This window comes from Muntiacus reevesi, chromosome 3, assembly GCF_963930625.1.
Source record: "Muntiacus reevesi chromosome 3, mMunRee1.1, whole genome shotgun sequence".
Classification (NCBI taxonomy): Eukaryota; Metazoa; Chordata; class Mammalia; order Artiodactyla; family Cervidae; genus Muntiacus; species Muntiacus reevesi.
In genome coordinates this window covers 140,086,800-140,230,978 of record NC_089251.1, presented here as the reverse complement: position 1 = coordinate 140,230,978, position 144,179 = coordinate 140,086,800, and the positions used below count along the sequence as shown (strand labels likewise).

At 40.1% G+C, this 144,179-nt stretch overlaps 2 protein-coding genes across 12 annotated transcripts; one reads left to right on the top strand and one right to left on the bottom strand.

The window, feature by feature from the left end:
• Positions 1-53,380: 53,380 nt before the first annotated feature.
• CREB1 (cAMP responsive element binding protein 1) lies at positions 53,381-108,003 on the top strand. Of its 5 annotated transcripts, XM_065930706.1 has the most exons (9): positions 53,382-54,848; positions 73,100-73,221; positions 79,647-79,793; positions 80,508-80,549; positions 86,650-86,750; positions 89,182-89,324; positions 93,095-93,277; positions 95,177-95,327; positions 102,989-108,003. In XM_065930706.1, exons 2-9 carry the CDS (start codon positions 73,108-73,110, stop codon positions 103,131-103,133), a joined length of 1,026 nt encoding a protein of 341 aa, XP_065786778.1. In that variant the 5' UTR covers positions 53,382-54,848; positions 73,100-73,107; the 3' UTR covers positions 103,134-108,003. The 5 variants fall into 5 exon arrangements, with proteins under 5 accessions (XP_065786780.1, XP_065786778.1, XP_065786781.1 ...); XM_065930708.1 differs by lacking the exon at positions 73,100-73,221 and having other exon boundaries at positions 53,381-54,848; XM_065930707.1 differs by lacking the exon at positions 80,508-80,549 and having other exon boundaries at positions 53,385-54,848.
• METTL21A (methyltransferase 21A, HSPA lysine) lies at positions 93,185-124,806 on the bottom strand. 7 transcript variants are annotated; one of them, XM_065930713.1, is made up of 5 exons: positions 123,893-123,911; positions 123,643-123,726; positions 123,055-123,234; positions 121,702-121,813; positions 115,423-116,113 (listed from the first exon to the last, which is right to left on the bottom strand). In XM_065930713.1, exons 3-5 carry the CDS (start codon positions 123,199-123,201, stop codon positions 115,716-115,718), a joined length of 657 nt encoding a protein of 218 aa, XP_065786785.1. In that variant the 5' UTR covers positions 123,202-123,234; positions 123,643-123,726; positions 123,893-123,911; the 3' UTR covers positions 115,423-115,715. The 7 variants fall into 7 exon arrangements, with proteins under 7 accessions (XP_065786790.1, XP_065786785.1, XP_065786786.1 ...); XM_065930714.1 differs by having other exon boundaries at positions 123,885-123,899; XM_065930718.1 differs by lacking the exons at positions 115,423-116,113; positions 123,643-123,726; positions 123,893-123,911 and adding exons at positions 93,185-93,328; positions 124,077-124,196.
• Positions 124,807-144,179: the final 19,373 nt, after the last annotated feature.

Below are 144,179 nucleotides of genomic sequence, written 5' to 3'. Positions count from 1 at the left end.
CAACTAAGATCATGGCATCTGGTCCCATCACTGCATGGCAAATAGATGGGGAGACAGTGGAAACAGTGTCAGACTTTATTTTGAGGAGCTCCAAAATCACTTCAGATGGTGATTGCATCCATGAAATTAAAAGACACTTACTCCTTGGAAGGAAAGTTATGACCAACCTAGATAGCATATTAAAAAGCAGAGACATTACTTTGCCAACAAAGGTCCATCTAGTCAAGGCTATGATTTTTCCAGTAGTCATGTATGGATGTGAGAGTTGGACTATAAGGAAAGCTGAGTGCCGAAGAATTGATGCTTTTGAACTGTGGTGTTGGAGAAGACTCTTGAGAGTCCCTTGGACTGCAAGGAGATCCAACCAGTCCATGCTAAAGGAGATCAGTCCTGGATGTTCATTGGAAGGACTGACGTTGAAGCTAAAATTCCAATACTTTGGCCACCTTATGCGAAGAGTTGACTCATTGGAAAAGACCCTAATGCTGGGAAGGATTGAGGGCAGGAGGATAAGGGGATGACAGAGGATGAGATGGCTGGATGGCATCACTGACTTAATGGATATGGGTTTGGGTAGACTCCAGGAGTTGGTGATGGACAGGGAGACATTGCATGCTGTGGTTCATAGAGTTGCAAAGAGTCAGACACAACTGAGCGACTGAACTGAACTGAACTGACATTTAAACAAATAATTTGACAAAAACATGCTTGGAACCAAGTCCAGTTCAACAAGTACTTTAACATTATGAATTAATAGAAAACAAACTACAAATGGAGATAATCTGCCTTTATGTCAGTTGGGTTGTTCTCTAATTATTCTGTGTGTATGAATGTCTGAAACTGCAACAATTCCCTAGTATATTGACATGAAGCATGCTTGACAGCTTGATGAGTCATCAGTCTGTCAATCAACTTCCATTTGTTGAATGCATATTATTAGGTGCAGCAGGAGACAATAAGTAATAAGAGAAATAGATTAAACCTGTCTTCATTTAATGGTAAATGGGATAAACTAAATACTTCAAAGATCAAGAATGAAAACATTCTCCCTTCTTCCTTTTTGAAAGACCTAATCTCTATTTGAGGTGGCAAAATAGCCAGTTAGAAATCCTCCCCTCGTCCAGATTGCCTTATGGTTAGAGGTAGCCATGGAAATACATCCGTGCTGGCTGATTGCAAATAAGTGCTAAACTCAAGGGGAACCTTCTGCAGTAGTATCTCCACAGTTCTCATCCTGCCCCTTTATCTTGCCTGGAGCATGAACACAGTGCCTGGTGCTGGAGGAAAGGTGACCGTAGGGCCTGGGAAGGAGCCCAGGCCCCCGGTGACGTCCTTGGGCACCATCATCTGTGCTGGACTGCCCCACCCAGATTCCTCATCACACGCATCCTTGTCTAAGCCAGGGAAGCCAGGGCTTTCTTCCCTGCAGCTGAACATTATCCCGGTCGATGGTAATTGCTCATTGTGTCCCTTTGTCCTCTCCCCTCGCTGGTTTTGAGGAGCACGTGTCTTCTAATTTCTGCCTATATGGCCACAGGCAGAGATAGGAGAGGGGAAAAAAATGAAAAACTAAACGAGATACAATACAACATCACTAATTGCATATTATGTAATTTTTACAGGTTTGATTATTTTGGGAAATTATTTGGAAGGAAAGCAGTAGATTTGTTATTACATTTTTTTTCCTGCAATGTCCTCCCATCTGTTTAATTTTTACACCTCATCTTGATGAAATCAAGATGTTATTTTCCTCTTCAAGTTTTTTCAATATGAAGCTTTTGAAAGATCTCCCAGTAGACTTTTCCAGTCGATTTTAATAACTATTTCTTGCTCCAACACTAAACTACCATGGTATCTAGGATCCTCAAGACTATAATAGATCTGAAACATTATATAATTTTTCTTAGAGCTGAAATCTTTATCACTTCTAACTCATAGCTAAATTCACTAAAAAGTTTTCATATAACTTCTCAGGAGTTCACTGAAATGACTGCTTAAAAATTATTGTTAAAGGAATCAACACATTCTTTGAGATGTTCAAATAGTATCTTAGGCATCACTTTGTTAGCCTTAGACTCATATAGCAGAAACCAAAATATTTAAATCCAGCCTAATATTTTTTAAAACTTTATATATATTTTTAACTTCACAGAGGTTTAAAAAATTACAAATTTATTGGCCCATTTTTTGATTGGGTCATTTATTTTTCTGGAATTGAGCTTCAGAAGTTGCTTGTATATTTTTGAGATTAATCCTTTGTCTGTTTCCTCATTTGCTATTATTTTCTCCCAATCCGAGGGCTGTCTTTTCACCTTACTTATAGTTTCCTTTGTTGTGCAAAAGCTTTTAATTTTCATTAGGTCCCATTTGTTTATTTTTGCTTTTATTTCCAATATTCTGGGAGGTGGGTCATAGAAGATCTTGCTGTGATTTATGTCAGAGAGTGTTTTGCCTATGTTCTCCTCTAGGAGTTTTATAGTTTCGGGTCTTACATTTAGATCTTTAATCCATTTTGAGTTTATTTTTGTGTATGGTGTTAGAAAGTGTTCTAGTTTCATTCTTTTACAAGTGGTTGACCAGTTTTCCCAGCACCACTTGTTAAAGAGGTTGTCTTTTTTCCATTGTATATCCTTGCCTCCTTTGTCAAAGATAAGGTGTCCATAGGTTCGTGGATTTATCTCTGGGCTTTCTATTCTGTTCCATTGATCTATATTTCTGTCTTTGTGCCAGTACCATACTGTCTTGATGACTGTGGCTTTGTAGTAGAGTCTGAAGTCAGGCAGGTTGATTCCTCCAGTTCCATTCTTCTTTCTCAAGATTACTTTGGCTATTCGAGGTCTTTTGTATTTCCATACAAATTGTGAAATTATTTGTTCTAGTTCTGTGAAAAATACCGTTGGTAGCTTGATAGGGATTGCATTGAATCTATAGATTGCTTTGGGTAGAATAGCCATTTTGACAATATTGATTCTTCCAATCCATGAACACGGTATGTTTCTCCATCTGTTTGTGTCCTCTTTGATTTCTTTCATCAATGTTTTATAGTTTTCTGTGTATAGATCTTTTGTTTCTTTAGGTAGATATACTCCTAAGTATTTTATTCTTTTTGAACTAAACAGACATTTCTCCAAAGAAGACATACAGATGGCTAACAAACACATGAAAAGATGCTCCACATCACTCATTATCAGAGAAATGCAAATCAAAACCACAATGAGGTACCATTACACGCCAGTCAGGATGGCTGCTATCCAAAAGTCTACAAGCAATAAATGCTGGAGAGGGTGTGGAGAAAAGGGAACCCTCTTACACTGTTGGTGGGAATGCAAACTAGTACAGCCACTATTGAAAACAGTGTGGAGATTTCTTAAAAAACTGGAAATAGAACTACCATATGACCCAGCAATACCACTTCTGGGCATACACACTGAGGAATCCAGATCTGAAAGAGACACGTGCACCCCAATGTTCATCGCAGCACTGTTTATAATAGCCAGGACATGGAAACAACCTAGATGCCCATCAGCAGATGAATGGATAAGGAAGCTGTGGTACATTTACACCATGGAATATTACTCAGCCGTTAAAAAGAATTCATTTGAATCAGTTCTAATGAGATGGATGAAACTGGAGCCCATTATACAGAGTGAGGTGAGCCAGAAAGATAAAGAACATTACAGTATACTAACGCATATATGCGGAATTTAGAAAGATGGTAACAATGGCCCTATATGCAGGGCAGAAGAGACGCAGAAGTATGGAACAGACTTTTGAACTCTGTGGGAGAAGGGGAGGGTGGGATGTTTCGAAAGAACAGTATGTATATTATCTGTGGTGAAATAGACCACCAGCCCAGGTGGGAGGCATGAGTCAAGTGCTCAGGCCTGTTGGGCTGGGGGGATCCAGAGGAATCGGGTGGAGAGGGAGGTGGGATGGGAGACCAGGATGGGGAATTCGTGTAGCTCTATGGCTGATTCATATCAATGTATGACAAAACCCACTGAAAAATAAAAAAATAAATTTAAAAAAAATAATAAAAAAAATAAAAAAATAAAAAATTACAAGTTTAAACAACTTAAAAAAAATACCTTAGGAAAAGTTGATATGTCAATACATATTCTGCTAAACCTACAGTTATTCATATATCTCAAGTAAAAACACGATTTCATTTTCTTTCATTCCCTCAATATTGAGAGAAAAGTTGATTTGGGATTAAGAGCTATCAGGATGCCTGCTTTATTTATCCCCTATATCACTATTCTTCACCTTTTAGTGTGTTAACCTAACTCTTAACTCGGTCATAGGAAAAAAGTATTTCAAAATAAACGTACTAAATGAAGAATCCAACTTAGAAAACTTTGCCTGGCATTTGTTCAAGTTCTAAAAACTCATAAATAACAAGGAGATGAGGTCTGGGGCTGATGAATCGCTGCACAGCCTGGGAAGTTTATTTTCTAGGACAGTCTCTAGGTTTCAGATGCCTGAATTAGGTACATCTCTTCAATACAAATGACTGCACCAGCCAGGTGGCTCCAACACCTCCTTTCCTCTTCACTGCCATTATTTGGGATTTCTTTCTCCTTCTGTCTCTCCTCTCCAGCCCAGCTCCCACTCCTTCCCAACTATAACCTTTTGATACTGCAGGACAAATATGGAGGGACAGCGAAGGAGGAAGCAAAGGAAAGTGTGAGGGAGGAAGAAAGAGCATGACTTCATCTCCCATTCCTTCTGTCCCGCCTGCACCCTGTGACATCTTACATTGCCTTCTGGGAGCAAGGGGGTTTGCAGACCCCTTCTGTGACAGCACAAAAGATCCTTTATGATCTGGAGTTGGCCTTTTTTTTTTTTTTTTTTTTTAATGTAATGTAATGACTTCAATAGACTCATTCCCAGGGGAACCCTACCCAGCTCAGTTTGAGTCTCAGTCTGGTGTGGGTGAGGCTCCTGCCTGAACTCTCAGGATGCTCATTCTTCCTGTGTACCCCTCCCCGTTTAACATCCTCTTCTCCACACAGTGAGCAACTTGGGAGCAGAAAATGTTTTGCATCTGTATTTTCAGGGCTTAGCAGCTTTAGTCAGTGACTGTTCAAAAACACCAATGGTGCTCAAAAAATATTTGTTGGAGTATGTATGAGTGACCCCAGAACTTTTCCAAATGCTTCATCCCAGAGGCCCTGCTCTACCTTCTCCCACCAGAAGTTACTCTTCCTTGATAAAAAAGGAAGACAAATTTAACTGAGCTTATCAACTATGCTCCAATATAAAGTTTAAAACTATTTTAAATTAACTGAGCTGGCCCTCCTGAAGTGGAAACAATGCTACTTAGGTCTCTTTGCTAGCCTGAGATCCAGCATTATCAACTATATATAGCTTTGTCTCTAAATGGAAAAAATAAATAGAGTGGCAGGTTGTCAGTGGAGAGACCCACACTTTCATTAAATGGGTGGGGCTTTTTAAAAGAACAAAGGTGAAGACATGGTTATACACAATAACGGTCAACATTTACTCAGCCGTTATCCTGTCTAGACTCTATTGTAAATACACTACATCTACTGTAATCTTTCATTCTTGAATCAGCCCCAGGAGGTCTTGTTCTCCCTGAGTTAGGATGCAGAAACTTTCTCTAGTCCACTAATATCCATTCAACAGGATATTACCAGGTCTTTTAAAAATATGTATATATATGTGGAATCTGAAAAAACCAAACTCATCAAAATGGAGAAGAGGCAGGGGTTGGGTGGGTGGGCAAAAAGGGTGAAAGGTGTCAAAAGATACCAACTTCCAGTTATAAGATAAGCAAGTCCTGGAGATGTAATGTACAACTTGGTGACTAGATGTATGTGTGTATGCACAGACTAGATGTATATATACACATCTACATATAGATAAATGTGACATGACATCAAAGTCGCTCAGTCCTGTCTGACTCTTTGCGACCCCATGGACTGTAGCCTACCAGGCTCCTCCATCCATGGAATTTTCCAGGCAAGTGTACTGGAGTGGGTTGCCATTTCCTTCTCTAGAAGATCTTCCCAACCCAGGGATCAAACCCAGGTCTCCCGCATTGTAGGCAGATGCTTTACCATCTGAGCCACCAAGGAAGTCCATAGATAGATGTATATGTGTGTATATATGTTTATTTATATATGAAAGTGAAAGTGAAGGTTAAGTTGCTTAGTCATGTCCGACTCTTTGCGACCCCTTGGACTGTAGCCCACCAGGCTCCTCTGTCCATGGGATTCTCCAGGCAAGAATACTGAAGTGGGTTGCCATTTCCTTACACATGCATATACATGCACACACACACACACACACACACACACACACACACACTGCATTGTGTATTTGAAAGCTGTTAAGAGAGTAGGTCTTAAAAATTCTCATCACACACAAAAAATTGTAACTGTGTGGTGATAGGTGTTAACTAGACTTACTGTGGTATTCATTTCTCAGTATGCACATATATCAAATCATTATGTTGTACATCTTAAACTTATAGAAAGCTATGTATCAGTTATATCTCAGTAACACTGGACAGAGTGAGGTCTAGGTAGGATCCTTGTCCAGGATTGGACAGGATCAGTAAATAAACAACCAGATTGTCAGTAAAAGAGAAAGTAAAAGAGGTCCTAGCAGAAAATCAGTGAGAGATAACTCTAAAACTGACCAAAGATCAAGAGTGATTCCAACTCAGAGATATGGGCTGATAAATTTGCCCTCCTCCATCTCTTGGCCCTAGATTCTCAGACCATCCACCCACAGAACCACACACCCCAGACTGTCCTGCCCCTCCCTGCCAAGCTTGACTGACTCAGAAATTTGAGAATCCCCTCTCCCAGAACCTGGCTGGGAAGGGAGGTAGATCAGGCGAGAATGCCCAGGAGAGGATCTGTTCCTGGCTCTCAGAGTCAGGACAAACTTGACCAGGAAACTCTCTCAACCCTGCTGATCCCTTTCTATTGGTCAGGCAGTCTGTGAAATTAATAGGTTTCTGTGGGTTGGGCAGATGAACCTAGTCTAGGCAACTGCCTTGACTGTATCTATGGGAAAACCCATGGCAAACACCAAGGAATCAATTACAAAAGAATCTTTGAAACCCCGCTGCTCCTGCGTGACCCCAACCACACAGTCAACATGACTGAAGGAGTTGCAGGAGAGATCATTGCCCACATGCTCTTTGCAGAGAGATTTCAATTTTTATTGTCATGGCTTTGTTTCCTTGCCATATTCTCTTTCCCAGCTAAATCAACACTTAAAACTTTTTAAATTCAGATTTTTTTAATAGATAAATAAAACATTACATATATCTTTAAAGCCTCCTCAAACTCCTCCCTGATTTCGCTGCATGTCATTCTTCAGGGGCAACCATTGTCTTGAGTTTGGTGCTTCTCATTCCATGCACGATGGTATATTTTCACTGGGTATGTAGGTGTACATCAACAACATGTACTTTTGTTTGGCATACTTTCAGTCTTTACAAATATGTTACTCTGGACTGGCATCTCTTTCACTCGGTTTTTGCTCAGTATTGCTTTTGAGATGTACTCATATTAATGTGGCTCTAGTGAATTCATTTCTAATTGCAGCATTCTATTATGTGAATATACCATATTACTATTATTATTCTATTACCATTAGTGTTCATTATAGTATTTCATTTTAGCAGTCTGTTATGTAAAGACACCATCATTTGTTTCTTAATTCTATTGAAGAGTAGAATAGCTGGATAGTAGAGTATGAGCATTTTTAACTTTAAAGAGAAGTTTGGTAATGCCTAATAAAGCAGTCAAGCCAATACATACCCATGCTACCCAGGTTGAGAGCTTCTTCTATTTCACATCCTCAGAAACACTTGATATTAGCAGACTCTTTAATTTTTGTCCACATGATGGAGGTGATATATTACCTCATTTCTGGCATTATCTTTATTCACAGATTGAAAAATATTTTTTCAGAATGATCTTATAGGTCAGTGGTTCTCAGAGTTTGGTCTGGGGACCCCTGGAAGAAGCCTGAAACTCCTTCAGGCAGACACTGAGGTCACAACTATTTCATAACAGCATCAAATGCTATTTGCTTTTTAAAGGCTCATTCTTTCACAGGAGTATAGTGGAGTTATCCAGAGGTATCTGGATGTGGTGCTGCCCCAAAGCATATGATCATCCAGCTGTCTTCTATTAAGACCATCATTAAGGAGATTTACACAAATGCAAAGCAATGCCGCTCTTCTAGTTGCTTTTGTCTTGGAAAAACTTAATATTCCCATTTTTTACAATATGTTAACAGATGATGGGTTTATTATATCTCTCATATAATTAACAAATACTTTAAAATATTTCAGTTTTAATTTCAAAAGTGATATTACTAGATAAAAGGTAAACAATAGCTCTTTGAAGTCCTCAATAATATTTACAAGCTTAGGGGGCCCTCCAGATACCAAAAGTTTGAAAGTCGCTGCCTTAGGCCAGACAGTTTAACTGTCACTCCCCACTTAAAGTGATGACAGTTGACTTTTAGAGGGTACTTCCTGCGAAGGACCATCACCCTGAGTGCCTGAGGGTCACTTTCCCTTTAACCTTCAAGATACTCTTATAAAGCAGATTGGCCCCACTTGAGGGGGAGGAAGCTGAGACTTGGGCCATGTGGGGGATATCCCTGAGGTCAGGAATGGGACTGAAGTCCAGCCTTGCTGCTTCCACAGGCCTCCTTGCCTTCACAACTCTGTCTTCCCTTCTTACTCCCTCCCACTTTCTTCTTAGTCATTCTCTGAGTCAGCCATCTTGAAACTATCGACTCATCTTTGAATCATCCTCTCCATTTCCTTTGAAACGATCCAAATCCCCTTCCCAAGGCAGCAGAGGGGCGAGAGACTCTGAGGCCAGCTTCCTGAAGATGGAGAAGCAGTAAAACATGGCCAAGCCCGAGGCTTCCAGGCAGCAGAGCCAGGCGTCGAGGCAGATATGCAGGATGGAGACCTGGAAACAGAACCTCCAAAAGGGCTGCACTAAGTGGGAAAATATTTGCTACAGAGATACTAGAAGGAGTGGTTGCAGAGGCCCTAAAATAGAAGGGTAGACCTTTTTTCCTCTGTGCTTCTTTGCCTCAGGCCCACAGGTGGAGAGAAATTATTAAAGTCAGACATCTGCCTATTAACCGTGTCTATCTCTTATGCTCTGTTCCCACTCACTGGTTTTCTTCATTCAGCAAATATACAATAGTGTGACAAGTGGGTTTATTGGGTTGATAATAACAGCTGACATTTATTGGTGTGAAATTATGCAGGTGCTTAGAAATGGGACTATGGAGAGAAAGGAGGGCCATCTTGTGAAGAGTTGGATTTAACACTGAAGGTTTAATAAAGGGAGCGGCATGCTTAGATTTGCTTTTACAAAGATCCTCTGGCTGCAGAGTGGAGAATGGATTGCTGGGGAGCAAGGCAGGAGGCAGAACATAGTGGGGCCTGGAACTTATTATCGGACTAGTAGGGATGGATGAAGTCAGTGATGAAGAGGCAGGAGGCAAAGATGGGAACTGTTTCTCATATGCCTAGAATTACTACTGTAGCCACTAACCGGGTTTCTCATCACCAGGCTTTTCTTCCCCCTTCCAACCAACCCTGAGATTAACCTTCCTTAGATACCACTTAGGCTTCCCGAGTGGCTCAGTGATAAATAATCCGCCTGCAATGCAAGAGATGCAGGAGACAGGTTTGATCGCGGAAGATCTCCTGGAGGAGGGAAGAGCTACCCACTCCAGTATTCTTGCCTGGAGAATACCATGGACAGAGGAGCTTGGTGGGCCGCAGTCCATAGGGTCGCAAAGAGCCGGACACGACTGAAGCGACTTAGCACGCATGCAGACACCACTTATCCCGTTGAGGAATAGAGCCTACGGCTTAAGTGCATTGGCAGCACAGCCAAACAGCTTGGGTTCAAATTCTACCTCAACCACTTCACTACGCCCAGGTTCCTCATCTGAAAAATGAGATCCTAGAAATGGTGTTTACTTCCCAGGGTTGAGGTGAGTCAATGTATATGAAAGAACTTGTATCATTACTTGTGTATGGTCTGACCTATTGTCAATAAGTCATGTTGGACTCTTGTGACCTCATGGACGGTAGCTTGCCAGGCTCCTGTGTCCATGGGATTTCCCAGGCAAGAATACTGGAGTGGGTTGCCATTTCCTTCTCCAGGGGATCTTCCTGACCCAAGAATTGAGCCTGGGTCTCCTACATTGCAGGCAGAGTCTTTACCGACTGATCTACAAGGGAAGCCCACCTGTGTATGGTAATCCTTCAGTAAAAATTTAATTACTATTGTGACATTTCTCCTACTCAGAAACCTTTCATAGTAGAGGAGACTAGATAGGGATATGGGATTAGGAGATATAAACTACTATGTATAAAGTAGACAAGCAACAAAAATATATTGAACAGCACAGGGAATGATGGCCTTTATAATGAATTATAATCTATAAAAATGTTGAATCACTATGCTATGCACCTGAAACTAAAATAGCATTGTAAATCAACTATATTTTAACTTAAAAAAAAAGAAATCTTCCATAGAAAGTATTCTATTTTCATTTGCTGGAATACTAAAGCCTGCCTCTCCAGATCCTTCATAATCCAGGCCCACCACACCACTAAGTCTCATTTAATGCTATTCCCCCAAATATATTCACCAAATATACCAGATACAGCACCTCTGTGCCTTGGTCATGCTGTTTCCCTCATTTCAAATGCCTTTCTTTTTCCCATCTATCCTCCCAGTTCTCTGTCCCTTAAATGCTCATCACCACTTCCAGAAAAATTACTCCAAATGCAGTGACCAGTAACCATATCCTGTATAATCATTTTCCCCCAAGCAGGACAGCCTGTCACTCCAACCAGAAGGCTATCATTCCAAATAACTCACACAGCCACTCATGCTCCTGCCTGTCACTGCTATCTAAATGCTAAGCACTCATAGAAGGCCCAGAGCATAAACTTGTCCTTCCTATGCTTCGTGGAGCACCATGGATGCCCCCAGAAGCCCATAAATAAAAAATAACTTCGGTGCAAGTTAAGTTTTCATCAGCACTATCAGCTATGAAATATTTAAAGGCTCTCATGGGCTGTTAAACCAAACCAATGCTGTATGTTAAAAAGAGATAAGACCAAAAATATACGAACAAATTGACCAAAATATATTTTAGGGGAAGCAAAGTCTTATCCTAAGCAGGAGTTCATAAAGCACATGTGTCCTTCCATGATTCGTGTTTTCTGATTGAGGTGTGATTCGAAAGAAAAGACCGCACAACATTGATAAATCTCATGTCTTTTTAACCACAAAGCTTTATAGGAATCAGCTTTTGTGTTAGGTTACTTAAAATTTTCTTTTATTTTCAAACATGACAGTGTAATGATAAAATCAAGTTTGCCTACAGGGTTTCCCACACCTGTAAGTTACTAGAAATTTTCCTTATTTGGGAAAAATGTGCTCTACAAGCTAGAAGATTTCTTTTTCAATGAAAATGATAACTTTGCATTTTTTAAACCAGGATACTGTGGGCATTTGCTCTGAGCTAGAAAAAAAAGATTTTTTCTAAATTAAGTCTCTCATTGTCTACAATCTTGCTACAGATTGTACTCAGTTCAATACTGAGTACTCTTGTACTCTTGCTACTCAGTTCAATAGAAAGAGTGGAGAGACAGAGAAGAACTTCTCTCCATGTTCTTAGAGAAATTCAGAGAGGTTAAGAGTGAAAGAGTGCATCAAAGTGGTACCAAGTACCAGACCTTGGAAAACATCTATTTTTTATTGATTCTCTTATTCAACCAACATTTACTAAGCCCCTAATTTTTACTGGACTACATAGCTTTGCCCCATCAGCAGTTTACAAAATATTTTGAGATGTAAGACACAAGGGTCCAGCCCCTGTGCTGACCCACCAGGGAACTGCACTTAATGGAAGGATGCCAGCTGCTGGGGAGTGAGAAGGAGGTGGTGGTGGTTGGGGGACCCCACGTACTACATCCTTGCTTCTCCCTCTCCACCATGATGGCTCAGTCTATTGGTCTGGTTTTTTGACTCAGTTTCCTATCCCTTCTGGAGCTAAAATATTTCCATCAAGTCTAACCTGCTTAGATGAGCCACAGTCATCAATACCAAGAAGTGGCTCTTACTTCCTGAGGCAGAGCTGCTGGCCAGTGCCCAGTTGTGAATGGACTTGTCATCTTGCCTGACCATGAAGAGTCACCTTGAGCACTTTTCAAAACTACAGATTCCTAGTCCCTGACCCCAATCTGTTTGAATTAGAAACTTTGGGGGAAGGGAGGTTTTCTAGATGAGAAAACTGAGGCTCAGGGAGGTGAAATTATAGGCCTAAATCTACACATGCAAGTGTGGAGCCACAAGTAAAGCCAGATCTATTCAGTCTCACCTTTCTTTGTGTTACAGTTAGATATGTAAGAGAGTATTGCTTCAGCCCCATTCCCTTTCTTCAATCACAGCCTCCTTACTCCATTTCCTGGAGTCATACTCTTTCTCAGTCTGTTCAAAAGTGTAATCTCATGTCACAGAAGTCAATACTCACAATAGGCAGAAGGGCACAATGAATGACTGAAGCAGGCTGGGGCAGTGCAGCATACATAGAAGGAGGCTACCCTAAAGAGAGCTTCAGTTCTTTCATGTCCAAGCTATTAACACTGGTGCTACTCAGCTCCTACCAGCTATTTGCCAGTGAGAATGTGGACCCTGATTCACTGGAAGATCTAGATTTTAAGGTGAAATCTCAAACTGTCAACCACATAATCATACTACACTATGTAACACTCCATTGTGGGAAGAGCCCCTCAAAAAGGGAATGGCAACCCACTCTAGTATTCTTGCTTGGAGAATTCCAAGGACAGATGAGTCTGATGGGCTACAGTCCATGGGATCACAAAGAGTTGGACACGACTGAGCAGCTAACACTTTCACTTAGAGATTTCAGAGAGCAAATCTATGGCTGCCCTTGAAGAAGCAAGGTGCTATGATATGAACTGCCTGTGAAGAGGGCCACATGTCAGAGAGCTGAAAGACAGCCTCAGGGTGCAGAGGGCTTCAGTCCAACAACTACAAGGAACTGAATTCTGCCAAAAAAGTTGGGACCTTGGAAAAAGATACCAAGTTCTGGAAAGGAATGCAGCCCCACCAGCATTTTTATTGCAGATTCGTAACCTTGACTAGAGGACCGAGCTAAGGCAAGCCCAGGCTCCTGACCTACAGAAACTGTGAGATAATAAATGTGTGCTGTTTTAAGCTACTACAATTGTGGTCATTTCTTATACAGCAACAGAAAACCAACATACCCTTCTAGGCCTGTCCTTCTCAGAGAGCCCTTCAAACTCCCTCTGCCATCAACATTTCCATCCCTAACGGCTCTGATCTCAGCTGACTGTCAAGAGAGAAAGTAACCTGGCAAACTGATTTACCATTTATTACTTCCCTACCCCTTAGCATTTTTTAAGAGAGGGCTTAGAAAGGTACTGGCTAAATCAAGTATATGATTGATTCAAAATGATAGAATTACAGAAAATGATGCAGAAAAGTAGGAGCCATTTGGTGCCTGGAGATTGTCCCAGTGGGTCTCAAGGCGTACCATAGTGCTTACCTCGGAATGCAATCAGCCCAGCCAAAAACACTCTAAACAATGGGACCAGGAGCCAAAAACTGCATTGCCACTTATTAGAAATATTTATTGGAGAAAGCTTTAGTTTTCTTTTCTGTCAAATAGTGGTGAGACCTACCCTGCCTGCCTCAAGAGACTACTGCGAGGATTAGGCCAGTTGGCATATGTGTGTGAGATCACAGGAAATATGTATGTCTCTACCCCCCGTTACTGGGACAGAGCTCCTGAAACCCTCATAATTTCCTGGGTGATAGGAGTATCTTTTGTTCTAATGAGGTGACTCTGGCTGGTCTTCTGGATGAGCACTGGCCACTGGAATGAACAAGCCATGATTAGAAGCTTGGAATTTTCAGCCCCACCCCTCATTCTCTTGAGAAGAATGAAGGAGAAGAAATGCAGTTAATAATTGATCATGCCTGTGTAATGAAGCCTACACCAAAACCAAAATTGTATGGCGTTCAGAGAGCTTCCAAGTTGGTGATATTCCACAGGCCAGAAGTCCCTGTGCTTGGGACCCACTGGGATCTCATTCTAAATATCTCTTCATCTGCCTGTACATCTGTAGCCTTTATCATATCTTTTAATAAAGGAGATCAATCCTGGATTTTCATTGGAAGGATTGATGCTGAAGCTCAAACTCCAATACTTTGGCTACCTGATGTGAAGAGCTGACTCATTTGAAAAGATGCTGATGCTGGGAAAGATTGAGGGCAGGAGGAGAAGGTGATGACAGAGGATAAGATGGTTGGATGGCATCACCAACTCAATGGATATGGGTTTGGGTGGACTCCAGGAGTTGATGATAGACAGGGAGGCCTGGCGTGCTGCAGTTCATGGGGTCACAAAGAGTTGGACACGACTGAGCAACTGAACTGACGGAATTATAAGTGATTTCCTGAGTTCTGTGGGCAGCTCTAACAAGTAAGAGGAACCCAAAGAAGGGGTTGTGGGAAATTCTGGTTACAGCCAAATGTCCCAGACAGAAGCTGTGGGTGACCTAGGGACCTACTACTTGTGATTGGCGTCTAAGGGTGGGGCAGTGTTGTGGGACTAAGCTCTTAATCTGTGGGATCTGACACTGCCTCCAGGTAGTCACTATCAGAACAAGTTAAATTGTAGAACACCCAGGTAGTATCTGAGCACTGCTTAGGACAGGGGAAAAAATCCGCACATTTGGTGACCAGAAGTGTCAGAAGTGTTGTGAATGTGATAGTCTCGTGAGAGTAAAGGAAAAACATAAGGAGAGAAAGACTGGGCTTTTCTACTTAAAGTGAAAGCACTCTGGAAGTAAAAAATATATTCACAAAAATAGAAGTGATGAGGTAATCACAGATAATTTAAGCCAAAAAGATTCTGGCGCATGCATTCTTTTTTCAGGCCTGCAGCTTCAGCAGTGATCTTGCCCAAGTCTGCTGTCAGGCTTCCCTTTCGTTTCCACCTCTCAGTTTCAGCCAGAGGCTGACGTTCTCTTGTCCCAGCTCCGATGCAGCCGACGAGGACCAGGGAGGGACTGAGATGACAGTCCTTTGACATTCCAACATGTGACTAACGAGGAAGATGCCTCCAGGAAGGTCAAACAGATGTCTGGGGAGTCCCCCCACACCAGAGCTAAAACAGCCCCATCGAACTCCCCAGGCTCCAAAAACAAAACCACTCTTAGTGAGACTGAGCTTGCTCAGTCCTTCAAACCCAAGCAGTCAAGCCCCTGAGAGTTCTAGCACTCTGTCTCATCCAGCAGGGCTTCGTTGCATCTGGATCCATATTTCAAATGGCAGAAGCAAGCAACCACCTTCTTTCGATGTCTACATGGCTTAGAGTGAAGCCTACACCAGGCAGAGTTTTATTAGATTTAAATGCACTAGAAAAAAAGTGAAGAGAAAAGGAAAAAGATGATTTATCCTCCTTCTAGTCTAACAAACATAAAAAAAAAAAATTCTCATAACAACTCATTTTAAAGCCAAGGATTGAAGTCAAGGACCTCATGACTGATTGGAGGAATAAAAAAGTTTCCTTCTAGAACTAAACTAAATCATTAAATTATAGAAATTACTTATAGTAATAAAACAGCCATCACAATACAAACATTTACTGCCTTTACCCTGTACCTGGCACTATGCTAATGTTTTTCATGGTCACCAAACATGCCTGAAGGAGGGATTTACAACGACCTTTCCCTCTTAGAGAAGAGATAATAAGCCCACAGAAGGCCTATTAATCTTAACATCATCAACATCATTGGTATTTTTTCTTCTCTAGAAATAAAATATTAATTTTATTAATATTTTAAATTTGTAAGCAATAAAGAATGTTTTATGTAATGTTTTACTGTAAGCTAATTATGTTTACAGTAGCCTTGAAGAAAAAAGCATGGCTTAAAAATAATCAAATGTTTGCAACCCGAAATTAATATTCAGTGCACTAGGAGAATGTAAAGTTTAAGCAGAAATGAGAGTGAAAGCAATAATTAGAGCAATGCTAGCCTCTGTGTGGCAGAAGAGGTGATCATTTAGAAGCACACACAGGAGCCAAGAAAGGTCAGTGTTGGCTTCTGTGTTGCATTCTTAGAGCTGGTCTTCCATTAAACAGTCTAATCCTTCATGCTATAGACAGCTGCATGGAAGGCAGTTTGGGGAAGAAGGCAAATCAGAAGAGTAGAATAAGAGGAGGTAAAAAAAGGAGAAAAAAATTAAAACAAAAATTCGGACTCTGAGTTAAATCCAACGTGGGCAAATAAAATCAGCATAACAACAAAGATTTTCAAGTTTCCAGATGTAAAGCCTCATGAAATCTAAAATGCAAAGGATGGAATTCCCTGGTGGCCTGGAGGTTAGGATTCCAGGCTTTCACTGCCATGGCCCAGGTTCAACCCCTGATCAGGGAACTGAAATGCTACAAGCCACATGGCAAAAAAAAAATTGTTACTTTTATATTGAAATTTTTGGTATCAGAACTTGGCCTGTAGTTCAGAAAATACCAGTATTTAGGGCCACAGGAGGGAGTAGAAGAACATGGTAACAGAATATTATTCTGGATATTTGTACTACATATGTAAACCATGTAGAAGTTTTCCAATTTTTGGTTTTCATAGTAAGAGCTATTATTTACTGAGTGCCTTGTGTACCCAACTCTGTGCTAAACACTATTTGTAATACTCTATTTGATTTTATATTCCCAACAGGTCTACCAGATAACTATAATTACCCTCATTTGTACATGAGAAAACTGAAAATGAGGGAGGGTGAGTTGCTCAAAAAGGAGCAAAAAAAGAAAAGTACTGCATTTGAGACGAAAGAGTCCAAAATGAAGTACTTGGGTGCAATCTCAAAAAATGACAGAATGACTTCGGTTTGTTTCCAAAGTAAACCATTCAATATCACAGTAATCCAAGTCTATGCCCCAACCACGGACTACCGAAGAAGCTGAAGTTGAATGGTTCTGTGAAGACCTACAAGACCTTCTAGAACTAATGCCAAAAAAAATGTCCTTTTGTCTTTTTCATCATAGGGGACTAGAATGCAAAAGTAGGAAGTCAAGAGATACCTGGAGTAACAGGCAAATTTGGCCTTGGAGCACAAAATGAAGCAAGGCAAAAAAAACTAATAGAGTTTTGCCAAGAGAATGCACTGGTCCTAGCAAACACCCTCTTCCAACAACACAAGAGAAAACTCTACACATGGACATCATCAGATGGTCAATACCGAAATCAGATTATGTTCTTTGCAGCTGAAGATGGAGAAACTCTATACAGTCAGCAAAAACAAGACTGGGAGCTGACTGTGTCTCAGATCATGAGACACAGTCTCAATCCTTATTGCCAAATTCATACTTAAATTGAAGAAAGTAGGGGGAAACCTCTAGGTCAATAAGGTATGACCTAAATCAAATCACGATTATTCAGTGGAAGTGACAAATAGATTCAAGGCATTAGATCTGATAGACAGAGTCCCTGAGGAACTATGGACAGAGGTTCATAATATTGTATAAGAGCCAGTGATCAAAACCATCGCCAAGAAAAAGAAATGCAAAAAGGCAAAATGGTTGTCTGAAGAGGCCTTACAAATAGCTGAGAAAAAAAGTAGAAAAGGAAAGATATATTCATCTGAATGCAGAGCTCCAAAGAATAGCAAGGTGAGATGAGAAAGCCTGTTTAAGTGAACAATGCAAATAAATAGAGGAAAACAAAAGAATGGGAAAGGTTAGAGATCTCTTCAAGAAAATTAGGGCTTCCAAGGGAACATTTCATGCAAAGATGGACACAACAAAAGACAGAAGTGGTATGGACCTAAAAGAAGCAGAAGATATTAAGAAGAAGTGGCAAGAATACACAGAAGAACCATATTAAAAAGATCTTAATGATCCATATAACCACGATGGTGTGATCACTCACCTAGAGCCAGACGTCTTGGAGTGTGAAGTGAAGTGGGCCTTTTGAAATCATCACTATGAACAAAGCTAGTGGAGGTGATGGAATTCCAGTTGAGCTATTTCAAATCCTGAAAGATGATGCTGTGAAAGTGCTACACTCAATATGCCAGCAAATTTGGAAAACTCAGCAGTGGCCACAGGACTAGAAAAGGTCTGTTTTCATTCCAAACCCAAAGAAAGGCAATGCCAAAGAATGTTCAGACTACCACACAATTGCACTCATCTCACATGCTAGCGAAGTAATACTCAAAATTCTCCAAGCCAGGCTTCAACAGTATGTGAACCGAGAACTTCCATATGTTCAAGCTGGTTTTAGAAAAGGCAGAGGAGCCAGAGATCAAATTGTCAACATGCGTTGGATCATAGAAAAAACAAGAGAATTGCAGAAAGACATCTATGTCTGCTTTCTTGATTATGCCAAAGCCTTTGACTCTGTAGATCACAACAAACTGTGGGAAATTTTTCAAGAGATGGGAATACCAGACCACCTTACCTGCCTCCTAAGAAATCTGTATGCAGGTCATGAAGCAACAGAACTGGACATGGAACGGACTGTTTCAAAATTGAGAAAGGAGTACGTCAAGGCTGTATATTGTCACCCTGATGGTTTAACTTATATGCAGAGTGACGGTGGTTTAGTCACTAAGTCATGTCTGACTCTTGCAACTGCATGAACTGTAGCCCACCAGGCTCCTCTGTCCATGGGATTTCCCAGGCAGGAATACTGGAATGGTTTGCCATTTCTTTCTCCAGAGGTATATGCAGAGTAAATCATGCAAAATGCTGGGCTGGATGAAGCACAAGCTGGAATCAAGATTGCCAGGAGAAATATCAATAACCTCAGATATGCAGATAATACCACCCTTATGGCAGAAAGCAAAGAGGAACTAAAAGAGTCTCTTGAGGAGTACAAGAGAGGAGTGAAAAAGCTGACTTAAAACTCAACATTCAAAAAACTAAGATTATGGTATCTGGTCTTATCACTTCATGGCAAATAGATGGGGAAACAATGGAAACAGTGACAGACTTCATTTTCTTGGGCTCCAAAATCACTGCAGGTGATGACAGCAACCATGAAATTAAAAGACACTTGCTCCTTGGAAGAAAAGCTGTGACAAACCTAGACAGTGTATTAAAAAGCAGAGACATTACTTTGTCGACAAAGGTCCATCTAGTCAAAACTATGGTTTTTTTCAGTAGTCATGTATGGATGTGAGAGCTGGACCACAAAGAAGTCTGAGTGCCAAATAACTGATGCTTTTGAACTGTGGTGTTGGAGAAGATTCTTGAGATCCCTTGGACCACAAGGAGATCAAATCAGTCCATCCTAAAGGAAATCAATCCTGAATATTCATTGGAAGGACTGATGCTGAAACTGAGACTCCAATACTTTGGCCACCTGACGTGAAGAGCTGATTCATTAGAAAAGACCCTGATGCTGGGAAAGATTGAGGGCAGGAGGAGAAGGGGACAACAGAGGATGAGATGGTTGGACGGCATCACCAACTCAGTGGACATGAGTTTGAGAAAGTTCCGGGAGATGGTGAAGGACAGGGAAGCCTAGCGTGCTGCAGTCCATGGGGTCACAAAGAGTCAGACACAACTGAGCAACTAAAGAACAAGTTGCTCAAAGAGACCCAGGAAGAGGCAGAGCTGCTCACCAGTGCCAGTTCCATGTGACGAGCACTACTCTCAGAACCGCTCCATTGTAAGCATCATCACTGCTGCCAACAGCAGCACTTCTGAGCAGTTTACACAGAGCACCATTTCTGATCCCCACTTCAATCACTGTTACTCCCAATTTACAGGAGGAGAAACTGAGGCTCGAAGAGGTTAAATAATACCCAAGGCCACCTAGCTAGTGGGCTTCCCTGGTAGCTCAGCTGGTAAAGAATCTGCCTGCAATGCAGGAGACCCTGGTTCAATTTCTGGGTTGGAAAGATCCCCAGGAGAAGGGACAGTCTACCCACTCCAGTATTCTTAAGATTCCTGATGGCTCAGATGGTCTACAACGCAGTAGACCTAGGTTCAATCCCTGGGTTGGGAAGGTCCCCTGGAGGAAAGCATGGCAATCCACTCCAGTATTCTTTCCTGGAGAATCCCCATGGACAGAGGAGCCTGGTGGGCTACAGTTCATGGGGTCACAAAGGTCAGACATGACTGAGCGTCTAAGCACAGCACACACCTAGCTAGTAAGGTGGTGAAACTGAAATAGAAATGCAGACAAGCTGACTCCATAAACTAGAGCATGCTTCAGTGTTCTGTGCATTTCAGAAATATGACTAACAAATGAAAACACTCCTCTACAAATAATACAGAACTAGTTTTACAATAAATGTTAGTAAATGGCTTGCTCTGCACTCTGAATGTGAGAATTAGCATGAAAATCAGGTTAAATTCATTTACAGGTCATTTAATACAGAGACCTGTTGATTGTGTATTATTTTTGTTTTCTCATTTTGATAGAAATATGCCATAATGAGTTAACTGTAATAAATCACATTGATAGTTTATTGGAGTTAGAAACAAAAGAATTGATGCTTAATCTTACTATCTTTCAAAAGCAACAGTGAATTAACAAATTAAGAAAAATATTCTGAACAGTAAAGGATGTGACGGGAAACTGCTTTCTTCTACAGGCTTTCAGGTATATGCATATTTGTAGATGCATACCAGGGCTATTAGGTCCTGGAAACTAATAGGTATATTTGTCTGACAACAAACAGGGAAGATGAACTTTGAAGGGTTCAGCTAATGTCTCCTCTTCCACTCTCTTCCTACACTTTAACTTTCATAGTAAACTGGTTAAGTTATAGGTATTTATCTAACAACTGAGAAGTACACTAGAAAAACACATTTTATAAAACATGCATTAGTCAGGAAAACATAGACTATGCTAGATTAAAACATGAGCCAGTGACTCAGCAAAGTTAATCTCCTGCTCACACAGGGTGCTGTCAATTAGGCAGCTCCCCAGGGCATCTATCCTTTATCTGGGGACTCAGTAATCTAAGCTGCTTCCACTGAACGGCTTTGCTATCTCAGGACATGGCCTTCAAGATCACAGGGGAAGAGAGGGAGAGGGAAGCTGAAGGATCATATACAAGTCTTAAATGCTTTGGTTGAGAAATACTACCTGTCGTTCTACTTACAATTCAGTGGCCATCTGCTTACAGGCTCATGACTAAGAGGGCTTGGAAAAGTAGCAAGTATGTGCATACTTGGTAGATAATAAATGTCTCTGATATAGGTCACTGTATTCATGTTTTCTTAATACTATTACTGCCACTACTCTTAATACTAACACTGCAACTAATAATAAAACCATATATTTATCATAACTGAAGTTTGTTTCTGTTACTTATTTTTATCAAGGAACAAACTTTTCATTTTATTAGTCAATTCCACTGAGGTTATTTTGCTTCATTTATTATTTTTTTTTATCTTTAACCTCACATAAATATTTCTACTCTTTGGGATTTCTTTTTGTTCTTTTTGTATTTTCTTGAGCTGGGTATTTTATGTTCAATGTGATTTATTTTCTAATAAAAACTTAAGGTTATAAATTTCCCTCCAAATGACACTTTGTCTACTTTTTATAATTCTGATAGTTCTACTCTCATTGTGGTTTCATTCTGAATATTATACAATTTTATTTTGACTATCTCTTCATCCAGAAAATTAACTATTTAGGAAAATGTCTTGCTAATTTGCAAATGTATAGATTTTCTCTCCTTACTGCTTATAGGATCTTAGTTCCCTGACTAGGGATTGAACCTGGGCCACTGCAGTAAAAGTGCCATGTCCTAACCACTGGACTGCCAAGGAATTCCAAGGTAGCTCTCTTCTACTGTTGTTATTGTTAACTTATAATTGTATTACATTGTGATCAACCAGCATGGTTCCACCTGTATGGCAGCAAATGATTAACTTGTTGACATTTCTTTGGCCTGTTTTGTTTTTGTTTTACTATGTCTATCTCATTCTCTAAAATAAGGTAAAGAATTACCTAGAGGGTTTTTATAAGATAGCCAAACCTTTCTCCAGACTGTTGTTGTTCAGTTGCTAAGTCATGTCCAACTCTTTGCAATCCCATGGACTGCAGCATGCCAGGTTTCCTTGTCCTTCACTATCTCCCAGAGTGAAGTTTATGCAAACACATGTCCATTGAGTCGGTGATGCTACCAAACCATCTCATCCTCTGCCACCCTCTCTCTCCTGTTGCCTTCAGTCTTTCCCAGCATCAGAGTCTTTTCCAATGAATCAGCTCTTCACATCAGATGGTCAAACTATTGAAGCTTCAGTTTCAGCATCAGTCCTTCCAATGAATATTCAGAACTGATTTCCTTAAGGATTGACTGGGTTAATCTCTCTGGAGTCCAAGGGACTCCCAAGAGTCTTCTCCAATACCACAATTCTTAGGCATCAATTCTTTGTGGCTCAGCCTTCTTTATGGTCCAAATCTCACATCCATACATGGCTACTGGAAAAGACATAGCTTTGACTACTTGGACCTTTGTCGGCAAAGTGATGTCTTTGCTCTTAATACGCTGTCTAGGTTTACCATAGCTTTCCTTCCAAGGAGCAGGCATCTTTTAATTTAATTTAATGGCTACAGTCACCATCTGCAGTGATTTTGGAGCCCAAGAAAATAAAATCTGTCACTGCTTCCACTTTTTCTTCTTCTATTTGCCACAAAATGATGGGACCAGATGCCGTGATCTTAGTTTTTTGAATGTAGAGTTTTAAGCCAGTTTGTTCATTCTCCTCTTTCACCCTCTTTGAGAGGCTCTTTAACTCCTCTTCACTTTGTCCAGACTATAAGTCATAATTTCCAGGGGCAGGTACAGGCACTGTATTTTTCCTGCCCATTCATACCCACCACAGCAATGACTCTCGCAGATACCACTGGTGAAAACCTCTACTCCCACCATTCTGTAGTTTTGGAATCTGATGAATTGAGATTGGGGAAAGACTGCAGAAAGTATAGATTAGATGGTGGTAGAGATGCAGAATTCTGCTTGGTTACATTAAGTAACTTTATCTTATTCAACTTTGTGTCTCACTTATCTTTATAAACACAATGCCTGGCACAGAGAGGGCACTAATAAAATGTAAATGATTAGAGGGGCTTGCAAGGACGTGCCTGCCAATGTAGGAGATGTTACAGATGAGGGTTCAATCCCTGGGTTCAGAAGATCCCCTGGAGAAGGCCATGGCAACCCACTTCAGTATTTTGGCCTGGAGAATCTCATGGACAGAGGAGCATCGCAGGCTATGGTCCACAGGATCACACAGAGTCAGACACGACCAGCACACACACATGCAACTATGAGCATCACATGACAGCTAAAGATCTGCATAACAGAAATAAAACCCTAGTTCATCTTCTAAAACGTCAATGGCTTGTGAGAAGGTGTCACATTCACATTACTTTTGCATCTTGTCTCTATGTACAATCTTGAGCATTCAGTGAAATCTTCATAAAATGTATTAAATGTATTTTATTAGCATGTGTATTAGTTTCATGTTGCTGCTGGAGAAAATTACCACAGACTTAGTGACCTAAAACAACACAAATTTAACATCTTAGAGTCCTAGTGGTCAGAAGTTCACAGTGTTGGCACGGCTGCATCCATTTCTGGAGGCTTCAGGAGAGAACATAGTCTCTGGCCTTTTCCAGATTCCAGAGGCTGCCACATTCCTTAACTTGTGGCTCCCTTCCATTTGCAAAGCCATCAACAGCAGGTCTTTCTCACAATGCCAGTTCTCTTTTTCTAATATTTTTGCCTCTGCCTCGCCCACTTAAGGATTCCTGTGATCACATTTGGCCCACCAGATAATCTAGGTTAATCTCCTTATTTTAAAGTCAGCTGGTGAGCAACTTTAATTCTATCTACAAACTTAATTCCCCTTTCCATGCAACATGATATATTCATAGGTTCTGTGGATTAAAACATGAGCATCTTTCAGAAGGCATTATTCTGTCTACCACAGTACATAAGACTAAAAAGAAAAAAAACAAAAAAACAAGAACAGAGGAAGAAATGACAGTGAATTTTTAAAATGGAGTAGTAACATTTACAACAGTAATAAAATTACAAATATATAAGAATTAGTGCATTAGACTATAAGCATCTGGTAAAGCAAAAAAAAAAAAAAAAAATACTATTAGTTTACTCAAGAGCGCACACACACACATATACACAGAGTAATAGCTTGGTTAGCTGATGCCACAGCTGGGATATTACTGTTTATTAATTAGACAAATTAAATAAAAAATGAACAACATGTTTGCTAGTTACTATACTTTTGTAGAAAAAGTTCCTAAATGCCTTTCTTCCTGGAAAAGGATTTTTTTCTTACCGCTTCCATTCCAGCTCACCTCTAACATTTCCGGGAAAGTTCTAGGAGGATGGATAAAAGCCTTAGCGTTTCCCTCCCAGCTTAATCCATCACAGCGCCAGGATGGATGGTGACTGTGCAAGTGTACTCTGGAGACAAGAGCACTGCTGGCCTGAATTAGAAGCAAAGGCTGGTCAACATCGCCCCCTTGTGCAGAGAGGCAGAGACATCACTCCCTCTGGCTGCCCAATCGGCATGTTGCAGGAAATTTCTTGGCTGAAGCTCCATGGAAAATGGCTGTTTGGAGAGTGAAATTCCCCAGAGCTTTTAGAATCAACTCTTTTCATCGTTTTCAGTCTACTTATTGGGAAATCTCTCTAAAATATATTACACATAAGAAATAATCATACTGAGTCAATACTGCATGAAAGAATACGGCATAAAATAAATTATTCATTGCCTTGCCTTGTAAAGAGCACTCTGAATGCAATTTTAACTATCCTTTTTGGCTGTGAACCTCAGTCCATTTACTGTTCCATAGAGTAGATAAAACACCAATATTCTTTTGCACGTTTATGACATTTTTTTGAGGTTTTTTTCATCATCGCTGTTTGGGTTTTTTGCCTCCTCTGTTGCTTGTCAGTGGTCACTTTTTGATTTTAAGTTTGTCAGTGTGGCTTCCTTAGCAGTTTTCTTTCCTTTTTTATTTGCTGTGGAAATAGTAACTAGGATACCAAGCTGGTTAGAATTATAAGTAAAAGGAGGTTAAATAGGCTCCAGTAAAACCCTCTCTTACAAGTAAAATGTGTGAAATTTAAGACAAAACTAGAGTGACAGTGCACACAGCACTGCCTGTTGCATTGGATTTCAGGGCTGTTTGACATCTCTTTGACTTCTTAGGAGCTATTTTTACCTCTTCCCTATTTTTGTTCTGAATAGGTTAGTGTGAAATAGTTGTGTTTTGGCAGGGTGGAATATTATTATATTTTTCAATGTGTCAAAACCATGTAACAGAATTTCCTGAGAATGAAAAACAGAAAAGAAAAGCCGTATCCCTTTGAATGCTTATGGCAAATTGATACAAAACCAGGGATGCAACTTAAACATGAATTAATAGGAGAAAATGCAAAAGGTGACTCATCTGTATAGCAAAATACTATGAGATATGAGCTGTGTATACCACATGTACGTACATTGACTGGAAAATATGCTCACTGTCATAATGTTTAGTTTCTACACTGATAGAAAAATGCTCCTCTCTTTGGTTCCCCAGGGGACAGTACTGAGATATATTTCAGAAGGTCCCTTGGGAGGTGCCAGCAGACTCTAGCACTAGCAGCATCCACAGGCTTGTCCCACTCAGTAATGCATCCTGATATTAGTTGCCCCTCATTCCCGACTTCACTCCTCCAGCAGTCCTTCAATCATCACTGCAAGTCATTGCACACAGCCTTTGTCATGGGCTTTGGTTTTGAGAGAAGCCAGGTTTTTAAAAAAAAAAAAAAAAAAAAGACATTGTCAAAGGAGAATATGATGAGCTGCTGCACCTACTTACAACCATGAGAGGAAGACTAAGAGAATGCAAGAAACTGATCCAGAACCGTGGCACCAATCTGCTACAGAACCATCTACCTCTAGACATCTTGTTTCAAGAAAAGAAGAATCCCCTAATTAAGTGGTTGACAGTTGGGTTTTGTGTTGTTTGCAGCCAAAGTACTTCTTGGGAGTATCTCACTTAGAGCTGAAGGCAGAAGGATCAACGCTCATGTGGGAAGCCTGGGGGTGTTGGTAACCAGAGTTCCGCCTTGTGGAGAATGCAGGCAGAGACAAAGACAGAGGGAATGAGTCCTGTGGTTCACATTCTTCTGCCAGTGAATTCTTCTTTTTGCCTAAGATAGTTAGTGTAGAGTTTCTATCACTTGCAAACAAAAGTCCTCCATCATTTAAGTCTGAGTTTATTCTTGTTCTACCAAAAAAAAAAAAAAGTGGGCATGTGTGTGTGAGCGTATGTTCATTGAAGCATGGAAAAACATGAATGGATGTACTGAATGGCTACCAGCAGTTGTTTCTGAGAACTGGAATAGAGGGAAGTAAGAAGGACATAGGCTTCCCAGGTGGCGCTAGTGGTAAAGAACCCACCTGCCAATGCAGGAAACAAAGGAGATGCAGTTTCGATCCCTGGGTTGGGAAGATCCCCTGAAGGAGAGCAGGGCAATCCACTCTAGTACTTAATCACAGAGGAGCCTGGAGGGCTACAGTTCACAGGGTTACAAAGAGTCAGACACAACTGAAGCAACTTAGCACGCAAGAAGGTCATATGTATAATTTTCTCTTTATGAACTTTTAATGTTCAAACTTGTTACAACCAACTTTATCGTTTTTGTACTTTTTTAAAAAGACTAAAAACTGCAGAAATCCTGCGATAATGTGTGTGTTGTTTTGAGGCTGCTTAGTTTGAGATGTGTGGCAATTGAAAACTAATACACATGAGTCATCACAAACCTGAGAATCACTGCTTACAAACCACCCAACAAACCTCAGGCAGACAACCACAAATCCCAAGACCCGAATAAAAGCAGAAATAAGTGCTGAGTAAGGAACTGATGCCAGGAACTCATATCCAATTGGCCTGTGACTATGGACCCCTACCCTCCCAAACATATAATTTCCATTACTTCTAAAACCCAACCCAATAAGGCCACAATCTAAGTTAAAAACAAACAAAAAAGTGTGCCTGCCATGCAAATGCAGCTTTAAAGCAAGCTCATTTGCTGCCTAGACAGAAAAACCTAGAGCAGCCACAGCTTCCAGAGTCAGTGTCAACAGCTTGGAGCACTAAAGAAATGGGACGTATGCTGGGTTAACCTAAGCAAGTGGGCTGACAGGATGGAGCCAGGTCCAGAGGGGATGGGGTCATGGGAAAGGGATACACTGGCTCAGCCACACAAGCCAGCTGGTAGATGGACCAACGCAGAAAATAACAGGGACATGACACTCTCAGGGTTGAAATGGTACCGGCAACTGGAGCACTGACAGGGGAAAGAAAATCAGGACCAGCAGGACTGATGCCGGCAGGATCCGGAGCAGTGGCAGGAGACACAGGACAGAACACAGGGGAGAACCAGCAAAAACCAGCGTGAGGCTGCAAGGCTGGGAGGCAGCAAATGATGAGAGCCAAGACCTGGGATTCCAGGCGGGGACACTGAGGCAGAAATCCAGGGATATGAGAATAAGAGCTACATATGCATACTTACTACATACTAAGTGCTTTAAACTCACAGTGCACTTAATTCTTCCAAATTTCTTGTGAAGGGGAACTTTTTAACCATCTCCATTTTTTAAAAGAAGAAATTAACGTTGATAGAAGATACTGGTTTGCTCAGTCACATGCTAGTATATTGGTCAGCTTGGGCTATTGTAATAGAACACCACAGATCAAGTGATGTAAAGAACAGAAATTTGTTTTCTCAGCCTTCTGGAATTTCAAAGTCCAAGATCAAGGTGCTGGCAAGGTTGGTTTCTAGTGAAGTCTCTTTTCCTGGTTCGCAGCTGGTTGCCTTCCTGCTATGTCCTCACATGGCCTTTAATTTGGTACACATGTAGAGAGAGAGATCTCTGATTTATCCTCCTCTTCTTATGAAGACACCAGTCCTGATGGGTAAGGGACCCACCTTATGACTTCATTTAACCTTAATTACCTTCTTAGAGGCCCTCATCTCTAAACATTGTCACATTGAGCTTTCGGGCTACAACATGTGAATCTGGAGGAGATAGGATGGGTAGGGGAGTGGGGAAAAGACACAGATCAGTGCAAAAGAGCTAATTAGTAGTGAATACAGACAGTGTGACTTCAGAGCCTAATACTCTTTTTTGGATATTTATATTATTGAGGTATAACTTAAAAGATTACAGTTCAATGAGTTTTGAATAAATGCATATACATTCAAATAACCCACAGTCCTAGCAAGAACTCTACAGTAGATCTTAACCTTGAGACTCCCTCTACCAGACTATCTGATGACAGGAGGTGATGCTACTGGTAGATTTCATGGCAGCCCAGAGTGATCTCTGGCACTGAATACACAAGGTCCATGAGCAGCAAGACTGGATCATGAACTCCCTTCTACACACACCCACATCCGCATGGGGCTCCCTGCCTGGCCAGTCCTCACCCTTCACTGCTCTGGATTCCAGCAGACTGACCCTCCCTCTTTGTGTAAGGCACTGCCTCTGGCATCTTCTCTGTGGTTCCAGCTCCGACCAAATAGTCCCACAGTGGTTTCCACCAGATGACCCTTGTGCCTCCTCTACTTTGATAAAGAAGCACTTCCTCCCTGCTGAGTTCCAGTTCAGAAGAATCAGCATCTTCCTGCTGTTACTAGCCTCTGAGTTATCCTGCCACCCATTGCTTGGCTCCTCCGCTCTTCCATCTCCTATACCAACAGTTACCTGCATTATATTTTGCAGATTCAGACACTCAGCATGGTTTCTCTTCTCCTGGTTATGCTTTTATAGTATACTGCTACAGCCCCTCAGAAACTGGGGCAGTTCTAGGCTTTGGATGGCGCCCATGCACAGACGCTGGAAGATGGAGGACTCATCAGCAGAGATTTCTCCAAGAGAATACCAAAGATTATGTTTTTGTTCTTGACAGTTGACAACTTGCTGGTCTACCTTGTTAGCAAATTAGCACTTCCTTCCAATTCATTTGTTGCCCATGGCTCACCTGTTTTTCAGGTGGACCTGTGCAAGCTGTCGAAATTAGAGATGCTTTTATCACATGGTTCTTTAGCTACTGTCATGACACTATGCTACTAATTGGACTTGTCAAACTGCCACATATTTTCCCCAAAAAAGTACATGTCTCTATGAAGTGGCTGGGGAGAAAATAGTGACTTTGAAGTGCAAAATTGGATACTCCAACACTGAGAAACCTTCAACAGCCTGTGGGTATCCCCTTGGGTCCTGCCAACCAGCTGGGGTGGGGTGGGGGAGAAACCTTTGCAGAGGTTTAAAAGAGGCACAATGCCTGGTCCGTTCTAGTTCCAATTTACGTCAAACTGTAACTAACTGTAAAATCCATATTGAGTAGATTCCCAGGACTACCACAGAAGGAACCCCATCTCTAGTTTGGCTGTAAAACTAAGCCTTGGCTTCCAAGAGAGGGAACACCAGGAGGCAGACTGCACCCACTGGCTCACCGCCCTGTATCTGGGGACTTCTCCAGAGATGCAATACTTCTGAGTCTCCTTTCCTCAGCTCCCACCTCCTAAGTGACAGGCTGTTGGCTTGTCCTGATTGCAGAAGTAGAAGTCCCGCTGTCTAGGGGGGAGAGAAACCAGACAGCTCCCACTTCTCCTTCACTCTCTACGTGATAGATCACTTCAGCTGGAAGAAGTGTCGCTAAAGGACCTGGAAGCTAGTGGGAGAAATGTAACCCAAAAAAAGAAAGGAAGGAAGAAAGAATCCTTTAGTCACAGAGCTGTTCACCCTAACCACAGAACAGGCTCTTGCTTTCTGTGGGAATAATAAAATCCCAGGCCCGCACTATACTAGCTCCTCAAACAAGAAGCAGCTCCCTAGACTGTAACTCCTCAAGGCTTCTGGGTTGGATTTAGTTTTCACTGGGTAAAAGAATACATTAAAAGGAAAGACTGCGTACCCTTAAGAAAAATCAAAGGAGTAAATAAACTTGCTGTTCACACAAGGAAAACGCAGGCTGCAGGCAGCTCTGCCCTGTGGTGGATTCTGCACCTGGTGAACAGACAGCATTGTGTCTACCCCAGCTGGACTTTCCCCACAGTGGACCAGCAGCTTCAGAGGTCCAGCAGACTGCCAGGGACGTCTCTCCCACCTGGGAAAACAGAGTGGAAAGGAAGGGCTGAAAGAGATAACTTCATTCCAAAGGAAAAGCACAACAGCTAAAAGTTATTATAAGAGAAGGATCTCACAGCAGGTGGCAGGAGCTATTTAAAGGGTAAAGAAATATTCTTGGTGGAGAAGTGTTTAGGAAAAAAGCACAAATAGTGCATGAATATCATATCAGAGGAAGAAAAATGTTCTCTCCAAAATAAAGAGCAGGTATGGAATTAGTTGTTTTCACATCACATAAGCCCAGTGCATGCCACCTCAGCCTTTCCTCATCTCACCTGGCTCCTGCCTTTGACAACCCTTTCCTCCAAAGGCAGTCAGACTCACAATTCTCTGAGAAGAATGTTCCTCTAAATTATTCATAGGACAGTTCTACCAGCTTCCTATCCTCCCCTTCCAAGAAGTATCTGCTATGTAAAAATCCAGTGAAAATGAACAATGCTTGGAACAAATAATGAATCACTCCTTGTAAAATTTCAGAAACTTGTAGATATTTCATGCAGGGAAGAATGTCTCTTACCCACATCCTAAATGGTACCACATAAAAATATGTTATAAACTTGACCTTTTTTAGGGCATGAGATCCTGTTTTATGGGAATGAGAACATTATTTTTTAAATACTGACTTTCAAAAGTTGAGATCGCTACTTTCAATTAAAATCTAAAGCAGATCAGAAAAATATTTATGATGTTATTTCCAACTTGTCTTCTCTTCCTCGTATGTGAACTTTGTTATCAGTAAAGATACGGGAAAGTGTCTTCAATAACAACAACAAAAAACTTTCTAAAATCCTATTTAATCTTGTTGTATTTCTTTTCTACCAGTGCACTTTTGGAAATGTTTTACCCGTATGATACTCTAGTCCTGGTAGGGATAAAACACAATTGACAAGTCTGTGTCCATATTTACAACTGCTAGGGATTCCTACTATAATATTGACACTCTCAGTTCTCACTACAGTAGACTACTGCCAGGGACAGACACAATAACCCCTCTCAATTGCATGCTTTCTCAATGTGACTCTGCTATTCCTTCCATCAGCCCTCAGTGAAAGCATTAGTCACTCAGTCGTGTCCAACTCTTTGGGACCCCATAGACTGTAGACCACCAGGCTCCTCTGTCCATGGAATTCTCCAGGCAAGAATACTTCCATCAGTGAGTGGAGTCCATTTCCTCTCCCCTTGAACCTGGCTTGGCTTTGTGACTTTCTTGACTCACAGAACTGGGCAGGTGTGAGTTCCAGGCACCCTTGTGGAGCCCCAAGCCTCCATGTAAGGAAGCCCAGGCTGTCCTGCTAGACAAGTCTCCTAGAGGAAGGAGCCCCAAGGTGACCAGCCGACAGCCATACCAGACATGTGAGTGGGACCGTGCTGCATCTCCAGCCGAGCCATGACCAGCCCACACACGTAGAGCAGATGCATATCTTTTCCACTGAGTCCGCTCAGATTGCAAGTCTACAGAATCATAAGCAAATTACTGCTTTAAGCCACTGTGTTTGGGGGTACTTTGTTACCTAGCAGTAGATAACCAAACTACTGACCTTACACAAAATGACTAAATTGTGTACAGCTACCCAGATTTGGTACATCAAAGATAAAATACTTAACCTCAGGAAAAAAAAAAGCATCATCTGTCTAAATATAAAAATGCAAATGATCGAAGTTCAAATTATGCTCCAAATCAGAGACCACTTTCCCCATACCCCTGCTTCCCTTCTTCTATGGCAGCAGCCCTCAAAGTGTGGTCCTAGAGGAGCAGTATCAACAGCACATGAGAACTTGTTAGAAATGCAGATTCTTGACCTTCTATTGAGAGAGAAACTCTGAGGATGGGGCCCAGAAATCTGTATTTCAATAAGCCTTGCAGGTGAGTCTGATGCATGCTGAGGTGTGAGAACCACTGTTCTATAGCAATAACACTTCTGCTGTTTAACTGGTATACCTGGCCACCTGGATTAAAAACCAGGTTAGGTGGCTAGGTAAGGCTACGGCTAAGTTCTGACAAACAAAAAGTAAGCAGAAATGGGAAAAGGGGTGTTCTCTTCTCTCATTCACCTTCATGCTGGCTGGAATTCAGATATGATGGGTGGAGCCCTGGAAGCTGTCTTTGATCATGAGATGATCCTGGGAAAGGAATCCATGTACAGCAGAGCAATAAGATAGAAGGAGCCCAGGTCCCTGATATTATGGAGATGCCACATTCCTTGACTTCCTGAATATGAAGAATTCCTATTTTCAGTTCTGTTTTTAAAGTTTTCTGCCCCTCACAATTAAATCCTAACTAATATGTCATTCTAAGTAGTACCCCTTCCCCTCACCAGCTGAAATATTCTTTAATATAAGAATATTTTATTTTCTTCACTTGTCACAAGCTATTCATTAGGTTGTTTCTATTTTCATTTGCCTATTAACTGTCTCCCTATTTGACTGGAAGCTCATGGGGGCAGTTTTATTCATCATTAGATCCCCAGCATCCAACACTTTTACCCTTCAAACAAGGACTTGGAGAATATTTACTGAATCAAATGGACAGATGAAAGGAGAGATGTGGGAAAGCCACATTTTTTCCTGAGATCTTTAAGCACTGATAAAATGATCAAGCCTTAAATAAATCTTTTTACATCCAGTAAAACTGTCTCCCTACAACATCTTATCTGTTCCACAATGTAATATAAACATGAAGCAATAATAGTAACTAACACTTTTATACATCTTGTGTGAAAGCCACTCAGTCATGTCTGGCTCTTTCTGACCCCATGGACTGTAGCCTCCGAGGCTCCTCTGTCCATGGAATTCTCCAGGTCAGAATACTGGAGTGGGTAGCCATTCTCTTCTCCAGGGAATCTTCCCAACCCAGGGATTGGACCCAGGTCTAACACATTGCAGGCAGATTCTTTCCCATCTGAGTCACCAGGAAAGCCCAAGAATACTGGGGTGGGTAGCCTATGCCTTCTCCAGCAGATCTTCCTGACTCAGGAAGCAAACCGGGGTCTCCTGCATTATACCATAACAAGTTCCAAAAGAGGCACATACTGTAAAATACCTTATCACTATTCCTTAAACCTGTCAAAATCATCAAAAACAGGAAAGTCTGTGAAACCGTCACAGAGAACTTAAGAAGACATGACTAGAAAATGTAACCTAGTATTCTGGATAGAATTATGGGAACAGAAAAGGGCATTAGGTAGAGACAAAGGAAATCTGAATAAATTAAAGACTTTAGCTATTAATAATATGTCAATATTGGTTTAGTAATTGTAACAAATGTACCACACTAATACAAGATATTAATAGTAGGGAAACTGGGCATGGGATGAGGGAAGGGAAGGGGATGTAGGTATATATTCTCTGTACTATCTGCTCACTCCTGTAAGTCTAAAACTGTTCTAAAAAAATGAAGTCTACTTTTTAAAAAAGACATATATTAATTCTCATGAAAACTGAGATGGGAACCATGATGAGCCCTATTTTACAGATAAAAGAGTACCTTAAATTCAGTTTCCCCAAGTCTTTGAGACTTAGAATATATGTCTCTTCTGCACCAAAATGTATTTGATTCATTTAAATAATGTGTATTGATTACTGTCTGCCAGTCACAGACTGAGCTTAGGCGATTCTATGAAGAGAGGCACAACTAGGAAGGCAGAAAGAGCTTTGTATCTACCTACTGAAATTAAGGGCACGAGCAAACTTTTTATTAATAAAGTGTGCACAATTCTAAAGTGTATTTTACATGGTGACAGCACATACACTCCTTCAATAGCTAGAAACAACTGAGCTTGACATCTAATTATCAAGAATAATTATTTAAATATGAAGCCACCAGGTGGCATAAATTTTTAAGAACACATAAGTCATGTATCAAAAGTTACAAGGCTGTTTAAGAATGAATTTGTATCTTATCCCAGCTACTAAAATCACGAAGGCTCTATCTCTGAGGACAATCCCCAGTCTATACTGAAAGGACACCTCAAAGGCAAAAACTTCCTGTGTCGTTGCATTCTTTTCTGAAGATATTCAGTGTAAACGTCCTTCACTGTTATTTTGGCTGGTACAACCTTAACATTTTCATTATTGATTACTCCACTGAGCAAAACAAAGGTTTGGCACCTTGGCTGATCAAGCGGAAATTCCTGGCCCATGCCAGTCTGACCATGAAATGTTATACATGCTCACTATAACATGGTACACTAAGACAAAAATAAGCTTTCTTTTTTTTTGCAAAGTGTATTACCTCTGGGGCTTCTTGACTTTCATACCTGGAACTGTAATCAACAGGTAGACTCCAATCTAAATAGCCACCTGAAACAATACCCAAGGGAGCACTTTGTGCCCGTAACTTCACTGCTTCTTGTGATTCCTTTAGCTGCCTCACTGTATTTAGCTTCTTAAAAGTTCAGCTGAGGCATTAGGTCCCTCACAAAGTTTTAGCCTGCTCAGTGTGGGCCATGGCACCTTGTACAGACCTCAGTCATAGTATTTACCACAATTCAGTATATTTTAACAACTAATTAATGAATGAAGATGAGGTACCATTCTGGTCATCTGGGAAACATCAGTGAACAAATCAAAGATGCCTACCCTTGTGAGGAAAAATATACAATAAACAAACTATAATAAGTAAATTTTATAGTATGTTATAATGATAAGTGCTATGGAAAAGTAAAGGGTTTCCCTGGTGGCTCTGTGGTAAAAGAATCTACCTGCCAATGCAGATGTGGGTTCAATCCCTGGTCTAGGAAGATCCCCTGCAGAAGAAAATGGCAACCCACTCTAGTATTTTTGCCTGGGAAATCCCAGGGACAGAGGAGCCTGGCGGACTGTAGTCCATGGGATTGCAAAAGAGCTGGACACGACTTAGCAACTGACCAACAAAAACACATGGAAAAAGAAAACACGGAGTGGGTTAAGAGGGCTGGAATGGACTAGGGTACAGAAAAAGGTTCAAGTTATAGTACTTGAACTATATATAAGATATATATATATCTTCTTCTGTGAGAATGGGATTTGAGCAAAGACTTGAAGGAGGTGAGGGAATTAACTAACTTCCTTCAAGTCTTTGCAGATCCCAGAAGAGGCTTCCGGATAGTGGAAAGAACAAGAGCAAACAGCCTCACACAAGAATATGCTTGCTGAGTTTGAGAAGAAGCTTGGAGGCCAGTGAGTCCGGAGCAAAATGCCTCAGAAGGGAATAGGAGGGGAAGAGAGAGGTAAAGCAGGGAGCATCAGTGAAGGCAGCTTGTGGGCCATTACAAACACTGGCTTTTATTCTGTGTGAAATGGGGAACTGTTGATGGGTTTTGAGTAGTGGAGAGACATGATCTTACTTCTGCAAGATTCACTCAGGTCATTATGTGGAGAATAAAATTGTAGCGGGGCCAAGACAGAAGCAGAAAAACCTGTTAGGAGGTAATTATGAGAGAGGAGGCTGCCTCAGGCAAGAGAACTAGCATAAAGTGGGGCAGATGAGAGCCAGATTTTGGATTTAGCATCACGGGGGAAGGACATGGGGTGTAATCCTTGTGTTAATCGCTCAGTCATGTCTGACTCTTTGCTGCTCTACAGACTATAGCCTGCCAGGCTCCTCCATCCATGGAATTCTCCACTCAAGAATACTGGAGTGGGTTGCCATTTCCTTCTCCAGGGGATCTTCCCAACCCAGGGATTGAACCTGGGTCTCCTGCACTGCAGACAGATTCTTTACCCTCTGAACGCCAGGGAAGCCCCGATAACAAACAGAGGAGAGCCAAAGACGTCTCCAGGGATTTTGTCCTGAGCAACTACTGCAATGGAGGTATCATGAACCAAAGTGGGAAGACCATGGAAGAGGCAGGTTAGGATGTGAAGAGCAGGAATTCATGCAAGAACATGAATTTAGTTGTTGTCTGAAAATGTTCTGTTGACACTTTCTGGTAAGATGGAATAAATACAAGGAGAGTGGGTGTCAGCAGTCTGAAAGAAAATCTGGGATTCAGCCGGGCAGCACATTTTAGAAGTGCTCCATTTCAAATTCCCAACACTTGATATCAGAGACAACATTGTGAGGAAAAACACAGAAATCAGTGTCTTTGAATCTAAAAATGATTGTGAAGAATTAGACTCTGAACATGAAAAAAACCTAAAAATACCTCAAATGATTTATCTACATTTACCTCTTTATACATGACTTGAGAATAAAATATGATTTTAAAAATCCACTAGATGGGACTAAATTTTCAAAAAATAGAAAATAACTTCAGTAAAGAAATCACCATTTAATAGTTTAATGGGCAATGCTTTTCTTAGTGACACAAAAAAGTATTTTTAAATTGGATACAATGAGATAATAATGATTAAAAATAACTCATACTTACTAGCCACAATGAGCCAGGGACAGTGCTAAGTGCTATACATGGAATTTATATATACATGGAATCTCACAACAATCCTCTGAAGTAGTAACCAATTTTCCTCCTTTTAAGAGAATGCCCAAATAGTGAAGAAAACTTATGTGCCTTTTGTATGTCCCATACAATCTTTGTGCTTTGCTACTTTTTCCCCTTGGAATAAAATCATCAGCCTCCTATAATTTGTCACCTGTAAGAATTTTAAGAAGGAAATCTTTAGCATGAGTCTTAGATGCCTGCTGCATTTATTATCCCAAGTCCAGCTGCTCCCTCTGCTACACATAGACTTCTAATTCCAGTCTTTTGTGTGGGTTTGGGGTTTTGTTTGGTTCCCTTTTTCAAATAAAAAAATAGGCATGGGGGACTTCCCTGGTGGTCCAGTGGTTGGGACTCCGTAGTCCCAATGCAGGGAGTTCCAAAGTGAAAGTCACTCAGTCATGTCCACCTCTTGTGACCCCATGGACATACAGTCCATGGAATCCTCTGGGCCAGAATACTTGAGTGGGTAGCCTTTCCCTCCTCCAGGGGATCTTCCTAACCCAGGCATCGAAGCCAGGTCTCCCATACTGTGGGTAGATTCTTTACCAGCTGAGCTACAAGGGAAACCCAAGAACACTGGAGTGGGTAGCCGATCCCTTCTTCAGCAGATCTTCCCAACCCAGGAAATGAAACGGGGTCTCCTGCATTACAGGCGGGTTCTTTAGGAATGGAGCTATCAGGGAAGTTCCCTGGTCAGGGAATTGGATCTCAAGTGCGACAACTAAAGACCCCATGTGCCACAGCTGGGACCTAACACAGCCAAATAAATAAATACATGTTTAAAAAGAGAAAAGCACAGAAGGAGGTGCAGGGCTCAAGGGATGAGTAACACGTTGCCCCTGCCTTGAGGCACTTACAGTCTCATGGGTGAGACAGCGCAGGAACGGGTAATCTACCCCCTCTCACATGCCAGGTGCTCTGCGTCTGCGTGCAGCAAGCTCTGACAGCGCAGAGACAGCTTAGGGCAGGCCCTAATGGAAAGAAAAAGTGGGTGTTTTCTCAACTCCTTCAGCTTCACGCTGGATTACGGGTCATTCCGGTAAACATTCCTGGGCTGCGGTGAGCCACTCAGGGGGTGTTTTGATTATAGCTCTTTCATACCTTGTATCACGTAGGCCACAAGAGCATACACTGTTTGTTTAATATTGGACTAAAGATGACAGACTAGGTTCTATGGAAGTCCTGAAAATGATTCAGTTCCAAACTTCCCAGAAAAAAAAAAGAAACTCTGACACACAATTACAAAAGCATGATACTGACTGGGCTCAAAACCACAGTTACAAAAACTATTTAGCAATGTACTGGAGAATAGATGTTAATTGACATTTACAGAGTATTAGTCAATAATATATTAAACAATAACATTTACAGATTAATTACATGAACCTACACAAGGTACTTGTACTGGGGTTAGGGGGTGGGGAAAAAAAGGACGATACTTGGAAAAGGATCAGTCTGGTTAGGGAGACTCTGTGAACCTAAAATAAAAACCAGGGTTATAAACACACCAAATTCTAGTAAATTCAATCCCATTTTGCTGATGCTTGTAACCCTCATTCATAGTTTGAGACATGTTCACTAAGGGACCTCTTTTATTAACAGCATCTCACAACTGTGACAATATCTGCTCAAACCAATGGATTAAGAGGAAATGAAGTTTTTTTCCTGATCTGCAACTACAAGGCCCTAATGGTATAAAATCTGCTTGTGCAGGGGAGGAATGAGCAAGAATGTCCTCTAAGTTCAGCTAGCAAGAAGATATTTCCTAGAAGAAGCTACACTGTTGTTAATGCAATGTACAGAAACCTATACCAAATCACTGTCATTTTTGACAGGTCCCTTAGGGGAAAAAAAAAAGTGTGTCAAATACTAAAATATAAGATTTTAGCTGACAGGACTAGATTCCTTGCTAAAAGCTGTCTATACAGAAGCAACACTGGCAATCATGACACTGAAAATTTTTAAGGGTTCTTATTCTCATCTGCAGCCTTGGGATGTGTACAGACGAAAAGATGTATTCTCTCCTTCCCCATCATTCTTACAAACTCAAGCAAGTAACTTCATCTAAATTCCTTGTAGAGGGAAGGGGTAAAAGCCTAGGTGGGAGGAACTTTTGCAAATAGTGTCTCTTCCCCACTCCATCTTTTGATGTTACTGATGGAAATAGTCTATGTGTGAAAAAGAGAAAACCTGAGAACCACTCATCTGAAATATCTGAACACACAACCAGATACCTTGATACAGATAGTTTCAGGAGATACAGTAACTGCTACCATTAAGCTCACCTCCAGTAGCATTCCACTATACAGAGATGGGATGCCTCCTAGGGCGTGGATTAAGCCACTGTATCCTGTACCTGGGTTTAGGTAGTAACAATTCCTGTGAGGGCGTGAGTCAGCTGTGTTGTTTTCCAGTGTCACCAAGACTACATACTTGACTAAACCACAACTAACACAGAGATCAGAAAAGTTTTATCAAGATGCATGTGAACATCAGCCTGAAGACTGATGCAATTAACGACCACTTCACCTTTTTTATTCATATATTGAAAGAAATGTTAACTCTTCTAGAGAAGAAATGTGCTCTGATACTTCTGAAGTACATCCTATGATAAATTATATTTCACTTCAGCGCAGTAAAGCATCAGTTTTTAAGCCCCAGAAGACATTTTGTGTGGATGCTTTGCTTTCTTTGAATAAGCATTAGGGAGCAAAGGCATAAAACCTAAAGGGAAATGAGTTAAGAATCCAGTAAGACAGTTAAAGACAGATAAGACAGTTAAGACAGATAAGAGAAACCTATCTTTTTGGACTGATGATGAAGCTGAAACTCCAATACTTTGGCCACCTGATGTGAAGAGCTGACTCATTTGAAAAGACCCTGATGCTGGGAAAGATTGAGGGCAGGAGAAGAAGGGGACGACAGAGGATGAGATGGTTGGATGGCATCACCAATTCGATGGACATAAGTTTGAGAGGACTCCGGGAGCTGGTGATGGACAGGGAGGCCTGGAGTGCTGTGGTCCATGGGGTCGCAGAGTCGGACACGACTGACCAATTGAACTGAAGTGAATGCCGTAGATATTTGACTGCTAACACTAGTAAGAGAGTAGCGTAGCCAAAAATGCAGTATTTGGACAGGACTGCAAAAAAGAAAGCTCTTATCCTTAGAAAGTCAAATGTTTCCACCTTCCCAGGGTTACTAAAGCTGTTTTCCCACAGCTTCTTGGAAAATATCACTGTTTTCTCTGGGTTCTTTCCAGATGCTTTATTGAGAGAGTAAAATGGAGGAAGAGGAAAATACTGTAAACAACCTCACTATGGAAGGATGTATGGAAGGATGGGAAATGCTGACCTCAACCTACTTCTGTTCTTTCTGTCTAAAATTCTCATATGTATAATTGCAGAGGAAGAAGGATGATCAGAAATACAGCATTGGTCATTTGTTGATTGTTCTAGCACAATAATTCTCAAATATATTCATTATTTAGTCTAAATCAGAGCTTCTAAAACATTCTGTGGTAAAGGACCAAATTTTAAAATTTCCATCTACTGCAAGCTTTTATAAATTACAGTAGAAATGAGTTACTAGAAAAGTAAATTTTAAAAAATATACAAAATATAAGCCCCCAAATTTTGTATTAGTGATTTCTACGGGCATAAAATAACTCTGTCAAATTGCTATTAAAGTTTATAAAAGCTTATTCTCAGCTTCTGTACTTACCTTGTGGCAAATGGATAACAAACTATTCTGAACTACAGTCTGAAAAGAGCTGTCCTAACCACACACATATCCACAAACATGGGACACATATACATCACAGAAGCACACACAAATGCATCAAAGTAAAGATAAATTTCTATCCATTTTAAAAATAATTTAAATATATAGAAAATAATTGTTTTACATATTTCTTTAAAATCCACTTTATACCAAAAAGGTTGATGAGAAAGCGGCAGTCTCCTACCCCACCTCTCCCCTTCAGCACCTGCCCAAAGTGGCAGCTGACTAGCAATCACACCTGTCAGGGGAGTGGTCATTGCCAGCCTCCCTTCCTCCAGCCTGACTTTCCTCCTGGGGCTCTCTTCTTTTCACAGTTGCTGACCTGGGTATTCCCTCTGCCTCTCTTCTGTGCGGGGGTACCCTTTGAGAAAGACTATAATACTGTTCAAAATATTTGTGGCTCCTGCCTTGGGGTTGATTACACTCACCCCATTGATGTCAGGCTTGGTTATGAGTTGTGCTGTCCCATCGGATGGGGGGATTTTCCATCTCTGCCTTGTTAAACTCAGAAGTGACCGTGTGACTTGCTTTGGCCAATGACATGTGACATTCCAAGGTGGAAACTTAAGAGAGAGTTCTATCATCTCTTTTCCCTCTGCCACAAGTCTGGCAATTTCACAGGTAAAGGATGCTCCACCAGTCTGAGTCCAATTATGATAATGAAAAGGAGCAGAACTACACAATGGACACACTGGGTGAAAAGAAATAAACCTACATTGTAAACCACTGAGAGTTTGGTATTGTTTGTGACTGCATCATAGCCTGAGTTGATGAATATATCTGTATTTCCTAGATCTCCTTTGTTGGCTTTATGCTCTAAATTTGGCAATTTATCTTCCAGTAGCTTCCTGAGAAAGTGTCTATAACAGGCAAAGATCTAATATGTCTGAAAATAATAGAATACTGAGTTTGAAATAAGTTATCTCTCAGAATCAGAAAGCATTGAGACATTGTCTTCTAGTTTCCAATGATGCTGTCGAGAAGACCACTATTGTTTTTTCTAGTCCTTTGTGTGTATCTTCACCTGCTCCCAGAGGCTTTTAATGGCTGTTCTAGAATTTCGTGGTCATGTGCTTTGTTACGGGCCTTTTTCAAGAGATCTCAGTATCTCTTTCAATCTTAATGCTCATGTTTTTCAAATCTAGGACAGAATCTTCAATATTCTCTTAAAATCATCTTTTTTTTTAATAAAAATTTTAGTTTCATCAAAGTTAAACATGCTCAAAGTTTGCAGAGTCAACAACCTTCTCACTGAATATTTACTGTTCTCCAGGGACAGCCACTCTGATTTTTTTTTTTTTTTAGCTAGTTCTTTGGTATTAACCTCCATATCTCTACACATGTATTTAATTGTGGTAACATGATATTTCTGTTTTAGGCATTATTTATTTTCATTATGGAAAAGAGGATTTATTCTCCTCCTTCTCTGCACACCCACAACATATATGCTGCTTTCACTATATATCATAACTTAGATTAATCATGAGCATTTACATTATTCAGTTCAGTTCAGTCGCTCAGCTGTGTCCGACTCTTTGTGACCCCATGAATCGCAGCACACCAGGCCTCCCTGTCCATCACCAACTCACAGAGTTTACTCAAACTCATGTCCATCGAGTCGGTGATGCCATCCAACCATCTCATCCTCTGTCGTCCCCTTCTCCTCCTGCCCCCAATCCCTTCCAGCATCAGAGTCTTTTCCAGTGAGTCAACTCTTCGCATCAGGTGGCCAAAGTACTGGAGTTTCAGCTTCAGCATCAGTCCTTCCAATGAACACTCAGGACTGATCTTCTTTAGGATGGACTGGTTGGATCTCCTTGCAGTTCAAGGGACTCTCAAGAGTCTTCTCCAACACCACAGCTCAAAAGCATCAATTTTGCAGCCTCAGCTTTCTTCACAGTCCAACTCACATCCATAGATGACCACTGGAAAAACCATAGCCTTGACTAGACGGACCTTCGTTCGCAGTAATGTCTCTGCTTTTTAATATGCTATCCAGGTTGGTCATAACTTTCCTTCCAAGGAGTAAGCGTCTTTTAATTTCATGGCTGCAGTCACCATCTGCAGTGATTTTGGAGCCCAAAAAAATAAACTCTGACACTGTTTCCACTGTCTCCCCATCTATTTCCCATGAAGTGATGGGACCAGATGCCATGATCTTGGTTTTCTGAATATTGAGCTTTAAGCCAACTTTTTACATTATTGGGACCTTGCATTCCAGTTAGATGAGTCATGTAATAACTATGATTACTTTTCCTCTCCTACCAAACTTTTTGTTTTCCCTGGAGCTAATAACTGTATTGTTCTTTTCATTTACTTAGTTTCCTAAGCATATATTGCCAATTCAAAACTCTCTACCACTCACTTAAATTCTCATTCTGACATTTTTAGACGTCAGACTTTCTGGCTGGTTGGTAAGTTGGTTGGATAGTTTGTTGGTTTCTCTCTTTCAGGATGGACAATTCCCTTAAATTCTCTGGAGTACTCCCAAATGGAGATCCTTTCTCCTAATTTCTCAAGAAAGGATTGAATATACTTTAGTTAGCAGTTTGTTAGCTGGGTTTATAACTTTTAAATATTTGGACAAATATTCCATAGGCCTCTTTTTATTCTCTTTTCACAGGCTCTACAAATAGCATAAAGAAGACACGGCCACTAATCCCTGTACTCTGGGTTCCTGTCGGGCAAATGTGCTTCCTTCTCATCAATACCCCTTCTGCAGGCTTAGGTATCAGCTTCTCCAACTCTAAGTCAGTTACCCTTCCTCCATCCATCCTATCTTCTAAGTATGTGCTAAATTCTCTCAACTGCTGTTGTCAGCTTTTCTGTTCCTTTTTGTCCTTGAGGGGTTGCAGAAGTATCCTATTGCTGCTGTGACAAATTATCACAAACTAAATGTCTTCAAACAACACAGGTTTATTATCTTAAAATGCTGGAGGTCGGAAGTCCGTAATCAGTCTCAGACAGGCTAAAATCAAGGTGTTGGCAGGTGGCATCCCGTTAGGAAACTGTGAGGGAGAATCTGTTTCTTTGCCATTTCAAGTTCCTACAGGGTGTCTACATTTGTTGGCTAGTGACCTCATCGTCTATGCTCAAAGCCAGCTGCTGAGCCTCTTCCATTCTCTCTCTCTAGCTCTCCTGCTTCCTTCTTTCCCTTATAAAAAGCTTTGTGATTACATTGAAAGAGAAAGTATTGGTCGCTCAGTCGTGTCCAACTCTTTGTGACCCCATGGACTATAGCCCGCCAGGCTCCTCTGTCCATGGAATTCTTCAGGCAAAAATACTGGAGTGGGCAGCCATTTCCTTCTCTAGGGGATCTTCCTGACCCAGGGGTTGAACTCAGGTCTCCTGCATTGCAGGAGGATTCTTTATCATCTGATCCACCCTGGAAGCCCTCAGGGGTTACACTGGGCCCACTCAAACAATCTAAGATAATCACCATATCTCAAAATTCTTAACTTAATCACATCTGCAAAGTTCTTTTTTTTTTTAATAAGACAATCACAGGTCCCAGGAATTAAGATAGGAGTATTTATGAAGGGACCACTATTCTGTCTATCGTAAAGGTTTACACTTTTCTTACTCCTTTAGTGTGGAGTGTCAGAAATGAGCAAAGCAAAGAGTGTGGGTTCAATCACCTTGTTTGATCAGGAGCCCAAATAGTATGTGTACTGTTTCCAATCCCTGGGATTCTTATCAAATCTTTTTTCAAATAGATAAAAATAACAGATAGGAATAATAATAGAAATAACCAAATATCACTGAAGGCTTTAATCTATACATGAGATTAGAACAGCCTTCAGAAAATTTTCATGAATCATGAGTGTCACTGTTTGGAAGAGAATCTGGCAGAGTAGAAATGGGAAGAAAATGAATAAAAGTGGAAAACAGAACAAATGAGTGGGAAAAAAATTTTTTTGAAGGAGGTGCTTACAAGATTATGAAATATGCTTGACATTCAGTAATATGGGTGCTAACCACAGAGTAACAGACAAGAATCAAAGATGAGAACAGAAAGGTCACATATGAAAAAAAGAAAGTTAAATTTAGAATTGGAATTTCTAAATTCAAACCCCAATTCTCAAACTTACAGTCTGATCTTCTGTAAGTGTCTTGGTTGTACAGCTGAAGCTGAAATCCAAAAAAGTTATCTCAATTTAAATTAACAGATATATATGAAAGACTTCAGGGAGCCATCCATCACATTGCAGTTGGATGTTAGTTGAATCTAAAGCAGAAATTGGCATGAATTGAAAACTATCATTATGGCAAAGCAATGATAGCAAAAGAACCCAACGGCTGGAAGGCAGACTAAAAGAAAATTTTCTTTACTATTTCTAAAACAATGAACTTAAAAAAAGAAATAAAGAAATAAAGAAAAAGATGGACTAGTCTAGCCATAAGAAAATTCACCTTAATGCATGGGTATGATTGCAGATATTCTATAGAAATACCACTTTCATTCATATTATTATTATTTTTTACTGAACTCCTTCAATGTGCCAAACACCATGCTAGGTATAAAGTATATAGCTGTGAATAAGGCAGATGCAATCACTGCCCTCACAGAGGTTACAGTCTAGCAGGGAACCAGACAATTAAACAAAAAATGGCAAGTAAGTGTGACAGGTGATTTAATGGGAACCAAAACATGGAATTCAGGCAGTGAAATCAGACTAGGGTGCAAGTCTGAGGTAGGGGGTTAAGTACCATGCTCAGAGTTCATGACATACCCTTCAGAGCTCAGCTACACAGCAGGAATGACCAAAGCAAAGATGAAAGGGGATGGTTAGGCAGAGGGTGCTAGGGAGCCGACTCCTTCACCTAGGAAGGCTGACAAGGTATTTTGAAAGTTTTTTAGCCTAATTCTTGTGTCATGTATGAAATGGTGACAGGACCGATACGAGAGGAAAGTGCTTGTATTACTATGATGCTATCAAAATGATAGACTCATGGAATAATAATTACTTTGCTTTCTTCTCAAAGTAAATTCCCTCCCCTACTTCTCATCCTACAACCAGGCAGGGGAGAACAGCGGCTCTGGAATCAGGTTGCCAGCTTGGGTTCACATTCTTACTCTTGCCACTTGCTAGCTCTAAGACCTTGGAGACGCTATTTTCTTCATCCCTTCATTCTTCGGCTTACTTATGTACAAAATGCTCCTAATGTTACTATTTTCCTCATTAAGTTATTATGAGGATTAAGTTAGTTAATGAGTCAAAAGTGTTTAAAACAGTGCCCGGCACAAAGTAAGAACTTATCTTCACTTATTGCTGCTACCAGTTTTATTTGCCAACCACTGGCCTTTTGTAATTTCCAGGAGGATAAGAGGTCAGCTGATTTTATTTACATGGCATTGCTTTCAGTCACAAGGAAGACAAGAATGCAGAGGACTACTAGCTTACCAACTGGTCCTCAAAATAGAAATAAGAAGCAACCAGAATCTTGCTGATCAGTTCTTCAGTTCAGACTCTGAACGTGGGAAGATCAGAAAGCTTCAAAGAGGTCTTCATCTCTTTCAGGTTATACAGAACTAAGACAGAGATGGCAGAGAGTGTGACCATGCTGAAATCAGGTCCCACAAGAAGGCAGTACTTTGGTGGACTCCTATGATTCAGGCTGTAATACAGAAACAATATTTATAGATGCATTTAGAGACTATCAAGCTAAGGGAGACCTGTTTATGCAAACCAATGCCAGGAGATTAAGTCCAGAATTTCAACTGCATCCACGCATCAAACATTTGAGTGCCAGCTATGTATAAAATACTGTGCTAAATGTTAAGAATATAGCAATCAAAAAAAGAGACAAAAGTCCCTGCAAACATATTAAATGAGCTAAGTATATGTCATGCCAGAAAGTGACAGATGCCATGGAGAATAATAAAGAACCAAAAGGAGACAGAGAGAGCAAAAGAGCAAAGAGTGGGGTGTGGGGTGAACAATTTTCATCAGGGTAATAAGGGAAGGCCTCACGGAAATGGGGATGTTTAAGCAAAGACCTGAGGAGGTGAGAAGGACATGGAAATGTCTCAAAGGAGCATCCTGACCAGAAAGAATAACAAATTTGAGTCCCTGAGGAGAGTGTGTCCAAACTGTTGAGTAACAGCAAGGTGGTCAATGGGCCTGAGCAGTGAAAGGTAGTGGGAAAAAGCAGGAAGTGGATCAGAAAGGAAATGGGGTCTTGTAGGCCTAACTGTAAGAATCACAGCCTTTTCTGAGCAACGTGGGAGCTACTAGATAGCTTCAAACAGAATCATAGCTTAAAAGGATCACCCTGGCTGCTGGGCTGAGAAGAGAATGAAGGCTAATGGAGGTAACAGCAGCTTGGACCAAGGTGGTATCAGTGGAGATGGGAGAATTAGTCACATATTTTCAAGAGACAGCAGTAGGATTTGATGACAGATTGGATGTGGGGTGTAAAAGAGTTGCTGAGTTGGCCTCAGCAGTGGAAATGATGGAGTTGCCATGAACTGAGACAGAGAAGGTTGTTAAGTATAGAAGGTTTTTGAGCAGAGGCGAGATCAGGAGTTTAGTTTTAGATATAATAAAATGGAGAGGTCTATTAAACATCCAAGGCTTCCCTGGTAGCTCAGCTGGTAAAGAATCCACCAGCAATGCAGGAGACCCCAGTTTGATTCCTGGGTCAGGAAGATCCACTGGAGAGAGGATAGGCTACCTATTCCAGCATTCTGGCCTGGAGAATTCCATGGACTGTACAGACAGCCCATGGGGTTGCAAAGAGTCAGACATGACTGAACAACTCTCACTTTTCAGAGGTCTATTAAATATCCTAGGATACACAAGGCCTAATCTGAGACTAGGGAGTTTTGAGCATATTTATAATATCTGATGCCGTAAGACTGAATGAGGTACTGAGGGAAAGAGCATGAAACAGAAGAGGTGCAAAGTCAGAGACCCGGGACACTCCAATAGTAAGAGGTCAGTGAGCGAAAGAGATTGAGAACAATGACTAGTAGTGCATTATGAATATCAGGAGGATAAAGTGCCCTGTAACACTGAAGAAACAAGTGTAACAAGTGAAGTTACACGGGGGTTGTGATCAACTGTGTCAAACGCTGTTGATAAGTCGAATGAAAAGACTGAGAACAGGCCATTGGATTAAGTAACATGGAGAGCAGTTTTGGTGGAATTCTGGGGGCAAGAGTAGTTGGAGTGGATTTAACAGAAAATGTGAGAAAGGAATTGGGATGGTAAATATAGAACTCTTTCAGGAATATTCATTGTAAAGAGCCAAAAAAAGGGGGGGGGGGGGACAGTAGCTAGAGGAGAAAGTAGAAATAGAGAGTTTTGCTGTTGTTATTGTTGAAGATTAATTTTAAGAAGCAAAATATTAATTTACATTGTTTTTCAGTTGCTAAGCCAAGTCTGACTTTTTGTGACCTCATAAAACTGCAGCATGCCAGGCTTCTCTGTCCATCACTATCTCCCTGACTTTCTTCAAACTCATGCCCATTGAGTCAGTGATGCCATCCAACCGTCTCATCCTCTGTTACCCCCTTCTCCACTTGCCCTCAATTTTTCCCAGCATCAGGGTCTTTATCAATGAATGAGTCAGCTCTTGGAATTAGGTGGCCAAAGTACTGGAGCTTCGGCTTCAGCATCAGTCCTTCCAAGCTACCATATCTAACTTATGCAGGGAACTATAACTAGTAAACGGAACACAAATAGATGTAACTGATCAGTGCTTTCTCCTCTCTGTTGGAAAACTATTGGGAAAGTCCAATTAAAGTCATAAGACTAATTCATGGGCACAGACAATAGCTCCACCTTACACTGTTTCCAATTATGAAGACTCTCAAGCATCCATCTACACTGCAGGGAAAGAACTGCTAAGTAGATCAGATGCTTTAATCAGCTGAGCAGGGTACCTCTCCTGTGACCAGTGCTGGAGAAACTCTAACCATTCATTCATTCCTTCATTCAAGAAACATTACTGAGGGCCTGTTATATGCCAATTACTAGGGATACAAGTCCAGCAAAACATAACATTGCCTTTAGGAAGTTCATGGTTCAATAAATGATACAGACAAGCAAGGAAATCAAACCAGTCAATCCTGAAGGAAATTAACTCTGAATAGTCATTGGAAGGATTGATGCTGAAGCTCCAATACTTTGGCACCTGATTAGAAGAGTCAACTCACAGGAAAAGATCCTGATGCCTGGAAAGACTGAAGGCCAAAGGAGAAGGGGTGGCAGAGGATGAGATGGTTAGATACGTAATGTTAGATGTTTAGATATGTTAGAACCATTTAGTGACTGAACCGCAAGCAAATAAATAGTTCTCATATAATGGTAAAAGAGGTATGTGTACATACGAGACAAAATTTGAATTAAAATAGTTAACAGCTTAGTATTGGGACATCTAGGTCATTTCTTTTTTTCTGTTATAGATGGGCTTCCCTGGTGGCTCACAAATCCACCTACCAATGCAGGAGACATGGGTTCAATCTCTGGGTCAGGCAGAACTTCTGGAGAAGGCAATGGCAACTCACTCCAGTATTCTTGCCTGGGAAATTCCATGGACAGAGCAGCCTGGAAGACTACAGTTCATATGGTCACAAAAGAGTCAGACTAAACCACAACAATGGTTTAAGTGTTTGAGATACATCAGTGAACAAAACAAAGTGACTCCTATTTAGAATGTGCATATTAGCAGGGGAACCAGTAAACAATGAACATAAAAAGCAGTAAAACACACAGTATATCTGAAGATAATGACTGCTATAGGGAAAAATAGGGGCGGCTGAGGTAGGTGTCAAATTGTAATTTTAAATAGTATGAGCAAGGCCTCAGTGAGAAAGTGAAAGAGGTGAGGGAGTCAGCTATCTTCAAATTTGGAAAAAACATTTTAAGTACTAAAACAGACCCAAGGTGCTAAGGTAGAAGCGTAGCTGGTGTGTGGCAGTGGGAGAAGTAGGGAAACTTCTTAAGAAGCAATTGCAGTAATCCAGGCAAGAGATGAAGGTATTGCAGATCCACGTCACCTGCACCTGCAGAGGAGGTAGTAGTCAGTTTTTGGATATATTTTGAAGGTACAGCCAATAGAATTACCTACAAGAATAGATGTGGAATAAGAGAGAAAAGAAGGTATTAAGAATCATCCCAAGATTTCTAAAGTCAGCAACTAAGATGGAAAATGCTGCAGGTGCAGATGTGAGGGGGGAAATCAGCTCAGTGTTGGACAGATTGAGCTTGAGATGTCTATTAGACACCTCTATAGGACCTAGGATCCTCTTGGCCTTCTTGCCTGTGGGACAATTTGCAACTTATTTTGTCCCTATTGCCATGGCCACCCAACCACAGGCAGTAACCACCCAATACTGCTTTGCCTCATGCTCAGGCCACACATCTCACACAAAGGTCTGCCCAGTCCCCACACAAAACCTAAGTGTGCACATGTTCCAGAGGAGGGTAGTGTTAGCATCTTCTGACTGAATCTTAACCTTCTCTCCTGACTCCCCTCTTTTCGCTACCCTCATTTCCCCAGGACTGTACTCCCTAGTAAGATAAGAGCACAGAAGCCTCTATTTCTGGGAGAACCAAGGCTAGGACAACATGCTAAGACAACAGGGAAGGCATGAATGGATAACTGTTTAAATGAGTATGGAGTTTGGGAGAGTGATTTGGGGAAAAGATATAACTTTGAGAGTTAATCAGCATGGGCACTGTATTTACAATCACAAGGCAGGATGAGGGCATAAAAGAGTGAACAAAAAGATAAATAACAGGTGTTGGAGAAGTTGAAGATTTTATTCTAGTATCTTTGAGAGCAGAAACAACCTTTTATTCATGGCTATAGCTCCAGTTTTGTAGTACAGAGCACAAAGTAGGTGCTCAACAGGTATTTTTAGAATAAACAAAATAGGTCACCATGGCCCTCGGGTTAGGTAGAAAAACTAAGTCACGAGAGATGATGAACTAAAACAGGCAGGGTTCATGGAACTTGAGTTCACAGTGAGGGTAAAAATTAGGTTCAACAGCGGAAGCAAGAGAGTAAAATAACAGGAAAAGGAAGCGGTGGTTAGAAAAAAAGTGCTCAGATACCACTTTCTCCTTGAAGCCTTTTACAATCATCTCATGAGACCTTTCCCCTTTTCCATCTCATCTAATTTATACTAAGTCCACTTGCACCCATGTACTCTTCTCTTTCATCTCCCCAACATTAACCCTGTTTTCCAATTGAAAAATTAAGTAAAAATAGTAGCTTTTAAATCCCAGAGATAAAAATGAATGCTAAAGTTGGATGAGTCTAGTTCATTTCTATGGTTTATGGATATGCAAATACATGAAATTAGAAGACTACATTTCAAATCTGAAGCATATCCAAAGTGTTTAGCAAAATAACATGCATTTGAATGACTGGATGACTGAATGAATAAGTGAATCAATGAGGTCAGGTAAGAACAGAGGTCAGGGGAGTCAACATCAAGGACAAAATACGATTAAATGACTGTTGGAGGCTCACTGATCTGACCATAGGGCAAAGGTGGATCAGGCAAGTGGGCCTGCAGTTAAAAAGCACCGAGGAAGCTAGCAAAGCAACTAAGACATGAAGAGGTAGGGCCTAAGTGAGCTCACAGTGCAAACAGAAAAGGAAAATGTAGAGAAATTTTAAAATTAAAAATTACCATATTTGGTGAGTGCTAAGTATAGGCTATGAGTAACTCTTTATGATCCCATGGACTGTAGCCTGCCAGGCTTCTCTGTCCATGGGATTCTCCAGGCAAGAATACTGGAGTGGGTTGCCATTCCTTTCTCCAAGGGATCTTCTGGACCCAGGGATCGAACCCAGGTCTCCTGCATTGCAGGCAGATACTTTACCATCTGAGCCACCTGGGAATTCCCAAATAATTCCAATATTTTGGTATCATGTATAGGGCCAGGGTAAGAAGAGCAAGGAGAAAAGCTACATTTTGAAAGTGTATTTGACACAAAGATGAGATATATAAATAAATCTAATAATGGGAAACATTTTAATTGACACTTGTTACATGTCATTGTGCCAAGCACAACTTTCCATGAATGATCTCATTTAATTATCATAAGAACACTATGATGTAGTAGCTACTATCATCTTCACTTCACAGATGAGAAAACTGAGGTGCACGAGGGAAGACCATGCCCAAAGTCACACAGCTGAACCAGGATTTGAATCCTAAAACACTTAGAAATTTTGCACGACCACAGAGATATAATTTGTTCAATAAATACTTAATGAACACCACTGCATTGTGCCGAGGATGGGAGGAGAGAAATTCTGGTGGCAAACAAGGCGCACTTGGTCACTACCTGCACAGACTTACATGAACAGTAAACAAATAATTCCAAGAATCATGAATCAGGAAAGTGCTAAGTTACAGTTAGGTAGAAGTGGGTGACAGGAAAGAATTTCAAGGAAAGGGAATAGCATGTATAAATACCTTGAGGTGAGAACCTACAGTAGAGAACAAGAGAAAAGAGCCTTGAAAAATAAAAGACTAACATGGCTGGAGTGCAGATAGCTAGAGAAATCACCGGGGAGGCTGAGAACACAAGCCTGGATAACAGAGGGCCTGGCCTTTATGATAAGGGCTCAGATTGTGTTCAGTAAACAAAGGGAAGGACTTAAGGAATTCAATCAGGGTAGCGACTTGATCAGATTTGTATTTGTTAAAAATTACTCTGGCTGGAGGGAGGGGCAGCACAGAAGAGGAGGAAAAAAAAAAAATTACTCTGGCTGCAGTATGGCAAATGGATTAGAAGGAGCCAAGACCAGTTTTGTAGGACCTAGCTGGCAGTTACTGCAGAACTTCCAGCAAGAGGTGACGTTAGCTTCCAGTGGGATGGAAAAGTGGTCGTTAAGAACAGAGAGAAGCCACAAATCCTATTTTTTCAAGGCAGGTCTAGGGGATTCTGATGTGTGTTGGAGGTGTCTTAGGTTTCTGAACTGAGTAGATGGATAGCATTTCCTTTACTGAACCAAGGGCTATAGGAAGAGGGGTTTGGCACACCCAAGTCATCCAGATGAAAGTGTAGCAAAGGCACTTGGAAATATGAATCTAGAGTTCAAGAGCAAGATCTAGGCTTGAGCTTTGAGCTGGAGTCTTTGGCGTATGGTATATGAAGGGAACAGAAGAGGATGAGACCACCTAGGAAAGCGCATAGGTGGGACTCCAGAAGCGGGTGAAGCTCAACAGGATTCCAGTACTTAACAGCTGGCTAAAGGAGGAAAATCGGGTTGTTAAAGAACAACCAGAGAGTTAAGAGGAAAACAAGAGCGGAAGACAAGAGCATATGTGGATAAGGGTGTGGGCAATAGTGTAAGATGCCAGAACAAGGTCTTGTAAGCAGAGGCCTGAAGCTTGTCTGTGACAATTCAGAGCTGCTCCATGTGCGTGGTAAGAACAGAAACTAGACTAGAGAGGGCTGAGGGGTGAGTCATGACAGAATGTCTACGTGGTAAGAGATGGAGAGGGATTTAAAGACAGAAATCTAGACGTGAGAGACTTGGTGGTGGTTTAGTCCCTAAGTCGAGACCTACTCTTGTGACCCCATGGGCTGTAGCCTGCCGGGTTTTCTGTCCATGGGATTATCCAGGCAAGAGTACTGCAGCGGACTGCCATTTCCTTTTCCAGGGGAGAGAGGCTTAAGGCTGTTCAAATACTAGACAGAAACGCCGGTAGCGGAAGAAAGTTGAAAATAACGGAAGGAAAGGAGGTTATTCTTCAGCCGAAAGAGAAAGCAGGAGGAGATCTACAGTACTAGGCTAGAGCACGGGACGAGGGAACTCTTTCAACAGGAAGTCAGTATGGGGCGGAGCTGACTTGGACCCTCTCCGCTTCATAAGACACATTTGCGGTAAGTGTGCCTGCTAAGTTGCTTCACTCGCGTCCGACTCTTGGCAAGCCCATGGACTCGTTGCCCGCCAGGCTCCTCTCTCCATGGGATTCTCCAGGCAAGAATATTGGAGTGGCTTGCCATTTCCTTCTACAGAGCTTTAAGCGACTGAAAGTGAATTACAACAGACCTGAAAGCCCGGGAGAGAGCACTGCCGAGTTAAATAAAACGGATAATGATAAAGTCAGCATTGACTCTCGGGTGACCTCTGAGGGGGCAAGACCAGCTGCTTCCAGGCAACGGATGTCGCACTGAGGGTTCGGATGGGGAAGTAGATGAAGAAAAGGGGGCAGCGGCTGCAGTAGAAAACTGGCTGTGAAAAAGAAAGCAATACAGGATGGTTCCCCCACCCCCACCCCCCAAAAGGCGGGCAGATAGGGGGCGATTAGGGGAAGACATTTCTAAAGTGCAAAAAAGCAACCTCGGTCAGGGCAGGGCAGGGCTCGGAGGCCCAAGGTGTGCCCCACGGATCTGGCCGTCCTCGCTGCCCGGCTAAACTCCGCCAGCTACCCGGAATCCCAAGGCCTCCGTCCCCCGAAACTGAATGGTCCCACCGGCGGCCGCCAGGTTTCTCTGCGGATTCTCGGAGCGAAGCCTCCCGGCCTGCCCAAAAAGGCGGAAAACCCTTCCCACAGTGGCCCACGACGCCCCCGGGCCGCGCCGGCGCCGCGCCGAGGCCTAGCGTCCCAGCGTCCCGCCCAGGCCTCGGGAAACCGCAGAGCTGCAGCAAGCCTTCCTCCCCGGCTCCGCAGGGCTTCCGCGCTCAGCCGGGGCCCCGACCCGGTGGCGCGTCTTTCTGGTCCCGGCAGCTTTTGAAAGTTCCCGGGGCGGGCGGCGCTCTGCGGCCCAGGCCCGTGACGCTGCAGCCGCCCTAGAGCCCGCCGCTTACAGCCGCAAGGGCAGCCCGCACCGGGGGTTTCCATCGAACCGTCCACACCCCTCGGGAATTCCCCACCACGCCACACACAAACCCCAACTCTTCCTGCAAATTTCCGCCGCCGGTTTTAAACCGTCGATACGTGGCAAGAGCAGCGAGGGTGCTTATAGCCCCCCACCTCCCCACCCCCAGGTCCCAGCCCACCGCCGCTTTCCCTCTCCCGGAGGAACCCCTCCGCCGCGCCCGAAGGAACTCGAAGGTCTTCGGCAACTTCCGCCTTCAGCGCGGAGGGCGGGGCAGCTCGAGCTCCTCCCGACCGAGCTCGGCTGTTTCCGTGCGCGGCCGCTGCGCACTCGGCACTGGGCGGCGCTGGCTGGCTCCCTGGCTGCGAGTCCTCAGTCGGCGGCGGCTGCTGCTGCCTGTGGCCCGGGCGGCTGGGAGAAGCGGAGTGTTGGTGAGTGACGCGGCGGAGGTGTAGTTTGACGCGGTGTGTTACGTGGGGGAGAGAATAAAACTCCAGCGAGATCCGGGCCGCGAACGAAAGCAGTGACGGAGGAGCTTGTACCACCGGTAAGAGGAGCAGGAGGAGGAGGCAGGAGCCGGAGAGAGCCGGGGGGACGGAGGGGGGACGGGGAGGCGCCGGACACCCGCGCTCGGGGCCTTCCCCTCGCAGGAGGGGCCGCGGTAAAGATGGAGCCTCCGCCCGAGCCCCACACCATCGCCGCCGCTCGCAGCGAACAAAGAATAATGGCGGCGGACTGGAGCCAGCGGCGGCCGGGGCGGCAGCGACTCTGCCTGCAGCCAGCGGCGGCGCTCATGGCGGGGGGCGGCGGGGCGGCGGGCGGGGTGGGAGCCGGCGGCCGGGGGTGTGTGCGGGCGGGCGGCCGGCCGCGGCGAGCTGGCGCCCGCGTTCCCGCCGCCGCCGGGCCGGGCCGGGCCGGGCGCGGAGCCGGGAGCCCGGAGCCGCCCCGGGGGAGGCCGCCCGCCGGCCCGGCCGGCTCTACCCCCTGCGCCGCCTGCCCGGCCCCCGCCGACAACGTCGCCCCCCGACCCGGCCCGCAGTCCGTCGGGGTAGCGCCGCCGGGGTGCCCGCGGGGGGTGGAGGAGGAAGAAGGCGACTGTTGAGGGCAGAGGAGGTGAAGGTGCCTGCCTTCCTGGTAGCCTCCGTGTCTGCCATGCCCGCCTAGCGAGGGGAAGCGGTGCTCCGTCTGACCTACTCTCCTCTCCTCTCTTTGTGCAATAAAGTTCGAAACCCAAGGTTTTCCTCTCGTCCTGTATTTTATTCACGCCCTTTCCCCCCGCTCCCGCTCCATTGGGAAAATGCTGTTTTCTGTGCTTTTCTGCTTACATGAGGTAATGAGAACTCGCGCTTTTTAAAATAATTTTTTGACTCTTTCCCTCACCCTCTTTTTTTTTTTTCTTCTAAATCAGTAGTCATGGAAATGCATTCTTTGGGGGAGGAAAGGGGTGCTAGGAAAAATATATTTGTAATTAAAAAAAAAAAACCTATTGGGATCTTGTAAAAGGGAAGCTGATGTTTGAAAAGAGTTTCGGTTTTAACCTTTTTCAATAAGGTAATCACTTGAGAGCGATCATTCTGAAACACTTCGTTGAAACGAGTATTAGCGACGTACTTTTGTTTCACATCACCTTGGCGGGGGCAGCCGTGGTGTTGGGTCCTTTGGCTCTCCCCTCGCACCCCGACCATATTTCTCACATCTTTCTTAAATACGAGATTGGTTAACCCTAAATCTAAAAATAGCGATTTAAAAGTATCCATTATTTTCCTCGCCCGTAGTAGGCAACCCTAGCCCCAGACTCACAATAATTTAAGTCACAAAGTTTATTTTTTCTTTTCCTGTTGGGGAAAAGGGACAGCAGAAAAATCATTGACACATCAAAAATTAAAAGACAATTTTTAAAGGACCATGGGATGTGACCTATTTAAGTTTGTCTTACCTTCTTCAGAAGTTAAAATTTCATGCAAGCGTTAGCTTTCATCAGTTCTGCCTTGTAAAGGTTTAGTATAAAATACTTTTGGTTGCCAGTTGTTGAAATCTTTTACATTCATTTCCTGATTTAAAAATAAAGCCAAAACGGTTACTTTAAGGTGATGCAAAAGATTGTTTTTAAAATACTTCCCTGTCTCATGGTATGATAGAATGGTGATTGATACAAGGTTTCTTGTTAGGAATAAATAGTAGAAACACTGTCTTCTGATTTTCTTTATCCAAGTCACTTTCCCAAAACCTCCTTACTGTATTACTAGTATTAAAAAAAAAAAAACAAATACACGTTAGCCATTTTTCATTGCCAAGAAATTTAATTAAGAAGATGAACTAAAGAGTATTTTTCCGTTAAGAGTTGGGAAGATGATTTTATTTCCAAACACTGAGGAAATTATGGTCTTGATGTTGCCATAGATTACTGTTTTTCCTTAAGGATTTTCTGCAGACCAGCGTAAGTTGAATAGAATTCTTTTCCCTTACAGATACTATCTGACAATGACTCTTCCTTTGTTGATTTTTTTTTAAAGTTATGATAGTTTTTTTCTTTTATTCAAAAGGTCTTTTTAATTTTTTAATTATAAATTCATAATCTAATTCTTACCAGTCTCAGGTGAAACTTTGTAAACTTTTGTAATCATTAATATTTGAATATTCATTTGTAACATGTTACTAAGTTATACTTCTAACCCCTCCCAGGGATCAGCAGAAATTACAGTTAAATCTGCTTGAGCCTTTTTTTAATGAATGTGTATTCAGAAAGCCAGTGAGTCTTTGATAGACATTAACTGAAGACTATTAAAAAGCATTTCTTATGGAATATAAAACTCCTGTGTAACTCCTTTTGAATCATTTTTTTTTTCTCCCCCACATAAGAGCCTAAGGAAACTTATTCATAAAATGGCTCCTTTTTCTGCTTTCTGAAATTCATTTTCATGATTAGATCTGATTAATAGACATTTTTGTTTCTTCATAGAGACGTACCTTTATTTTTCATTCTAAGGCACTGAGTTTTATTTTGGGGGATATAATATGACTACAGTAAAACCAGGTATATATCCCTTGCTTTACGTCATTTTAAAAATTCTTTTCCTTTATTTACACAGTAGAAAAAAATTCTTGTAATCTTAACATTTACAGTTTATCAGTGAAATTTGTAATTTCATTTATTCTATAAATGTCTTGTCAGGCATGGTCCTGTGGACTTGTTTATAGCCAGCCTGTGACATAATCTTACAAGCATATCTTTCTTGATACATAGTGTCACTTCAAGTGATGGCTTCTTTATTGACTAGTTAGAGCTCGAATCTGAGTTTAAGGATATAGTAGTCAGAGAATGGGAAAAAGAAAATGAAAGGATTTTTTTTCTTTTTACTCAGGTATGAACACATTTCTACATTATCACTTGAGACACACTTTATGGTACTTCAAATAATAGCATTCACTGTGGTAGAGAATCTAGTTAATGGAAAGCGTTGGGTTTGGGAATCATGGGCCAGTTTGAATCCTGCTGTTGCCACTATTATCCTGTGCCTACCCTCAAGGAATTTTGTGACCTACAAGAAGTTTCTTGATCTTTCTCAGTCTTTGTTTCTTTATCTGTTAGAATGCCAGCTACTTTTAGTGTTGTCAGGTAATTATAAAATACTTCCTTGGGGATTCAGTTTATTTTTGAGTTTTATTTTAACTTGTAGCTGTGGAACCTTGGGAAGATTTCTTCTCTATACTTCTTATTTTCCTTGATCTTAAGTATACAGTATCTAACTCACACATGTGGGAATTAAATGAGTTAGTACATATTAAACTCTAGGCATGTCACAAGTGGTCAACAAATGTTTCCTATTATGTTTTAAATTATTCATCATTATTGTTACTGTGTTCTAATTCACTAGGCCAGAAGCTGCAGCAAATCCAAAGATGGATTACACTGTCATATCTCTCTACCCTCAAGGAACTATTGGGGACATGATGACTAATAAGGCAGAATATATGCCATAAGAAAGCAGTCAAAAGGAAAGAGAGATCACACTTGATGAAGATGGAAGAAAAGAGGATTATATTTTTGTATTTCCAATTTTATTTTTTAATAAGTAATTCTTTTAGATAGTCCATAATTCAAAACACATAAAATGTAATGCAGCAGAAGGTCATGTTTTTTGCCCCCACCCTCCAGTCACCCAAGTGTTACCAATTTCTCTTTTGTCTTTTCAGAGGTACTCTATCCATATACAAACCAGTATGTATGTGCTCTCTGCCCCATCCCCCTTTATATACGAATGGTAGTATACTGTGTACACTCCTATATCTTCCAGTTTTCACTTAACATGGCTTAGCATTTGGGTTGTGTCAGTACATAAAGACCTTCATTCTTTTCATTATCAGGCACTTCATCATCTGAATATACCTTTGTTTCTTGACCAGTTGGTGTGTTGATTTTATTTTTAGCTCTCATGGCTTTTTCAAGTAAGGAAATTTGTCATTATGCCTTTATTTCTTTAAATGAAAGATTTCATTTGAATGAGAGCAGTTTGTGATAGGAAGTTATTTAAACTCCCTCAATTATCTTCAGTTTCAGTTTTTTTTTTAAGTTTTAGTAAAATGTTTGAGATGTACATGAATAGGGAAGCAAGCTGTTTAAGAGTTAACTCTCAAAGTAAATTTAGTCTGTATTTAACTCCTTTGTTGTGGTTCTTATAGCCCTAAACAGCCTCTCTTTTATTATTTCAGCCAATAAAAGTCTATAGTTTTCTCTTTAAATGAGAAAGAATATCTTATGTAGTCCAAACCTTTTTTTAAGTAGACCATTCTCACGGAATGCAATTACCCAGTAATCTTGATTACTGTGCTAGCTTTCTCTGAGTTAATTTTTTTACACACTCATTAACTTATTTTTTTTATGATTTTCTAATATTTCTTAGTGTAGTTATCAGTGAGTTTTATATTTGATACCTAAATAGTTTCACCTATATGATTGTCTACTGAGACTTTACTTCTTAGATAAATTTTTTTTTCTTTTACTGTGGAAGTCCTTGGCCAAGTTACTACTTGGCCCAAGTAATAACTCCTTCCAACTAGAGCACAAAAGAAAAGTTTCGATGCTCTCTTTTTCTTTTTTTCGACCTTCTGAGCAGCATTTAACTATTAATATATTTTAAATATACATCTGTTAGTATATTTATCTTTAAAATACACATGCTATAAGGTCTTTAAGTTGATTAAACTTAGAAAATGATAACTAATAATCTAGCAGCAGGGACTCAAAAAACTCCCTTATCTTTCAAAGAAACAAATCATTAAATGAAGCTGTTTTGGTGATCCATTCTTTGTATGCTTAACTTGGCAGATATATTAAAGCTTTTAATATAAGAATATTGTCTTACGGTTATTTTGAGGATTTACTAATATTTTATATAAAATACTAAACATGCTATTTTTACCCACTCAGTGACTAAAATGTTTACAAAGCACTTATAGATTAGTAGGGGTCGGGAGTGGATAACTGAAATCTGTAAAGACAGGAAAGTTTTCCTCTGGAACATATCTGGGGGCTACAAGGGAATTAAATGATTCCTCACAGTCTCATTGTATCAATGAATTGCCTTTTGGGTTGGAGGTAAAGATCATGAACTAAAACAACAAACTGATACTGTGAAAATGGTTACTTGTTTTCCTCTGCCAATTTAATAAATATGCTAACTCAGTCATTATATGTGGTTAGTCTTGGTCAACTTTTTGAAGTTATAAGAAGAAAGTGTGGTTCTAAATTTACACTATCAAATCTGTAAATGTAGATTTTTGAGACATATTTGAAACATTTGTTTCTCTTCTGACTCAGTATGCTCACTTAGTATATACAAACTCTGTCTTGTGTTCTGTTTTGCTTTGCATTTTTCTCTTTTCTTAGCTCTGCCAGTCCTGATCCTGTACAAATATGTTTCGTTGTTTCACCTAGTTTTGCTTACATGTCTCCTCTGTTACCAGTAAGAAGATGGGCAAAGATTTCTGGTGTTAATTCCAGAAGATAAGTAGAAGACAGTATTTTACATAACCAGTGATGAAAAATTACCTTTATGTATTTAATCAATTACATGAATCACAGCTTAAGAATAGTACTGCTTGTTAAACTTTTAAATACCTGAGTTGCTTTTCCTCAGGGTTGAGGTAAGATTATTAAAATTTAGTTTACCATAAGTGAAATGGGCTGTCTGAACAAATTCTTCCTGGTTGGATTTATCTAGAGTCTCTGAATAATCTATCACTCCTCAAGGTTTAGAGAGTAAGAGGTCTGAGGCATTGATGCCAAGGTTTTTCCTAAAGGAGAAAAGTAAATACATTTATTTGGGGAAGAGAATTAAGTGAGAAGTTAAAATAGCTAAGTAATGGCCTTGGTGTCTGTCTGAGTGGAGGATGGGTCTGAGAGTTTATACCCATGGTATTAGAAAATGTCTTTACCAAAGATTAGTATATCTTGGAAACTAAGATTTCTTTCTTTAATTTTAAGTCTTTCTCTAATGAACTGGTTATCTGGGTTTGAATTTCTGGTTATTATTATATGACAGTATCTGTGTTAATTTGCTTCAGTCGTGTCTGACTTATCGTGACCCTATGGACTGTAGCCCACCAGGCTCCTCTGTCCATGGGATTCTCCAGGCAAGAGTATGACAGTATAGATGTAACTAAAAATGTTTGTAGTCTAAACAAAGCTGAGTAACAATTTTGAGGTGGTTATCCCTTTTTGTGTAAGCCATTGGCAGTAGGAGATTCATGCATACCTTGTTTGTCATCATTGAATTGAAATTTATTGCTTGTTCTGAACTCTGTACTCTTAAACGGGCATCATATTCTTAAAATACTTATTGTTTGCAGTTACTGCCATTTATCTATCTAGTCATTTATTCAGCGAACATTTATTGACCATCATCTTTCTCATAGTTGGTGAAATAGTCATAAGAAAATTTAATCAGGTATTTTTAGAGAGATTAAATAAACCATTGTTCTAGTTGCTATAGAAGCCTGAGTATGTGGCTTTACTGCCCTCAAGGAATTTACAGTATAATGGAGATGACAGAAGTGAGTATAAGGAAAAACGGTCTGTATGTGGCAGAATGTCAGTTTTCACTGTCTTGAAGGACTGTTGAGTTTAGAAGAAAAGGTGTTCAGTGAGGAAACTTTTGTGAGAAAGATAGCTCTCAAATTGCATACAGAAGAACTTGGGAGGTAAAAACGAAGGCACTATATTGTGGGCAAGTGGCATGGATAAGAAAAATGAAGACTGGGAGCAGAATGAACTTGACATTCACCTTTCTTGAGGTGGTGAAAGTGTCGTGTTAAATGTAAATCCACAGTATGAGGAGCCCTAAGTGTGAAGAGGGAAGCTTTAAATGTCATGTAAGAGGAGGAACAACATAAACAGAGGGCTGGTGTGTGAGAACAAGCTAGAGTGTAGGTGACCGGGCTCCACACCACCCGTCCCAGGCAACTGCTGAAGTCCCCGTGGCCGCTTTTTGTCTCCAGTGCTGAATTCTTCCAGGGCTTAGTCATGTTCGACTCCTTGTGGCCCCGTGAACTGTAGCCTGCCAGGGTGCTCTGTCCATGGGATTTCCCAGGCAAAAATACCAGAGTGGGTTGCCATTTCCTTTTCCAGGGGGATCTTCCCAACCCAGGGATCGAACTCACCTTTCCTGTGTCTCTTGCATTGCAGGTGGATTCTTTACCTGCTAAACCATTAGGGAAGCCTGTTCTGAACATTGCATATAAATGGATTCCGTTGTGATGAGCTTCTTTTACTTAACACAGTAAAACTGTTAGGGTTTACCCATGTTGAATTTATCAGGACTTCATTACTTTCTGTTGCTAAGTAATATTCCATTTTATAGATATGCAGTATTCATGAATTCATGGACATTTGGACCTTTGGGCCATTGTGAATAATGCTGCCATGAACATTCATTTATAACACATCTTGTCGTTTCTCTTGGGTTTATACCTAGGAGTGGAATTGCTGGCCTATATGGTAACTGTTTAACCATTTAGAGGAACTGCCAGTCTTAAGAGTGGTACCCTTTTACATTCCCACTGGTAGTGTATAAGGGTTCAGATTTCTCTGTATCCTCAACACTTGTTTTTATTTTTCACTGTAGCCATTTAGGTGGGTAAGAAGTAGTATCTCGTTGTGGTGTAGACTTGCATTTCCCTAACGACTAATGCTGTCAAGCATCTTTTTGTGTACTTATTGACCATTTGTATATCTTGGAAGAAGTGTCTGTTCAGATCCTTTGCCCATTTTTAAATTGGGTTATTTGTCTTATTATTGAGTTGTAATAGTTCTTTGTTATTCTAGATACAAGTTTCTTAACAGATATATATGATTTATGAAATTTTCTTCTATGAATTGTCTTCACTTCTTGGCACAACAGTTTTTAATTTTGACAATTTCCAATTCATCTTTTTCTTTGCTTGTGCTTTTTGTTGTCATATCTTGGACATCATAAATTCTTAATTATTATAGGCATTTTCTAAATATCTCTGAAAGCCACGACAAAACGACACCACTATTTAATGAAAAATATGACTACATCTACTAATACATATTTGAAATTGCACCCCACTTGGTCTGGTCTTCTCTTTTATCCTGTGTCCAGATCCCTTAGTTTTGAGTACTGCCCAAAAGAAGCAAAGGTAAATATCAAGAAATAGCAACTTTGAAACTAAGTTTAATTCAAATTTTTGAGAATTATTTGTTACTAGAGAATTTATTATGTTGTGTGGATGTAGTGTATCACTCATAAATTTAAATTCTCCTGTTTTAGGGGAATTCACATTTAGCAGACTTTTACCATGGAGGCATCCCTGGTATCTTAGGCATAAGCAGTCCGCCTACAGTGTAGAAGACATGGATTCCATCCCTAGGTCCAGAAGATCTCCTGGAGAAGAGAATGACTACCCACTCCAGTACTGTTGCCTGGATAATCCCATGGACAGAGGAGCCTGGCGGTCTACAATCCATGGGGTCGCAGAGAATTGGACACTACTGAGTGACTTAACACACACACCATGGAGGCAGTACTAACTCCTTCATTTTTTGCAGCTGACTAAACTGACCTCTGGAGAATTTAAATTTACATACTAGTAGAACATTTTCCCTGGGCAAGAAATAACAGTAAAGCATAGTCTTCGTCACTCTGAATATTAATAGCATTATCTCTTTGTGAAGAAAGTTTTGAAAGTTTAGCTTGATTGATGATTACTAAAATTTGTTGTTCCTCATCAGTAGTTTTGGTTTATAAAAGTTCATTTACTTGAAGGAAGTATTGTAGCCAAAGTCTTGTAAAAATACTGATTTTGTTATTTTATTAATCAAGTCTGCATCAATAGAAAGGTTACCATAAATAGCCAGCTCTTGCTTTCCTTTTTTCCATAATTCATTGTTTTTCTATTGTTTCGAAACAGTTTATGGTTTGAAATGATTATTAACTAAATACTTGTTTGGAGGGAATTTATATGTAAACTGATGGTAGGGATTAGTTTATACTTGCCTAGCTCTTTGGTGAGTTTGTGAGCCCTTTGAGAGAAAGGGTTCTTGGCTGCTTTACACTATAGTCGCCATAGTTTTTGGCAGAACACTTAATTATGTAATATGCACGAAAACTTACAATGAATGAATTCCTCTTGGAGGGTCACAGATTTGAAAAGCAGGATTAAAACCAATCCCCCTTGAGGTTTTGCACCAAGGGGGATTAAAACCAATCCTTCTTGAGGTTAGAGGAAGCTGACATATATGCATATGCTTAAACAATTAGGGGCTTCCCTGCGGCTCTGACGGTAAAGAATCTGCCTGCAGTTCGAGAGAACCTGGGTTCCATCCCTGGGTAGAGAAGATCCCCTGGAGAAGGAAAGGAATGGCAACCCACTCCAGTATTCATGCCTGGAGAATTCCATGGATGAGAAGCTGAGTGGGCCATGGTCCATGGGATCACAAATAGTTGGACACTTGTAATTGCTTAGACGGGTTACAGATTTATTTTTTAAAAGCCAAGGAAATTAGATTCGTTTTTTCCTAGCTTAAAAAGAAAATTTTCTCCCTGGAGTCTAAATTAATTCTGATGGTTTACTAACACTTTTCACCTCTGAAACAGGAAAAATAGCATGAGACTATTAATCAAAGTGATTTCCAGAAGTCACTACCAGGTTGATAAATAAAAGTACATTTACCTGAAATGCTGGACTTGATTTTTTCAGGATTAGAGATAAATGATACCTAAATATGAAGTGAAGTGAGTCCTTATCAAAACTGTACATAAAGTCTACTGTGGTCTACATGTCATTTTTCATCTTTGTAGATTAACCATGGCTAGTTTTTAAGATATAGTTCAATATACCCTTGGTACTTTGAGTGCTTGAGATTTTTCTAGTAAGCCAAATATAATTAAAATGATCAGCATGTTGCTTAATAGTTTATGCAGTTCTACTGCCAGATATTTCTCCACTTTTTATAATATCAGAAGCTAGATAGATGTGCATAGCCCTAAACAGTCTTGTAAAGTTCTTAGAAATCTCTTAACATCTTTAGTTCTCCATCTGTGAAGTCAGAGCTAAAGCCAGAATTGCTCTTATATATGAGTTCTGCCATATAACATGTACAGTGTTACTTCAGGAAAACTGATTTTCACTCTTTGTTGTCTAGTATGTAAATAATTCACAAAGAATAGCATTTTAAAATTTAGTTCAAAGCAGAACTGTTAGAATCATTAACTTTATACACTTTTTTTTTTAAACACTTGGACATTCATTTTTCCTTTGAATATAGTGATTTTCACATAGTCACCCAGGCTTTGTTGAGTAAATGGAGTAATGGGCTATAAATATTTAACCTCCAGGCATAACTTTTGTAGGTCCTTAACAGTGTTAGCCTTGAGCTAGTTTATGAAGCAGAGCTTGAAATTTGAAGAGAGCTTCACTCTTTACTCAACACGGAAATTGCTCTCCTAAAAGTAATTACATGTAGGAGGTGCATAATGCTCTTTTCCCTTAAAAAAAAAAAAAAAAAAAGGCAGCTTCAAAAATCTTAATTAGTAGAAACTTCATATATAGAGTCTTATATAAGGTCACTTCTTTGAAAGGCTCAAGGTGGAAAAAGCTGTGAAAAGGGTATCAGATGGGTGTTTGGATAGAAAGAAGAATGGTGAGAGTTCTGTTGAATGTTGTTGTCTACAATATGCATAGTCATAGCTGCTGCTCTGCCAAGCAGCATTGCTTGTCTCTTGGTGACCAGATCTGTGAAGGCTTGTTTCAGAGCCACGGGTAGTCTTACCTGAAGGAAAACAAGGCAGATACATTGTGCAGTACTTAAAAATAACAGTGACTGATCTGAGAAAGTACTAAAGCTTTCTTATTGAAAGATAGTATAGAATTAGTCACAACACAATATGAGGATGGTTTATGTAAATCAAATAATAACTTTCCTAATTCATTTCTGTTAAGGACTTCTTTTGAGGACAGTTTCTTACAGTGCATACTACATATTTTAAAATAACATTAAAAATAGCATTCAAATACTGTGGTAATCAGAAAACTGCAATACATCATAACATGTAAATTTTGAACAATAAACAAATAAATTAGGGAATTAGTTTTAATAACATTGAAAAGATTCCTTTTTGTTGTATGTGGTGTTTTTTAGGTAGTGGTAGTTGAGTACTGGCGTTTACTATTAATAACTTATTAAAACATATAAACACATTTTCAAGCTTTTACTTTTGTCTCATGAATGATTAAATCTCATCAAATTCAGATCACATAGAATTAGTTTCAGATACAGCTTTTCTTCCCTTTCTCTAATACTATACTATAGGCTAAAGTATGGATTTGTATTCCAGTTAAGGGAGAAAGATCTTGGTAGGATCATAAAGCTGTTTCTGAAAATTATGTCAGAATTTACTTAGCTTGGTAAAGTTGCCAGGTGATTTTAGTTTTTCACATTGCCTATTCTGGTTCTTTCACTAAAAACATATCTATATAACCTTAGTTTGTTAGGGTGTAATCAGTCTCTAATAAGGTTCTTATCGCTGGAGTTGATAAGTGTGTTGAGCGTGGAGTGTGCTTGTTGTGTACCTAAGTACATACCTACACACATTTATACATACACATTACAACATCCAAATACGCTGTTTTCCTATCTGGTTTCAGTGAAAGTATGCTGTATTTAATACCAAATGACTATTATTAGCATCAGAAACCTGAAGCATTAGATTTCCAGTATTGATTGCATACATCTCAGTTCTGCTTAATAGGGCATGCAATGAAGATAAATGAAGTGTCTCAAGGTTAACAACCAAAAAGCATACAGGAGGGAAAAATAGAAAGAAGCAGTGCACCATAACCATTGACTCCTGGCACCTAGAGTCCTTTATGTAGCAGCTGAACATTTTGCTACTCTCTAATAAATTAATCACGTGGTGGTGGTTTAGTTGCCAAGTTGTGTCCAGCTCTTAGAACCGCATGGACTGTAGCCCACCAGGCTGCTTTGTCTTTGGGATTCTCAAGGCAAGAACACTGGAATGGGTTGCCATTTCCTTCTGGGGGATCTTCCCAACCCAGGAATCAAGCCCGGGTCTCCTGAATTGTAGGCAGATTCTTTACCAACTGAGGTACAAGGGAAGCTCAAATTAATCATAACACTCAGAATATTAATCTTAGTCAAGACATATTAAAGGTGTACGAGTATGCTACCAGGGCTTTCAAACAGCTGTAATATACTAAAAAATTAGCAAGTACAAAACAACTATGTGAAAAGTATTATACATGAGCGCTAGATGTTTTTAGGTTTTCTGCAAAGTATTTTTAGTAATACATTTGACTGTGACAACAGACTGGTCATTTAGTTTTAAAATCATGTGCCCAAATGTGACTTTTTGCTGTGATTATTCTGGAGACTTTAAGTCTGCTTTTGTGATTTTCTTAAATCCCTGGACTTGGTGAAAGACCCACTTGATAGATACAGGAGCAGTTTGTGTTTTTTTTTTTCCCTCATTTATAATAAAGGTCATTTGCATTTTAAAAACCATGGCCTATGTTCATATGTTCTATTAGTTACGAATGTATTATTTCTTTTTCAGAGTCAAAATTCACAGTTCATTTCTGTGAATACTGATCCGCTCATTCTAAACTGGATTACATTTGTCATAGATTTAAGGGATTAAAAAGTAAACTTGTGAGGGAGATGGATTTACTTTTCATAAACTTGAGCTAGAATGTTTAGCATCTTAAGGACCTGGGCACTTCTTAAAAGTTCAAAGTATTTTAGGATAAAGAACAAGGTGAAGATTTACAGCATTCTTTCCTTTCACTTAATGGTTGTTAGCGAAAATGATGATACAGGCTTGCTTTCTTGTTCAGTGACCTTTATTACAGAATTTGGTACTGCCAGAAATTTCTCCCTGATTTGGTATAGTTCTGTATAGGTGCTGGGTAGGTGAATTTGAATGCTACCTTATCCATGAGGGCTTTATACTGATCCACTTTTATAGCATTGAAAATCCCTAAGCATCCTTCCCACCCTTATATTTTACCCAACACTTACTGTGTTCTGATTTGTTACACATTTTACTTGTTATACTTTCTCTCTTCTATTTCCACACACTAGAATATAAATTCCACAAAGTTTTAAAAAAATTTATTTCTTCATCTCCAGTAAACAGTGCCCGACATGTAAGTACTCAGATACAATACAAGTATACTGTATGTAGTGTAAGTTATTAAAATTGAAGATCCTGTTGGTTTAAGAACAGTGAATTATTCACTTCTGGTGAGTTACCTCAGGATATTTTGCTTTACAGAGTAAAATACATTGCAACATAAAAATTCTAAACCCATTAACTTAACTTTGAGACATCATTCTAATATTCTCATTTTGCCCCTAGTAGCTGCAGATTGATTAGGAATGACCATGCTTTATCTTTTATCCTTTATACAAAATCAGTCACCAACCACTGACTCACTCATTTCTCTAAAGGCCTACTGTAATTAAAGTCTTTGCTTATACCATTTTTCTTGTCAGAAAATAAATCCCCAAATTTATTAATACTGTTTTATCCTCAGTGTTTGGCATTCCACCACTCTTGACTATTGCACCATACTCTCTTCTTAAATATCATGGAAGCAGTCATTTGACACTTTACTGAAATGTTTATCCTAACTGTATTGAAATTTTTGAATATCAATTGTCTTGACTGTATAAAGGTACAAAAGTGATACAATCCTAGTCAGATAAATTTCTTGAAACTTTCTAAGATGGAAAGAAAAAAGCTGCTTTATCCTCTTTGAAAATTAAGAAAAGGACTGTTAAACTGATAAATTTTACATATCATAATGTATCTGAATGGTAATATTTTTATATTTGCTCAAGATTAAGAGGCTAGGTCATGTATTTTTAGTCCATCGTCTTTACGATGAACCATATAGTAAAAGGAGATAATAAATATTGTGGCCTGCGTAATTATGTGTGTGTGCATGCATCTTGTGTTGTCACTTCCTAAAATCAAAGCATTTAAAACTGAGAGAGATCTTTTTACCCATCTCTTGTTTTCAGATGAGGAAACTAGAACACAAAAAACCTAATTTGTCCTGTGACCACTTGATGACAGCTCCAGCTTTCTATCAAATGTTAGGCTATTTCCCAGCTATTCAGAACAGCATTCTTTGTTTCGCTCAAGGTGAGGTGCATAATACTGCAGAATCATTCCCTTTTTGTTTTTCATATTAAGAGATAGAACTCTGAAGACCCTTATAGCAAAATGGCATGTCTTTGTGAATGAATTTATTATTTTTTTTAATTTTAGGCATGACACTATTTTGAAATTCATTTTTAAGTTCATAGTTTTCAAAGAATTATACTCTATTTTTAGGGAAAAATCATGAAAATACCTAAATCTTAAATAACATTCCCAAATAAATTTTGGAATTCAGAATTATTGGAAGGACTCAAGAATTCTTGACAAACTGTCAAGCTAATACTAGATTTTCCATGATTTCTAAAGATCTATTGTTTCTAATGTTCCAAATCCAGTATTTTTACAACATTCTATCTGAATTCATATGTACCTGATCTTTGCTTATTCGGTCTTTTGCTTGTTTTTGCACTCCCAAAATGCATTTCATTTGTATAATCAATTAGGAATCTCCTTGCTTCAAGTAATTTTGGGAACCCATATATTGGCTCTGTTAAATGATGCCTGTGTCTGAATACTGCTCTGCTTACTAAGACCGCTCCTGGGTTAATAGAAAAATTGAAGACTGTACACATCATACCTTATTATCTCTTTTCTCTCCACCTGAAGATACAAACACAAAGGAGTAAAAGCTTTCAAAGTCATAATTAATGTGCTCACATTAAATGCTAGTTTAGTTTAGTTGGAGACTGCTGTTTCAGTACCTTCAAGATGAAAACCAGAAGAACAGTTTCTGGTTTAGTTGACTCTTGAATTTCTTACCTGAAACAAATTGTTTTTCCTTAAATGATTCTCACTTGTTCTTTGAGAAAGGCATGAATTAACTTATGAAAGACAACAATTGTACTGTTGCTCAAGTGGTTGATATCTATTCAAGCTAATTAATATGGCTGTCCCCGACTTTGAAAAAGGCTTGGTTGTCTTCCAGAATGAAATGGTAATGAAACACTGGCAGTTTATTTACATGGGGGATCCTAACCATTGGAAACACCACACTTTGTCTTTAGAAGAAAATTAAAAGTAAGTAAAATAATATCATCTAGTTGGGTAGGGAAGAAGATGCAAATCACGTTCTTTCTTTGAATGTGACCTTGTAACTATAATTACTATAGTAACTATAGTATACTATAATTACTATAATTAACTAATGGTTTTATTCTTTTGTCATAGAATCATAAATACTTTATTTTCTGAAGCAAGTTGCAATGATACCCTTCCCAGGTGGCACTAGTGGTAAAGAACCGGCCTGCCAATGCAGGAGACACAGGAGACGTGGATTCAGTCCCTGGGTCAGGAAGACCCCCTGGGGAAGGGCATGGCAACTCATTCCAGTATCCTTGCCTGGAGAATCCCATGGACAGAGGAGCCTGGTGGGCTGCAGCCCACAGGGACACAAAAAGTCAGACATGACTGAAGTGATTTAGCACGCACACACCTTAAATGTTGAAAGAAAATTAATTGGCTCTAATATATTGAAAAGTAAACAGAAGAAAGTATGATCTGTGCTTTGAGTTACTTTTAATCAGATGGTAGGGTGAAACTATTTGGATGACAGCATAGGTTAAAAAAAAAATGTGTCGAACTTCCCTGGTGGTCCAGTGGTTAAGACTCCATGTTTCCAATGCTAGGGGGGCTGTGTATTTGATCCCTGGTGGGAAAGATTCCACATGTGGCATGGTGCTGCCAGAAAATTAAAAAAACAAATGTGACTTGGACTGAAGTCTTTCCAAAATGGTTGTGTGTTCTCTGTCTACAAAAAGGTATTATGGTAAATTTGCGTTTATCTTTGTTCTCATTAAGTTGATGATGTGGGGGAGAAGATGGAGAAAAGTTTGTGGGTTTCAGCTGTTATTTAGCTTGACTCAGTGCTGTCCTCAAATGGATCATTTATTGTTATTAAGATTAGATTTTTTGCTTTCATGTTTTCTTTCGGAGCAACAGTATGGATCGTATTTAGTATTCACAAACTATTTTTTGATATTGCTTTCTGTTATTTTTAAGTCTGTCTGAAATTTTTTAGTTTAAAAGAACATCAATTTTAAGTATACAACGCAATGAATTATCACAGGGGGTAGTAAAGTTATTTTACAATTCTTTTTTTAAAAGTTATTTTTACTCTTCAGAAATTGAGGTAAACAGTTCAGGTAAATTTTGAACAAATACTAATTTCATATTTTAAGTATCAGATTAAAAACTTTTTATCAGTGGATATCTCAAAATCATGACCGAAATAAAGCTTTTGGTTCATATTTTCAAAATGTTACCCATCATTTCTGGTATCAGAATTTCTTTAATTGCACACGTAATCCTGAATCCATGCTCATAGAAAGAAAAAAAAAATAAAAGTACTGAAATATATAAAAGTAAAAGGTGCAAATCATCATATACAATTCTACCAAATCTTTCTCTTTTCAGAGCTACCACTTCTTATGGTTCAGTTATAATTTCTACACCTTTTCCATGCATATACCTTTATAACAATTTGTTTTACATGTTCTGTTTTGTTTTTAATGTAAATGGAGTTCTACGTTATAATACGTTCTATAACTTGCCATTTCACTGTCTTGGAAAGCTTTATTTGTCATTCCATTATAGTTAGACTTCATTGTTTTTCATTGCTTTAATTTTTTAATGGTCCTCTTAATGATGGATACTTGTTTCTAGTTTTTTACTATTCCAAAAAAAAATTTTATCTTTGTAAACTAGTCAATAATAAGAGTTTCTTACTGAGTAGTAGTTTCTCTGTATTCTAGATGTTATTGTGTTGATTGTATGTATGAGATATTTTCTCCTTGTGTACTTGTCTTAGTGGCTTTTGTCTTGTTAATATTTGAAATAATTTTGTAGTCAAATCTGTTGATCTTCTCCTTTGTCGTTTGTTTTGTGGCTTCTTTATTTCTAAATTATTCATTTCCATGGAGATATTTTCATTTTTAACTGTCACTTGTAAAAACATTTTATAGACTCCTGTGAATGGTGGCAGAATGTTAGTATGTGATACATTTTGATGGCATGTAATAATCACATAAGGATTAATGACTTTTGATGATCAATTTCAGAGTTATAAAATAAATGTAATAAATTCTGGAAAAGAATTGGAGTTTTTGTGTTGTTTATCAAATCACCATAGGTAGTCCTTACTGTTAAATTTACTTTTGACAGGTAGTATGTTAGGGACTGAACGATAACGGTGCACAAGTAAGAAATAGTCCCTTTTATTGTGACCCCCTTGAGAACAGTCCCTCCCCAGTTACATCTGCTGTATAGTCAGCTTTTCTAACTCAAAGTCATGTCGCTGCTGCGAATTGCTCTCCACTTTTGCTGTCACCCAGTGCCAGATTGAACAAACATACTAAACTTGTAGCAAAGCAGGATCTAAAAGGATCAGCCTTGATTAATTCATCCAGAATCTCTCAGTTAAAATTTTTAAGTGTTTTATTGTGTGTGTGTTGTTTGTGTGTATACATGCACATGTGTGGAGTGTTGCACATTATATAGGGTAAGGAGAACGCAAAAGAATCTTTTCTGTGTTTGAGGTCTCTAATTTGACTCTGTCAAGAGCCATAAGTTGAGCTCTTGAAACTTGGGCTATTTTGTCTTAACCACCAGCCATTTCCGGAGGAAGTAGGTTATAATTTTTCTTCCCTATGACAGAGGGACTACCTTTATAGGAGATACGTTGAAGCCAGTATCTCATAGACCCTATTATCAGCTCACTTCTGCTCTCTGTCCTCCCTCCTTACCTGATTGATACATTTTTAAAAAATTAAAACTTTGCTGCTGCCCTTCCTCTCCTTATCAGGACAGATTCATGGAAGAGGGGAATCCCATCTTCTGTAACAGATGGAGTAATATTGGGAAGTAAAAGGAAAAAGCTTTTTTCTTTTTTTGAAAAAACTAGTACTTTTACAGCTCAGCATATTTGGACAAATCTGACAATAATCCAACTACATTGTAGCTAAACTAGATTTCTGAGTGCATCTGCTAACCTAACCAACACATATACCTTTTTATAACTTGAAAATTGCCTTTAAAACCACAAAAGCACAAAGCACTGTAGTGCTTGTAACACTCTTCCATATTATTGTAGGTAACTAAATGACCATGGAATCTGGAGCAGAGAACCAGCAGAGTGGAGATGCAGCTGTAACAGAAGCTGAAAGCCAGCAAATGACAGTTCAAGCCCAGCCACAGATTGCCACATTAGCCCAGGTATAAAAACATGGAGAGATTCCAGGTTGTCTCTTCTAAGAGGAATACGTTTTAAATACAAGAGAACTTAGTTTTTATTAGAGATATACATAGAATGAGTGGTAACATTCTTAGAATATCAAAATTCCTATTTATTTAGTATCAGCCTAATTTTAGAAATGACAATATTCAGTAACATAGAAAAATGTATTGTTAAATACTAACACATTATTTGTAGTAGTGACATGATTCAGGATAATTACATTTAAACTGATGGGTAGATGGTCTCTTGAATAAAACCTAATATGATAACTGGTGTTTTTTTTTTTTTTCATATCATATAGATTTATTTGGGGGCATGTGGACACATAATCTTAAAAGCTAAATTTACATATGCTTAAATGAAAAAGATAGAATAAACAAATAAACTGACACACAAGTAAATACCAATATCAAGGATGATAGTTTTTGTCCTTGTATTTCTTAAAGTATGATTCATAGTTCTTTCATATTGTCTTTGTCTTAAACATTCTAAGGTTATATTCTCATCTTTATTTTTTGTTCTTACGTATTTTTCCTCAAATGTTTTATTAACATTTATTGGCATTATGTTATATATGAGTGAGAAAAGTGGTTAATCTAAACACCAAATAGCAAACAAATAACCTGCTAGGTAAGAAGAGTGGGATGTTGCCTCTTTCAGATGAAAGCTCCCAAGAGAAAATAATCCTAGCTGAGGCACTGGGACGTGGAGTTTCTGCTTCCCAGAGAGTTTTAAAGCTCTCCTACAGGAGTCATGAGCAAGAATGGATCTTGGGAAATGGAGGACTAACCACATGGTCACCACACTGAGCTAAAATGCGGGTCAAATACTAGGTCTCCAGCAGGAATACCAGGGCCAAATACTAGGTCTTCTGGTAGTCAGAGCAGTGGGATGTTTTGTGTTTTCTCCTCTAAGATCACCAGGGCCCACCTCCAGCCCTGAGGAGTAAGGCAAAGCAGAATATATCTAGGGATGAAGTAAACGTACTCAAGATGAAGCAGGTGCAGGAACAAAGGTGAAAGCATCAGGGCCTCATTAGTACATGTCAGGGCAAGTGTGGACAGATATGAATCGGGACTCATCCAAGCACTCAGCCCTCTGGTAAAAAGAAGATACAGTAACAGCAGGGGTCTTGGTGATGACAATCCTCAACATACCTATCTCTCGGGACACCATTCTTCTGGTCTGGTTGTCCTCCATGTCTGCTGTGTAACGTCATTCTGGAGATTGCCTTCCTACTGTCTTTCTCTTGTGGAATTTTGTTCCCAGTGGTTCCTTGAGCAAGGTTGACTGGGTAAAGAATTCTTGGTAAAGAAAATCTTTTTCAAATTTTTAAGGCACACTCAATTTTTAGTATTTATGTTTCAAAAGACTAAACCTATTTCTTACTTTCTATCTCTTGTTATCTTGTAAAAATCTCTGTTCACAGTGCTTCACCATTTCATTATCAAGGCCTTGAATCGTTACCATCCATTGTGCAGTGTTCAGTGGGCCTTTTTTTTTTTTTTTTTTTAAGTGGAAACTCGGGTCTTCACTTCTGGCAATTTCCTTAAGTTATTTGGTTGATGATTTTTTCTCTCCCTCTTCTTTCCCTTTTATCTCTTGAATTCTTGTGATCCAGATGTTACTACCTTGAGGACTGTTTCTGTAATTTTCTCATCTTTTCTCTCCTGTTTTCAGTCTGTCTTTTTGCTCTGCCCTCCGAGATTTCTTCAGCTTCACATTTCACCCCATCTGTTGGTTTTTTTTATTTCTCCTATCATGTTTCCAAGAGTTCCTTTTGTTTCTGAACAATCCTTTTGTATTTTAATAGTATCCTGTTTGTTTTATGCTTCCCTGGTGGCTCAGATGGTAAAGAATCTGCCTGCAATGCAGGAGACCCGGTTCAGTCCTTGGGTTGGGAAGATACCCAGGAGAAGGAAATGGCTACCCACTCCAGTATTCTTGCCTGGAGAATTCCATGGACAGAGGAGCCTGGTGGGCTACAGTTCATGGGATCGCAGAGTCAGACATGACTGAGCAACAAACATTTTGACTTTTTTTTTTTTTAAAGTTTCATGCATGCAGTATTTTCTCTATCTCTGATAATATTAAGTTTTCTCCTCTCTACATAGATTTTTACAGTTTTCCTCTTCTCTTTTTTTGGTCACCATCTTTCATATTAGAAGCTTTCCTCAGATATTTGATAACTTGTGGTTGTTGGCCTACATTTAAAAGTAGGTGACCAAAAACCTATGTTGGATGTTGTGTGTATATGTTTGGGGCCTGACGTCTGTGAGTTGTGAGCTTCATGATAGGGTGGCATCCCAGTGTCGTTAAGTCTTTCTTCTTAACTTGGTGTTTGTTGGTCAGGTTTCCCAGAGAAAAGCTTTACTATCTCCTGCGTATAAGTAAAGACCTGTCAGCCAACCAACGGAAGGAGACTGGAGTTTAGTACCTCACCTCAGCAATGCCTGGTGTCAAGCAGTCAAGAAACCCTCTATCAGAAAATAAACCAACGTTTTTCTGTCCTCGTAGGGGAGATTAGTGTCCATTCACAGAGTGAGGAGGGGATCTACTTGCTTTTCAAAGAGCCTTCAGTCAGCCTGCCTTATCTTCAGCCCCTCCTTTCCCTCTTCCTTCTAGGGTGCTTTAGATTCTGAGCCTCTTAAGGACCTCGTGGCATGAATCAAGCTGTCCCTGCCTCCGCCTCATGAGTTGGCCTTCTGAGGTCTTCCAAGTTCATTACCTTTCACCCACCTGTTTCCAGCCTCCAAAACTCTTACTGTTACTTCCTTTCCCATTCTTCTCTGCTGGTGTGATTATACCTATAAAAACAAAATCAGTTTCAGGAAGCTTAGTTGGAAATTCGGGAAGGAACAAAAAAAAAAAAGCACATGTTCAATTAGCTTATAATCACTGATAAGTGGAATGACATGATACTTGAGTTTTAGGAGAAGTAATGTCTGTTCACTTTTGTAAATTTTGTTGTTGTTCTTTTAATACCTAATTACAGAGGTGTTTTTTTTTTTCACTCATCCAAGTCCTTAACACATACATTTTGACATAATTTCTCAGAATTCTGATACCTATTTTTGTTGTCTAGTAGTAAACTAGATATTTATAATAAAATTGTCAAGACTATTGTGATTTGACCTTTGAACGTAAAAAAAAACAAATTCAGCCTAACTAATGAAGGAGGAAAATCAATCTAAAATAATAATGAAATGTCTTAGGATTTGGAATTTACAAGTATTTCTTTTAAAGTGGAAAAAACATGTTGGTTTTGACTATGAGAATGTTAATTTTTATGGAGGGTTTTAAGTAAAGAGCTGGGTGAAAGGATGATTGTTGGCAATATTGTTGTAAATTAACTTTCTTGTAACAGGCAAATTTGAAAACCTAAATAGTAATAAGGAATTTATTAAATTATGTAATTTTTACCATTATACAGTCATTAAAACCATTAAAGAATACTATTAATGGTATGAAGAGATATTTAAAATGGATTTGAAAGATTCTATAATAGTGCTATAAAAATTGAGAGTATATATGCATCTTTAAAAACACATGTATCTACCGAAAAAATATTAAGTGATTAGCTCTGAGTGGTAGGAATATAAGTGATTTTTTTCTATATTGGTGTATCTGAATTTTCTAAATTTACAGTGAGAGGAACCATTATGTGGAATGATTAGCATAGAAAGAGGATTATTTGTTAGGTTAGCTTGTTATATTTACCTTATAGAATACTCAGAGAAGAGGACATACTAATTGCTTCAAATATTAGAAGAGCTTTCCATTGATATGAGATATTCTGAATAATTTACAGTTTTGGTTCTCCAACCTTGGTGTCGGGGAACATGTCCTTGGGTCCATCAGAGGTTCTGACTTTATAAACAGGCACCCTATGTAACTCCATTGGAGGTAATCTGTGAACCACATTTTGAGAACCAAGTAAAACTAAGTAAGATTTATAGTGGCCAAAAAAACGATTGATAAGGAAGGACTTCCTCACTGTCCGGAGGGGAAGCTCGTGACTTTAGCCTCTGCCTTCAGTAGGTATCTTTCCCCCAAGCTTTATAGTCAGACATCTAACTGCCTTGTAGACAGCTCTGCAGATTCAGACGTCACATCCGTTCCAGCGTTTTCCACCACTGCCCCAGCTGCTTCCGCCTGTAAGCTGCTGCTTCTGTTCTCTATTTGGCATAGGTCACCCATTTCCACCCACCTGTGAACTACATGGGTCGTCTTTGATTTCTCTCTTACTTCCTTCCATCAGTCATTCATAAATCCCTTTCTGGTCTGCCTCCTGAATTTTCATTAAATCACTTATATTATTTTCATCCCTAATACAACTAGTGCCTAATTGCTGGCCTTCACTTATACTACTATATATAGACTTTCTCAGGTGGTCTCACCTCTACTTTTTTCTTCCTCTGAAATAAGTATCTTTCACACTACCATTAAAGTAAAGTGACTTGTCTAAAATGCAAGCCTCACTATGATATTCAGGAGTTCAAAAGCCCAGTGTTTTTTCGAATCTCACAATAAAGTGCAAATTCTTTAATGTAGCTTGTATAAGATTTCATGACTAGCCCATCTGGCCCCTGCCTGTTATTCCATCTCTCCACACTTCCTACTTCCTATAGTAACACACTTTTATATAGTAGTACTAACTGCTGGTCATCCCTGTCTACCACATATAGACATTGCTGTTTCTCTTTGCTTTTGCCAGTGTCACCCTCTGCGTGAAACTCTGTGCCTCCCCTCTGCAATTCATAAGAACATACCTTTCTCGTTCTTTTTTTTTTTAACTCACATGCTTTGTTTCACACTCACATCCTTCCCTGGCGGCCTCCCCTCCTCCTGCTTTGGGCAGGGTGGCTCTCCTCACTGTGTCCATTGTTCTCTTTGCAGGCTTCATTACTTTATTGAAGTATATTTATTTGTGGTCTTTTCCCCATTCCTTCATACACATGCCTTAGTAATTTCTTTTAAGGGCAGAAACCTATGTCTTTCTCATTTCTGTAGTTTCAGTTCTAGTGTTGTTCTGGCACACATATCCCTAGTAGTTGAGTTAAGTCACTCAGTTGAATGACTCATGGACTGAGTCGACCTCATGGACTGTAGCACGCCAGGCCTCCCTGTTCATCACCAACTCCCGGAGCTTGCTCAAAGGCATGTCCATCGAGTCGGTGATGCCATCCAACCATCTCATCCTCTGTTGTCCCCTTCTCCTCCTGCCTTCCATCTTTCCCAGCATCAGGGTCTTTTCCAATGAGTCAGTCCTTCACATCAGGTGGCCAAAGTATTGGTGCTTCAGCTTCAGCGTCAGTCCTTCCAATGAATATTCAGGACTGATCTCCTTTAGGACTAACTAGTTTGATCTCCTTGCAATTCAAGGAAAGAGTATGATCACATGACCTTCATTAAATTCCCCATTTAACTGTTTACCAAATGGACAAATAAAATTGCTACCCCCAAACACATTCAAGCTCGGGAACCATAAATACTATACTATTTGATAGATATGTATGACTTAAGAGCCCTTTTAACCTAGGTGTTGACTTATTAAAATTGCCTTTTTTGTGCCTAGGAGAAAACTGGTTTCTCAAATTCTCTCAGTTCTGCCCCAAGAGGAAGATAAATCCTTAAAATATCAACTATTACCAGTTAAGTGCTGCAAGGGGATAGAAATTTTCAGTTTGTACTTCCTCATGAATGAAAGGCATACTTGTAATAAGTTTATAAGAGAAAAATATGCTTTATACTGTAAGATGTGTATTTGTTTTAGACTTAGTATCTAAGCTTCGCCCAAGTTTGGGAACAATTATTCTTTAGAACATGGCTTAATTTAACACATGATACTCTGAAGAATTTTACATTCCTTCAAAGCTAGCTTACCTCTTGACCTTGGGTAAGTTGCTTAATCTCTTTGAGCACTTCATATTTCTGTCTCTCAGTGGGGAGAGAATATGGGGATAACTCTTATTCTAACCCAGTCTGATTTCTTCAAAGAGCAAATGAGAAATTGAATATGAAAGCAGGTGGGAAAATGTAAAGCACCATACAAATAAAGTGATATTTAGTGTTCATAAAAAGTCTGTGTTACATATTTTGATATTACATTAAAACAAAAAAAAATTTTTTTTGTTTTACAAAAAAAAAAAACAAAATTTTGATTTTTGTCATTTGGGGGGAGTTTAAAAGTGGGGGGGCATGGGAAGTATTTGTAGTGTGTTTTTTTTTTTTATTTCCAAAAAGAATATTAAGTTTAATGTTAGTTCCTTTCACACCATTGGAATACTTAACCTCGCAGAAGGGTCATCCTTTTGCTGCTAAAAAGTCGCTTCATATTAAACATGAATACTCCCAAGGAGGCATCTGTGATGGTAATTTGTTTCCATGTTCAACACCATAGGTATCTATGCCAGCAGCTCACGCAACATCATCTGCTCCCACCGTAACTTTAGTGCAGCTGCCCAACGGGCAGACAGTGCAAGTCCATGGAGTTATTCAGGCGGCCCAGCCATCAGTTATTCAGTCTCCACAAGTCCAGACAGTTCAGGTATGTGTATAAAAAGTTCTGCATCTACTTTCATAACTGTCGTTTATAGCCATATTTCTCTTCCTTTCATTATGAAAATAGGAACATGTCTAGTTTAGAGTTTTATTTTATAGTAATTATGGAATATGCTGCATCTGTATAGTCACCTTAAGTATAGGAACATATATACACTGAACAGACATAATAAAAAACTGTTTCATAAACTGGAGGAAAAATGAATTGATTGGGAAAATCATAAACTATATGGGATAAAGTGGAAATGTTGGGAGAGACTATAAGGGTACCTCAGGGAAATAAGATACAAAATAATAACTTTGTAATTATTTTCTAAACATGCTGTTGGAAAAAATAACCCTTGTCAAAAATTAATAACCTTACCTAAGGTATTATTTGAATTTAAAGAAAAACAAGTATGTTTAGGTGTCTTAAGAGTATATACAACTTCAAAATGTTACCTTCAGAAAGTGTACCTTAAGAATCAGGGATTTTTCCATGCATGTTATCTTATTCTTTGAAGAGATTGTTCCTTTAACAATTTAACAATTTGGATCCAAGGGGAATAAAGGCATGTAAACCTCTACTTAACTGTAGAGAACCTAGGGCAGTATACATCTTTGCAATGAGCTTATTGGGGAAAGAAAAAAAGAAAGACTTGAACATTCATTCAAGTAGGCCATAACCCCAGCCTCCCATTTCATATTTTTTGCTTCACAGTCTTCCTGTAAGGACTTAAAAAGACTTTTCTCCGGAACTCAGGTGAGTCCTAGGTCCTATTTTTAGAAAGGAAGGTGAGAAATTATTCTTTATATCTTTTTCCCTTCTCTCTAAACATGGAACTCAAGGTTTGAATAAAAATCTTAGATATCTTCTAGGTCTAGGCCAAACTTGTTACCTATCCAGCCCTTAATCTATTACTTAGTTTCCCTATTTACATCCTTCTCCCCTCCTCCAAACGGCAGTCTGGCATTACTTCAACTCTTTCAGAGAAAGGAGGCAATCTCCAGAGGTAACAAGTTTATAATCAGGGATAATTGGTAAAATATTCTTCCCTGAGGTGAACCAGAATACCTTTCTAAACGTGTTACCTAGTGGTCCCAATTCTATCCTCAGAAACAAGTTAAGCAAACTTAACTCCTTTTCCTATCAGACTGCTTCCTTTTCCCTACCTCCCACATCCTTCCCATTTAAAAAAATGTCCAGACCAAGTAAATGCCTGTGTTTCTTCAGCCATCTATAATTGGCATTGCTTTGTTTCCTCTTCACCATCCGTGTCGTCATCTTGTGGGTGAGAGCTGTTTTCTCTCTTTTTCCCTTGAGTACAGTAGCCAGATTGATTGAGACTTGTAGAGGGGAGAAGTCCCTTGTCTTCTATTAATGTCATCATAGGATATATTAGATGTTAACTCCACCTCAGCTTCATTTGATCTCTGCGCTTTTCCTTTGCTTGGACATTTAGGGCAGGGCTAGAGGGAGAAAGAAGAATGAATGTGTTTATATAAGTAAAATCATCAAGTTATAATATTGAAAAGGAATTTGTTGTTACTAAATAGATGGTATAGTCCAGGTAAAGACTGAAGAATTTGATATTTCTATAGAACCACACTGACTGAACAATAGTCTCCTATCTTTTATCTCAGTTTTTATTTCATTGAATGCTGCCTAACTGTTGTTCATATGATGTATGCCATTACTAATTCCCTGCTCGTGCCTTCCTCTTGATGATAGTGGAAAGAATCTCTGACCTCCTAGTCAGGAGACCTAGATTCCAGATCTCACATTAACCTTTACTTTTTCTTTTTCACTTACGGTAGGAGGTCTTTCTATAAAGAACACACAAAAATTACCACAAAATTTGCTAACATTATAAACATTGGTTTTAATAAATGATGTTTAATTGTTGATTGTATTCTTAATTTTAACCTTTTTCTTTGTGGTAAGAGTAATAATAATGACCGTTAACTTGTAGAAATGTGTGAGCTGTGCTTATAATTAGAAACCTTAATTCTACAAACAGAAACACAAATGGTATTTTTATTTTAAAGGCCCTAAACCATAGAGAAGCTATTAAACTTCAGTGGTCATTTCAGCTGGTTAACAGTGATTAGAGTTAATCATTAGAGAATGGTTTATAACAGAAGAGGTGATCAAACAGGGGGAGAACTGATTCCTCAAACTCTTGATGGAAGAATATTAGTATCCTAGAGCAGCATTTCTGAAATATATAAGGTGCATTTCTCTTCATGTGAGAATAAGATATTAAGATTTCTATTTATCTTTTTTCATCTCAGAGGATTAGAAACTAAGCTTTACTAATATTTCATATTCATCAGTGCCCTAACTTACCCCTTATGTATACGTGTAAGTCAGATCTCAGATTATATAAAAATTCCCACAAAAATACTGGGAGTCACACAAATGTATAGAAGTTAACAGTATCATCCTCACTTTTCATTTGTTAATTTTGGATGCATTTTTAATACAATGCAGTTAAAGCATTTCATAGGATTTATGGATTATGTTACCTTAAATTATTACATTCATTCCTTCAATGAATTTTTATTGATCACATGCTATGTGCCAGTCACTGTTCTAGGTGCTGTGAAAGACAGCAGTGAGCAAATAATACTTCTCTATTCTCATGAAGATCACATTTGAGCGAAGAGAGACAATGAAAAAATAAAATATGTCAGGTGAGGATAAGTGCTGGGAAGATAATTAAAAGCAGGGGAAAGGGATAGAGAATGATGTGGAGGGAAGGGTATTTTATTTTATGTAGAGTGGTCAGGGAACGCAAACAGCAGCAAACTAGAAAGCAGTGAAGGAGGCTAAGCCATACAAATAAAAGCAAGTCCAGAGGCCCAAAAGTGAGAGTATGCTTTACATACCAAAGATAGCAATGCAACATGGCCTGATTAGAGTGAGCAAGAGGGATTGTGGTTGGCACTGAAATTTTTGATACAGCCTTTATAATACTTTATAGTGTGATGGGATTTTCAACTATCCTTTCTGAGAGAAGGTGACATTTTAACAATGTATGAGAGAATACCTCCATTTTGAAAGGAAATTGTGCTTTGGACAGAGTATTTTGAATATAGAAGTTTGGAAGTGTTCCCATACTGTTTTTTAACTGAAAACAGTATAAATTTGTCACCTAGAAACTCAAATATATATACTTTTAAAACTCTGGAAATAGAGTTTTCCAAACTGTTCAGAAGTGTTCCAGAGTTTCAATAGGTGTTGAACTTATTTGTTAAAATATAAAAGCTTGTATTAGCATGTAATAACTGACCAAGAGTCAGGGAGATGAAAATATACTAGTAAATCTCATCAAAAGTTTGTGCAATTGATAGATGAAAGTGAAAAAAAAAAAAGATTGTTTTACTTAGTAACCCTGGCCACACAGCAGTTACTCCTATATCCACATGTCATGAGCTTTTTTCAGCAGTTGCAGATGTCAGATCACATTTCAGAAAGTCCAGGCTTAGAATCAGATTTTTGAGTCACTGTTATAAAATAGTAAATGGTTTCTTAATGAACCTCGTTAAAGCACATCACTCTTGTTGCTATGAAATATTAAGAAATTTACAGATGTATTTTAATACTTATCCTGACTTTCTAAAAATTAATTTGTTTTATGATACAGATAACACTTAAAACTTGCAAATAAATATATGTGCTTATGTCAAATTTTTTTTATTTATAAGGGAGATATCTGCAGATCAAAAGAGTTTGGAGAGTACTGCTCTAGACTTTTGTTAAACTCCTTGATCCAGTGAATAAACAACTTTACCTAAACCTGAGCCTGAACTGTACTCCAGGAAAGTGCTTAAGTTTTCAGGGGACCATGTATAGTTTGAGAAAACATCTAATACAACCATTTATAAAATTTTGTGCTAGTCACCATATATTTTATTTTGACATTTTAAATAACATCAAAATAGGGAGTTTTTTCCTTATGAACAGGAGGTATGTGTTTTTAACAAACTTTGTTTTAACAAATAAAAAGAATATTGAGAAATACAGATCTAAAACTTCACAGGTTCAGTGATGGGTTTGGCTTTTTAAAAATTTCTTGACCTATAAGTGGCCATGATTAAAGTCCTATTTAAGGAACTCAGGAAAGGATTAATAATAGAGGTGGCAGGAGGTGAAGATCAGAGGAAGGGGCTCTGCAATTGGAATGTGATGGTAGTCTTTGATACTTACAAGTGGGATATAGTTTTTCATGTTATTTTTAATAACCTATTAAATATGTGTTGAACTGTTACTATCAAAAAGGATTTTAGTGGTCTTAGAAATGAGGGTTTAGTGGTTTGGGGGGTTTTGGTTTTTTGTTTAGTTTTGGTTTGGTGGGGTATGGTGTTGGGGGTTGGGGGGTTGTTTGTTTTTTGGTAGATAGTCCATAGGAATTGGCTTCATATTCATAATTCTAAGTTTTGTCTGGATAGTGTTCCACCAAAGAGGAAATACTACATTCATTAAGTAGTATTTAATAGTTCTGAATTCCTTTTACATTTAAAAAATTGCAGTACATGTCACTTATATATGGAATCTTAAAAATGCAACAAACTAGTGAATATATTAAAAAAGAAACAGATTTACAGATACAGAGAACAAACTAGTGGTTACCTGTGGGAATAGGGATGAGAAAAGCGGCAATATAGGAGTAGGGGACTAAGAGGTACAAACTATTATGTATAAAATAAGCTATAAGAATTTATTGTGCAACACAGGGAATATAGCCAATATTTATAACTGTAAATGGAATATAGCCTTTAAAAATTGTGAATCACTGTTCTGTATACCTATAAATTACATTGACAGCAGTCATACTTCAATTTTTTTTTTTAATTGCATTTGTAGAGTATAAGTTAGTTCCTTTTGTGTGAATTGACAAATTGTTTCGGGTAAGAGGAATGGGAGACTTTGTTTTACTGGGAGCAATAGATGCATTGAGTTTGGGGGGTGAAATTAAAGGCCATATATTTAAAAAGCAATGTTGATTTGTTTCATTTCAAAATTGTCCTATGGGTGGTTTATGTAGCATGTTTTAAAATTGTTATTTTAATGACTTTCAACTTGGAAGAGTGTGCTTAAGTCATTATCCTTGAAAGAAGGTTGTAAGAATGAGAGTTAAGCAAAAGACAAAATGATAGAGAAACTAAGGTCCTAAAAAACATTAATGAGGGTAAACATTTGTCAGGTTATTCACTTTGAGTTCAATCTTGTTACCCCTTGAAATTCTGATTCTCTGCTAAGGCCTTTTTACAGCTCCTCATCAGCTCTACATCTTTGAGAAAGTCTGTGTAGAGACTCTACTGAGTGAGCTAGATAGCAGCAGCTACAGATGAGTGGGAAAGTGTTCTGGGTGCTCCTTTGGCAGTAACTATAGTGTTACTCTACCATGAATCACAGGTCTATAGGACTATACTTGGTTTACTTTAAAATGTTTTGAGGGGCACATACATTACTTTATTGTAGATCTATTTTGTGAAACATTACTAGATTAAACAAACTTCATTTTAAAGTGAGTGTGTATCACAAAGCCCTCTGAATACAACTGCCTGCTCTCCAGAACCCTTAGGCTCCGACCACATACTTGATTTCTCAAGTTTCTCTTAAATGTGTTCGTTCTTACTGCCTTTGCCATAAATTTTGATAAGGCGCTATCCCACATAGACCCTTTTGCCTTGGTTAAATTTAATTCTCACTCCAACAGCAGCATGCTCACCTAGGTTAGGAGAGAGCAGAGGCTCCTGCTGTTTAGCCGAGGGAAGCTTGGCAGTGTAAATCTGACAGACTAGCTTACCTAAATGACTAAAGTTCTAGTCTAAAAATGGTCTGAAAATGCTTCTAGGTTGCTGCTTCTGACAAAATTGGTTTGAGATTGGAACCAGCAGGATTTTGATGCTAGTATGGACGTCTAAATTTGAGGTGTCAAGTGTTGACAATGACTTCACTACCTCATAGCTTTGTGACTTGGGTGATTTACTTAAATTCTTTGTGCCTCAGTTATAAGGCACTCTATATGTCCTCTATAAATTGGACATACTAATGGTACTTATCTAGCACCTAAAGTTAGTGTATTTTAGTGAGTACTGAGTAATGTAATATATGTCTGTGCTTTAACATAGCATCTGCCACATAGTAAGTTCTCAGTAAATGCTAGTTGCTGTTATTATTATCCCACATAAAATCTGTATTCACTTTACCTTTGTTCCTTCTCAATCCAAGCATACTTTGCAGAAATACACAGTTCTTTGCCTTGAAGTTTTGCTTAATAAAAATTGTGGATTGCCAGCTTTGAAACATGTCTGTATGTAGCAGAGGACTTCTTCCAGAATTGCTAGAAACAGCCATCTGGAACGTGGTTGAAAGATCACCGATCTTATTTGTACAATTGTAAATATACTCAAAAGTATTTCCACATTAGTTAAAGGAAAATATTTGTACAATCAGTAGACTGATAGCTAGATATTTAGTCACTTATTCTTTCCTTCATGTCAGAACTTTATTTTATTTGGTAGTTTTGTTGTAACTGTAAGAAAACAACTGACAAGTGATACTGATACATTCAGTGTTGATTATAAGAAGTCCTGAAAGAGAGTAGGCTGAATTTGGATACCACAAAAGTTTGGTTTCGACAAAAAAATTTTAAGTTCTCTGAATTCTGTAGGATGGGAAAAAAAGGGAGAGGAAAGGGGTGGTGTGATTGTCTCCCATAAAAACTGATTTTCTACTAAAGCATGTATAACGTTGATACATGCCCTTTTGTATTTGATCTTTTCTTAACATTCATAAAAATTTTATGGGAACTAAATTTGATTATCATGATAAAGTTCTTCTTTATTTTCAGATTTCAACTATTGCAGAAAGTGAAGATTCACAGGAGTCAGTGGATAGTGTAACCGATTCCCAAAAACGAAGAGAAATTCTTTCAAGGAGGCCTTCCTACAGGTATGGAATTGAATAGTTAAAAGAATTTAGGATCAGAAGTATAAAAGTGTACCCCTATGTAGTTACAGATGAAGAGATGTCAGAAGGCCAATTAGATGCTCGATTCAGTACCATACAAAGCATGTCTTTTCATCTTGAGTTGCTTCTCTCAAATAAGTTGAAGCTTGTCATACAGAATAAGAGCACTTCTTAATCTGAACATGTTGTGTCTGACTGTTCATGATCCCATCAACTATAGCCCGCCAGTCTCCTCTGCCCATGGGATTTTCCAAGCAAGAATATTGGAATGTATAGCCATTTCCTTCTCCCAGGGACCCTCCTGATCCAGGGATCAAACCAGGTCTCCTGCATTGCAGGCAGATTCTTTACCATCTGCGCCACCAGGGAAGCCTTACTCTGAACAGTCCTGGATAAAGACTGATGTGTTGTTTTCTTTTTCTTCTGTTTTTGTAGACTGTGCTGGATGCTGCTTTTCTGTTTAAAAGATTGAAATACATTTGATAAGGTTATAGCATTTTCTGGTTATAAGTCAGTTCTGAGACTGTACCATGTACTTCATAACATATTTCTTATTCCATGGTACTTAGCATGATAACTGCTTGTTAATTTAATAGTTGCTTAGAGTGATGTTTGGTGATATTCCCTAATTTTAGGGCCACCTTACTGTAGTTTTATGTTCAACTACAAAAGTTCCCTAATCCATACCTTGCTTCCCAGATGGACCAAAACTGTTTTTAGTACTACATAGAATTTGGAGCCATATTAAATATCTCCAGGAAGAGCAATTCCACAAATCTTTAAGCTTAATTCATAGTTTAATAAACTTCAAGCTTATTCTTCCCTTCTTTAGCCTACGTTATTTCTATTTATATATATATTCTATTTTTCAAAGGAATGTTATAATTTTTTTTTCCATTTTCTTGGCTACTAAGCCCTTTTCTCTATCCTCACAATTAAATTAGGGATCCTAAAGACATACCATTAAATTGAAAATTAAGAATTCTGTGTTACCAAGTATGTGTTGTATTTATTTATACTCATAATTCTCAAAATATAGCTATTTTATCTTTTAGCTTTGAAATATATCTAGTGTTACTATGTAAGACATTTGATCCTGAAGCAAATTCAACTTGATACTAAGAAACAAGTACATGGCTTCTCTATATAAGTTCTAGGCAAACCCTAGCTATAACCTTATGATACATGAGTTTTATGTTGGGAAAAAATCTTTTTTTTTTGCCCTATTGGCACCACACATGTGTAAAGAAGGGTCTCTTCCCTTATAATCAAACCTCCGTAGTGGAGTATGCCATCATTTTGCTTTTAGTTTATGAACTCTCAAAACCTAGCCTGTATGTCTTAATTTGATTATAACAAGATCTGTATCAAAATTCTTAGGATATATTTGTGAAGTTGGAGAAATGGGAATTAAATAATACATGCTGGGTTTTTACTGGAACAGCCCAGCTTTATAGTGATCAGTTTTTACCTGGAGGAAGTCCTTGAAGAATTCTCACTTGATTTCAGCTGGCTTAGTATTTTTATCAGTAATTGAGCTGAAAACATAAAAGCCATGTTTATCAGATTCACAAATAACAGAAACTTAAGGGCAAAGTACCCTAATAGATGGTAGAATAAAAACCTTGAAAGATCATAGCAGCCAGGGGAAACCAAGTGAAACGAATAGGATGAAATGTTGAGGATAATGGTAACATTTCTGAACTTGAGTTTAGAATAAAATCAGTTATTCCCATACAGGATTCTGGATTAAGAATTCATCTAAAAAAGATAATTAATGTTCTTTAATTATCACTGATTAAATATGGTTTCCAAAGAAAGCCAATATACCATAAGACTGTATCGGTTTAAAAGGAAAAAATAACCTAGTGTCTAGATTAAAGGGAAAGTCGCCCAGTCGTGTCCAGCTCTTTTACCCCATGGACTATATCGTCCATGGAATTTTTCAGACCAGAATACTGGAGTGGGAGCTGTTCCCTTCTCCAGGGGATCTTCCCATTGAGCCCAGGTCTCCCATATTGCAGGTGGATTCTTTTCCAGCTGAGCCACCAGGGAAGCGTTTTTGCCATGCAAAAGGGTTTTTTTCCCTGTAGTCAATTTTTCTATTCATCTCTTCTTTAATTGCACCTGGATTTTGAATCAGTCTTTTTTTCGGTTCACTGTAAGGAGAAATACATCTGTGTTTTTTCCACTTTTCATATGGTTTTGACATGTAGATGCCCTGATTCATTTTTAGTTTAATGTTACAAATTTTATTGTTTATTATTTTAAGTTTTTACATTTTAAACTATAAAATTTTTAAATTCTCTCCTAAGTGCTGTCAACTTTCAGTTTCCTGATCTTTTCCTCTTCTTTTTATTTGGCCAGTAAATGTTACTTTTATTTTAACTGATACAGTTCTCTATTTTTCTAGGAAAATTTTGAATGACTTATCTTCTGATGCACCAGGAGTGCCAAGGATTGAAGAAGAGAAATCTGAAGAGGAGACTTCAGCACCTGCCATCACAACTGTCACGGTGCCAACTCCGATTTACCAGACTAGCAGTGGACAGTATAGTGAGTAATTGATATTTCTGTTGTGGAAAATGAGATGAAAACTAATGGCTGCATTCTCCTCAAAGTAATCATATAAAAGCAGTCTGCACTTTGCTAAATCTTGATTGTCACTGTTATATTTCCTTTACTTATACGCAAAGTTTTGTAACAGAAGTATTTGCTTTTCTTCAGGGTTTAGTTAGGATTGCCCAGGTATGTAAGACCTTTAAGTGGCGTGCATGTTCTGGTGCATGGAAACTCTCAGAAGATTTTCAAACCACTACATAAAAATGTATTTCAGTCCTCATATAACATATTATGTTAATAGAAAACATGAGTTTTTCAGATAATTATTCTTTGATTATGTTTAAGGCCAATTTTTGTCTCACAGAAAGCAAAGATTTCTTTTGAAAAATTATCAAAGTTCCCATTTCTCTGATGTTTCTGATACTTGGGTCTCTCTTCTTATCTTTCATCTCAATCTGTTATAAAAGTACTTTTTGAATTCTACCTTTGTTTGATCAAAGGCATTTGTGTGAATGGTACCTTTTCCCTCTCTTTTTTCCCCAATATCTTTTTGCCTTCCACAGTGTCTCACACATTGATGTCTTCATTTTTATTTGTTTATTAAATACAATGCTGCCCACTATATAGTTGCCTTCCCTCTCTTTCCTTAATAACACATCAAATGTACACATCGTAACTCTTTTACTACATTGGTTTTCTAATGTCCTGAGGTAGTCTGTGTCAGAAATATGTATAAAAGTTTGACTCCCAAGTTATAATTTTCCAGTTATACCTTGGCCTTAGTTTGCATAACTAATTTGCATTCCAGCCATATTAAAAACAAGTAGCAAACTTTTTAGCTGTACCAAAGCTGAAACTTTTAATAGTAAGTAGAAGGCAGGCATTTTTGACTAAGCTTCTTGTCCATTCTGTAAGCTTATTAGAGTTCTCTTATCCTCTTCCTTCTTCACTGGCAGAAATAGGTGTATGTGTGTATTTTTTATCAAAATAATTTGAGCTATTCAAGGTATGTGTTCTAACACATTGATACATGAACTTTATTTTTTTCCAACTTTAGTACACTTGAGGAATACAGCATAGTCCTATTAGTAACAGAGATTCATTTACCACAGCAGTTCTCATTTGAACTAGAAATAGAAGGCCTGCTCTCCAGACAGAGGCATATCAGAATCTCAAATAGGGAAGTGAAGTTGAGGGAGGTAAAGCTCAGAGAAACAGATGTTTCATTTGGCACACCCCTTCCATCCAGCAGCTAAACAGTTGCTTGTTTTAAAGGTTAATACTTTGAGATTTTAAAGGCTTTATGCATTAATGTTTATGCCTTATTCTCTCTGTATATGCATATATGACTTTGATGGAACTGATTTAACATTATGTTCTTGATTATTATTAACAATCAATATAATGACCACTTACATATGTAACAATATTATATATTTCTTATAAAACAAGTATATGGTTGGGAAAATTCAAATGGTAGAGGTTTATAGTATTAATAAAAAGTAAAGACCCTTCCTACCCCTCCCCAGTAATAAGAGTTTGATGGTATATATCCTTCATTCTTTTTCATTCTGTTTATGCATACACATGTAAAATGTATTTTTATACTTGTGAGACCTACATTATTTATACACTGCAGACAAATATATGCATATATAGTTATGTAAGTGGTTTCTTTTAATAGCTACATTGTGTTTCACTGTATACATATAACATTTATTTTAAAATTGCATACACTGATGAATATTTAGGACTTTTCTACTGTTTCAAATAACGCTACATAAACATTCTTTTAGTATATAGTGTCCCGTCCTGTCAGTGGGGTGGCATCTAATGAGTGGAACTGTTGAATCCTAGTTAGCCTGCCCAGTTACCCTTCCCAGTGACTACATCAATTTGTAGTCAGTAAATTGTTGTGTTTTTTTTATTAACACTAGTATTAGTTTTGTCCATTACGTGGTTCACAATCCCTGATAATAAGTGTTGAAAGATGTTATTCTTAGGTAGAAAAAAATGTTTCACTAAATAAAATTGTTTTTCTCATCATTTTGGCTACTCAAATTCTCAGCTAAGTTTGTTTAATTGTATTCTTTCCTTGTTTTGTGATAGAATCATTATGTACATCTAAATATACATCTAAATACACATTAGTAACTTGACTTCTTTTTCTTCTTGTTTTAGTTTAGTTTTTTTGAGAGCAATCTTAAGTCCTTTTAAAATATGATATGCAGAAATAAATATTAAGAGAAAAACAATGTTTATAGGATCAGACTTCAGTTTTCAGAGTACTTTCCTATATACATGGGCTCATTTGAGTTTTATAAAAACTGTACTTTCGGGCTAGAACCAGATATTGTTATTTTTACAGAAGAGATAACAGATTCAAATAACAGTTTAGTGATGGAACTTGGACTAAACCCAAATCTCCTGATTTCTAGTTTCCTTCTTTCTTTCCACCTTGAGTTCATTGGTATATAGTCAAGAAGAAAGCTGTGTGTGTTGAATACAGTGAAATTTGCTCATTAACTCTAATTGAGAAATTGTGGTTTGATTCTGTTAACCTTCTGATTCTTTCAAGTTATCCAGCAGTGTTAATCTCAGAACACTTTTTACATATTTCTTTTTTCCCACTTGTCTAAGATAAGTAAAATCTATGGAATTAGCTAAAGTGGATGGATTGTATATGCCAGTATCTGAATTTTCACTGGTATTATTTACTAAACTAAATCGTAGCCATTAGCAGTTATTATTTCTTGATTAAACAGTAAATATAATTTTTAATACATAGATGACTCGGGATATTAGTCATGCAGAGCTAGCTGACAGTTGATCGCAAACTATCAGTAATTTCCTTCTAAGAGACACACAGTAACATGCTCAAGTCAGACATGTTGACTGTTAAAATCCATTATGCAGTTTTATATGTAATATTGTAATTTTTTTAGTTCTTCTCTTTCTGGAATACTTGAACTCTTAACAGGGAAAAGTGTCTTACTGACTTTTTCCATGTACCAAAGGTTAATTCAGTTTTTTAAATAAAGTGAAATGTCTTGTATGAGCCAAAATTTATTACCTTTGGAGCAGATGAATGACACATGTGAATAATCAATGGATTCTACATGAGAAGGCTTGAATATGTTACTTAGAAATAGCAATAAGATACTTTTTTCTAAATGATCATCTTGGGCTCCAGTTTTAAACTCTGTGAGAGGTCTGTGATAATTAAGTTCCATAGGACATTTCAGTTGTCTCATTGAGTGGATTTTTGTTATACTTTATGTATTGCTAAGTGAGTAAGAGAACAGAATGCACTACTGAACTGCTTTATTAATTATGCATTAAAATAATCATTTATTGGGTGCCTATTACATACCCATGTCTGTGCTAATAAGTACATGAATGTAGAGAAGAAATATAGTACATAGTTAACGCCATAATAAAGGAAGTGGGTCACAGAGTGGTGCCTCTTCTCAACCAAGTAATTTCAGATGGAATTTAGCATTTTCTCGTTTCATTTTTTTAATTGTTAACTGACATTATTATAAATTATAATGTGGTTCATAGAGTATACTTGTATTCTAGAAATTGGATATAAGTTTTCCTGAGCAGAAAGTTACTTGACTATACAGAATCTTTCTTGGTGATGTTATCTGCTGTAATGATTTCTCCTAGATATGTCTTGCAGATTATTCTTTGAGTTTAGTGTGTGTATGTCTTACATGGCGTTAATTAGACTTGTAACAGTCAAATCTGTTGAATTTCAGTTGCCATCACCCAGGGCGGAGCAATCCAGCTGGCCAACAACGGCACCGATGGGGTGCAGGGCCTGCAGACGCTGACCATGACCAACGCGGCCGCCACCCAGCCGGGCACCACCATCCTGCAGTACGCGCAGACCACGGACGGGCAGCAGATCCTGGTGCCCAGCAACCAAGTCGTCGTCCAGGGTAAGAGGGCTCAGAGCGCACGGGCATGGCAGATTCTTTAAAAGGCTAAAACTGCATAGATGCAGAGAAAAGTAAGTATGGTATTGCAGAGCACTGTTAAAATATAGCTTATTTGCTGCATCATAGATAATATTTTCCATAAACTCTTCTTCCGTTATTCCAACTGGACCAAAATGTCATGGCATAAAAAACAACTACTTTCAGTTTTAAAAATATAACTTCTATATTTAGCACCTTTAACATTTGGATGTAGGAGAAAATGGGGTAGGCTAGAGGGAAAGACAATAAAATTGGGAGTTTCAAAAGCTTGTTTCTAAATCTAAGTATATAGATTTGCTTTGTGACCTTGAGCAAGAGCCAGCCTCCCCTAACCTTTTTTTTTTTTTCAATGTGTCAAATGAAAAGTTGTATTAAATCACTGATAAGAATCTTTGGAGGTTCAAATTCTGTTTCTCTGCTTTTAGTCAGAAGTAGTTTATATGTTCATTTCTATGGTCATCATTTTTTATTTCAAAGGAAAGCATTATGTGCTGAAAAATCTTTTGCCAGTGTGCAAGTCCACTGCTCTATGAGCAAGAGTAGTTAAATCCACGGTGAATTACAAAAATTACAAAAATTTTTTCTTTTTTGTTTTGTTTTCTTGTTGTTTTCTTCCTGTTTGCTTCAGAAATATTTATGAATAGTGGATCATTTTTCTTAGAATTCATTGCATATTTTAAGAATGATTTATGCCAGATTTAAAATTTGCATTTTAAAGAAATAATAAATCTGTTTCTAAAAATATTTTCATTAATAGTATGTTTTGTCTCTATTAGGTAATGACAGATATGCCCCTTCACCATGGATGATTGATTTTCTATAATTCTAAAACCAGCTAAAGAATCAATTTATTTAAAGGGCCCTAATGTACTTACAGAATATTTTGTTACTAAACAAATATTTGAAGAAGATAATATTTTGCTTATTAATGGGAGTAAAACACCTTTTCACTTTACACGCAGGTACTCAAAAATTGTAAAGCAGGATGTCAGTGAATTTGAATTCTGAACGTCAGTTTGAAGATGGTGACACATTTAGTATATACATCTTTTCCACTCAAACTACACATTTTAATTGATATTAATAACAAATATGGATGATTTTTAAAGAGTTACAAATTCTCTCAGATAATGTTAGGTTTCTTATTCCTAGGAGGGCATATTTATTATTAGGTTGTTTTTAGAAAGAGGCTTTTTTATTTCACAAATGATGGATCATATTTAATTATAAAAATAAAACTTCAATTTATTTAGCCATTACCATTTACATTAAAACAGTGCTTACAGGTAATATAATTGGTATCAAGTGATACACTTTTTCATCCTTTCAGTTTTATTACAATTAGGAATTTATAATAGTTGACCATAATGCTTTATTTTCTCTTACATTTTGCTATTTTATGAAAAGTCATGGTTGTTTTTATGTCGTGGCAAGAGTCTACTTGAAATTTTTTAATATGAATTTTACCAATATCAAAGGAAGACATTGAGGACTATACTCTGTCTAGGAAGATCATCCAAGCTGTGCCCTACTTACCTTTTAGATTTAAGGTTGGTAAACACGTTAAGAACAGAACAGAACTACGTTCCAATGAAAGATAAATGTAAGATCCAGCAGACATAAGTCATGAAGATCCTTTTTCATCCAAGTGCCTATACTAATAAATACACTAAATTGGAAATTATTTCTGAGTAGTGAATGACCCAAAAAGTGCTGCTGATTCTCAACATTTTAGTCAGAATCATCTGTTGCTTTTTTTCCTTTTAATTCAAAATGTATGGTCAGATTGATGATTAACCCATAGTTTTACCAAGTCACAGTACTTCAGCGTCTCACAGCATGCTCTCTTTCTCTTTTCAGCTGCCTCTGGAGATGTACAGACATACCAGATTCGCACAGCGCCCACTAGCACCATTGCCCCTGGAGTTGTCATGGCGTCTTCCCCAGCACTTCCTACACAGCCTGCTGAAGAAGCGGCACGGAAGAGAGAGGTTCGCCTCATGAAGAACAGGTACATTTACTTAGATTGTTGTAGGTCAAGAATAACTTCAGATTCTGCCAGATGTATGTCAACAGGATCTTTGCATTGGGATTTTTTTCTCTGGTAAAATTGATGGATCATGCTAAAACTTCTCTATTTAATAAACTGCACTTAATGAGATGGCTAACGGTCAGTCTTTGATGATGAGTAGTTTTCTTTCATGCAGTTTCTCCATGAGAGAGATAAGGCACAACTTTGCTATATTTTCACTATTGCTTCAGCCAGCTGACTCAGTTATTTAAAAATTGTTTCTTGTCACGAGTAGTATCATTAAGAAAATTAACAGTTGTGTGTGTGTATAAATGGTAAGCTTTATTTACATTAAATGTATTTGTAATAAGATGAATGTATGATGACCAGTCCAAGTTTTAACACATACTAAACACCTAAATAAAGATTTTTCAAAAAAGATTAATTCTGAAAATATTATTGACAAAAATCTTAAAATCGAGCTAGTCTTCAACAGTGAACATGCTAGAGGTCAGAAATTTATTAAACATGGGAAAGTTATTTCCATAAAGTAAATTCATAGCTATAAATAGCTTTGTCATTAAAAAACAAAAGCAGATAAAAAAATTTATTTACTTGTATTTACCGTAGTATTTTTATGTATTTAGCTTAGGATTTAAATATTTACCTTAAGATATGGAAGTTACCTAAGATAAACCAAAGAAAAGGAAAATAAAGATATTAAAAGTTTGAAACATTGAAAATATTCCTCTGCCTTTCACCCCAAGATTCTTCACATGCTGCGATGAAGTGAAGGAAACATGAAAGTTGAATTTAGAGGCTCTAGATTCAAATCTTGGATCTACCCCTTTTGCTGTGACTTTAGAACATAACCTCCTAAACCTCAGTTTTCTGGCGTTTTTACAAAGGATTTGTTGTAAAATAGGATCCCACTACCCACCCAGAGGGTTGTTCTGTGGGTCAAATACGAGAATTCCTTTGAAAGCACTTTGTAACTGCAGTCCTTTATTGAAACATCTGTTTTTCTGCAATTTCATTTTTCAACTCAGATCAGCCTGTTTCATTCCTAAAATATTCTTAGCTATTACTGAATGTTAGTAAATTACATCTAGACTATGAGAAATGGCACAGTTTTTTCCCAGGTTATTAGGAAAAGAGTTGGAAACAAGCTGGGTAGCTTATTTGTTCTCCATCAATCTGTGATTTTCTGTAAGTATTTAAGTTAGAGTAATAAGCAGAAACATAGAAGCTGTGTCCATATTTAAATGTATTTAAAAATATAAACTCTGTTTAAACTTTTTCAGTTTTAAATGTTTGTAAGGAAATGTTTGACCCTTTTTAAAATTAGAAGCAAGTCTGCTTAGAAGTCTCAAGTAAAAGCTAGGTTAAAAATTTTAAGATAACAGTACTTACTAAAGAAACCAGTTCTCAACAGACATAGCGGTCAGGTAAAAAATAAATCTCTTGATTATGAAAACATCAGAAGGACTTCAGATTGTGTCTCTGTAGTCTGGCTCTGTAGACAGAAACACTTAAGAACTAGGTAAGGAGGCAGCACTATGGCTTCTTGTGTACTGAGAACGAGCTGCCCATTTATAAAAGCAAATTAATTTGACTGGCATACCAAATTTTCCTTTTTCTCTATTCATTTGATTTATGATTTCACACACACACACACACACACCCCCAGGCTGGGGGCAGGGCACACAGAGCTAGAGCCCCTGACAGCCTCTGCTCGCCTGAGATACTCAGGGAAGCTACCTAACTTACTGTGAGCTCGTTAATAAAATACTTTGGCTTGGATTTAATTTCACTCTAAGGAAACTTCCCATTGACTGCTATAGCTCCCTTTTCCCTTTATTCCCAGATTCCTGCTGCTTCTACTCTTTCAACTTTCATCCACTAGAATTTGCCTTCTGTGCCCACCATACCACTCTAATGTCTACAAAAACGTAGATACCCTTCCATTTGGCACATCTAGTATTCTGTTTTCATTTCATTTTACCTTTACGGGAGTATTTGACACTTCTAACTAACTGCTCATTTCTCTAAACTCTTCTTTGGCTTATTCACCTGGTTTTCTGCCTACTTTTCAAATTTTCCCTTGAAACTTTCCATGCCTACCTATATTTCAGGCATCACCTTAATGTTGATACAGCTTAATTACATACTGGTTTTGACCTCTCCTCTGAGATATTATTTATTTAGGTACCAGTATATGTTAGACACAGTACTTTGTTTCTTTATATATTTCATTAGTTCTGCCCACAGTAAGAAAGAAGCTTATCTCCACTTTACAGTAAGCAGGTAAATATTTTGCCAGAGGTCACACCTTTTAAGAAATGGGTAGAACTGGGATATGAGCCTGGATCTGGCACCAGAGCATGTGCATATGCTACCTCTCAGGTTCTAGCGTGCAGTTGTCATCGCCTGCTCTGCCACTCAAACTGGAACACGTGGTGGCAGTGTGCTGGAAGTGTGTAGGGCCACGCAGCAACCATGGGAGCTTTCCTTGAATATTTATTTTGCTCAAAAATGTGACAGAAACAAACATTTTAAAGGTAAAACTAAAGATTCAAAACTAAAACTGAATTCATACCAACAGTAGTTGCTTTGGATTGTGCCCCCATCCTTAGTTTTCTCTGGTATTATGGTTACTTAGGTGGAAAAGTTAGAGAATCAGTCTTCTCCTGAACATACTCACTAGGAATAGATGCCCCTTATGCACCTCACACAAAGGCTGTCTTCTAAACTTGGATAAGGAAAAGTTGTGATTCCTCAAATTGTGTAACATTCAAGTTGCCATATACTCAAAGATAAAGGGGTAAATGTTCTAAAAGTATAGATGGTTACATTAATTGTTTTGCTACAATAACAAAAAATCAGTGTCTAAGAAACAAAAATCTCTTCCTCACTTACTTACATTTTGGCAGCTGCAAGTCATATGCTATGGCTTTCCTCCACATGCTCCCAGCCAAAGGAGGAGCATCTCTTTGAGGCCTGTCCTTGTAGCAGAGGGAAGGAGGCAGAGCTTTTTGAAGCATCTGCTTGATTGTGGACATCACGTCCACTCGAGTACCACTGGCGAGGAAGCAGGTGAGGACAAGCCCAGCGTCAGTGAGGTGGGGATGTATGCTCTTCCCACAGGGAGGGGGGAGTGAAAAAGTATGGAAGCAATGCAACCCATCTTGTAATTTCAGAATGCAGGAAGAATTTAATAGGTTTCCTAAAAGTAGAAGTCATAAAGAAAAAGGTTAAGTAGGTATGACAACACCTATGATTAGCCAAGGAAAAAAGATAAAAAGCAAAGCAAACAAACTAGAAACCTTTTAACATATAAAGTCAGGAGATTGATAAGTTAAGGGTATGTAATAGGTAGATTTAAAGACAATGAATTAGAAATAGGGTTAAAAAAATCAGAAATTCAAACCAAGTAAAGTGTATGCTATGTCACTGAAGGTACATCCATTCAGCTTCCGTGGTAGCTCATCTGGTAAAGAATCTGCCTGCAAAGCAGGAGGCCCTGGTTCGATTTCTGGGTCAGGAAAATCCCCTGGAGAAGAGATAGACTACCCACTCCAGTATTCTTGGGCTTTCCCAGGTGGCTCAAACTGTAAAGAATCCATCCACAGTGCGGGAGTCCTGGGTTCAGTCACTGGGTTTAAGATCCCCTGGAGAAGGGAATAGCTACTCACTCCAGTATTCTTGCCTGGAGAATTCCATGGACAGAGCAGCCTGGCAGGCTGCAGACCATGGGGTTGCAAAGAGTCAGACACGACTGAGTGACTTTCACTTTTTCATTCAACTATATAAAACCAACCATTAATAATGAAGGTTTGTTTTTATTGAGATGGGAAGATGCTCATAGTGGAAAAGAGCAGGTTATCTATATATATATATATTATAATCCCATTTTTATTACAAAAGATAAACATGCTCATTATAAGCATATTAGAAAACATAAGCTAAAATATTTACTCACCACTAATGTGCCACCCAAAATGTTAACATTCTGGAGTATAATTTTTTTCCCTAGTATATATGTGCAATGATAAATAACATATTTTTAGTATAGTTTTTAAATTTTTATTTTGAAATAATTTTAGCTTATGAGAACAGTTAACATTTTAGTACAGAGTTCTAGATATTCTATCAACCTTCTCAGCCTTCTTATAATTTTAGCGTATTCTATAACCAGTCTGTGTTTCTTAAAACTAAAGAAATTAACATTCTGTTATATACTATGGATAGTAATTAACATAGTATTTTTGGACTTCCCTGGTGGCTAAGACTGTAAAGTGTCTGCCTACAATGCAAGCGACCAGGATTCAATCCTTGGGTCAGGAAGACCTCCTGGGGAAGGAAATGGCAACCCACTCCAGTATTCTTGCCCGGAAAATCCCATGGACAGAGGAGCCTGGCGAGCTACAGTCCATGGGGTCGCAAAGAGTCAGACATGACTGAGTGACTTCACTTTCTTTCTTTTTTATCATAGTATAATACCGCTAACTGAACTATCCATTTTATTTGAATTTCCTCAGTTACTCCACTTTTCTCTACCAAAATCCAGTCCAGGTTACTACATTGCATTTACTCACTGTGGCTCCTCATCTCCTCCAGTCTGTGACAGTTTTTTTCTTTGTCTTTTGTGGCCTTGCCACTTTTGAAGAGTAATAATTAAGTTTCTTTCAGAATATCCCTCACTTTGGACCTGTGTGATATTTTCTTATGATCAGGTGAAGGTAATGAATTTGGGGGAAGAATCCCACAGAGGTGTAGTCTGCCCCTTCTTGTCACTTGTCAGGAAGCACTTAACTAGCATGATTCATTCCTGACGGGTGTTCACTTTATCACGTGGTTAAAGCGCTGTCCAGCTGCTTCACTCCATCTGTTTTTCTCTTCACACCCTATTCCTTACAAGCAAGTTACTACCTTCAGCCCACACTGAAATGGAGGATTACTAAATGCCACCTCCTGGAACCAAGAGTATCAAAGAATTTGTGGTTTTAGGTGAAAACTAACACAGTAATTGGTGTAATTTCACAAAGATACTTGGAGACTATGCAAATATCTTATTTCTCTTTCAGCTATTCCCCACTAATTTTAGTATTCACAGTGGGGTCTTTCCTGCGGTGATTATTACTATGATATTCTAATGAGGATTTTGTTTCCCCATCCCTTCTGCAATTATTAACTGGAATTCTTTAAGGAAAATCTGTCCCTTCCCCATGTATTTATTATTTATATCAGTATGAATTTACAGATATTTACCTTATTCTTTGGGCTGAAATTCAGTATTACTTAATTACGATATTGTTAAGATTATTCCAGCTTTGGCCATTAGGAGTTCTTATAAGTTGGTCCCTGTGTCCTTTAGATGGCATCTTAATTTTCTTGAAGTACATCTTTATTTTCTGACACTAAATTATCCGGGTTCAACTTCTCATCTTAGGTTTTCTCTGCCTTAGCTTTGAAATCAGCCATTTCTTCAGTGAGCCCTAGTTTCTTTCATCGGAAAATGGTTTACTTTGACCACTTGGTTAAAGTGCTGTCCAACTGTCCCTCCATTACAGTTATTTTTCTCTTTTTATAAATTTTTCAAAGTGCTCTTTGCTATTGAGGTTTCACAGGCCCTCTCAAAGGACAGAGCTAATAAAGAAATACATGTGTGTGTGTATATACACACTAGCTCATGTATGCACACATCTATAGTTCTATGTATTATTATATATTATAGTAATTACTAAAATAAGTATGTTTTACTCACCCCACTGACTAATCTGTAACCACAGGGCTTATTTTAGCCTTCCCTTCCCCCTTTGCTTATTTGTAACTCCGTTCTCTGACAGAAACTTGGCTTCCCAATAAAGATGGTTTATTTATGTATTTCTTAAATGCTAGTATCATATAAAATAGTTTTATAATTGCTAACTTATACCCCTGTCAGAAACAAATTTACAATACAACATTTATGTACAATTCTTTTTTTTTTTTTTTTTGCTTATAACCTTAAAGTACTAGTGAAGGTACTGTTTTCAGAGTTACTTAGCTGTGCTGCTTTTTTCTCCACTCCTTTCAGTGAGGTGGGTGGTGGTGGTGGTTTAATTGCTAAATTCTGTCCGACTCTTTGCGACCCCGTGGACTGTAGCCCACCAGGTTCCTCTGTCCATGGGATTTCCCAGGCAAGAATACTGGAGTGGGTTGCCATTTCCTCTTCCAGAGGATCTTCCCGACTCAGGGATCAAAGCTGCATCTCTTGCTTCACAGGTTCTTTACCCCTGAGCCACCTGGGAGGCCCTCAGTGAGGTTATGTCATACATTTACAGTAGAGTTAGGTTTGTCAACATGTTCATTCAATTCTGGGATTACCTGACGCCTTGTTTTCTGGTTTTAAATTGTCATTACTTTACTCTTTGTGCTGTATGGTTCTATGGCGTCTGACAGACAGGTCTGCCACCACAGTGCCGTACAGTATGTTTATACCATTCTGAAAAGAATTCCTGGTGATAACTCTTGGTGGTCAGCCTCTACCCCTTTCCCCAGCTCCTGGAAACCACTGAACTGTTTTCCATCTTCTGTGTTTTCCACAATCTCCTATAAATGTAATCTTTTGGATCTGATTTCTCTCACTTAGCACAACACATTCAAGATTCATTGTTAGTGGTGTATGAATCAGGCAGTTCGTTTTATCCTTGGTATTCTATGGATGTGGTTTATCCATTCACCTTAAAGTTTATGTTCATTTCTAGTTTTGAAGGATTATGAATAAAGTTACAATGAACAGTTAGATACAGGTTTTTATATGAACTTTCAGTTCACTTGAGTAAATATCTAGGAGTGGCCTGGATGGATGGAATGGTAAGTATATATTTAATTTTATAAGAAACTGCCAAAGTGTTCTTCAGAGTGGCTATACCATTTGCCTTTCTACCAGCAATGTATGAAAGTTCCAAGTGCTCTATATCAAGTGTTATAACTATATTTTACATTTAGGTCTCTGATCCCTTTTGAATTAATTTTTATAAGGTGTGAAGTGTGTTCATGTTCATCTTTATGTATCAACTGTTTATTCTAGCACCGTTTGTTAAAAAAGATTATTCTTTCTTTGTGGAATTGCCCTTGTACTTTTGTCAAAATGTAACTGACCATATTTGTATAGGCTTGTTTCTGGGGTGTCTGGCTTACTCCATTGCTTTGTGTATCTGCCCTTTTGCCCATTCAGTCCATTGGGAGAATCTTTTCATTCTCTTCTGTTCTTAAAAATACTCAGATAGAAATTTTTGAGACGCCTTAAGAGGCACTCCCCAAGCTGAAGAGTTCTTTAAATTTTTTATTTAAAGCTCATTTGAATTTTGTGTTCTACTTCAAAATACAGTAATTTTTATTTTCATGTGAGAACACTTGCTACCCTTCTGCCCCGTCAATTAAAATTGGTGCTTCAGAACAGTTCTTTTTTTTTTAAATCAGTTTTCTATGGTATGTTGAAAATTTTACATTAGGCAATTTCCAAGTCATTCTCTTTATTTTTTTCAAGTTTCTAATCTATAATATGTTAAAATGTTTGTTGCTTTGAGCCAGATCTTTTTTTTTAATGTATTCTATCTAACACAAAATAAAGAATGCAGAAATGTTGCATAATTTTTCCTGTCTTTTGCTTATAGGGAAGCAGCACGAGAGTGTCGTAGAAAGAAGAAAGAATATGTGAAATGTCTAGAAAACAGAGTGGCAGTGCTTGAAAATCAAAACAAGACACTGATTGAGGAGCTAAAAGCACTTAAGGACCTTTACTGCCACAAATCAGATTAATTTGGGATTTAAATTTTCACCTATTATGGTGGGAAAAGGACTGGCTTGGCCACAACCAGAAAGACAAAATAAACATTTTATTTTCTAAACATTTCTTTTTTTCTATGCGCAAAACTGCCTGAAAGCAACTACAGAATTTCATTCATTTGTGCTTTTGCATTAGACTGTGAATGCTCCAACACCTGCCTCCACTTCTCCCCTCAAGAAACTTTCAGCACCAGGAATCATGAAGAGACTTCTGCTTTTTATCCCCTGCCCTCTTCAAGAAGTAATAATTTGTTTACTTGTAAATTGATGGGGGAAATGAGGAAAAGAAAATCTTTTTTTAAATGATTTCAAGGTTTGTGCTGAGCTCCTTGATTGCCTTAGGGACAGAATTACCCCAGCTTCTTGAGTTGACGTAATGTTTGGGCCGCATGCTTAAAGTAAGTAAGGTGCAATGAAGAAGTGTTGATTGCCAAATTGACATGTTTTCCCATTTCCATTGTGAATCATGTAAAATCGTGAAAGAGACATACCCGCTGAGAAAAGAATTTTAGGATGGTGTTGAAGAAATTAAGAATGAATTCAGAGTGCGTTCTATGTACATTCTCTTCAATACTGAACACTTGTCCTTGGTTCTTAAAAATACTCTGTATTAACCACAGCTCTTCGATAGGGCAGTTGTTGCTTCTTAATTCAGTTCTGTGTGTGTTCAGCATTTATGAATACATTAAAAGAAGTAACCAACTGAATGAAAAAGCATGGTATTTGATTTTAAATTAAATCAAAGTAAGTAAAATTACAAAGCTTCAGTGTAGTACTAAATTTTTAGTACAAAGATGCTCATTAGTAAACCAGTTCCTTGAGTTATATAACAAGGTTTTTAAATAGATGTTTTTGTCATCACCTTCAAACATATTTATATTGTCACACATTTACTTAAAAGGGTTTTTCTAATTTAACTGCTCCCCTTTGCACTTATACCACCAACAGGAAAGCCTTCAAGATGTTTAAGTAAAGTGATATATTTGTTTATAAAATGTTACGTGTTGTAGAAAAATACTGATTTTAAATTGTTTCCATATTAACATACTTTAACAGTTGAGTGAATTTTTTCATGAAAGAAGTTACAAGGATATAGTTCAAAAGTACAATATTAGATATACACAAGGAAAATAATTTTTTTCAGACTTATTTGAATGATTGCTATACTACAATATTTGACTTGTCATTCTTGCAAGACATTGTTTGTTGTTTTCTTCCAAAAGGGATAGGGATGCTTAGCTTTCCAGTATGTTGTATATCCTTTGTTATTCTGTAAAGGAGCTACCTGTCTTAACTCCTGACTAGAACCGTCTGTATTTGTATGTATCACACATTGTTTCCAATATGACTTAATTATTGATACTCATTTTATTCACTAAGTCGATAAATTTAAAAGCTACCCTTTAAAAAAAAATAAGACTGAACAGATTTGAAAAATTTGAAATTGACATGTTAGATTATAATTTCTCATTTGAGAAGGTGTTGTTTTTTTTTAAGAGAGTCTAGGATTTAATGTTTTATATTTAGTTATGAGTTTTTAAAAGTTTGTTAATGTGTTAACAAAATATGCAGATGTGGATATTAATTATTGAGTCCATTTTGAAAAGTAAGACTTTTAATTAATATTTGTAAATGGTATTTTTTGTTTGTAACAAAGCATTGTCTTTTTTTAAGGATGCACAGAGTTTATGAAGCAGCATCATTCTAAGAATTGAGTGATGTAGTCTTATCTTTGGACAGTTCACCAGATTCTCAAGAAGGCTTTCAAACGACTGTAAATTTTGTTGTTTATCCTGCTGAGCTAACAGTGAAAGTTATAGCATCAAAATTATTTGTATGCCAACTTAGATATACCATTTTCTAAAACTGGTTTGATAGAAACCAAGCAAAATCAAAAATCTGTTCACAAACCAGAATTCTTAAATGAGTCAGAATGTCAAAACTGAACATTTTAAGTCATAAGCTTTAGAAATGAAAATTGCTTAATATTTAGCAAATTAAATGTTTTCAGAAATAAGGCTTTCTGTTTAATTAGAAAGTTGGTGGTCTCTTAGTCCCTGATAATCAAGGCAATCACATCCATATTAGCTGGTTGGATTTATAAATTACTTTGAGGATGACTGCTCTGGTTTGAAGTCAGTTAATGATGAGGTAAGAAGTATATATTCTGTTGCTAAATCTGTTTAGACCTTGGAGAGACTTGAAGATTTTCGTTTATACAAGATAGAAATTAAGCATCTTTTGTGAAGACTTTTTTTTTTTAAGAGAATTGGGAAAATGTGTTTGTTTTTAAGCATGCAACTTTGAGAATCTTTGTTAACAACATAATTTTTAAAAATCTTACAGCCAAGAATATATGTGGCCACATTATAAATGTTTTTTCTCTTCATATTGGCCAAAAGGGAATAAAAATGTCATCATAGGAATCTGTACATATGCTACTGATTTGCCTAGAAAATAGCAAGTTTGGTATTGCTCACTTTGCAAATATAGGGCCATGTGGCACTTTTATCTATAGGACAGATTAACTCTAATAAAAATGAAGTGGGAGGGGTTTATTTTTGATATATTGCTCTTCTGAGTTTTTAGGCTTTGATAGTGTTTAACGGAAAAGTGGTTTAGAAAGGGCTAGATCCAATGTATTCACATTATTAAAAAGAATTGATACCAGATGTAATTTTTAAGTTCATTCTTTTTCAAATTCAAGTACCATATTGGCAACCATAATATTGTCATAGGTGCTCTATTCATTTAGATATTCTTGGGGGGGTGGCATTTGTATAATATATGTGTACATATATATATACATACAGTATATATCTGAGGCTCTGAGAGCTCTTAAGTCAGGAATGCTGAGTATTATAGTATATTGAGGTCAGATGAAATTTTACATTTTTGCGTGATCTATTGCATCCCTTTTGGTAATTTCTTGGACTGCATTACTCCAGCACTCATGATGGATTTTTTTATCTGCTGGTTTTCTTTTTTTTTTTAATTGTTAATTTTCTTTGACTTGATACTTTTAAACATGTTACTAGTCACTTGAACCACCACCACAACCACCACCACCCCCAAAAGTATTTGGTTTTTATGCTTTGTCTCTGGCAGCTATAACAGTGGTAAGAACATTTTGAAGATAGCTTCTAAACGGTACCACTGATTTTTTCAAAAATCATCCTGGGGGAAAATTTTTGGTGTTTTCATTTGAGCAGGGATTTTTGTCAGAAAGTATACTTAGATGGTAAGTCAGCAGCAGTGTAGTACCCGAAAGCACAATACCGGTCAGGCAGGCTGGCTGATCAGAAGTCATCTGGCTGAAGTTCATCTCTGTCTCTCAGGCCTAATCCCTGATCCTTTTGACCATTTAGGGTGACATCTGGAATCATACAAAGGCTTAGGAAGATACAAGTTTGTTTAAACCAGGATGCTTTTACTTACTTTAAGTGACTTCAATCTAGATTTCTTATTTTCATTTCCAATATTTTTAATTCTGTGATCAGCTATAGTCAGCTGTCTGCATAAATTGGTCTGTTTATTTTGAAGATCAGAAGGTTGGCTGCTTCATTTTTCAGGATTAAATAAGGCTGACATCTTAAAGTTAAAATTTTGAATTAAAGTAGGTTCCAAAGACACTTGTTACACACCATTTCATTTTTTTCAAGAGGCTTTGTTGCCTTTGTAACCCTGAAAACTGTTGGTATATTGTTTCCCATTGACTTAATACAAAAGTTGTATATTTATTTGGATTATATTTACATTATATTCTTTGTAAATGTTTGGTGTAACTTGCACTTTCAAAATGACCCTGTTTGGGGTATTAGCAAACTTGAGAAATTCCCTCATCAATTATTGTCATCTGACTTTTTATGTCTTTCTCCTCTCTTCAAATCATGTGTCTTTTTTATGGAAGCTTTTCATTGATTAAAATATTTTATTTAACACCTAAAGGCTAGCCTTATAAATAGCTGTAAAAAGAGAAAAATAAGGAAATTAGACTAGTTCAATTAATTTAAAAATGGGTTCAAACCCTGTCTAATTCTCTTTCATCATGAATAAAGATAGAAGGAAATAACAACTCAAGTGAATAAATATTTATTTCCAATTGTAAATGAGATTCTGTCCTCACCCCAACATTAATACTATGTATAGGACCCTAAGATATCCTTGAATTTGTGCAGAACAGTGACAGACTTCAAGGTAATTAATTATGGTTGTCATCGAGAACACATGTAATAATTTGATTAATTTTTTCACTTTAAATTGTTTTCGTTAACATAAAAAATAACTCTAAATTTGACTGGTTTCAGATGAGAGGAAAAGTGATGTGTGCTTATAGTAAGCCTGTAGGTGAAGAACTGTGGGATAAATTTGTTCGCTCAGTTGTACAAAGCACAACTAGGACTTTTTGTTGGATGGCCTACACACATCTTGAATACTTCTCATGTTGATGTGTTGGCTTTTTTTAAGTTGACTGCACAGTCACTGTATGTACTAGGAACTGGTTTCCTTGACTGTCTAGAATCAACGGCTGAGAGAGGCGCTAATCCCTGAGGGGTCGAACATATCATGGAGCTGAGTCAGTATGGAAGAATTTCAAATCAATCAAACAGGGTGCTGCAGTTCCATCTGTCTCATCTGCTGATGATAAGTTCTTACTGATGAGTGAATGTAGCTTAAGCCTTTGTATGTGTCCTCAGGGGGCAGACAAACTTTAAGAGGGACCAGATAACGTTTGAATGGAGGGATTATATTTCAGGTGTTTTAGCTTGAAATTTATTTTTTAAAAAAATAAAAATAGAAAAAAAAAAAAAAAAAGAACAAAGCCTGTGAAGCAATTTGATACTATAAACAGGCTGAGTTGTTTAGCACAGAGAGAAAATATTGACCTGTCAGCATTCTGGTACTGTGCATACAGGTCCTAGTTGGGTAAAACGACACATTTTGAGTTATTCTCACCAGCAAGTACAAGGAAAATGAATATTCTTCAGTAAATGTCTTTTGAAAGGGTCAAACCATAGGAAATTCAAATTTTACCTGCTTTATACAGGCATTATTTAATACTTGCCTACAGAAGTATGGCATTTCTAAGCTGGTGTCTGAAGAGCATCTCAGATATGAGAGTAAATCTAACATAGTTCAAAAATTGGTAGGGAAGGAAGAAAATCCCTGCAGATGATGACCTTAGTCAGCTGGCCAAGTGAAACGATCTGTCATTGTGTTTGGGAGGTTTTATTTTCTTAGGTTTTTAAAATTGAATTGGTATATGCTTTATAGACATTGTATTTTTATCCAGGTGCCACTCCAATTTGTGTATGTAATAAAATTATTTATATTAAAATTGGGGAATAATTCGTTGAGTATAGATTAGGATGGCAGAGAAGAGTGCTAGTTCGCAGTTTTCCATGTAAAGTCCCCAACTGGTTTGTCATGTCAGTTGTCATCCCCACCCAAAAAAGGAATTATTTCTAACCTAGCTGTATCACTTGAAACTTCAGAAACAAAATAATCAGGGAAGTTTCTAGAGAGAAAAGTGTTGGGTTTTTGGTTTTGTTGTTTTGTCTTTCCTTGAGGATTGGGGTCAAGAATACCTCCCCCCAAAACTGTCAGCACAAAACAGGGTATTGACTTTTAACTCTGATGTTCCTATTGGAGTTGAATACTAAATAAGTAAATATAGTGAGGAAAATGCATTTCTAATAAAACTCCCTACATTCTAGAAGCATCCCTGTTTTAATTTTTTTTTTTTACCTAAATCTTTTTGTGCTTTGTGTAAAGAGGAAAAAATGTACTAATGCATTTTATTAACACTATGTACATATTAGCCGCTTTGTGTTCAGAATGGTAGCAATTGCTTTGTATATTAAAGTAATCCTTGTGAATTTGTGAAATATTGTCATAAAGTGCTTTTTCTTACTGTAATCTTTGTGGTATCAACTGTCATAATGCCCTTTTTACACAAACATTTATGTGCTGTCACATAAACATGCTTTTAAAAACTCCTTAAGTCTCTTTTTTGGGATGGGATCATCTACATTGTGGTTTTTCCTAGGTGTGTGAAGCAATATTTTGTGGACTTGGTTTATTTTGTTAAATGGCAAAAGTTAATGTTAGAATATATCACAAGCTTATGTTGCACAGCAGCAGAAAACTAACTCAAACTTAACATATCTTTACTTAATTTTACTATATTCCTGGTTTTAGCACAAGATTTCTTCTTTTCAGTAAGATTAATCAACAGTACCTTTTTGAGGATTTAGAGATGTTACTGCCCTGTTGAGACAACCGATGGGAGACATGTGGCCAGCTGTGTTTATTGTCACAAAATGCATGTTTGCATTGGAAGGATAAAAATAGATGACTTCTTGGGTCCCCTTGTAATTCTAAAGTTCTGTGATCACGTAAAATGGAAGGAAAGGGGAGGAGATGTGGTTAACCTGCTCTTTGCTTAAAGCACAAGAATAAAAGATTCTCTCCTATACTATTGATTCAATTTCTAAAAATTAGCAGTTGCAGTCTAAAGGACTTTTAAAAATTGCCATGTTGTTTAAACCTGTTATATCTGCCATTGTATTGAAAGAAATACATGAATTTTATTCCTTTTTTCTTCTACAAAGAATGACCACATAATGTATTGTAAAGACAGACATTTTTGAGAGGGAACGGGTGAGTTGTAAACTGGGACTATGCTGAGCAAATTGGGACCGATGGTGACCCTCCTTGTAAGCTGAGTTTAGGTGCTTGGACCTCCAGTAAAAGAGTGCCTGTCCTCTCCATCCACAACTTTGCTGTCACTTGCTCATTTCACAAACACATACTTGTTGAGAACACAATTTGGGGCAGTGAAAAGTTCCTGTCTTCAAGAAACTAAGACACACAACCAAGGAAACAATTCTAACATATTTATACAATTGAGTCCATAACTCTAGACTCACATTTGTCATCTGTACTCCGACTGAAAAATAGAGGTCCAATCTGAAATTTTAACTTCTCTAAATCTACTCTCCCCTAAGCTGGTTCTTCTCCATCTTGAAGGTGATACTATTACCCACTAAGCTGTCTTAATCAGGGTTGTCCTTCCTCTTTATTTTGATTTCTCCACAACTTAAGCACATTGACTATACTAGGGCTTAGAATGCTAGTGAGGACCTAACGAGTGAAGAGAAAAGTAATTTGAGTTTGAATGTGATTTGTGTTCTTGTTTGAGGTGCAAATTCATTAACAAAATATTTTGAAGTGTGCATTCATCATGTTGTATTACCACCACCTATATCTAGTTCCAAAACATTTTTATCACTCCAAAGAAATGCTGTACTCAATAAGAGTCACTCAATTTTCCCCTCCCTTCAGCCCTTTGGCAACCACCAATCTTTCTGTAGATTTACCTGTTCTGGATATTTCACATTATCCTACAATATGTGACATTTTGTGTCTGGTTTCTTTCAGTTGGCATACTGTTTTTGAGGTTCCTCCACATTGTAGCATTTATCAGTACTTCATTTCTTTTTATGGACAAGTAATATTCCAATGTATCTATATGCCACAGTTTGTTCATCCATTGTACCTTTGTTTCCACTTTGGAGTCATTGTAAATAATGCTGCTATGAACATTCATGTGCAAATTTTGTGTTTGAGTCCTTGTTTTCAACTTTTGGGGGGCTATATACATCTAGGAGTGGAATTGCTGGGTCATATGATAATTCTATGAGTTAAATTTTGAGGAACTGCCTCAGTGGCTGCATCATTTTCCATTCCCACCAGTGATGCAGAAGTGTTCCACTTTCTCTACATCCTGGCCAACATTTGTTTACATTTTGGAAAAAAAAAAATAGTAAAGCCATTCTCATGGATGGGGAAGTGGTATCTTACTGGGGTTTTGACTTGTAATTCCTTAGTGATTAATGATACTGAGCATCTTTTCATGTGTTTGTTGGCCACTTGTATATCTTTGGAGAAGTGTCCAACTTCATTGCTCACCTTTTTTTTTCTTGAGTTTTGAGTTCTTTATATATTCTGGATACTACATCCTTATCAAATAATAGGATTTTGCAAATATTTTCTCATATCCTGTAAGTTTTCTTCTCATTTTCTTGATGAAGTCCTCATTCTGATTTTTTAACTTAGTTTTTTAAAGTAATATGTAAATATGTATATTTGGAAAAAAACGGTACAAATGGGTGAGTCTGTATATCCCTTTAGTGACAGTCTGTCACTAAATGTACACACAAATGTAAATGTCTTTTCTCTCCTTGTCCCTTTTTTATATAAATGGTGCTTTATTCCTCTGAATGTGTCTTGGCAATAGTTGTATTTCATTATATGTCTGTCCACCTCAGTCTAACAGGTGTGAAGTATCCCATTGTATAGATATAGCACAGTTTATTTAACTAGTACTCTCGTTTTGGACATTTAGTTTGAAACTGCTGACTGGTAAGATATACACAAGTTAGTATAGATGTATATACAAGTTAGTGTATCTCTAGGATAGATACCGACAAGTGGAAACTTATTAAGTATAGTTTTCTTCATATTTGGAGGTGATTTGCTAAGCAGTATTAAGACTGCTAAGTTAATTTTTAAATGTCATATTCATTAGTATTTTTTATGTCAAACTTAACAGTCTCTCTTTTCATAAATACTCAAAGAAAAATGAGAAGTAGCAGACTAGCTTTTTTAAAATGTCATATTTTAACCCTTCTCTGGTTGTAGGAAGAAAAGCATAACGTGATTTTAAAGCAGAAACGTCTGAGCTAACAAGTCCTCGATTTTTGAAGTGACAAAAAGAGCCCTGAGGACTGCCCTGCTTTTCCTGGCAACTCATGTCAGTGGTGAGAGAACCCAAGTCTCCAGTTTCCAACACCATGGAAATACACTCACTATAGCATCTCACCTATTCTTGTAAAGCACTTGAAAATGCTGCTTCTGTCTCAGCAGAGGTTGTGGGAGCCGTAACATGACTTTTTCTCACACTAAATCATGTCTATTTCACCAACTATATCTAGGATCTCTTACCAGTTCAGTCCAGTCACAGTTGCGTCTGACTCTGCGACCCCATGGACTACAGCACGCCAGGCCTCCCTGTCCATGCCCAACTCCTGGAGTTTACTCAAACTCATGTCCATTGAGTCAGTGATGCCATCCAAACACGGCATCCTCTGTCATCCCCTTCTCCTGCCTTCAATCTTTCCCAGCATCAGAGTCTTCCAATGAGTCAGTTCTTCACATCAGGTGGCCAAAGTGTTGGGAGTTTCAGCTTCAGCATCAGTCCTTCCAATGAATTATTCAGGACTGATTTCCTTTAGGATGGACTGGTTGGATCTCCTTGCAGTCCAAGGGACTCTTACCAATAGTAGTGCATTAAAAGTGATGTTTAAAAGAACTATTAATAAATTGTTTCAATTTTCTGGCAAGTCCAGTAGTTAAGATTCTGCCCATTCATTGTCAAAGGTGTTGGTTCAATCCCTGGTCAGGGAACTAAGATTCCACAAGCTACACAGTGCAGTCAGACAAATAAGAAATTTAAAAAAGTAAAGTGCTTGAATTTTAAGAACAGTATCCTAAATTGTTATTTTTGTTTCTTGATTTTAAAAATGACTGAAAATGCTTCCATCAATCACCATAAACTAAAAGCATAGATTAAACAAATGATGTTGGAACTGAATCTTTTATATAAGTTCTTAACAATTTTGTTACTGAGAATATGCTTTACATTTTGATATCCCTGAGAATAGGCAATTTAATAAGGTAACTGATATGTACAGGAATATGTATTTTTCATGAGTATATATTTATCGAACTTTTATGAAGAGGACACTGTTAACACTTGAAATATAAAATATGAGGTACAGTCCTTGCCTTTCTGGGGCATAAACTGTACTTGGAAAGATGATGAAACATTTCAGACAATGTTACTCTGCCCTCAGTTTTCAATCTAGTGTTCATCTCATTTAGATAAAGTTTTCTGATCAATTTTAATTCTGATCCTTGAGTACGAAGAATAAATGTACTCTTAGAAACCAATGGCTTCAGATGGTTCTGTCATGAACTAAAGCAAGATACCCTTAAGAGGGATCTTAGAAAACAAGTGTACTTTAGAGTTTTAGCTCTAAAAACCTAATGTATATTTTAACTCAGCACTTGGCATTTGATTTTAACTGGGAAAAAAAAGTTACTGATACCCACTGGCTGTTAACCACGTAACAGTTAAGAAACTGAGCAATATGAGAATCAAGGCTTAGTACAGTAGGTCTAGAGGAGACTAGATTTCTATCCTTGAGGACAAACTAAGCACACTTAAAATGCATATTTATGGGCTTTTCTCAGAAGTAAAAAAATCACAACTTTGTTGACATTTATAGTGGGCCACATTCTTACACCCCCTCCCTCTGTACACACCCCTGAAGCACTCATTTCCCAGTTTCTGGTAATGTCGGTGGCTGATGGCGCTCCGCTGAGTCTCAGGAATTGTCTCCACCCCAAGGTTAAGCTCCTTGGATCCAATGACTAGCAACAAAAGGATGTAAGTCCCACCCCTTGCCTCAACACCCATTTTCTGGCCACCCCAGCTCTGAATTCTGCTGAGGGCTTTCCCACCTGCATCCCAACCCAATTTCTCCCTCTTTCCCAATCCTGCTACTTTTACTCCCTCAGGTGTTGTTCTTGAAAGCATTCTCATTTAAACTTTCTGAACCTTAACCTTCAACCCTGAGTCAATTTCCCTGGGGAACTGTACCTGTGACATTTTGAACCCAAAGCCAAAAAAAAAAAAAACCAAAAAAAAAAAAACCACTTGATTTTCACTTAGACAACCAAGCCATTCCTGGTGAATTTTTCTCACCTTTTCTTCTATTTGTAGGACAAGCAGAAAAAATTACCTTCCACCTCTTCTGATTCTTAATGTTTTACAGAAATGTAAAAGAACCCAATCATAGCTTACTTCACTTGGTAGTGCATCCAAGCATGCTACTGCCCCCACCCCACCCCATCCACACCCACAGACATTCTCATAGCTCTCTCCAAAGTCAGGGTTGTTCAAGCAAAGGAGCTGAACTCCAGTTAATATATTCATTCCTAGTAAGATACCTAGATGGGATTGCTCTGTTCATTATAGTGTTGTTAATATTGCAGGGCTTTTACTTGTTTTTAAAGATGTTCCAGACCCATGGTACAGTACTGGCATTTCATGGATTCGGTTATCTGTGGATATTTCCATTTCATGTGCATTTATCAGAATTGTGTTGAACTGGTACATCACAATGCTCAGAACTTTAAATTCACCTTTATTAAAGTAAAACCTCTATCTAAACCTCTATTTAAAATATGACACATCCAAAATAGTCATTAAAAGGTTAAGAGGGAGGCGGTCTTGTTTCTAATGTTTTACAAAGAAATCTATCTCTAGTAGGAAACATCATACTGAGATTATAATATTCTGTGGTCTAAATGTTTAAGCTGTTGTTTAAGCTTTTACACTGTGGGGGGGAAAGCAAAAGGGCAGGGTATGTGTGTGACTTCATAAAGTCTATCAAAGGTAATCATAAAACAATGTAGCAATCAATCAAAGATCAATACCCTCTAACTGTAATGTATCTTTTTCATTCAAAAAATACTTGGCTATGATATACCAGATACTGGGGAGACCATAATGAAAGGGGCAGAAGCATTCCTGGCCCCCAAGAACTGTACAATCTCCTGGCGCACACAAACATTGAATAAACAATTACAAGTGCAATGTGGAAGGAGCTGAGACTTGGGGAGTTAACCTCCCATGGAAAGATCAGGTCTAAAACTTTTTCGTTTACTGTCATCCTGTGCATCATGAGGAGGCAGGGAAAGGCTACAAAACAACACTTGAGAAATACAAAAACATTCAAGAAAGGGTGAAGCTGAAGGAAGATACTACAGCATTTGATTTGAAGATAACCTATTCCCCATTTTAGGAGCTTACCAAAAAATAACTAAAATTTTATTTTTATTTACTCTTTTGTTTATATACCTAAATCTGAAATTACACCAAAAAAGCATATGAGACCTCAGAAAACTCACATCCTAATCTCTAGTAACCAAAAGTACTTAAGGCCTAAAATACATCAGACAAAAGAGTTCAATAGTATTAATAGCTCAGGGCATGTACATTAAACTTCTTGTCTTATACTCAGAAAATTAGAAAACTGGGATAAACATATGTCTTACAATGTGTTTTAAATGATTTGCATGACCTAGCCTCACCAAAACAAGTTCTTTATATCAACCCTTCATCACAACATCAATGAAAATTGTTTATTGAGAGGGAGCATGTGGGATACAGAAACAACAAAAACCAAAATCTCACACTTTCCTTTAATGTTACTTGAATTTCAGAGTTAGTAAAATATAACTAAAGAAGTCACAGCAATGGGACAAAGAGCTGCTTTGTTTTAAAAGTGCACATTTGCTTTGTCTTTCGAGAACCTTTGGTTAACCTTGTACAGCGGGCTACTTTATTACATATGATTATATTCCCCATGTAAGACCTTAATTGATACACTCAGTGACGACATTCTTATAAATTAGAACCAATTACAAGTCCTCTCTCAAGCATCTCCTCTGTGCTTTGTAAATATGTACGTCTTTTTCAGAATCATAGTGAACCTTGCTCACAGTAAATTGCCTCTCCAGCATTGCTAAGAAGTTGTAATCCCGTTCATAGCGAATTCGGCAAGCTAAAAGAACCATTGAGTGGTTGCTACAGAGATGCTCCAATGTTTGAAGAAGATCTGCGAATGTTTCTTCTAAATATATGATATCAGCTCCAAGTATCAGGTCAAATTCTCCAGGTGAAAAACTCCCCAAATTTTGTCCCCAAGTCAGCTCCTTAACAACAGCTTTGGGCTGGATATGGGGTGGTAAATTGGCTTGAACGTTTGATTTAAGAAACTCTAATGCTACTTTTCGATCCGTGATAGTCACATGAGCACCTAGAATGTAGGACAAAAAGTAATGCGCACATCAGTACAGTTAATAAGGAGAGGGGTCAAGTTAACCAGCAGGGGGGCCTCTCTACACATTTCACCTGACACGTCAGAACAACGGCCAGAAGCGCCGCCTCTACTGCCTGCAGGTAAATGTAAACCTTCGGTTTGCCTCTATGACTTCTTACTGTTTGCAGAAGTTATGCCTATTAAATACAAAGTCCCCAAGTGATAAGCCAGCCTATGCTTCCGAATTCTGCAGGCAGAAGTGGCCCACCCTCCACAGCTGTCTACCATTATACTTCATTCATTAGGTTACCATCTTCAAGTCCGTAGGCTTCAGGGCAAAATGAAAGCCAAAGATGAAAAATCTGGGCGCAAATGATAATGAAGACAGCAAGATACTTTTAAACACAGAAAAGCTCCTTTCTGGGGCTAGAGCTTTAAAAAGAAGCATAGAAAAAACATTAACTGGCTACTAAGAAATTTCAATCTTTCTCTACTTATGCTGTCAGGAAGCAGCCAATTGATATGTAATCATGCAATTTATATATAATTATGGAAAAATGGTAAAGTTAAAAATCACAAGATTGTATTAACAGTCCTGTAGGTGAGATAATGTTCTCTACGTGCTAAGTTTCTACAAGCAATGTGTAAAATGAAGGAGGCAGTATTGTATTCATCTGTTTCTTGTGGGTTGATTACAATGAACTAAGAGACTGAACTTTTTGAACCAGTATGGCAGAGAGAAGTCCGAACTGGTAGTTACCCTTCAGGTGAAACAACTACATAAGGTCAGCCCTGAAACACCTCATCTACCTTGCATTAACACTATGGTACACAATCCTGCTTGGTTTTAACCCTGTAAATTCTAAAACACAAACATTACATTTCATTCTTTCATAAATTATTTCTCATCTGCATCCTTCAGTCTGCAATCTTCATGGGCAATCCCCCAGAGGATCCCAGAAGAGCTGTTGGCAGCACCCTTTCAGTACAGTTTATACTGAAGGTTTCTTATCTTGACAGGTAAGAGTATATAATTCAGTTGGACATGTGACTCAGTCCTGAGTGTGATACTGTGAAAATGTGCAAGCTGACAGATGCATGCACCTATCACTGGTGCTAGTCAGAATGCTGCCTGCTGAGTAGAATTCAGGGATACTTTCCATCTCTCCTGGTAACAAGTCTTTTCCTACTTTGACCCAGGACTTCCCCTCTGGACTTCCCACCAGTCTACAGAGCACTCTGCAGTCAGCACTGGAGTGGTGTGGTTTTCCACGTCAGCTCAGTGTTCACATTAACAGCTCTTAGATGGAGACCTCCTCGAACGCCTGCCTCAGAGGTTTCTGAGGCTACTTCTGACCTGCCAAGTGTGCCCCAAGTTTCAGCAGAATCATACTGTCAGCTGACCATTCCCCAAAACATCCACCAATTCCATAAATATCCAAGTGGCTGCCATCAGCCATGGGACAAAGACCCCTACCTTCACAGAATCTACATTTAAGGGAGGAGACAGGCAGCAAGGGGTGTTTTTAAAAGTAGGATATCCAGTATGTTAGTCAGAGGTACGCACTAAGGAAAAAAATAAAGCAGGAAAGAGAGATACAGGACATCAGGAAGTGAGAGAGTTGGTTTGACAGGGAAGTCCTCACTGAGAAGGTAACTTAGGTGGGGGAGTAACCAAATGCATAGGCACATGTATGGAATCACGATTATAACTATGGTTAAAATATGGATGGAGATTCCTTTAAAAAACTAGTACTGAAACGACCATATGACCCAGCGACCCCACTACTGGGCACATACCCTGAGGAAACCACGACTGAAAAAGCCACACGACCCCACTGGTCACAGCGGCACCGTTTACAACAGCTCGGGCACAGGAGCAACCGAGATATCCGTCCACAGACGAGTGGGTAAAGAAGCTGTGGTACGTAAATACAATGGAATATTACTCAGCCACAAAAAGGGGTGGATCTCAGTCAGTTCTAGTAAGGTGGATGAATCTAGAGCCTGTTATAAGAGTGACATCAGTCAGAAAGAGAAAAACAAATATTGTATATTAACAAATCAGTGGAATCTAGAAAAGTGGTACTGATGAACCTATTTGCAGGGCAGGAATAGAGACGCAGACATACAGAACAGACTTGTGGTCAGAGTTGGGGAAGGACAGGGCGGGATACATAGAGAGACCAGTCCTGAAACGTATACATTACCATATGTAACACAGATAGCCAGGGGGGAGCTACTGAAAAACACAGGGAGTTCAACCCAGTGCCGTGTTTCAGCCTAGAGGGTGGGATGGGGTGGGTGGTAGGAGAGAGGTTCATATTTATGACTGATTCACACTGTTGTATGCCAGAAACCAACACATGATAAAGTAATTCCTCTTCAATTAAAAATAAATTTTTAAAAATATGGATGGAGAAAAGGAAAAGAATGAAACACACCAAAATGCTAATGGTAATGATGTTGTAAAGTCATGAACAACCAGAATCTTTGGTGGGTTTTTCCATTTTTTTTTTTTTTTGGACTGCTTCTGGGGCTATTTTTGTAATAGAGTTGTATCATTTTTATAACAAACAGGAATTTTCCTGATTTTTGAGTTCACCTTTCATTCCAAAGCTATCTGGGCACCTGCTGTGTGCCAGCTGTGTATTAGCGCCAGGGACACACAGACACTGCCCCCTTCCTCAGGAGCCTCAGGCTGCCAGGAGAGACAGACACACGGAACCACTGCCTAGAGTCGGACATGACAGGGCTGGGGGGCAGAGCGGACACCGAGCCCCGGGGCGCTGCAGAAATGAGGCAGCAGGTGCTTCCGGGGCAACCATGGGCACACCGTCTGCCATCCTGTGTTCTGGTCCCTCCCTGAGGCCCCATCCTTCGTGGCAACAACTAACTAGTCCCTGGCTCTGGGATGGTCTTTGAAGAACCTTATCCTGGCTTTGCCAAGCCCACAAACTCAGACTTCCAGATCGGAAACAAACATGCAGAGGGGCTATGAACACATTCTGAGCATTTACTCTGTGCCAGTCAATGACCTATAGATGTCTACGCACGATCTCATTTGATCCTCTCTGGGCAGTGAATACGGTCATTATCCCCATTCTATTGGGAAACAGAGGTTTAGAGATTCAGCAACTTGCCTAAGGTAACAGCTGCTGCTGCTGCTGCTGCTAATTTGCTTCAGTCGTGTCCGACTCTGCGAGACCCCATAGACGGCAGCCCACCAGGCTCCCCTGTCCCTGGGATTCTCCAGGCAAGAACACTGGAGTGGGTTGCCATTTCCTTCTTCAATGCAGGAAAGTGAAAAGTGAAAGTGAAGTCGCTCAGTCGTGTCTGAGTCGGTGGCTGAGTCGTGGACTCTTAACGACCCCATGGACTGCAGCCTACCAAGCTCCTCCGTCCATGGGATTTTCCAGGCAAGAGTACTGGAGTGGGGTGCCATTGCCTTCTCTGGTAACATAGCTAGTAAGAGTTAAAAGAAGTCAGAAGCAGTGGAGTGCTTACTTGCAGCTGGGGGCTGGTGAGGGAGTGGGCAGAAGGGAGTATTGGGAGTTTGGGTTCAGCAGGTGCAAACTGTTGTATGTGGGATGGATGGCAGCAAAGTCCACGGTGTAGCACAGGGAACTATATTCAGTATGCTGTGACAGAGCATAGTGGAAAATGTGTATATATGTCTGGGTCGCTTTGCTGTGCATAAGTTGGCATGACACTGGGAATCAACTATGCTTCAGTAAAATTAAATTGAAAAAAAAAAAAAAAGAGGTCAACACCTAGTGGGCCTCTAGCCCTCAGCACATCACCACACTCTGTCTTGACAGCAGTGAGGAGGCCCTTGTTCTCAGGAAGAGACAGAAGAAACCTCATCTCTCCATCCACCAAGATGAGGGTTAGTGTTGCAGAAAGAAAAGAACTCAGGCTGCTGTATCCGACAAGCCTGGTGTGAGTCTCAGCTTGACACTGAGCAGGACTTCAGAAAGTGGGTTAATTTCCGAGAGCTTCCAGCTTCACTGGCAAATGAAAATTTTAAAATTTAAAACATACCTAACACACACAGGGATGATATAAGGTTAATGTAATGTGAGAACAAAAGATGGTATCAGTGAGGGCCTCCCTGGTGACTGAAAGGGCAGTGACGTCAGACACGCTTGTGTGCTAAGTCGCTTCAGTCGTGTCCGACTCTTTGCCACCCCAGGGAACTGTAGCCCACCAGGCCTCTCTGTCCATGGGATTCTCCAGGCAAGAACACTGGAGTGGGTTGCCATTCCCTTCTCCAAGGGATCTTCCCAACCAAGGATGAAACCCACGTCTCTTACGTCTCCTGCATTGGCAGGTGGTTTCTTTACCACTACTGCCACCTATGACGTCAGAGAGATGGACCTAAATCAGCTTCTAGGTACATACTTCCACCCACCACCCCTGCCTATGTTCCCCATCGGAAGCAAAATCTAAACAGAGAAAGGAATACTGAAAAAGATATGTTACCAGAAAAAGAACAGGACAAAAGTGGGGCTTCAGTGGGTCCTCAAGTACTTGTATGCACGTGATGGAATTCTAGATCCTGACCACCCCAGTGTGGTCTGAGGACCAGCAGTTTGGGCATCACTGTCATCACTGAGGAGCTCATGAGAAATGCAGGCTCTTGGGCCCCACCCCAGACCCAGGGAAGCAGAAACAAGAGCCCCAGCTGACAATACTGAAGTGAAGAATAGTATATATGGTATCTTAGAGGCAGGTCATCGAATAGCTTAAACTGCACAATCCAGAAGTTGTAGAAAAGAATCAAAAAATTTGTCAGCAGTCAACCCTTTGTCAACAAAGAGTCAATGAATTATGAAATAGAAACGAAGCTTAAAAATGCTCTAGGCCTAAATTAATGTCTGTATGCAAAAAAAAAACAAACACACAAACTTTGACATCAAGTCAGAACTACATACTGTTTAATAGATGTCAGTTCAAACTGCAGGGGGCCCAGCCCTTCCTAAAAGGAACAAACCACCAAAGATTCCTCAGCAACAAAGGTAAAAGATTTTCTGCTCTCCTTACTTCCTTGGAGTAAATCCAAACACAGAGACAGGGTGAGTGGTTTAGTTGCTAAGTCATGTCCAGCGCTTGAGACCCCATGGACTGTAGCCCGCCAGGCTCCTCTGTCCATGGGATTTCCCAGGCAAGAATACTGGAGTGGGTTGCCATTTCCTTCTCCAGGGGAACTTCCCAACCCAGAGATCAAACCTGCATCCCCTGCAATGCAGGAGGTCGGTACCTAAAACTGTAAAAAAAAAAAAGAAAGAAAGAAAGAAACCTCCATCCATGAATAAGATAACTCTCTTTGAACTCAGTCTCCTTAAGATCATCACAGAATTGAAGGGGGCAAAGCAGTCTCCAATGAGAATACAAATAACGGAATGAGAGAGAGAGAAGGAATGAGCCTTCCCGGAGTTGTGAGCATAGCAGCTGTGGCCCGTGACTCCTAACAAGTACAAGGAGAAGGGCAGTAACCCAGTAGGGGGGAAGCTAAGAATGGGTCTGTGTCATGGAAAGGCGATCCCTCCACTCCCACGGAGGGAGCCCTGCATCTCACTCACCCAGCAGGGCAGCCACTATGCCCACCAGCCCTGTGCCAGCACCCAGCTCCACAGCCGAGCAGCCCCGGAGCTCCACAGTGCCCATCTCCAGATACGTGGCAAGAACGACAGCCTGAGTCAAAACACAGTGTGATAGTTAAGGTCAACAAGCGCTGGAGGATTTCCAGCAGGCTCCGTGCTTTTGGAAGTTACCACGCACCCCCTCCGCTCAACTCCCAGGTTAAAGGCACCCAGGGAGCTCAGCTGCTGCCAGCAGGGTCCCCTAGAGCAAGCCTGGATACTGAGTCCCACCGCCCAGCTGCCCCCAGCCCCTCCGGAGGCCCTCAGGGGGACAAGCAGCCGTCAGTCATTCTGTCCACCTGAGACCAGGTCCTGCTGAACCTGGGAAGGTTAACTTCTCCGTCACAGCACTCTGACACTCGAGGTTTACAAACCATTCTGGCAGAGCTGACGTGAACAGTCTCTGTGATCTGGCTTAAGGAATGTCCAGTTCCTAAACCGAGTTCAGATCAGCAAGGCCACAACCAAAGGGGACATGGCCACATACTATTAGTATACGGAGCAATTCCTCTTCTTGGTGAGAATGAAGGAGATTCACCCATTCCTCACTATTCTGTATCTTTATTACTCTTTCTGAGAAAACTTTTCTTGTAGTTACCTTGGACTACATTCCTACAAGTAGTACTACTGGGTTACAGATACATCAATATTTTGTATCCCTGAATGTTTCTGACACCCCTAATACAATGTTAAGATTGTAAAACTGTATCTATGCCAATTATTTATCCAGTATTCACTGAATCCTGAGTTCCCACTGAATCCCAGATGTGGCTAGAGGCTGAGGGCAAGTCTGCCACAAGCAGCTGAAAGAACAGGGCTGGGGAGAGGAAAAAGCAGCAATTACAATATCGTTTTTTGATCATGACAACTATGGAAAACTAAAAGAAAACACATGATCTTCGTTTGGGACTTTGTCAGTGACATTTTCTTTGTGCAATGTTAAACTTAAAAACAAGTGTCCAAAGCAGCTAGGGGCTCAGGCAGCAAGTCATTCAATTTCTCTCAGCTTTCTTTACTCACCCTTAAAATGCAATCTATTTGAGGGGGCGGGGGGGCAGGAAAATGATTCTAATGGGTAGAGGTTTACTGGGGATGGGGTGTGGTGATGCAATGTTTTAAAACTGAGCATAATGGTACTTGCACCACTGTGAATTTACTTAAAAAAAAAAAACAACCTTAAGTGAAAGGTACAGTATATGAATTACAAGCCAATAAAGCTGTTACTTTTCAAAAATAAGAGCAGTCTTTATCATCAATTGCTGATATTTTCAGAGGCCTCCGGGGCTCACTTACCGCGTCCCAAACCACCGCTGCGACTCCCAGTTGCTTCCAGTCCTGCCGGATCTGGATCGTGTGGTTTGCAAAGGAGAAGGTGGCCAGAGGCTTGTGGAATCTCTGCAGCCCCATCTCCGCGGTCGCCACATAGGGCACCAGGGCCATCTCGCCCCCGCCCAGCTCTCTGCTCCCTCAAAGCTGTGGGGCAAAAGAATCCTGAGTGAGGCTCTAGCCAGAAAATGCATGACCTCTTTAGTAGCTCCAAATGCTCAAAGCCAGTTGTTACAAGTTCAAAAGAAGAAAAAGTTGGGGGGAAGTCTCTAATCCCTTTTGCACGGCCCTCCTGGGAAGTGAGATTTCGCTCTGAATTCATGCCAAAAGTGCTGGATGCCCAATACACTCAGTGAATTCGCAGCGCGCTAAGAGTGAGCGAAGTGGAGGTCACAGCTCAGGGCGCTGAGAAAGTGGCGCTTTCCAAACCGCCTGGGCCCGCGTGGACTGCGGCTTGCACCCGCCGCGGTCGGCGGGGCATCTATTGTTTTGTGTTGGTCTCCCCTCGCTCCCTCTCCCTCGGTGCGTTCAGTGGCGACCACCACGGACTCGAACCTGAACTTCAACCTGGGGTTAACGTTGTGATTATCCTGCTTTATGATACCAGCTGGATATACACGGTCTACGCAGATCCGTTTCCTGGAGACGGAAAGTGAAAGACACTCGGGGATTCTGAATCACTCGCGGGGAGCGGGACCCTGGGTCCCGCGTGGGGTCGACCCCTCGCCGCGGCTGGGCGCCCTCCCCGGAGTCGCCCGCCCCCCAACCCCAAAGAGGGGCGGCGGACAGGGACGCACGTCTTTACCGCGGGCCCCGGGGCTACGGGAAGCGGCGGGGTAGGGGCAGGAGCCTGGAGAGGGGCCGCCGGCTCGGCCCGGTCTCACCCCACCCCGGGAGCCCGGAACCTCCCCGCCGAGGGCGCGGCCAGCAGCCCCGGCGCCCGGCGGACCCCACACTGGGGCCCGCGGCACGGCCTTGCCTGTACTTACGGCTCCGGAGACGGCCTCGCGTGGCGCGCGCGCCGCTTTCCCCGCCCCCGAGGTCGGCGGCGGAAATGACCGGCTTTAAAGGGCCAGAGAGCCGGTAGACCGCCGGGCCGGGCAGGGCCGGGCGGCCGGCGCTGGGACACCCGTTTCCGGTCCCCCGCCTTCCCAGAACAGGCGATCCCCGTGCGCCAGCGACGCGGAGCGCCGGGTGCAGTGTGGGGACCCAGAGCGGGGATGGCGGGGCGGGGTTCCCGCTGCGTGAGTCCGCAAGGTATCAGCGCCCCCAAGTCAGTTTCTCTGGCCGCCGAGAGCGGAGTTCGTGGGGGATCCACGCTGTCTAAATCGGTGCATTCTATAGCGACCACCGCAGACTCGATCCTGAACTTAAACTGGGCGGAGTCGACCCTGAAGTTAAACTGGGCATTAACGGTATGATTTTCCCGCTTTACGATACCCTCTGGATATTTACGATACCCTCTGTTATTACTGCCCCACCATCATCTCCAGTATTAGATACAAGTGACATTCGCAAAGAGCCAATGAGTATCTACAACCTTAATGCCATAATCCGGGACCAAATCAAACACCTGCAGAAAGTCGTGGACCGGTCCTTGCAACTGTCTCGTCAAAGAGCTGCAGCACGGGAGCTGGCCCCCGTGATCGATGAAGACAAGGAAGACCTGATGAAGAGATCCTCGAGCTCAGGTCCCTACTGAGCACCAAACGGGAGCAGATCGCCACACTGAGGGCGGTGCTGAAAGCCAGCAAACAGGTGATCTCACTCTACTGATAAGCTATGCTAGCCAAAACTTCAGTTTATGCCTAAACGTTTCCAGTGTCCACTGCCATCAGGATGGGAGAAGGAAATGGCAACCCACTCCAGGATTCTTGCCTGGAGAATTCCATGGGCAGAGGAGCCTGGCGGGCTACAGTTCATGATGTCACAGAGAGTCGGACACGACTAAGTGACTAACACTCCTACACTACTGGATATACACCGGTGGAGATGCGGAGGCGCGGAGGGCGTGGGTGCCACCGCGGCCGGGGACCGCGAAGCCAACCCGCCTGTCGCTGGACAGGCGGTGGGTCCACCTGCCTGTCTATCTGCTAGTTCTGGCGCTCGCGCTTTTGTGTGTGAGTGGTTTTAAAATTTGTGCGCTTGCTGGTTTTTAGTATTAAAGGTGATCAGTTAGCGGGTGTAGGAGAAAATTCGCCCCTAAGAATACGTGGTCACCCATCCGTCCTCGTCTACACCAAGGTGAAGTCCGAATTAGTGAATTCGCGCGCTCCGTGGCTGCGGAGTGGGAAACGCGACCTGCACGTGGCTCCCCGGCCGGGGTTGTTGTTAGCGGCGGGACGCGCGGTCAGCCGGGATCCTGTCTCCTTCCTCTCCCGGCCAAAAGGTCAGCGCACCTGCCCTGGGGGGCCCCGTTCTTGAGGCGAAAGCTGCTCAGAGTGTGGCATCTGGCCTCAGGCCCCGGGAGAGACGCGGTTGGAGTGAGCATCCAGGAATGTGACTGCGCTGGGGCTTGGAGGGAGGGGGGCAACAATGGCGAGATGAGGGCTACCCTCCTTCTCCCTGGAAGGTTTCTTTTTCCTCTTGGATCTTGACCCTCAGACCCCGCAACCCACCCACCGCCGCTCTCTCGCAGCGAGTTTCAGCTCCGCCTGTACTTTGGAATAAACTGGAGCGCTTTTCAACCCTGCAGGGCTGGACGCTGCCACTGCAAAGTCTCAGCTGGTTAGCGGTGAGGCCAGAGCAATCCTATTTTTCGGAGCTTCCCGGGTGATTCCAGCAGGCAGCCTGGACCACCACCCCCACCCCCGCGTCCCCGCTTCCTATTCCTCTCGCATCCCGCAGGGGGCGTGCTCTGCTCTCTGTCCAGATTTCCTAAGACAGCTGGGACCCTGGGCTGCAAAAGTGACTGGAAGAACTTTGAAGGTCACCAGTGAAAATCTTTTCTTTTTTTCTTTCCTTCCTTTGCTTTGCTCAGTTATTCATCACTAACTTTTTTATGTTAGTGGCATAAACTGGCTGTTTTATGCCAAAACTTGCAAGAAAGTGCAAGGATTCCCCAAACACTCACTGCCCCCAAACACTCCCTGCCCCCAAACACTCCCTGCCCTGTGCCTAGCCTCCTCCATTTATCATCTCCCACCAGAATGCTACATTTATTACAACTGATGAACCTACCCTAACACATCATTATCTCCCCAAGACCAGAGTTTACACATTAGACTTCACTGTTGGTGTTGTCAGTTGAGTTCAGTTCTGTTGCTCAGCCGTGTCTGACTTTGTGACCCCATGGACTGCAACATGCCAGGCCTCCCTGTCCATCACCAACTCCTGGAGTTTATTCAAACTCATGTCCATTTAGTCGGTGATGCCATCCAACCATCTCATCCTCTGTTGTCCCCTTCTCCTCCTGCCCCCAATCCCTCCCAGCATCAGGGGCTTTTCCAATGAGTCAACTCTTCGCATGAGGTGGCCAAAGCATTGGAGTTTCAGCTTCAACATCAGTCCTTCCAATGAACACCGAGGACTGATCTCCTTTAGCATGGACTCGTTAGATCTCCTTGCAGTTCAAGGGACTCTCAAGAGTCTTCTCCAACACCACAGTTCAATTCAAGAATCAATTCTGCGCTCAGCTTTCTTTATAGTCCAACTCTCACATGCATACCTGACTACTGGAAAAACAATAGCCTTAAGTAGATGGACCTTTGTTAGCAAAGTAATGTCTCTACTTTTCAATATGTTGTCTAAGTTGGTCATCACTTTCCTTCCAAGGAGTAAGCATCTTTTAATTTCATGGCTGCAGTCACCATCTGCAGTGATTTCGGAGCCCAAAAAATAAAGTCTGCCACTGTTTCCCCGTCTATTTGCCATGAAGTGATGAAACCAGATGCCATGATCTTAGTTTTCTGAATGTTGAGCTTTAAGCCAACTTTTTCACTTTCCTCTTTCACTTTCATCAAGAGACTCTAGTTCTTCTTCACTTTCTGCCATAAGGGTGGTGTCATCTGCATATCTGAGGTTATTGATATTTCTTCTGGCAATCTTGATTCCAGCTTGTCCTTCATCCAGTCCAGCATTTCTCATGATGTACTCTGCATATAATTTAATTAGCAGGGTGACAATATACAGCCTTGATGTACTCCTTTCCCTATTTGGAACCAGTCTGTTGTTACATGTCCAGTTCTAACTGTTGCTTCCTACCTGCATACAGATTTCTCAAGAGGCAGGTCAGGTGGTCGGGTATTCCCATCTCTTTCAGAATTTTACACAGTTCATTGTGATCCACACAGTCAAGGCTTTGGCATAGTCAATAAAGCAGAAATAGATGTTTTTTATGGAACTCTCTTGCTTTTTCAATGATTCAGCGGATGTTGGCAATTTGATCTCTGATCCCTCTGCCTTTTCTAAAACCAGCTTGAACATCTGGTAGTTCACGGTTCACATATTGTTGAAGCCTGGCTTGGAGAATTTTGAGCATTACTTTACTAGCGTGTGAGATGGGTGCAATTGTGTGGTAGTTTGAGCATTCTTTGGCATTGCCTTTCTTTGGGATTAGAATGAAAACTGACTTTTTCCAGTCCTGTGACTGGGTTTTCCAAATTTGCTGGCATATTGAGTGCAGCACTTTCACAGCATCATCTTTTAGGATTTGAAATAGCTCAGCTAGAATTCCATCACCTCCACTAGCTTTGTTTGTAATGATGCTTCCTAAGGTCCACTTGACTTCACATTCCAGGATGTCTGGCTCTAGGTAAGTGATCACACCATCATGATTATCTGGGTCGTGAAGATCTTTTCTGTATAATTCTTCTGTGTATTCTTGCCACCTCTTCTTAATATCTTCTGCTTCTGTTAGGTCCATACCATTTCTGTCCTTTATTAAGCCCATGTTTGTATTAAATGTTCCTTTGGTATCTCTAATTTTCTTGAAGAGATCTCTAGTCTTTCCCATTCTATTGTTTTCTTCTATTTCTTTGCACTGATCACTGAGAAGGCCTTCTTATCTCTCCTTGCTGTTCTTTAGAACTCTGCATTCAAATGGGTATATCTTGCCTTTTCTCCTTTGCTTTTTGCTTCTCTTCATTCCACAGCTATTTGTAAGGCCTCCTCAGACAGCCATTTTGCTTTTTTGCGTTTCTTTTTCTTGGGGATGGTCTTGATCCCTGTCTCCTGTACAATGTCATGAACCTCCATACATAGTTCATCAGGCACTCTATCAGATCTAGTCCCTTAAATCTTTTTCTCACTTCCACTGTATAATCATAAGGGATTTGATTTAGGTCATACCTGAATGGTCTAGTGGTTTTCCTACTTTCTTCAATTTAAGTCTGAATTTGGCAATAAGGAGTTTGTGATCTGAGCCACAGTCAGTTCCCAGTCTTATTTTTGCAGACTGTATAGAGCTTCTCCATCTTTGGCTGCAAAGAATATAATCAATCTGATTTCAGTGTTGGCCATCTGGTGATGTCCATGTGTAGAGTCTTCTCTTGTCTTGTTGGAAGAGGGTGTTTGCTATGACCAGTGCATTCTCTTGTCAAAACTCTATTAGCTTTTGCCCTGCTTCATTCCGTACTCCAAGGCCAAATTTGCCTGTTACTCCAGGTGTTTCTTTACTTCCTCCTTTTGCATTCCAGTCCCCTATAATGAAAAGGACATCTTTTTTGGCTGTTAGTTCTAAAAGATCTTATAGATCTTCATAGAACCATTCAACTTCAGCTTCTTCAGCATTACTGATCAGGGCCTAGACTTGGATTACCATGATATTGAATGGTTTGCCTTGGAAACGAACAGAGATTATTCTGTTGTTTTTGAGATTGCATCCAAGTACTGCATTTCAGACTCTTCTGTCGACTGTGATGGCTCTTCCATTTCTTCTAAGGGATTCTTGTGCACAGTAGTAGATATAATGGTCATCTGAGTTAAATTCACCCATTCCAATCCATTTTAGTTCACTGATCCCTAAAATGTCAATGTTCACTCTTACCATCTCCAATTTGACCACTTCCAATTTGCCTTGATTCATGGACCTAGCATTCCAGAATCCTATGCAGTATTTCTCCTTACAACATCAGACTTTGCTTCCATCACCAGTCACATCCACAACTGGGTGTTGTTTTTGCTTTGGCTCCATCCCTTCATTCTTTCTGGAGTTATTTCTCCACTGATCTCCATAGCATGTTGGTGTTGTACATTTTATGAATTTGGACAAGTGAAGATATGTACCCACCATTATAGTATCACATAGAGTAGTTGCACTTCCTAAAAATCCTCTGTCTTCTACATATCCATCCATAACCTTTGGCAACCACTGATTTTTTTTTTTTAATTCTCCATTTTTTAAAAAAACTCCAAAAAGTTTTGCATTTTCAGGACGTCATATAGTTAAAATTGCACAGTATGTAGCCTTTTGCTTGGTGTGCATTTCAGGTTCCTTCATGTCTATTCATTGTTTGGTAGTTTATTTCTTCTAAGTGCTGGATGACACACATTCCCTGTATGGATGTAGTACAGTTTGTCCATTTACCGACTAGGAGACAGCCTAGTTGGTTGCTTCCAGGTTTTGGCAGTCATGAATAAAGCTGCTATAAACATTCTTGGACAGGCTTCTCTATGGTCATAAGTTTCCACCTCCTTTGGGTAGAGACCAAGGAGCATCACTGTTGAGTCACATGGTAAGAGTATGTTTTGTTTTACAAGAAACTGCCAAACTGCTTTCCAAAGTGACTGTACGATTTTGCAATCCTACCAGAAATGAATGAGAGTTCCTGTTGCTTCACATCCTTGCCAGCATTTGGAGTTGTCAGTGTTTGGATGTTGGCCGTTCTAATGGGCTTGTAGTGGCCTCTCAGTGCTGTTTTAATTTGCAGTTCCCTAATTACATGTGACATGGAGCATCTTTTTTTCCTCCAGTTTTATTGTGATATAATTGACATATAAGTTTGTATTAGTTTACAGTATACAACAAAATAACATGATATATGTAAATATTGCAAAATGATTATTACAGTAAGTTTAGTTAATATCCATAATCTCACATAGTTGCAATTTTTTTCCTTGTGGTAAGAACTTTCAAGATCTACTGTCTTAAGTTGTTTCAGTCATGTCCGATTCTTTGTGACCCCATGGACTGTAGCCCTCCAGGCTCCTCTGTCCATGGAATTTCTCAGGCAAGAATACTGGAGTGGGTTGCCATGCCCTCCTCCAGGATATCTTCCCAACCCAGGGATCAAACCCACATCTCTTATGTCTCCTGCATTGGCAGGCAGGTTCTTTACCACTAGCACCACCTGGAAAGCCTCTAGGTGGATTTTAGGGTAATTCTGTTCTATTTTTAATTTTTTGAGGAACCTCCATACTGTTTTCCATAGTGAGTGTAGCGATTTACATTCCCACCCACAGTGCACAAGGGTTTCTTCTCTCCACATTCTTACCAACACTTGCTATCTGTTACCTTTTTGATAATAGGCATTCAACAAATAGCTGATTGTGGCTTTGATTTGTATTTCTGTGGTGATTAATGATGCTGAGCACCTTTTCACAATTGTTGTTTGGACCTTTTAAAAATCTGATTGGTTTCTTATAGTTAGATTTTAAGAGTTCTTTGTATATTTTTTTTTCTTTGTATATTTTGGATAATACTCCTTTATTAGATGTGTCTTTTGGAAATATTCTTCCAGCCTGTGGCTTGTCTTTTTATTCTCTTGAGTTTCGTTTGCAGAACAGAATTGTTTTATTTTAATGCAAGTTAGGCTTATCAGTTATTTCTTTCACGGATCGTGCCTTTGGTATTATACCTAAAACATCATCACTATGCTCAAGGTCGCCTAGGCTTTCTCCTATTTTATCTTCTAGGAGTTTTATAGTTTTGCATTTTAACTTAAGTCTGTGATCCATATCAAGTTAATTCTTGTGAAAGGTGTAAGACTGTATCTCGAATTATTTTTTCCATGTGGATGTCTAGTTATTCCAGCACCATTTGTTGAAAAGACAGTTTTTTTTCTCCCTTGTATTGCCTTTGCTCCACCTGGGGATGGGGTTAGGGACTGCCCCATATGGAGCCCTGCTCCTTTTCCCTTTCCTAAAGACCTGCAGACCCCAGATGGGGGCGCTTCCTAACCCCATCCCCCGGTGGAGCAGAGCCCCAGCCAACCTGTGTTATACGTGAACCATGAGTGAGAAATAAACCTTTATTGTGCTCACCATTGAGACTGGGGGTTGTTATTACAGTATAATGCAGCCGAAGCTGCCAGAACACAAGTGTGAAAAAGGTGAAAATTTCAGAACAGGGAGAAGTTTATAGTGTGGGTGGCTCAGTTTCAGCAAAGGTGATCCTTTTGGGGAGCTCTGCATGGGGCTTCCCAGGTGGCACAATAGTAAAGAACCTGCCTGCCCATGCGGGAGACCCGGGTTCAACCTCCTGGAGGAGGAAGTGGCAACCCACGCCAGTGTTCTTGCCTGGGAAATCCCATGGACAGAGGAGCCTGGTGGGCTACAGTCCATGGGGTCCCAAAGAGCTGGACACGACTGAGCACTCACATACCTCCTACCCTCCCATGTCAGCGTCAGCATCAGCTGAGACTACCGACTGCCTTTATCCGATGGTGATTCTAAGGCTTGAAGACCATTTTCCTACTTGGGACAGTCTTGTGGGAGATGTGCAAAAAGGTAGATTCACTTTCTGGATTATTTACAATTCCAAAGTGCAGCTCATTCATAATATAACAATCTCTAAATCTGTGTGCTTTTTGCTTATAGCACGGTGGCTGGGCTTCAGTCCCTGGTCATCTCCTGGACCCAAACAAATAAAAGGAAGCATGCTGAGTCATCTCTTCCAGGTCCAAGGTTCCCCATGTACCTTTAGTGTATTGGACCCTCATACCCACTCACCCCTTGTGGAGAGCAGACTTTAGGGTAAGGTAGAATATAAATAAGTATACCCAGGGCCTTTTAATTTGTAGCTTTTTATTTTTATTCCTGTGACTAAAACTGCCTTTCCCCAATCTTATGACTCCTCACTAGAGAATAATGGTAGGAGGGAGCTTATTCTTTTATCCCTTCTGTTTTCTGGAACTGGTCCATGTACAAGGTCACCGCAGAGGCAGCCACCCTGGTACCATGTGATCCTGCCCTGGACCAAGGTGGATACCCAGCTCAGTCTGGGCAGATAATTCCCTCTGTAGATCGAGAATTCAGGGTGGCTACTGAACATCTCTTGTTATTATCTTTATTAATTCAGTATTTATTTCTTGTTTTGTTGGTAGCAGTCCCCTTTTGCTAATGGTCAAGAGCCTGGGGCGGAGAATCTGGGTCATATCCCAGCTCTGCAACTTAGTTTCAATTAGTTGTGAGACCTTAGCTAAGATGCATTCACCTGTGCCTCAATTTCCCCAGCTATAAAGAGGGGATAATGTGCTGATTAAATTAGTAAACAAGGTCTTCCCAGGTGGTGCTAGTGTTAAAGAACCTGCCTGCCAATGCAGGAGACATAAAAGATACAGTTTCAATCCCTAGGTCGGCAAGATCCCCTGGAGAAGGGCATGGCAACCCACTCTGTATTCTTGCCTGGAAGATCCCCATGGACAGAGGAGCCGGTGGGCTACAGTCCACAGTGTTGCAAAGAGTCGGACATGACTGAAACTATTTAGCATGCAAGGTGAGGTTAAAATGAGTTGTCCAAAGTACTTAAAACCATGCCCAGCAAACAGTGAACTTCATGTCACATTTGCTCTTACTCTTCTATGTTTGGGATGGGACTGACCTCAGCCTTGACTCCAGGACCAGGCACATGGCCCCGGTCTGGCCAAAGAGTATTCCGTTCCATCTGGTGGGTCAGAGGTGGGCATGTGACCAAAGCTGGGCTTTCCTGTGGCCAATCCTGAGACTTGCTGAGACTCTTGGAGAACCAGAGGTTTGAGGAAGACAAGAAATCTGAGTCCTGTTAGTCATCTGGTCCCAAGAGGGCTGAACCAGGAGAGACTGGAGCTCTCACAGGTGCCAGTGGAAGGAGAAGTGCCTCCTGCGGGACCGAGTGACCACCTGGATCCAGTGGGCCAGAAATATTTGGGTATTTGAGCTGTTAAATTCCCTAATTAGCTTAAATGAGTTTGAGCTGCTTTTTCCCTTTTGTGTCCCCCGCAGAAGAAAAACAATCCTGATACTTTCAGTCTGGGCTGGTTCCGTGAACAAAGGAGAAAAAGCCATGCCCATCAGGGCCACCCAGTGTGCTGTATGTGGAGAAGCAGGCCTCCAGATCGCCCTCCAGGTCCTGCTGCACCTGGGCTCCCAGGGTCTACAGGACGCCAGTGTAACCTGATAGTGAAGCTCAGGCTTACTTGCAGAAAATAGTAAACCTATTTTCTGAAATGTATTTTCTGATGTGTTTTTTTAGGAAGTAACGTAAACAGAAAATAAAAAGTCTTTAAGGTCCCCATGTATATCATAGGGCTTCCCTTATGGCTCAGCTGGTAAAGAAACCGCCTGCAATGCGGGAGACCTGGGTTTGATCCCTGGGTTGGGAAGATCCCCTGGAGAAGGGAACGGCTACCCACTCTGGTATTCTGGCCTGGAGAATTCCATGGACTGTATAGTCCCTGGGGTTGCAACGAGTCAGACACAACTGAGCAACTTTCACATGTATAATAACTTGCCACTGTATTTGCCAAATAACAAATATGATCCTAATAGATGGACTTGTGTTTGAAAGACAAAAAGTCTCCTCTCTACACTCACTGTCAGCAGATAACTGGAGTCCACACTTGCGTGCTAAGTCGCTTCAGTTGTGTCCGACTCTTTGTAACCCTATGGACTGTAGTCCGCCAGACTTCTCTGTCCATGGGATTCTCCAGGCAAGAATACTGGAGTGGGTTGCCATGCCCTTCTCCAAGGGTTTTCCCGACCCAGGGATCAAACCCATGTCTCTTACATCTCCTGCATTGGCATGCAGTTTCTTTACCACTAGCACCACCTGGGAAACCTCCCCTCCCACCTTAATAAATATGTTGGCGAAACAAAAATGTGATCTCTGGTTGCATCTTTCTTGTCCACTCTAGGATGAAAAGGCCCCACCCCCACCTCACACAGCCCTAGGACTTCTGTCTCCTCTCCAGAACTGGGGAGGATTGCTCCCCAACTTTTTCCACCAATGGCTGCTCCTTTTTGCCTTCAAACAAGTCTAAGAGTCCCCTGTTATCTAAAAATTCAGGATTTTAAGAGTGCTGCAGGCTTCCCTCTGCCTATAACCTGCCTACTATTCTCGGCGTTCTGTTCTCTCAGAGCGCCTCTGGCCAGCGCCGGGCCTTGGCTCTGTCCTGGCTCCAGCCTTCTCTGGGCATTGGATGTAAAGAGGTTCTTTCCTCTAGGACATCAGGGCACCAGTCTCTGGTGTCACCCTTCTGCCACCAGGGTCCTCCAGGCTGCTGCAGCTACTCAGGATGCTGGCCTTTCTCCCTACGCTCTTGTCTACTTAGCCTCTTTACTGCAATTTCAGGGTTCACTGTATTCAAAATCACCACTTCCACACAAGCAGTGCTCTCTGCTCAGCAGCTCGGCCAGGCAGTGGAAGGGTGGGGGACTGGGACCGCAGCCTGTGGACTCGAGTCCCACTTCCACTGGTCCCGAATCTCACGACCTTGGGTAAGTTACTACCACGCCTTGAGCTTCAGTTTCCTCATCTGTAGATGGAGTTGATGATAATACCCACCTCACAAGATTGCTGCAGGCTCCAAGAGGGATGATATATGGAAGAGCTCACTGAACATTTAATGCATGGTATTGAGTATCTTTAGAGTGAAAAATTAAGAAAACAGGCTTAGAGTCAAAGGCCTGGACTTTACGGCTGGCCACGTCCTTTCCTAACTGTAGGACCTTGACTCGTGAATTAGCATTTTGTGAATTTTCCTCATCTGCAAAAGGGAGTCTTATCATGACCCTTCCCCTCTTAATGGGAAGAGGAAGGTGGTGACCACACGCTCAGTGCTCTGACAAGTACCTTGCACACAGGAAGTGTTTACTAAACATCTGCTGTTACTTACTTCATCACCCTTATCTGCTTCCCCGGCTCTTCACTAGTTCACAGGATCTGTACCCTTCCCTCTGTTCAATGCCCACGTCCTTCAGTCTTCACATGTCTGTGCTCACGTGATCCCAGCTGGCTTCGGTGACCGAGGTGTGTTCAAGGCACTGGCCCTGGTGTTGCACATCCAGGGGAGAAGCCTGTGGTTTCTGTCTCCCCCATCTCATCCTGACATCCCCCTCCACCCAGGCTGCTTGCGTGGGGTCTGCCTCTGACCTGAGGACACCGTGAAGTCTTTATATGATTTGCCATCCTTCGGTTTATTTGTCTGAACTAGATGTGTAGCAGGCTCTTATTGTTTCTTCCTAAACACTTTCCTTCTCTGAGACAAACGCCTTTGTCTGTAGACTGGCCTCCTGGTCTCCTGTCTGCCACCAACATCAGAACACTCTGGGCAGCCCTGCTGGTGGTTGAAACGTTCCAACATTGGCTGGAAGTATGTATGTGTCAACCCCAATCTCCCAGTTCATCCCACCCCGTTTTGCCCTCGTTTCCTTTGTATCCATATGTCTGTTCTCTACCTCTGTGTCTCTAGTTCTGCTTTGTAAAGTAAGATTGTCTATACCACATTTCAGTTTTTTATAAGCCACCCAGTTGGTGTACTTTGTTATGGCGGCTCTAGGAAATGGTTACACGGACTTCATGGGCTGGAGCCTTGGCTGAACCTAAGCTGCTGAGACTGAGTTGCCAGAGCTGGCTGCTCGAGAGTGGTCTCCTGGCTGGCTGATCTGCTCACATCCCATAGGTCAGTGTCCCGCCAGGTCGTCCCTCCACCACCCTCCCGTTCTCAAAGTGAAGTGGTAGTTGCTCAGTCATGTTCCACTCTTTGTGACCCCATGGACTGTAGCCTGCCAGGCTCCTCTGTCCATGGAATTCTCCAGGCAAGAGTACTGGAGTGGATTGTTATTCTCTTCTCAAGGGAGTTTTCCCAACCTAGGGATAGAACCCAGGTCTCCCGCATTGCAGCCACCAGGGAAGCCCCAGCATTCTTGCCTGGGAATTTCCACGGACAGAGGAGTCTGGTGGACTACAGTCTATGGAGTCGCAAAGAGCTGGACATAACTGAGCAACTAATCCTTTCACTCTTCTGGTCCCCTTCTCAAAGCCCACTTCTAAAGAGCCCACTCTGCCTGCACACCATCTTTCTAGCCATGCATTTCAGTAGCTCCCTATCGTCTATCAATTCATTGCCTCATATTAAAAAACCTAAGTTTTTTTTTATCCTCCTTTGTTCCAAAAGATATTTGGGATAGTATCTTATTTATTTTTTTGAGATTCTTGGTGATCTCACTACAAAACTAGACCTTCAAAACAGTCTCAGAATCCAGACCAAATTATTAGCTTAATTTGTTCAGATCATCCGTTCACTCGCTGACATTGTCTCCAGGGGCATCTACTCTGTGCCTGTCACAGCAGTGCATCAGTAGTCAAGGCCTCGCTCTCAGGAGCGTGAGTTCAGCTGGGGCTCCAGCCCATAAAGTCAGTGTATCCATTTCCTGGAGCAGCCATAGCAAAGCACAAAACTGGGTAGCTTATTAAAACAGAAATGTGTTGATAATTCCTCACAGAGCTGGAGGCTGGGAGTCAGAGATCAAGGTGTAGGCAGGCAGGGCTATACTCCCTCCAAAGTTTCCAGGGAAGACTCCTTCCCTGCCTCTTGTGGTTTCTGGTGGCCCTCAGTGTTCCCTGGTCTGTGACAACGCAACCCCAATTTCTGCCTCCGTCTTCACATGGGAGTCTTCTCCCTGTATGTCCAGATTTCCTGCTCTTTATAAGGACACCAGTCATTGGACTTAGGGCCCATTCTAATGTAACATGTCTTCTAAATGACATCTTAGCAAAGACCCTCTTTCCAAATAAGGTCACATTCTCAGGTGCCAGGTGCTCGAGCTTAACTTCTCTTTTATGGGGACACAACTCAATCCACAACAAAGCAGCGAGAACAACAAATGAGAACAAAATTTTAATGAAAAATAGCTTTGTAAAAAACTCCAAATTTGCTTAAAATTCACAATTTTATAGTAGATACCAGTATGGACAGTGGTTGAGAGCTTGGCCCACTGAATCATAGTGTCTGAGTTTAAATCCTAAAAAGATAAACTTCCCTTTTTCAGAAATAGGTTAATAGTAGTGAGATGGTTGGATGGCATCACAGACTCAATGGACTTGAACTTGAGCAAACTCCAGGAGATAGTGAGGGACAGGGAGGTCTTGGATGCTGTAGTCCATGGGATTGCAAAGAGTTGGACATGACTTAGTGACTGAATAGCAACAAAAATAGTAATGCCTATGTCACTGAACTGTTGGGAGGTGGTGAGCATGTCAATTTAACATGTTAAACATGACATGATAAACATGTCAATTACCATGTACAACACCTAATAGTAGTATTTAACCACGTATTATGATTTACTCCTTTTTAATTTGTCATTTAGAATCTTAATTTTTCAAAAAGCTAGAACATCTTAAAGGAATTGTTATTGCACCTTAAATCAAGCATTATTTGCACTTGTGCAATCCTTAGCTGTCGTTTTGTAAATGGGCTCCTCAATGCTCATACAGTTCACCTTCTATTAAGTAACAGGGATTATAAATATCAAGTAATTCAGACACTATATTCATTGCAGTGAACATTCTGCTCACATGGCCTACCCTCTATGGGAAGATAAATCAGATTATAAAATTGAGCCATTGTGACATTGTATAGCCACTGCAGTGAACTGGAAGACAGTGCTTACTTGATTTTATTTAAATTGAACTTTCCCGTAATGACAGCAGCATGGGACAACATAACAATGCATCCACCAAGTTCAGGAGCTCTCTGTTTACACAGTGCATAGGTAAAATGGGTTCTGCTACTATGAATTTTACCTGGAGTGACTGTTCATTAATATGGGCCAAGGTAAATTGATTAGACTATCAACCTCTGGGAAGTAGAAGCCTCACTGATTGAATATTATGGTAAGAGCAAATTGGCCACATTTCCCCACTAATCTTGAAAGTAATGGACTTGAGAGAAAAGGGTATAGAAAATACCCTTTGAATTTATTATTATATAGTAATATTCCTCTCTTAGTTTTTAGAATGCTCAATTCTAATCCAAGCTACTGTGATTAATGTTTTAAGTTACTCTTTTATTCAATGTTGTAATACAGATTATTTGTACTGAATTATGGTTGTAATATATTACGTGCTGTGCTTAGTCACTCAGACATGCCCAACTCTTCGCAACCCCGTGAATATACAGTCCATGGAATTCTCCAGGCAAAAATACTGCAGTGGGTTGCCATGCTCTCCTCCAGGGGATCTTCCCAGTCCAGGGATCGAACCCATGTCTGCCACATTTTAGGAGAATTCTTAACCATCTGAGCCACCAGGGAAGCCTGTAATATATTATGCTACTGCTACTGCTGCTAAGTCGCTTCAGTCATGTCCGACTCTATGCGACCCCATAGACGGCAGCCCACCAGACTCCCCCATCCCTGAGATTCTCCAGGCAAGAACACTGGAGTGGGTTGCCATTTCCTTCTCCAGTGCATGAAAGTGAAAAGTGAAAGTGAAGTCGCTCAGTCATGTAGGACTCTTAGCGACCCCATAGACTGCAGCCTACCAGGCTTCTCCGTCCATGGGATTTCCCAGGCAAGAGTACTGGAGTGGGGTGCCATTGCCTTCTCCGGTAATATATTATAGTTGTACCATAACCTCTTTTTAAAGATATAGAAATTGAGATGTGTGGGCATTGTTTTTCCCCCTTTTGGCCATGCCTTGCAGCATGCAGGCTCTTAGTTCCCTAACCAGGGATTGAATCCAAGACTCCTGCAGTGGAAGCACAGAGTCTTAACCACTGGACCACCAGGGAACCCCCAAGATGTGGGCATTTTTAAAAGTATTTTTCAAACTGAGCCCCCCCCCTTTTTTTTTTCATGTCTGACTCTTGCCACCCCATGGACTGCAGCCCACCAGGCTCCTCTGTCCATGGGATTTTCCAGGCAAAAATACTGGAGTGGGTTGCCATTTCCTTCTCCCAAACTGAGACTCTTAATTGCTGTACGCTAGCGTTTAAGCTGTGACTAGAAAACACATTGCCCTAAACTTCTAACCCAGCAGCAGTTCTCAAACTTTTTGGTCTCAAGATCCTTTACACTTTCTGAAATTATTGAAGACCCCCCCGCCAAAGAACTTTTGTGTGGCTTGAAAGTGAAAATGTTAGTTGTTCAGTCATGTCCGACTCTATGCAACCCCATGGATTGTAGCCCACCAGGCTCCTCTATCCATGGGATTCTCCAGGCAAGAATACTGGAGTGGGTTGCCATTCCCTTTTCCAGAAGATCTTCCTGACCCAGAGATCGAATCTAGGTTTCCTGCATTGCAGGCCTGGCATATTTTTTACTGTCTGAGCCACTGGGGAAGCCCTTTGTGTGGGTTAGATCTATTAATATTATATTAGAAAGGATACATTTTTAAGAAAGTAAAACAAACTACTTGTTAATTCATTTTAAAGTTACAGCCACATCGCCATTATATGTCACTGTTACAGCAATGACATTATCATATGTAGGGAGCCTCTGGAAAGCCCCATAATCTATTCATGAGAGAATGAGAGTGAAAAAGGTGAATAACATCTCAGTCTTATTGTGAAAATAGTTTTGATGTTGTGGGTCCCCTTGAAAGGTCTCCAGGTTGCCCAGACCCTGCAGGTCTCACTTTGAGAACCATTTATCCAAACTGTTTCTTGTCCTTCGTGGTAAAACTGTCTTTTTTATCTAAACTACTGTTTATTCAGGGAAGAAGTAGCAAGAATTCTTGTAAAACTCTAGGTTTCTAACATCTAATACAAATATATAATTTATAGGTTATCAATTTTCGTGTTATCTTTAACAGGGAAGCAACATAGGCAATACAGAGTTTGGGTTCTGAGCGGACTCAGGAGATTGATGCCCTGGGTTCGAATCCCGGCTCCACCACTTAGCTGCTTGGCCTTGGGTCAGGGGTGAGGGGTCATATAGCCTCTCTCAGCCTCAGTGTCGTACCTGGAAAATGAGCAAGCTATTCCCATTTACCTCAGAGGCCTGCTGTGGGGTTTAACTGAAATAATGCCTATAAAGGAAGACTGCTTTCCCAGCCCCCTTTCAGGTAAGGTGGGGCCGAGTGCTGGGTCTAGCCATGAGGGTGAGGGCCGTAGCATCCCTGCCTGAAGAGTCTTTTCTCGCCCATCCTCACGCCCTCGGAGGCAGACAGACGAGGAGCTGGAGACCTGAGCTGCTGGATTGTGACAGGAACACGAAATAAATCTTCATCTTATTAAGCCACAGAGATCTGGAGCTTATTCACGAATGCCTGGCCCATCTTCACTAATACTAAGGGACCTCACTGGAAGGAGAGAACTCTAAGGGGGTGATATTTAAATGGAAATTTCTAAAGATTAAGAAGAAACCACTACTTAAAGAGGCTGGGAGGCTTTCCAAGCAAGGGAGTAGAAGATACAAAAATCCCCAGAGGGAAGGAAGACCAGCCGCGAGCCAAAGTGGGGCGGCAGGAGATGAGTCTGAGGGGGGTGGGAGATGAGTCTGAGGGGGGCACCAGGAGATGAACTTGAGGAGGGGGCGGCAGGGGATGAGCCCGAGGGGGGCAGTAGATAAGTCTGAGGGGGGCAGTAGATGAGTCTGAGGGGGCGCCAGGAGATGAACTTGAGGAGGGGGCGGCAGGAGATGAGTCTGAGGGGGGCGGTAGATGAGTCTGAGGGGGGCACCAGGAGATGAACTTGAGGAGGGGGCGGCAGGAGATAAGCCCGAGGGGGGCAGTAGATGAGTCTGAGGGGGCGCCAGGAGATGAACTTGAGGAGGGGGCGGCAGGAGATGAGCCCGAGGGGGGCAGTAGATGAGTCTGAGGGGGGCGCCAGGAGGTGAACTTGAGGAGGGGCGGCAGGAGATGAGCCCGAGGGGGGCGGTAGATGAGTCTGAGGGGGCGCCAGGAGGTGAACTTGAGGAGGGGCGGCAGGAGATGAGCCTGAAGAGCAGTCAGACCTGGCACTGAACCACTGAAGGACCCGACTCCCCAGCTTTCACCCCGCAGGAGAGGTGGTTCTGGGGCACCGCCACCCGGCGCCTCTGGCTGAGTCACAGAGCCCTGGGTGGCTTCGGGGTGAGGCTGACTGCCCTGGGTGACGTGAACACAGCCAGAGAGAGACAGTCTCGAGGATATTCGAGAAGCCTAAGGAACAAGGCTCACGTTGGTGCCACAGAAAGTTAACCACATTCAGGGCCCTGGCAAGACCGTGTTCATTACCATCTTTCTGAAGTTATCCTGTAGCTTCTGAATGTCAAAGTTTCCGGAGGACCTCACCGAGAGAGAAAAGGAGGACTGCCAGGAGCTCTGCCCCAAGGGGATGGGCAACAGCAGTAGCCGCATTCGGACGTTTCATGTTGCCGGTGAGGTCACCCTGGTTCATAGCTGCATAGCAGCTGCAGCTGAGCCTGACGTTTTTGTTCAACAGCACAAGAGGCAGCTTCAGGAGAAGTTTCCACGCTTGTGTTCTGGTGGGTTTTGCCATCACAGCTGTGGTTTTCAGAGAACTGCTGAGTAAACACAGCTTCCCAGGTGGTGCAGTGGTAATGAATCCACCTGCTGAGGCAGGAGATGCAAGAAACTCAGGTTCAATCCCTGGGTCAGGAAGATCACCTGGAGAAGGAAATGGCAACCCACTCCAGTATTCTTGCTTGGGAAATCCCATGGACAGAGGAGCCCAGTGGGCTACAGTCCATGGGGTCACAAAGAGTCGGACACGACTGAGCACGCACACACATGCATACACCAAGTAAATATTTGCTGAATCAAAGTGATGATTCAGAACCATCACACAAAACTATTGCCCACCTCACTGCAAGAGTTTTTAAGTTCAAATTCCACTTATTAGGCACCTTCGAGACAGTGTGCTGAAGAGTTAGCAGTGTTTTATCAACCTGATTCCAAGAAAAGGGGCGGAGCCATTTGCTTTTCATACTGGGCATGTTACTTGATGTGTAACTAGTACAAAAGTGGATACATTTTAAGTAAGTCAGATCAAAAGGAGAATCAATGTTATCAGATGAAAATGATTAGCTTGCCATTCCAAAAGAAGTCATTCACTTACAGCAATGCCCCTCTTCAGGTGTCACATGGCCTTTGGAGTTCAAGTTTTGCTGATGGGCTTTAAGGAAGTTTTCCAGATGGGATGATGGAAGTGGAATTATGTGCAAAAGTGAGCAGGGAGGATGCAGTGCTGAGGGTCCAGGACAGGATTTGGGCAGCTGTCCCTGACTGACAGCCTTTGGACAGCCTTGACTTACAGATAGGTTTTGTTCATTCCACACTAACTTGGCTCTCATGGTTTTAACTTTAATTTTATTGTCAACATTTTGAAGTGGGGAGATAGAGACTTCCCTGACAGTCCAGTGGTTAAGTCTCTGAGCTGCCAATGCAGGAGACATGGGTTTGATCCCTGCTCAGGGAACTAAAACCCCACATGTGGCCAAAAAAAATGTTTTTGATTTAAAAATTAAATTATAAAAAAAGAGGAAATTTCAGGTAAAAATCAAGGTCTCTGGCTTTCTTTGAAATTTTTGCAAGTATCTGGCTAAAATGAGCCTAAAAGCCCAGAAGATAGTAATGAGTTAGAGCTGAGCTGGCACTCTCCCCTCTGGACGGTACACTCTCTCTCCAGTTTGCCACAGTCCCCTCCATTCCTTAGCGCTTCTCCTTAGCCACTGCCAACACCATGGGAGTCTTTGAGGAGCCCTCAATAAATAGGATCTCTCCTTTTCTTCTTTGGGTTCTAATGAAGCTGGAGAAAGAAAATAGTGAATAAAGCTGAAAACAAAAATATCCTTTTTACTTACTGAGAGGGAAGAGGTCAGAGGGCATGGATTATATCTGCAGGCAAAACCAAGCTGATTTACGTGGCCAGGTCACAGGTGACCCTGGGTGAGGGCAGCACATACAGGTGACTCTCACCACACAGGGAGCCTGGGCTCTGTACACAGACCTGCTTCCAGGAGGAAAAAGGACAGAACTGAGGCATGTCTCAGAAGTTGACCCTTCCCCAAATGTGTCAAAAGGCAGAGAGTCCTGGAGTGATGGTCTTGAAGATCCCAGGAAGGGGAAGGAGCCCTGCTTGCTGGCCTGGCCCCCGGAAGCACTGGGCTGAGGACGGCTGGAGAAAGGATTCCAGAACGTGCCAGGCCGGTAAAAACTGTCTCCTCCCATGGTGGTGGTGAGTTCTTCAATTAGCTTTTAGCTCACGGTAAATAAATCTGGTAACATTCAGCAACAGTGAAAACGAAGAGTCTAGAAAGAAAGAAGCCGAACCCACTGACCACTGGGATCAACTGGAATGAATCAACAGGATCAAGCTGGCATCCATTCGAGTAGAATGAAAAGCACTGAAAATGAAGGCCAAAAAATAAAGACGAAGAGCTGAGAGGGAACCCAAGATGTGCTGAGGACACGGGGGCTAAATTCAGGAAAATAAGGGAGCAAGAGAGAGAGACAGAGAGGGAAGGAGAACAGGCCGGTGACCAGCAGAGATGGAGGGGCAGCAGCTGAGGGAGTATCGTCGTATTTATTGAGGGCAGCAGGTGCCGAGCACATTCACAGCCCTGCAAAGCCTGGGCATGCCTTGCCTTACCGCTCTCCACTTTACTGCACTTCACAGACAATTGTGTTTTTTACAGATTGATGGTTTGAGGCAGGCCTGCTTTGAGCAAGCCTATAGGCATCATTTTTCTGACAGCATTTGCTCACTTTCTGTTTCTGTGTCACTTTTTGGTAATTCTTTCAACATTTCATATTTTTCCATTATTATTGTATGTGTTAGGGTGATCTGTGATCAGTGATCTTTGCTGTTACTATCATAATTGTTTTGGGGCACCATGCACCTTGATCATACAAGGCAGTGAACTTAATTCATGAGTATTGTATCACTGCTCCTCTGACCAGTTGTTTCCCCATCTCTCTGCCTTTCCTGGGGCCTTCTTATTCCCTA

What these genes read in the sequence shown, in the direction of transcription:
- CREB1 (XM_065930706.1), top strand. Translation starts at nt 73,108, where the DNA reads ATGACCATGGAATCTGGAGCAGAGAACCAGCAGAGTGGAGATGCAGCT. An exon ending in AGATTGCCACATTAGCCCAG is followed by an intron (nt 73,222 to 79,646) that starts GTATAAAAACAT and finishes TCAACACCATAG; the next exon opens with GTATCTATGCCAGCAGCTCA. An exon ending in GTTCGCCTCATGAAGAACAG is followed by an intron (nt 95,328 to 102,988) that starts GTACATTTACTT and finishes TTTTGCTTATAG; the next exon opens with GGAAGCAGCACGAGAGTGTC.
- METTL21A (XM_065930716.1), bottom strand. Translation starts at nt 123,201, where the DNA reads ATGGCCCTGGTGCCCTATGTGGCGACCGCGGAGATGGGGCTGCAGAGA. An exon ending in CAGCGGTGGTTTGGGACGCG is followed by an intron (nt 121,814 to 123,054) that starts GTAAGTGAGCCC and finishes GTTTTGACTCAG; the next exon opens with GCTGTCGTTCTTGCCACGTA. An exon ending in CATAGTGGCTGCCCTGCTGG is followed by an intron (nt 116,114 to 121,701) that starts GTGAGTGAGATG and finishes CCTACATTCTAG; the next exon opens with GTGCTCATGTGACTATCACG.